The sequence below is a fragment of the Phoca vitulina genome, unplaced genomic scaffold (genome assembly GCF_004348235.1).
Source record: "Phoca vitulina isolate PV1807 unplaced genomic scaffold, GSC_HSeal_1.0 scaffold18, whole genome shotgun sequence".
In the NCBI taxonomy this organism is placed as follows: domain Eukaryota; kingdom Metazoa; phylum Chordata; class Mammalia; order Carnivora; family Phocidae; genus Phoca; species Phoca vitulina.
The window spans coordinates 26,577,964-26,719,355 of record NW_022589721.1 but is presented as its reverse complement, the minus strand read 5'-3'; the positions used below and the strand labels follow the sequence as shown (position 1 = coordinate 26,719,355).

The 141,392-nt window shown below is 52.0% G+C and overlaps 2 protein-coding genes across 4 annotated transcripts; one reads left to right on the top strand and one right to left on the bottom strand.

The window, feature by feature from the left end:
- The first annotated feature begins 40,285 nt into the window (after positions 1-40,285).
- NDRG1 (N-myc downstream regulated 1) lies at positions 40,286-127,572 on the top strand. 3 transcript variants are annotated; one of them, XR_004300821.1, is made up of 17 exons: positions 40,286-40,425; positions 53,172-53,252; positions 56,033-56,068; positions 67,301-67,406; positions 69,424-69,544; positions 73,064-73,126; positions 73,912-73,972; positions 74,932-75,018; positions 77,327-77,383; positions 80,258-80,361; positions 81,991-82,047; positions 82,859-82,910; positions 84,004-84,051; positions 85,365-85,400; positions 89,203-89,254; positions 92,704-93,758; positions 125,831-127,572. XR_004300821.1 is itself a non-coding variant. In XM_032415561.1 (16 exons), exons 2-16 carry the CDS (start codon positions 53,190-53,192, stop codon positions 92,913-92,915), a joined length of 1,155 nt encoding a protein of 384 aa, XP_032271452.1. In that variant the 5' UTR covers positions 40,286-40,425; positions 53,172-53,189; the 3' UTR covers positions 92,916-94,614. The 3 variants fall into 3 exon arrangements, 2 of the variants coding, with proteins under 2 accessions (XP_032271452.1, XP_032271453.1); XM_032415561.1 differs by lacking the exon at positions 125,831-127,572 and having other exon boundaries at positions 92,704-94,614; XM_032415562.1 differs by lacking the exons at positions 56,033-56,068; positions 125,831-127,572 and having other exon boundaries at positions 92,704-94,614.
- On the bottom strand, positions 103,802-138,837 carry CCN4 (cellular communication network factor 4). The gene is made up of 5 exons (XM_032415563.1): positions 138,663-138,837; positions 116,284-116,563; positions 109,546-109,806; positions 106,139-106,332; positions 103,802-104,466 (listed from the first exon to the last, which is right to left on the bottom strand). The coding sequence occupies exons 1-5, from the start codon at positions 138,729-138,731 to the stop codon at positions 104,167-104,169; spliced, it is 1,104 nt and encodes a 367-aa protein (XP_032271454.1). The 5' UTR covers positions 138,732-138,837; the 3' UTR covers positions 103,802-104,166.
- Positions 138,838-141,392: the final 2,555 nt, after the last annotated feature.

Here is a 141,392-nt window from a genome sequence, read left to right as displayed (position 1 = left end):
AGCTTCCTCTCATCCATGATACATGAATAATGAGGGGTTGTGTTTCCCATTTAAGAACCATCCATGGGGGGCGCCTGGGTGGCTTAGTCCATTAAGTGTTGGACTCTTGGTTTCAGCTCAGGTCGTGATCTCATGGGTCATGGGATTGAGCCCCACATCAGACTCAGTGCTGAGTGGGATTCTGCTTGAAACTCTCTCCCTTTGCTCCTTCCCCTCCCGCTCTGTCTCTCTAAAATAAATAAATCAGTCTTTAAAAAAAAATCCATAGTTTTCATCTTAACTTGATTATGTCTGAATAAGACTGTTGAGGGACAGATGTGACGGTGGAAGGAGGGTGGCAAGACGGTGCAGCGTGACATTTTGCAAAGAATCACTGCACACAAAGTATTCTATAAGAATAAGATCAAAGATAGTGGCTCATGGTCATTGCATCCCATCCCAACTTCACTGCAGCCAAGCAAGGCCACGGGACTCAGCAGTGGTGTGTGGTTTGTCAGCAGAAGCGAGATGGACGGTTTCCGGAGTGAGTCATGAAGGGCAAGCACATCTTCTGCCCTCCCTCCTTCTCTCTCTCTTGCCTCTCCTCGCCATGGAGATGGTGGTGAGCGGCAGCCCCACATTACACAGACCCAGGAAGCCCGGTTCTCCTTGCATCCTGTGCAAGTGGCTCGCGGGTTTGTGCAATCAGGGGCCTGATGGTGAATCATCTCCAACTCCGTGGATTGAAGCAACACTCTGGGGACATCAGAGCAGTGAGGGAAGGAGTTTGTGCCCTCTCCTCAACATGCATTTCAGCCATGGGCTGCCCAAACCCAGATTGTCGCATGAGAGAGAAATGAAGTTCTGTCTTGTGCCGGTCAGGGTTATTTCTGGTCTCTGTTGTAGCAGCTGACCCTATATTCCAACAAATAGACTGGATAATGCTCCATTACCAGGAAAAGTCAACTCTACAGCAACCTCTCCCTCAAACATTGCGGGGTGTTCTGGTTAAGACAAGACCTTTCTTGAAACCCATGATTTGGGCAGCAAATCCCACCTACAGAGTGTATGCCGCGTATGACCGTAAACCCCAGCAGGGCAGAGATCATGGAATGAAGCAGACGATGTTCCTCATTGTTCTACAGCTTGAGTCCGTGGCTCCCACGGCACGTGGTTGGGCTCCTTGCTCAGTGAAGCAGGGAGCTCGGGGGCTGGTGAGCCGAGCCTGTGCTCGCTGTGTCTGAGCCCCGCCCCACACGCAGCCAGCACTCGGGCTCATCCCTGGTCTGGTTCCGTCTGACCATGCTCCTTTCTTCCTCTATGACATCTTCCTCCCCGCATGGACCAACAGCAGCAGGGTCACCCGGGAACGTGCTGGAAATGCCGATTTGTGAGCCGTACCCCAGGAACTCCGGGGTGGGATGCAGTGATCTGCACGCGTGTGTTTTATTAATAGATTTGATTTCTTAGAGCAAGTGGAAGCTCACAGCAAAACTGAGCAGAAAGAACAGAGTTCCCATATCCCTCCTGCCCTGCCCATGTATAGCATCCCCCACTATCAGCATCCCCCAGGAGGGGGGTACATTTGTTACGACTGACCATCATCATCACCCAGAGTCTGCGGTTGACATCCAGGCTCACTCTCGATGCTGCCCATTCTGTGGGTTTGGACACATGGGTAGTGATGTGTATCCACCATTAGAGTATCGCACAGAATAGTTCCATTGCCCGAAAAATGTTCTGTGCTCTGACTTTTCGTACTTGCCTCCCCCTTTCCTCCCCAGGCGAACGCTGATGCTGTTAATAGTTTTCCCTTTCCCAGAATGTCATAGGGTTGGACTATGGACAGTATGGAGCCTTTTCAGATTGGCTTCTTTCACTTAGAACCGTGTATTTAAGGTTCTTCCACGTCTTTTCACAGCTTGATAGACCGTTTCTTTTTAGCCTTGAATAGGATTCCATTGTCTGATGGACCACGGTGTATTTCTCCACTCCCCTACGGAAGGACATCCTGGGTGCATGATCTGTGTTTTAATATACCCTCCAGATGATTCTGATGGTAACTAGCTTTGGAAAACGACTGCTCTACATTATAGTTCCACAAATTTGACCCTGCAGCCATCCCATTGCCTGGATGCCTTTCTTTCTAGCTTACAGCAGTCTCGCTCATATTTGGAGGGCACCTAAAACGCCACCTCTTCCAGAATGCATCTCCAGATCGCCACGGTCTGAAATGATAACTCCCTGAGAATGTCCATTCTGGCTGGAGCTGCCTGCCTTCCCAACTGGCATGTGAGCTCCTGCAGATGGGATCTGGTTTTCCACAGCTCCCAGCCCCTCATTCCAGGCTGGGGTTACAGTGGTACACAATAAATGCCCTAAGCTTGAAAAATACAATAGGACAACAATCTAGTGAGCTCCTAAATACAGACTCGCAAACAAGCAAGCAACGACATGGCAGAGTGATTTTTATCACACTCCCAGGAGCGACATCTTACAAACACATGTCTATCCAGACCAAAATGCATTTCCAAAAAAAGAACTGATAAAACCATTTTTTTTCTAACAGTGAAGAAAAGAAAAAAAAAATTAACATACACTGTCCGTCTGCTGGCACCGTTTTTTGCTTTTTCTATCTTATTATTCCTCACCACCCAGGTGGGTGTGGAGAATTGTCTCAGGTGAAGACAGGGATGCTCAGAGACGTTCAGTAACTTACTCTAGGTCACACAGCCAGTGCTTCAATGTGGGCCCAGGGACCTGTGTTTGGATTGCTTTTCCACTGCGCCAGTTTCACTCGGAGGGAAGGATTCAGTGGGGGGAGGAACAAAAGTTTGGCAGGCACACACCCCACCGGCCTTCTTTGCGTCATTCCCAAATTGCCGCCTCTTCTAGGCGCACCGCATCTCTGGCGGGTTGAGCCAACAGGAGGGCTCGCGTGTGACCACCGCAGAGACGAGCGGAAGCATTCATCATCCGGCAGGCGGTTTACTGGGTCAGGCCTCGTCTGGTTAGACTCCAAGTCGGTTTATAAGTAGAAGTCATAAAGCAAGTGGAGTGCGAGGGAGCGGGCTGTCCCCGCCTGGCAGAAATCAGCTCCAGGAACGTTATCAACAGCTGGTGGCAGGTGGCCGTGGAGAAAGGACACAGAGGCAGGCCCTGCCTGCCCCACTTGGCATCTCTGGGTCCTCACGCAAACACCTATGTGCGCACGCTGGGTGGTGCGAATGAACGGTAAGTGGTTTACAAGTGCGCCCCAGCTCTCCAGGGTTGGAAATCTAGAGGCCGCCCCTCAGTGAGGCTCATGCTTTGTTCTAAACCTCAGTATCCTCATCCGCAGTGACAATAAGGGGATCTGACTCTGGGTGGCTGTGAAGATTTGGGGACATAATATTAAACCCCTGGCCCAGGGCCGCAACAGGACAATCTTGGTGAATACCCATGATGGCCGTCTCTCCAGGGTCTGATCTGGCCCAGGGTTTTCACACATGCTGCTTCCAAATTGTCGCCACAAAATGGTGAGGAGAGTGTAAATCCCAAGTCTGCAGAGCGAACAGCATCAGAGGTAGAGGTGGAAGGTAACTGCGCAGCTCGCAAATTCTGGCCACTGCTCTTTCTCTTCCACGCTGGGTCTCTGGGGGGTTGTGTCATTTGCTGCTCGCAGCCTGGAAAGCCTGTCATGCTGAGTTGAGGCAGGAAGTATCCCCATGCTGCTTCTGGGTCTGTATTTGGAATCCGTGTGCCATGTTTTATAGGATCCATAGGATGCCTCTCCGGATTTTCCCTGCAGGGCTGTGTAGGATGTGACCCTCAGGGGAACAAGGAGGTGGGGGGGCATGCAGCCAAAGCATGCACCTGCAAACTTGGGTTCAGACTGCAGCTCTGTCCCTTGCGGTGTCCCCTTCGGCAAATCTCTCCACTGCTTTCTTCCCTACACAAGGAGAAGAAAGAGAAGAACCCATGTGCTCTAGGGATCCACAGGAATGCACACAGCCTGCCAGGTACAGAGCAGAGCAGGTGGCCCCCTAACCCCTTCGCCCACCAAGGCAGAGATGTTTAGTGCCTTACCCAGGGACACTGGGGTAGTGGGGGCAGAGCAGGGAAGTGAACCTCAGAACTGGCCAGTGGGAAATTCACTACTCCAATGTCCCCACCCCCATCTGTCTTGCATTACACCAACCTCTGCCCTTAGGAAGTTTCCAGGCTCCCTTGGAGAACGGAAGCAGCTCACAGGTGACTTAAATCTAAGTGGAATCAAAGGGCCTGCAAAAAGGTACAAGAGAAGAGCTGTGGGAGATCCCAGGAGCCAACAACCCCAGTTTGGAGAAAACACGCAAGCCTCCAGGAAGAGGTGACATAAGGTTGGGTCTTGAAGGGCGAGTGGGTTTGGAGGAGAGGGTGTGCTGGGCTCTGCCGTGCTGGGATCTGCCAGCCAGTGTCGGAATGACGCTGTGGTGGGCTTCAGGCAGGCTGGCAAGGCAGGACCTGGCCACCCCCGACGGCTTTGCAAGGCTGCAGAGGCAGCCAAAAGTGCATGCTCCTTTCTAGATTCTTCCACACACCCCTCCTCCCCCTGGTCCCCAGCCCGGAGCCCCTGAATTGGTAGAGGAACTAGAATTTGTGGTACCCCTTTTGGCTAGGTACAATGCTAGGTCTCGCATAGAGAGCCAGCACGCCGAAGCGTGAAGATCGGATAGAAAGAGGAACGGCTTCCAGTCACATAGAGTGAGGGGGAGAATCAGGATTCCAGCCCCCTTTCCCCCAGTTCCCAAATCCAGCATCTTTCCATTAAATGCACTGCCTTGAAGGCCAAAGAAGCCTTTGTAGTAGAGAAAAGCAGAGCCTGGGGGAGGAATGGTTTGGCCTCCTGAGCAATTGCCCAGGGGGATTATTAACTGCTTGTTCGCAAACATCTATTGATATTGTACTGTGTGCGCCTGTGAGGGTTTTTGATCTCTCGCCGAAATCCTCACCGCTGCTGCCTGTAAGGGAGGCACAATTATGATGATCAGCCTCTATTCCACACCGGGAAATTGACACACAGAGTTTAAGTGGCTTGTCCAAGGGCACATGATTAATAGGATTTAAAGTTGGATTTGAAGCTGCGCAGCCCGGATCCAGCTTCCTGCCCTAGCTCGAATAATGTGTGCGGTTGCCTAGGCTGTGCCCTGCGCAGGTGGAGGCTGAAATCTGGCCTGCATTCTGCTCTCTGTGCAGTGTGTGCTGGCACGGGGCCACTGGGAAGAACGGGCACCTTCGCGTAACTTCGGCATACGGACCGCTGAGCCAAGCTTGTCCCCCTGGGAATGACAGCTGCTGACCACATCGCGTGGCTTTTGTTATTTGCACCATTGATTTTTTTTTTTTTAATCATGACCTTCTCCAAGCCATGTTAGAGCACAGATAAAAATGCAAAGTGCGTGGAGGCTGGGAAAGGGGGCTCTGCCACCAGCCATCGTGGGAAAAGGCATTTAAACTCAGCCAACTCAGACCTTCCTCCTGCGGCGATGGAAGTGAGCAGCCTTCCCAGCGGGCAGCGCGGCAGGCCTGGCTGGGCTGCGCATCCACACGGTCGACCCAGCAGACCCTCTTCTAGGAATGGATCTGGAGGAAATATTCATCAGCCTTTGCGAAGATCTCTGAGGCAGCATTGTTTGTCAGGGTAGAACGCTGGCAAGCCCCAGAACGGAGGAGATTGGTCGGATCAAGGATGATGTGTTCACATTTGGAGTCCTGCACAGGCCTTGGAGTGAAGGCGGTAGATTGGCTTCTAGTAAGGATGAAAGTTCACGAGATCTACTTCGAGCGCAGGACATTTTGTATGCTGGGAGACTTTCTGGGTGAACAATGTTTTCCTGGGGGTGGATATATTTAATCATCATGTCAAAGGTGGCGGAGAGTGGGATGGAGTCTCTCATCCCACTCGGGCCAGCGTGAGTGTGGGTGATGAGGCACAGGTCCCTTGGCTTCCTGTGTCTCAGGGTTAAGGGCTCAGACCCCGCATCAGGTGTCCCGGTCCTGCCATTCTCTCCCTGTTGCTGTGCCTCAGTTTCCCTACGCCAAAAAACGGGCGTGCTGAGAATGCTTTCCTCCTGGAGGTGTTTGAGGATTAAACAAGGAAACCCACGTGAGGCTTTCTTTGCAGGCCTGGAGGGCAGCGAGCCCCTGGGGCCTTCATTATGTTGAAGCCCAGAAGAAGAAAAGTCTGGAGAAATGCACTCAGCCAACATGGGTCATCGGCTATCTCTGAAGAGTGTTTATTGTTGAACGCACACATTCCATAGCACTTAACATTTTTGGAAAAAAGAATGAATTCTTCTTGCAGTCAGGAAGAGAAAGAGCTGATTTCAAAAGAAGACACTTGCCACTGGCCCTCTAGAAGTCAATGACTCCTTCTACTATATTCCCTGGACTAAAGGGGGGGTAGACTCAGGACCCAGACATGGGACTCCTCACCCAGGCTGCTGACTGTCCCTGCCCCCCACCCCCCTGGGTCTGGTGCTCATCACAGTCACTGTTCTTAGCCCCTGGGCTTGTCCCTTCATAAATTGCCCTGCCCCGCTGCCTTGGGAGTTCTCCGAGGACAAGGATTGCATCTAATCCATGTCTCTGAGTCTTCAGGCCCGCCTAGGGCCTGGCACGCAGTAGGGTGCCTAATGAGGGTTTGCTGAGTACTCAGTCTTGAATGCACCACTCCAGGGTTTATACATGACCCAAGGGCTGACTGGAGGAAATTTCTTCTACAGTCTGACAATAAACACTTCCTTCTGACCCCTTAGGAATGCTCTTGGCACTTGTTTCTAAGTCAGGCCCTGAAAATGAGCACTGTGTGTTAATTACAGAGCAAAACAATGCATTCTGGACTCCACCTCGGGGCGGCCATGTGCTGGGCCCGCTGTTGCCGGGGCTGTCCCCAGGGAAGGGACCTCCAGTCCTTCCAGGCCTGGGAAATAGCTCCTGGTGCCTGGGTCCCCCAGGGGCAAACCACAGAAACCAGGGACCCACCCTGCATATTAACAGGAAGGGATCTTACTGCCGTGCGTGTGTGCGTGCACACACCCACACACCCCAAGCAAAACCAAAGCAAAACAAAATATGATGAAAGAGCGAAAGGAAAAAGGTGGGGAGGACAAAGGAAGAAAGGAACAGACAAATATGTGTGTGGGCCATATAAAGCCCATGAGTCCATCATTCCTGACGCCCGTCCCCATCGTACAGATGAGTACACTGAGATGCTACGGCTTGCCCAAAGTCACTGGGAGTTAGTGTGTGGTCCAGGATGAAGGTTTCTAATTTCCCAGCCCAGACTCTTCCTTCTGTTCTGCCCCTTGAGGCCAGGGTCTGCACGCCCCAGTGGCAGGACCTCTCAGGAGAGGAACCAGGCCCACCTGCCACACCTCCCAGCCCCTCTCCCACCTCTCCCCAGGAACCCTTTGTGAGAAGGGGTGCCCAGGACCCGTGCATTGAGTGGCCGATGCTCCGCCCCAGGTGGGGGCCAGAGATAAGGGACTCGGGCTATCACATAAATACTGGGATCAAGGCAGGTGGAAGCTCCTCTGAAATTGGGGGTTCGAGGGCAGAGAGACTGATGTCAGCTTTGGAGCTATGGAGGAATCTGAATTGGATTGCGAGCTCTTTCCCTTCCCAGCTGGTTGAGCGTGGATAAGTGATGGAACTTTCTAGGTGTCAGAGTACTCAGGTTTAAGATGGCCTAGCGCTCAAGGCTGTGTGCAAGATCAAGTTAGTATAAATAAGGCCCCAGGGCCCAAGCGCATGCTCCTACATTCAAGAATTCCGGATGGGCCAGGCGTGGATCTTGCAGGAGAAAATAGTCCTGTGTGCTTGCAGGAGATGAATCAGTGCTTCCGTGCTGGTCAGCACACGGGGGGGAATCCCACGCTTTATGCTGAGACAATGTGGTCAGGGTCACGGCTAGTACTGGGGACAGCCTCTCAGAGAGGTCAGCTCAGGACTTACAAACTCAGCTCCCAGCTCCCCTTAGATGTGCAGGGGAGGGGAGAGGGGAGGTAGGGGAGGGGAGAGGGGAGGTAGGGGAGGGGAGGCTTCGGGCTAGGGTAGGGAGACAGCATTGGCCCAGGGAACAAAGCCTCAGTCCTGCCTCTACCTCAATTAGCTGTGTGACTTTGGGAAAGTCACTTAGGCTCTCTGAACCCCAGTGTTCACAGCCGTAACAGGGAAAGTAGCATCGTGCAGGCTGGTGAGGAATAACTGAGTTTGTAAAGTGCTGGTGCGTAGCAGACACATAAAACATGTGATTCCCGAGGTGGTCCTGCCACATGCGAGTGGTGCTGTCTGCAGTGCCCCTTCCCAGGCCTCATTTTCCCTGCCTGGGCTCACGTTTGTGCCCCAGTAATAGTTACCAAGTGGCAGTCTTCGGCATAACACGCTTATGACTTTTGCCATAATGCAAGCACATTTTGCAAAATGTATTACTTCGTCATATTTTTAAAATGTAAGGGATGCCCTTATTGAAACTGAAATATAAAAAATTAAAAGCAAACATTGTATCCCTGTTCTAAGAGGAGAAGCCGTTTTTGCTGCTGGTTCATGAACTGAAGTCACTGGTAAAAACAAGCACAACCCAAATCAAAGGAGGTATTAAATCCTGCCTGGGAAGGAGCTGGGTGCAGAGACTGCCCTCTCCTTGCGAGGGAAGAGTAAGCATTAGGGTATAGCATCAGCAAGAACGCCAAAGAAGACTTGCTCCTTGATGGAACCAGGAGGATTTAAGGGTTAACTTGGGAATAATTTCCCTCTTCCACGATTTGGTTTTATTTAATGCCTTGAGTACGTAACTCAGAAAGTGATGCTGGGGGGCTCCCGACCCCATCTCTGTGAGGTTCACACCCCGGGTTAGAGGGCCCCCCGGGTGATCCTGTTGGTCCTTCCCGCTGAGGCAACCAGGGAATCAGGAAGGGCCAGCAGGGCTCAGGCAGCAGAGCAGAATGGGAAGGAAGGGGTGTGAGGTGTGTAGAGGCCTGGGCGGGCAGGGGTGGGGGCGGGGTGGGAGCACAGCTTCCTCGGGGCACAGGCCTGGGCGAGGAGCAAACTAGGAGGCGGCTCTCACCAGGAACCCAGTCGGCCTCGATCTTGGACTTCCAGCCCGCAGAATTGAGAGAATCAACGTCTGTTGTTAGGCCACCTGTTCTGGGCTATTTTGTTGCAGCCGCCTGAGCTGACGGAGGCAGGGAGGCCAAGGCCCACGACTGGGTGTCAACAGATGGAATTTTCGTTCCTCTTCTGCCGGTGTGACTCTAGGCCACAGTTTCCCTTCTCTGGCATTCAGTATCCCCCTCTGTAAAGGAAGGACAATGAACTCTACAGGTTCGGGTTTCTGATCTTCTGATTATAGATGCCTGCACCTTAGCCAACCCAGGCTGAGGGTCCAGAACAGGATGGCGCTTGGTGCCGCCTGGCTTGGAGCTGCCTAGAAGTGCCCCGAGACCATGGCAGTGGGAGGCGACCCTGGGCAGGAACCTCATGCAGCACTTCTCAGGAGGGCCCGGGGTCAGCACGAAGTCATGCACTGAGTCACGCAGGCCTTGGGAAGGGCAGGACAGACCTGTCTCCTCCCTGGTTCAGCTTCTGCAGAGCAGTGGGCATGGCCTTGTGCACACGTGGGCTTAGGGCATAGGCAGCACTTTGGCTATCTGGGTTTTTTATTTAACTGGAAGACAGATCCATGGACACTTGCTCCCTCCCTCCATATCCCCCACCACACTGGCCAGCTGACCTTGGCTCTACTCAGGACCAAGGTCAGCCAGGGCCTCTCAGGCCACCGGGCAGGGGAGAGAGCTGGAGTCCTCATGCTGAGCGTGTGGGTCTGCATTCCTGCTCTGCCACTGGGCCAAGTGCATCTGGGCAATTCCCGGACCCCTCTGGGCCCAGTCAGTACCCCTGTAAAATGAGCTAAGGAACGGTTTGCGGCCTGAGCCCCCTATGTCTCAATTCTGCCCCCTCACAGCCTGTTCCGTGAGCTCATTGCAATTCTCCTGTGCTCCTGATTCTCCTTCTTGACCTTGGCATTTCTGCCTCAGCCACATCTGCCCTGCTTTGTGGAGGCCGCGGGTCGGGCTTGGGCTCGGGAGGGGGCAGTCCCCCAATCTTGATGCCCGGTCCGTACAATGGAGGACTACCATCGGGCCTTCTTCTTGGGGTCACTGGGAGGAGGAAGGAAGAAGATGCATGTTCTGCATTGTCACCAGTAAGAACCTTGCTGGAGACCAGCACCACTATCAATGGTACCCTCCCTAAGCCCCTCTGCCTGCCCCCTGCCCCCTGCCCCCTGCCCCCAGCGTCTCCCATTCCTTGCCCTTGGTGGGGTAAAACACCTCCTCTCCTTGCCCCCGTGCCATGCTTACCTCTAAAGGCATATGGCGGGATAGGCTCTACCATGGCCTTTGCTTGTGATGGCAGTGAGCACCGCCAGGGCAGGAACCAGATCCCATTGATCTTCCAACCCCCAGGTCAGCAGCATTTGATCAGAGTCGGCTTCTTGAATGAATGAATAAGTGGGTGAGTGAATACATGAGATGACAATGACCTTTCCAGCCCCATGGGGGAAACGCTCTCGGTCTTCACCGATCAATAGTGATCCGTGCCCCACTTTCTAAGTCACGCCCTAGACAACGATCGCCCGGCTCAAGTGCATGACACAGTGATCGGTGGACCAGAAAGCTGGGCAGGGCAGGGGAGGGGGGCCGGAGAGGTCACACGGCCCGGCCTTGGTGTGGCACACCTTCCACGGGGTGGGGGGCGAAGGAGTATCACACGTGTCTTGTCCTTTCGTTCAGCTTTCCCTGGTAGTGGGCTTGCTGGGCTCTCAGAAAGACAGGTGCCGGCTTTCAGGGAGTTTCTTTAAGTTGCATGGGAGGCCTGCCCTGGATGAGTTTGCCAGATGCATAAGACCTAGAGTCTGGCCCCATGAAGGAAGAGCCTGTCCTGTCATGTATAGATCTCGATGACGCTGCTATCACCCCACCTTGAAACTCAGCTCCACATGGGCCTGCACCCTATAGAAGCACTGAGACAGACTGGCGTTTTCTTAAGGTTCTTAATAAAATCCCAAGAGAGGATCCGAAGAGATTATATCTCATTTTCCTTGGCACCGTGCCTGCATTCTATTCTATTCTGTTCTGTTCTATTTCATTTTTTTAAAAGATTTTATTTACTTATTTGAGAGAGAGAGAGAGCACAGCAGGGGGAGTGGCAGGGGTACAGGGAGAAGCAGGCTCCCCGCTGAGCAGAGAGCCCAATGTGGGGTTTGATTCCAGGACCTCGGTATCATGACCCTAGCAGAAGGCAGACACCCAACTGACTGAGCCACCCAGGTTCCCCTATTTCATTTTATTTTTGAGAACACTACAATGATCATTCTTTTACCTACTTCCTAAGATTCGATATTGTTCACATTTTACTTTAATTTTTGCTTTTATTTGCTGGAGCATTTGAAAAAAAAAATACAGACACCGTGATCACTCACCCCTGAATACTCCAACCAGCATCTTCTAAAAATAAGGGCATTATCTCCCATAACTTCTCTCTAGATCTCACATGAGAAAATTAATGATGAATTCCTAATACGATTTAATACTCGGTCCATATTTAAATGTCCAGAATTGTCCTCCAAATAATTTTCATAATATTTTTTCCCCAAATCAGAATCCAGTCGGGCTCTCCAATGGAGATCCATGCAGTGCATTGTACAGGATACATTTTAAGTCTCTTTTAACCGAGAGGCGTGTCTTCCCTCCTCCTGCCAAGCATGCTGTCTCCCTCCCAACCCCACATCCCCACAGTCTCCCCCCGCCCTCCGGTCCAGGAAAAGCCCTGAGCACCCACAGACTTTTCCTCCACCCCCGCCCTGGTTCAATGTATACTTTGCATTGATGAAAGCTTCCAGTATCACATATAAACACACACACACACACACACACACACAAACACGAAACAAGAGCAGAAATAGAGCTGAATATTATTGTACTTAATTGGGATGAGGAAGAGCTTTAAGCATGACCTCAAAAGCTGAAACTGTGCAGAGAAGAAGCAATAGATCTGACTAAATCAATCAGCTCTAATGAAAAGCCAAACCAACTCCGGGGGGACAAATGAACCATGAAAATTAACTTCTGACACTTAATATCTTCAATACATAGGCTTTGATCTGTTGAATCCATACCACGAGTAAGAGTTTTGGCTTTCTACTGGGATAGGACAAACTACCCCAAACTAGTGACTGGTAAAAACAATCATCGTAGGCATTTGCTCGTGATTCTGTGGCTGGACAGGGCTCGGCACGGCCAAGTCCTCTGCTCGGCAAGCCTGGTCACCAGCGAGGTCACCACCCCTCACCTGGCTGGCCGTTTTGGAGCTCAGCCAGAGCTGTTAGCTCTATCTTCAGTTTTCTTCCTGAGGATTCTCTATGAGGCTAGACTGGGCCTCTGACTATATGGGGGTGTCACCAGCGCATGGCTGCTGGCTTCTAAGGGAGCACAAGCAGGAGGGGCTAGGCTCTCTGACGGCTGAGCCCTGCGACCATCCCAGTGATACTTCTACCTCATCCCCTCTGGTTAAAGTAGGTCACGCAAGTAGGCCAGACTCAAGGGGGGAAGGGAGCCCAGGCATGAATAGCAGGGGCCGTGGTTCATCGGAAGTACCAAAGTAACATTCTGCCACAGTAAGAAATTAAATAAAATCCCATCAGAAAAATTGCCTATGCGTAAGAATAAATAAATAAAGAATAAAGTAAGAAATACACATGGCCAACAGACATAGAAAAATATATTCAACCTAACTACTACTGAAGAAATACACATTTTAATTTCACCTAATTTTTCCCTACCCATGGAAGGAAGAGGGTATTGGCAGGATTCATAGACCACTGTAGGAGTGAAAATGTCGGTAAATCTTCCGGAGAGAAATTTTGATACGGTGTATCAAAAACCTCTAGAAATAGTGATGCTTCCGATTCAGCAACTCCACATATAGGCCTTTCCAGAACTTTTTAGTAAGGAAATACTCATAAAGAATGTACAACGTTATTTAGAATAGTAAAAGACTAAAAGTAGATGAAACAACGGGTTGTATTGATTTGGCGGAATATGATACAGGAGATGATATCCTAATGAATTTGGTTTTTAAGCCACTGACCTTGCATCAGAAAATATTTGCCGACCCTTCCGGCCTCGTGTCATCCGGATTTGACCATCCAGACATTCATGTACTCCTTCATTCCACATGAGGAGCAGTAATTATGCATTCTCCAGCCTCTGCCTGGGGAGTGTTTTCGCAGCCTCTGGAGAAAAATAAAGAGAAATATTCATTACTAAATATAACACAATATGAACAGATGAGTACACATTGACAACCCCACCTCTTTCCTCCAGAAGTCAACTCATAATTAAGTCCAAAAATTAATAAAATCGTACCTAGTGCTGCTGGTGAGGATGAAGGCAAACAGGCCCCTGGGGGTGGGCATATTAAGTGGCATATCATCCTTGTCTTGCAGTAGAAGCCCGGTTAAATAAATTATTATGTATCCGTTATATGGAATTCTATATGACTGACTAGAGAATAAGGTGGAGCTATCTCCATGATCTTGTTAAAAGAAATAAAAAGGATTTCTTTTATTCTATTTATTTTATCTTTAATAACTTGTTTATATTCTCACTGAACAAAGTGTACAGCACGCCCCCAATTGTGTAAAGCATGTGAAAGGGAAACTTTAAAAAATATAAACAACCATTGTGTGAGTTGGAACATCTGGGGAGTGGTCTTTCGAGCTGGAAGAAAGACTCACATTTCATTTTATGCCCTTTGGGCACTGTTATGGACTGAATGTTCGTGTCTCCCCTAAATTCATACGTTGGAATTCTAACCCCTCCGCCACCCCCACGTCCCCGCCCCACCGCAGTGTGATGATATTAGGAGGTGGGGTTTGGGAGGCGATTAGGTTATGAGGGTGGAGCTCTCATGAATGGAATTAGTGTCCTTGTATAGAAGACCCCACAAGAGCCCCCTCACCCCTTCCACCATGTGAGGACGCAGTGAGAAGCCTGCCATCTACGAACCAGGTACCTGGCTGCTACCAGACAGAAGATCATCCAGGGCCTTGGTCTTGAATTCACAGCCTCCAGAACTGTAAGAAATACATGTGTGTTGTATTTAAACCTCTCAGTCTCTGGTGTTTTACTGACAGCAGCCCGGACGAACTCAAACAGGCATGACAGGAGTTTTGGGGACCCAGTGTGTGTGTTTTATAAAAATATGGTACTTAAACCTTTAACATGAATCAAAGACAGTGTTTTCATTAGAGTATCTTACGGGATCTTTGAAATTCACTCACGGATCGATCTACTTGTTTGTTGATTCATTCAATAATTTGGTGGTAGTCACATCCCAGGTAGGAAGACACCAAGGATTGGACTTGAGTCTAGGGGGCGACCCGCAGGACCGGGCACAGGGTGGGGTTCACATCAGTGCTGTGGAAGGGCTCAAGAGATAGGGACGCCCTCGGCATGTTGTAGGGCCATGGAGGGGGCAGCCGGCAGGTGAGGGGCTTCGGGAGGGAGGGGCCATCCGAGACGGGCTTTGAGAGGGCATGTGAACCTGTGACAGGCAGGAACCATGGCATCCAACCACACAAACAATTACTGTTTCCAAATCAACTGACCTACTTGGCAGGGGTGGAAAATTCACAAGCCAAAGGGAAGAGAGAAGAAAAGAGATGCATCCAGATTGGGCAGAACATGTGAGGCATTTTATAGCTCATCACAGAAGGAACCACACCTCGTTTGTTTTCCCCTCAAGGAGAACAGGAAGCTTCTCTGCCATTCCCAGTCACCATGACAACCGAAGACCCTCCTACATGGAGTGATGGGCTTTGTGTCTTCTCTCTCAGGGTAGCAGGAGATGCTCATGAGCCTCTGACATCCAGGCAGGCTCCCGGGAGGATGACCCACACCCTTTCTTAGATGCTAAAATACATTTCAGTGAGAGAGTGGTAAGTGGCTGAGAGGCTCTCTGGTCTCTCAAACTTCTGTCATTCAGGGTCCCAGTTAACAGGGCTTGGGTAATCTTGGCTTGATTCCTGGGGGTGTGACCCTGGGCAAGTCACTCTCTCTTTCTGAAGAACCAGCATCCCAGGATCAACCAACTCTTAGGATTGGTCCAAGGATTCCTGTAACACTGGCCTTCATCAGGTGCCACCCACATAAAACTCATCCTCATCACAAGCCTGAGCTCTGTCTTCTATGCGTGTGGGCAAAGGCTCTCCACCCAGGCACCTGGGGACAACAGACATCTCTGGCCACATGACACTTTCTCTCTTGTTCCTTTAGAATCAATCAGCCCAGTCCCCTCTTACTGGTTCCTCTGACCACGGTCTTGGGTCAATTTTCATTATCTCTCCCTTTAAACCAGATCACCAATTATCTCTCTGCTCTGGTGCTTCCATCACACAATGGAAGACATGAGCCTTTTTGGAAACCCAAATCTGACTCGGTCTTTCTCCAGCCTGTAACACTTCAGGGGTTCCCAGTTACCCAAAAGGCAATCAAAGCTCCTTATGAGGGTATACGAGGACCTTCCAGGCTGGCCCCGATCTACCCAATAGACTCAATTCTAGATTTTCCAAACCCCATTCTCTGTGCCTAATAAATACGATCACTAATCAATCCCAAAGCATGTCACATTTTCTCCTGCCTCTGTGCCTTTGCCCAGGCTGTTCCCACTGCCTGGAAATACCATGCCCTCCAATCCTTTCCTTTGTTGAGAAGAGCTATCTCAAGTGTCGTGGCCCCTCAGCAATGTCCCTGATACCCGCCTGTCCTGTGGGGCTAGGTGGCCCTGCTCTGGGCTCCCATAGCTCTCTGGGCTACCTTAGGCCATCACAGTTAGCACACAAGTCTGGGCTTAGCTTTCCTCTGTACCTCCCTCCTCACTGATCTGGGGCAACCTGAGGCGCCTGGCTCAGGGAAGGTGCTAATTGAATGACGGAATGGATGGCCCCATGCCAACCTGGTGTACGACTGCATGCCCTTTGCTTACAGCTCCAGACAAAGTGGCCCCTGCTTGGGAGCTCTCACAGCACGTGGAAATGACTGTTGCCACCTTCCTTTCTGGGAAGAATGCTTCCTTCCAAGGCTATTTCTAGACCTGTGGAACATGGAGTGCTTAGCATCTTTCCATGATTAGGATAGAGATTATTTATGAGTCAATGTATTTCCCTTTTCTGTGGACATGTTTTAATTAACTTCACAGGGCTTCTGAGGGCCCACGGGCCTCAGAACACATCTGGTGAGTTTTGCTTCTGTACCTGTTTTGCAGATGGGGAAACTGAGGGTAAGAGATCAGACTTCTGGTCCCAGGCCAGCTGGTGGACAGAGCTGGTCCTGAGGTCCTCCCAGCATGCCTTGCTCTTGGGGCACGGCCCAACTCTTCTCTCCAGGGTCTGTGGCCTCCCTGTCCGGGGCATGCTGTCCTGTGTTCATGTGGCTCTTTACAGATCTCAAAACTCTCCTCCCCTCAGAGATGGGACTATTATTCTCTCTTTTTACAGATGAGGAAACAGGCCCAAAGAAGTGTAGTGTCCCAAGGTGAGCAGAAGAAGAGCATTCAAACCGAGGCCATCCACCTCCAGCTGAGCATCTTTCTCACACACCTCCCATATCCCAAAAAGCAACGAAACTTATTTCTAGAGACTAGAGGGCAAAGATACATGGCAATTGCCTGTATCTTAGAGGCCGGAAGAAAGTATGGAGTAGAAAGCCAGGGAGGAATTATTGGAGGAATATGGAGTAACTTCCCTAAAATTGCATGCCTAAAATTCCACTGTGACCCTCTAGAAAACACTTCCTCTTCCAGACCTACTTATTTCCTAGAAAAAAAACAGCAACAAATGACTTGTGCCCCCCTCTAAAAGTATCCGGCACTATATGGAAATCGAAATCATAGATAGCACGGTCTGCTTACACATACAATTTTGAAAAATATATGTAAAGCTCCTACTTTAATACAAAGGAGGAAAAAAAGGAAGATGATTGGTAGTACACCAACATGGACTTCAGTCTGTGGATACCTGGGCCTGAGTCCACAGAAAACAATTACAAGCAGTCAGATCGCCTACACCTATAAACAAAAAATCACCATGAATACAATTACAAATGCAGACCGACATGGGTGTGTTTTGCTGCTGACTCAAAGCATTTCTGTGAGTGATGTGATTTTCCAAAACAGTGAACAATTTTTGGAAAAACCCCAGAGCCAACGTCCCTTGATTTGCATGGTAGTTGCATTCTAGAAAATTCAGGGAATATTAAAACCCTGCAAAACCCCCTTGAGTGTCTATGTAAAATGGAAATAGGTTCTGGGCTCAGATCATTATAGAAAACTGTTTTACCTGCATGGATGTCCAGGGGGAGATTTTTCAGTGGGGTGGGGGGTGGGGCAGTCTTTGTTGTACAGTAAACGAGTGAACCATGCAGGGGAGAGTAATGCACACCAGCCAGAGCATGCTACATGCAGGTGGAGAGAGGTGAATGGTGATAGTAAAAATTATCACCACCACTTGCATACTTTTTACTATGTGTCAGGGACTATCCTAAATGCTTCTGATATAGTAACTCATTGAATCCTCACAAAAACCCGAAGAGGCTGGTTTTTCTACCAGGCCCATTTTACAGATAAGGAAACTGAGGCACGGAGTGCTTACAGGACTGGGTTGAGGTCACACAGGTAACAGGTGTTCAGTTAATCGCCACAAATGCCCATGAGTACCTACACTACACAGGGGCTGCACTAGCCATGGGGGGTGTGGGGATTCGTCGGGCTCGGTCCATGGGAAAGAGAACTAATGTTTCCTGAGCACCTGTTTTGCACCAGGGTCTGTACGGGCTGGCATACCAGTAAGTCCTTCTCCAGTGCTCTCGGCTCTGTCCCTTCCCTCCACGGGCACTGCCCACCCGAGGCCGGGACTGCTGCTGTCAGTTCCGACCTTGCCCCCACACCTTCGCGCGGCAGTCAGAAGGATCTCCCCGCTGCCCTCCTGGAGATCTCGGGGCCTCTCCTCACCCTGGATGGGCCCCGAGCTCCTGGTCAGCCCCGCAGCCTCCCTCCAGACCCCGCCCAGCTCTCCCTCCTCCCCTCCAGCCTCAGGGCCTCCGCCCCATCCCTCCCACCCACAGGGGCTGCTTCTGGCCCTGGCCAGCTCCTCCCTGCCCTTCAGGCAGATCAGAGCTGAACAGAGGCCTCTCCTCGGCCTCTCACTGATGTGCTGAGGCCTCCACTGACCCTCCCCTCACTCTGGCTCCCTTGGAGCTTGTGTGGCTCCTCGGTATCACCTAGTTGTGTCGCCTGTCTCCTCCCACTGGCCTGCACCGACCACCAGGGCAAACGCCAGTTCTCCAAGTCATCCTGGATTCTCCATGCCCTGCACGTGGTCGTCCTCCGTGTAACGGGCTAAGTGGGCAAAGGAGTAAATGAGGAATAAATGAATTCCCACATTTACTGCGCACACAGGTGAGCATTCCTATGCTGTTCTGGAGAGGGGTGACCGAGCCCCTGAGAGAGCCCGTGGCTGCCTAGATTACTGGCATTGGACCCTGACCCAGCTGAGCCTCTGGGTGGGCTTGCAGCCCAGCAGGTGGGGGTGGCTTTCCCAGGAGCAAGGGCACCCACACATGTGCTCTGTGAGGCCAGCAGCCAGGCGGGGAGGCCTCTGGGGGCACCGACCTGGAGTCCTTCTCAGAGTAGATTCCTCAGGCTTGACTCACCCCCGGGAAAGCTGATGAAACGCCTTGCGAAAGTTGCACGCAGGCTACCACATCCGTGGGCTGTGGGGCTGCCTGGTTGGTCTGTGCATTTGGGCATCAGCCCTGGAAGAAGAGAGGCCTGGAGCTTAGCTCTCCAGATGAGAGATGAGGGTGCTGACTGAGTGGAACCCCGCTGGTAAATCCCTGTGGCACCTCGCAAGGCCAAGACCTGAAACCTTGGGGCCCCCCGTTTCTTTAGCTAAGACTCAGGGTTTGCCAAATTCCAGCCAGAGGGAAACACCCACAAGCCAGAGTGGAGGGTGAAGTCATCAACTGGGGAGGGAACTCGGAGACAGGACAGGTGAGCTGGGAGAGCGTGGGATCCAGACAGCCGGCCTCTGGACTCCTCCTACCCGCAGCCAGACTTCCTTCCGTCCTCAGTTTACCTCACTGGAAAATGGAATGGGCCAGGGTGTGTCCATCACTGGACACGTCACTGGATTGCTATGCACTCACAGGGGAGAACCATGTGGAGAACCACCCCTCCCTTATTCGAAAAGTCTTTCCTACATTAGTGAGACCCCGGCATTTCTTCCTAGTGTGGGAACATCGGTAAGCACAGATCCTGCTCTTCTTTTTTCACTGAAGGAACCAGCCTGAACCTTGTTCTACCTCATCTTGGGAAGGCAGCCTGCTGGTCCAAGGGCTTGAGAAGAGGGCTTCAATATGCCCCCGGAGCCCAGGTGAGCTGTGTGTGGCTGAGAGGCAGACAAGGGGAGGGAAGGGGTGGGGAGGAAGCAGGGCCTGTGTGTTTTGCCCAGACTTTGTTGGCAGAGTGTTTTGAAATTCTGTACCTCGCTGGTGCTGATGGGCAAGGTAATATTAAGTCTATTATATGTTTAAATGCACAGAGACACAGAGAGGTTAAGCAGCTTGCTCCAAGACACACAGCCACCAGGACTCAAACCCAGGTCTTCTGATTCCAATTCCAGGCCATGCCCTCTGTCCCGAGCATGTTCCAAGAGCATTTGGCATCTTAACTGCTGGCTTAACTACAGCTGGGCCAAGAACCCAGGTTTTGACGACATGGGGCTTGATACGAACCCCGACCCAGCTGCCTAATGTTTTTCGAGACCTTGGTCCAGCCACTTCGCCGGCCTGAGCCTCAGCTCCTGCCTCTAGAGGGGAGCAATTATACACATGATATGGCGGCTGTAACACTTAAATGACACACACACCTAAACAAAGCCCAGCACTGTGCCTGGCACATGCTCAGTGATCTATAAAAACAACCGTCTTCAAAGAGTGTCCTATTCCTCGAATAATGGATGGCTCACACCTCTCAACTTTCTCCCTTTGACACACACAGGAGAGGTGATGATCTCACTGATTCACTGCTGGGAGGACACCTCACTTTTGCACAATTCTTATCAAAGAGGCTGTAGCCATACTCCCTTCTTCCCTTTCAGGATGCAGGCTTGCAATGGAATGAGAATGTCATTATTACAAGGTCACCTTGCGTCAACACACTCCATTCCTACAAATGGTGTTAATGAGGTGATCCAGGGAGCGAACACCCACGGCCAGGCTGCCTGAGCTCAAACCCGAGCGCTGGCGAGCGTCGCGATCTAGAGAAGGTTCTTAGCTTCACTCTTCCTGGCTCAGTCAGCTGTAAATGGGATCATGAGCTGACCGACCTCAGAGGACTGCAGTGAGGATTACGAAATTAGCACACGTGTTTCATAAGCTGATTTTTATTACTCCCCCCCACCCCAAGCTGTAAGCATTTCGTGCTTTGTACTATCACTAGTAATAACATTTGAGGAAGCACGTGCTAATGGTTAACACCAGGGAGGTTTGGGGCCAAATATCTTTTTTCTGGCCAATAGGCTATGAGCAAAAGTGACTGGGTGTCCGTTTTGAGTCACATGCTCCCTCCCTTTCCTCATCTACAGCCACCTTGCAGCCCACGTGCTCCCGATGGCCCAGGTCCTACATGGAGCAGGGCTGCCCGACCAGGATCTGACTCTGATCTGAGCAAGAAATCAATTATCATGTGAAGTGCCTGAGACATCGGGGATTATTGTCAATGCGGCATAAGCTGCCCAAGCCTGACTGAGACAGTGAAATACATCAACCCTTACTCGGGTAAAAGAAATTCCTCGTGGTGAAGTCCCAGACTTTGTGAGTGAGGTCATCTGGGTTTGGTTTGCATTGCTCAGGATGCCCTGGATTGCGTGGCAGTAAAACCCCAAATCTCAGTGACTTTAAACCACAAAGCTTTCTTTCTTACTTGCCCTATGTGACAGGTAGCCTGGGTGAGAGCTCACACACTACTTTTATGCACCGATGGGACCGCCCCATCAGGAAGGAGTGTGACCCCTCACTGTCGCAGGGGGAGAGAGAGAAGCTGGCGGAATTGTGCCTTTGCTCCTAAAGCCCCAGCTTGGAAGCACCAGCCACCAATCCCTGCTCCCACCTCATTGGCCAAGCCTGGTTATGCGGCCACACCTTGCTTCACGTGGTCAGGGAAGCCCACTTCTCCAATAAGCCTGGCAGGAGAGGGGGGATGCTTGCTCGACGGCATCAGTGAGAGCCTCCAAGTTAGAGAAGAACCACCATATATTTTGCCTGCCCCTCTCACTTTGACTGGAGCCTTTCACTCAAGCTTTTTTAGAGCCACTGCCTCAGTTTTCCTAACTCTATAGAGCTTTGCGTGGCTGTTTGAAACCCCATCAGCATCCCTCCACCTATCAGGGTGAAGGCTGTCCCCTCATGTTTATCTCCATCACCAGAATGAGAGCTTCTCAGGGTCGCAGATAGCATTTTGTCCCTCTGTTTCCCCACTTTCCAGGACGGAGGAGGTTCTCAGTAAATTATTCCTGAGTGAATGAATTCTTGTTGGGGGGATTCAGGCGGAGGAGAGTGCTCCCAGATAGCCAGCAAACGCTGCATCAGCCTGGTTAGACTGCGACAGAGCTCCGGAGCCCCGGTGGAGTGCAAGACTTGCATCCAAGGGCTGCTTCAATTTAAGTAACGAGCAGGAACAAAAAGCCCAGTGGAGATCACTTCCTCATGATTCAATCTGATTTTAAGCCTTGTCTGGTGTTCCGGTCCTGCCACTGGCTTACCACGTGCCCTGGGCAAGTTCTGTCCCCTGTCTGGATGTTCCTGAGCAGCAAGGGAAGGACTCAGATCATCAATGTGCTCGTTCGGTTTCTAGGTTGCAGGATCGCACATCGCCCATCCTTCTGTACAAAGAAGGCTTAAGAGACACACAAAGCCTGAGCATGTCACTCTTGTAGCTTCTGCAAACGCCCTGTCTGCTGTCCCGGGCGGGGCTCCGTGCTTGAGGAGTGAGGCGATGTGTCACACCCGATCTAAGCCTGGGCTCTCTCAGTGAACTTTTGTGCTTTTTGCAAAAGCCTGGAGAGCTGGGGGGCTCAAGCCAGAAACCTAGGAATCATCCTAACTTCTCCCTCTTCCTCATCCATCTCAGGCAGCCAACCCAATCATGTCAATTCTGTCTTGGAGCTGTCCACCCTTCTCCATTCCTTTTGGGACCACTGGCTCAGTTCTGCATACCATGCCCAGCACAGGGCACTCTTTTTTTTTTTTTTTAATTTTTTTATTGTTATGTTAATCCCCATACATTACATCATTAGTTTTAGATATAGTGTTCCATGATTCATTGTTTGTGCACAACACCCAGTGCTCCATGCAGAACGTGCCCTCCTCAATACCCATCACCAGGCTAACCCATCCTCCCAACCCCCTCCCCTCTAGAACCCTCAGTTTGTTTTTCAGAGTCCATCGTCTCTCGTGGTTCTTCTCCCCCTCCGATTTCCCCCCCTTCATTCTTCCCCTCCTGCTACATTCTTCTTCTTCTTCTTTTCTTTCTTAGCATATATTACATTATTTGTTTCAGAGGTACAGATCTGAGATTCAACAGTCTTGCACAATTCACAGCACTTACCAGAACACATACCCTCCCCAGTGTCCATCACCCAGTCACCCTGTCCCTCCAACCCCACCCCCCACTCCAGCAACCCTCACTTTGTTTCCTGAGATTAAGAATTCCTCATATCAGTGAGGTCATATGATACATGTCTTTCTCTGTTTGACTTATTTCGCTCAGCATAATACCCTCCAGTTCCATCCACGTCGTTGCAAATGGCAAGATCTCATTCTTTTTGATGGCTGCATAATATTCCATTGTGTATATATACCACATCTTCTTTATCCATTCATCTGTTGATGGACATCTTGGCTCTTTCCACAGTTTGGCTATTGTGGACATTGCTGCTATAAACATCGGGGTGCACGTACCCTTTCGGGTCCCTACTTTTGTATCTTTGGGGTAAATACCCAGTAGTGCAATTGCTGGATCATATGGTAGCTCTATTTTCAACTTTTTGAGGAACCTCCATACTGTTTTCCAGAGTGGCTGCACCAGCTTGCATTCCCACCAACAGTGTAGGAGGGTTCCCCTTTCTCCGCATCCCCGCCAACATCTGTCATTTCCTGACTTGTTAATTTTAGCCATTCTGACTGGTGTGAGGTGGTATCTCATTGAGGTTTTAATTTGGATTTCCCTGATGCCGAGCGATACTGAACACTTTTTCATGTGTCTGTTGGCCATTTGGATGTCTTCTTTGGAAAAATGTCTGTTCATGTCTTCTGCCCATTTCTTGATTGGATTCTTTGTTCTTTGGGTGTTGAGTTTGATGAGTTCTTTATAGATTTTGGATACTAGCCCTTTATCTGATATGTCATTTGCAAATATCTTCTCCCATTCTGTCAGTTGTCTTTTGGTTTTGTTGACTGTTTCCTTTGCTTTGCAAAAGCTTTTTATCTTGATGAAGTCCCAATAGTTCATTTTTGCCCTTGCTTCCCAGCACAGGGCACTCTTAATCTTTTAGTATTCCTAGTAAGTCAAGAGCTCTCAGAAATAAACAAGAAAAAGAGTAGGAACCCCCAAAATGGGCAAAAGATATCAACAGAAAATTTATAGTAAAAAACATAAATGATTTTTAAAAATATAAAAAAAGGTGTATAGCTTGACGCCACATAAATGATAATCAAATAAAACAATACTGAGGTACCATTATTCACCAATCAGATTGATTTAAAAAATTAAATATTAACAGCACATTCTGTTAGTGAAGTTGGGTGGAAACTGGTTTATTGCTAGTGAGAGTGTAAATTGGTACAAGTTTATGGAGGGCAATTTGGGAATACTAGCAAAGTTATAAAACCGTGTACCCTTTGAACCAGCAGTCCCACTTCTGGGAATTTATCCAACCGCTAATCTTGCTCAGTTACTAAGTGACATGTATTGTTTGTAATAAATGTTGGAAATATAACTAATATCTATCAAGTGAAGACTACTCAAATAATGTAGTAATCCGTTCAATGGAATACATGCAATGTAAAAAAAAAGTTACTTGAAATAAACAAGGCACAAGATGCTATACAATGTATTCAATGTGCTAACTTTCACATAATAGAAGTGGGGCGATAATCATATATGGTCTTATACGTGTGTTTCCTGCGGGAAACTCAGAGCCGGATATACCCAAAAGTAATAGAAGTGGTTATTATGGTGGGGGGAACACAATGAATGGGAGACAGGAGTGGAAATAAGAAATTTTCTTTTTTTTTTTTTTAAATAATTTGTCCTCTTTTTTTTTTTTTAAAAGATTTTATTTATTTATTTGACAGAGAGAGACACAGCGAGAGAGGGAAGACAAGCAGAGGGAGCGGGAGAGGGAGAAGCAGGCCTCCCGCAGAGCAGGGAGCCTGATGCGGGGCTCGATCCCAGGACCCTGGGACCATGACCTGAGCCGAAGGCAGACGCTTAACGACTGAGCCACCCAGGCGCCCCAAGAAATAAGAAATTTTCATGTGTCCTTTTTTATATCATTCGTTAAACTATTAGAATATATTCCCTATACGAATTTGCTTAGCACTGAAACATTTGCAAAATTAGCAAAAAAACGATACAAAGAAGATGGGGTGCAAGGGAGAGAAGGCTCCTGCACATCCATGATGAACCTGCTGAGGCCCCTCGGGTTCTTGGCCCACAGGTGAGGAGCTGGTGGAGAGAATGTAGGTTTTTAAACTCCCAGTTCTGCTGGAACAAGCAGTCCCAGGTCATCCAGGCATTCCTGAGTCAGCATCCAGCCTTGCCTGTGCTTGCAGAGAAATGACTGTCTAAAGGTGAATCCGTGAAGAACGTGTTCCTACTCTAAGCTTACCTGTGTGGGTCAAAACACAGTGTTTCCCAACCACTGGAGGAACCACACCACTGTCCGTGAGAAAGCCAAGGCTGCACCCCAGAGTCAAAGCCAAATGGGGGCAGAGAAGTTTGCCCAGATAATTCAGCAAGGGCAGAGGAGAAAGAAAGCTTCTGTAATTGTTGGCCTCATGGGAACACAGTGGGCCCGAACGGAAGATTCCAGCTCTGCCTCTTAACAGCCATTTAACAGTCCAGGAAAATCACTTTTACTCTCAGAAATCAGTTTCCCAACCTGTAAAATGGGCATACTCGTGCCTAGCTTGCGAAATTGTTGGGAGGTCAGAAGTCATGTGTGTAAAGAGCTTAGTCTTCTGTGCTCAGTTCTGGGTAACCTAACACAGGATCCATATCAACATATCTTTCTTTCTTTTTTTTTTTTTAAAGATTTTTTATTTATTTATTTAACAGAGATAGAGAGCACAAGTAGGCAGAGCGACAGACAGAAGGAGAGGGAGAAGCAGGCTCTCCGCCGAGCAGGGAGCCCGATGCGGGGCTCGATCCCAGGACGCTGGGATCATGACCTGAGCTGAAGGCAGCCGCTTAACCGACTGAGCCACTCAGGCGCCCCTCAACATATCTTTCACTTTCAGCTCTGCGTAGAGAAGACCTGCACCAAGGGGAGTTCTCTGAGCTGCTACCTAGCTATTAACTAGCTTTATTAGGGTTGGTTTTTTTTTTTAAGATTTTATTTACTTACTTGAGAGAGAGAGAGAGCACACGTGTGCGGCAAGAACAGGGGGGAGGAGCAAAGGGAGAAGGAGAAGCAGACTCTCCCCTGAGCAGGGAGCCTGATCCAGGACTTGATCCCAGGACCCTGGGATCATGACTTGAGCTGAAGGCAGATGCTTAACCAACTGAGCTACCCAGGCACCCAGCTTTACTAGGTTTAACCTAGGAAGGAACTAGCTCAGGGATAACAAATACCCTAACCACGTGTATATGCTCCCCTATCTGCTCTCTGCCCAGGACAGACATCCTTAGTTGATATGAAGGACAGACATCACTAGTTGATATGACACAGAGAATTCTTCTCAATACAGTGTCCATTTCTCATCCACCACCATTCAGGAGAGATGAAAGCCATTTATCCACTCTAGAGTGGTCCTCACTGCACCATTACAATCTTGTGACCTGATTTCTCAGATTCTATCAGAAATTTAAATATAAAATAATTTTAATATTTAATTATAAAAAGCACTGAAATACATTGCTGCTGCTTTCAAGTCACTTAACATTTCATTGACATTGAAACATTTTGGTGTGGTGTGGCCTGAGGCAGGGGGCAGAACTTTCCTACAAAGTCTTGCTGCATCTGACGGGGCTGTCACCTGGCATGAGTTCCACCTCTCTCTGGCTCACCTGTAGGCAGGAGATCACGTAGGACAAATGCATGTCCTTCTCCATTTGTGCTCTTGAAATAAGTTCTGTGTATGAAGCTTACTTGGCATAAGTCCTCTAGGCGCTCACTGTCATGGCCCTGGGGGGGACGGGAAGGAACAGAGGATATTTATGAAGTACCTACTGTTTGCCAGGAAATCTAATTTTATCTCTTCATCTTAGCAAACTTTGAGGTTAACGTTACTATCCCCATTGTATAGGTGACAAAATTAAGGCTCAGAGAGTTTAAGCGACTTCTTCCCCAAGATCCCCGAACTGGTAAGCTGATTGAAGGAATCTCCTACCTGTTTAAATAACTGATATGTGACAGGACAAACCCCTCCAAACTAAACCTGTCTGGGTCAGATTTCTTCCCTGTGGTATCAATAACCCAGGTTCCATCTCTCTTTGTTCTGTTACATTTCATTCCTAAGGTTACCTCATGGTCCATCATAGCCGCTGGAGCCCCAGCCATTGCATTTCATTCTTGCCATCATTAAGAAGGAAGCAAATCTATCCGTGCATGCTTCCTCTCTTTAAGCATACTTCCTAGATTTTAACCGCTTCTACTTAAAACTTAGTATTGCCCGAAACCTTAGTCATATACAAGGGAAACTGGAAAATAGCATGTTTATTTTGGCTGGTTTTGTATTAAAATCTGGTGTTCTATTATGGACGACGAAGAGGAAATGAATAGAGCCCATTCTTTCTTGGGTGATTTGGGGCTAAAAGAAGGCCTTGGGCTGGGAATTAATTTATTCATTGTTCATTCATTCATTCATTCTTCAAACAAATATGTATGAAAGGCTCACTTTGTGCTCATCTGGTTCTCCATTCTGGAGATTCAGGGTGACTAAGACATACATAGTCCCTACCCCCCCATAGGTTCACAGTCCAGTTTGGGTGTCCTAGTTCCAATTAGAATAGATTTTGTGACTTCAATAAACCATATCCCTCCTCGGAGCCTCAGTGTTTTCATCTATAGTATTATTGGAGCCCATAATTGATACAGATCCCCCACTTAAAATATTCTCTAACAAGATGTCTCTGAGATGTAGGGGAAAGGTAGGGCCACAGAGAACCTGGCTTCCATTTTCTCCTTTCGGAGATAACAATCACTAATTTGCAGGGTTATTGTCTGAGTTGGTTGGGTCCTGTGGGCCAGTACCCAGCAAGGTGCCTGGTGGAGAGGAGAATCTTTTCTTCTGTTCACATGCCTGTTGCTCAGCTCCAGGGGAGGGGAGAGTCCCTGGCCATGTGAGGAGGTCCTTTTGGAGCCTGAGAGCTCCCAGGGAATGTGGGAGGTGGGGGTGAGCTTGGAAGTCACCAACCGTCACTTCCTCTCACCCCCTCCTGGAGTTCCCTGCTCTGGGAATCCCCCAGCCTTGGGTTAGGGGATCTCTGTGGCTCTGTCATCCATGGTGGTGATGCTCCGTGAGATGCAGCAGCCTAAAACCACCAGCCTGGGTTCAAATCCTGACTCTGTCACTCCCCCCAATTGCCCCCCCCCCCCGGCTCATATGTTGAAGTCCTAACCCCCAGGACCTCAAAATGTGACTACTTGGAGACAGGACGTTTAAAGAGTTAATTAAGTTAAAATGAGGTCATTAGGGTGGGCCCTAATCCACTATGACTGTGTCCTTATAAGAAGAGGAGATTGGGACACAGCCACAGAGGGGGAGACCATGTGAAGACACAGGGAGAAGATTGCATCTACACACCAAGGAGAGCGGTCGCAGAAGAAACCAACCCTGCTGGCACCTTGATCTAGGACTTCCAGATTCCAGAACTGTCAAGAAATAAACTTCTGTTGTTGAAGCCCCCAGTCTGTGGTACTTTGCTATGGCAGCCCTCGCAAACTCCTACAAACTGTGTGACATTTTTTCACTTACCCTCTCTGCTCGTTTTCCTCATCTATAAAACTGGAACGATAATAGTATCTCCCTCATAAGAATGTTCTGAAGCTTCAAATACAGAAAGCACTGAGAACAGGACCTGCACAGAATGAGCACTCAGTAAGTATAAGCTATAATTGCGCTGATTACTGCCCACGCACCTGCCCCACCAGAGCTCAAGGGCAGAGGTTCCTCATCTGTTCCGGAACCTCCGGCTCTCAGTGAAACAGTAGAACACTTTGCTCATAGTAGGAAATACTTTGGGACAAATGGGTGAATGAAGGAATGATGAAGGAGTGAGTGAATGCTGTTTCAAATGTTTCTCGGAAGAAGATTAAAATGCCATAACATGATGTTGTCAGTTGATATCTCTGTACTATCTAGTGAGGTATGCTTAGAGACAAAGTGAGCGCCCAAGTGTGAAAAGAGGGGATTTCTTTATTTGCGCAGAGAGGGGGCAGTGGCCTGCACCGTCACCAGTGCCCAGCAGGTAGGTGAGCCTTGCCAGACACACCTTGGGCCCCAGCCAGAGGCTTCCCTGTGTCCCGGGAGGCTGACGCAGTGTGCGTGGGGGACTCAGCCGACGAGGAGGACGTGACCGAGCACGCAGGCAGGCGTGGGCAGGGGGCAGATGTCAGAGAAGCAGTGAGACGCGGGCCCAGTGGGATGCCTCTGAGACCTGCGTGCTGGGCAGACAGACAGAAGGGCTTGTCCACCCCAAGTGCCCCACGTACCTGGGCCTTTCTCCTCCTCTTGCGTCTACCGAGTTTCAGCCTCCCCTCTTCTCCCCTCCCCAGGTTCTGGCCACTGATCTCTCCTCTCCTAGCTGTAACAGCAAAGCCTGTTCTGTGAACCTAAGAAAGCAAAGGGGGGAATCTTGGATCACTACAGAGCGTTCTCTGGCTCTTAAACACATAGGATTCTGCCCAGAGTTGGGGGTTATAATCAGCAAAGATTTCCTGGGAATGATGAGCTTCAAACCCAGTTATGCTGGAAAATCAATCACCCCAAGCCAGCCTGCCATCTGGCAACATATCCATCCATCCCTCTTGTCAACATCTATTAAGCGCCTACTGTGTGCCGGCCAAGCTCTGATTGCCGGGGACATACTGGCGACCAGGAGATTTTTCTCAAAGAGCTAACTAGCACGCAAAGAGAAGAGACAGAAGTGCAATAGAAAATGAGGCTTCTTTTGTTTTAATTTGCTTTTTTTTAAATTAAGTCATCTCTATGCCCAATGTGAGGCTAGAACTCATGACCCCAAGAACCAGTTACATGCTCTACTGACTGAGCGGGGGGGGGGGGGGGGAAAAGAAAAAAAGGCTTCAACGTGAAGTAGACATCCTACGGCCTTCCTCAGAATGCCACAGGGGAACATAGCAGTGGAGGCTTCACCTCCAAAGAGCATCCTGGAAGGCCTCAGAAGGAGGGACCCATGGGTGTGCTTCAAAGAACAAAGTGGCCACAAAATCCCTACGCAGGCTGGGTGGAAACCATCGGCACACACACTTCCTCTGCACAGAGCTTTGTTTTCTGCCATGTTTTCTCTAAGCCTCTTCTTCCATGCTCAATCTTGGAAATGCTTAGAGCCGTCTCTAAAAACCGATGGAGGTCTTCACGGCTGTCAGGCGTCATGGAGAAAGTTTGTTTCCCGATGCTCCCCGGGGAACTGCCCTGTGCTCATTAGCACCGCCCACCAGAACTTTCTGCCATGATGGAGCTATGCACTGGCCAGGACGGTGGCCGCTGGACACTTGGGGCTATCAAGTACTCGAAATGTGGCTAATTGGAAATTTCACTTCCTTGGAATTAATTTACAAACAGCCACCTGTGGCTCCCGGCTGTGGCATCAGTGCAGGTCCAGGCATTCCAGAAGCGTCTCCACCAGACCTGCATCCACTTTGTTTCTTGACTCATTCAGCCTCGAGGCACACTCTCTCCAGGAGAGCTTCATACACTGGTGCTCGGTCTCACGCAGGGATGTGGGGGCCCCGCTGCAGGTGCGGTGCATCAAGATTGCAGGCCACACACTCAGGTGCGCAAGAAATACCCAGTGCTTCATTTTCCTGACATCAAATTAAACCTGACTTACAGCCAGCCCTGTGGGAAATTCCGTCTCCGCCAAGAGTGGGGCACCCAGCGCCCCCACACCTAGTGTCATGCACAGTGTCTGGGGCTGTGTGATGGAGAAGCCAGAAATGGGGTCATGCAGGCTTTCTGCAGGGCAAGGGTGCTGCCCGGGCAGCCGGACCCTCCGAGGGGGTGGTGGGGTGAGCGTACTGCAGCCCCTCTTCTTCCTCGAGGCCGAGGGTCAGCGGTCCCTGCTGCTAACAGACCCTAGCCTTGCCCGACCCCAGGCAGAGGGCTCTTCCTTTTTCACATTCAAGCTTCTCTCCTTCCCTTCTGGGATTCTTGGGACAAAACCTTGCTTGCTTCAGCCATTACTGAAACGAACACCAGCAAGGTCCACGTCATGCATCGAGTCCAGTAATCTTACAGCCGGATCGAGAGGGCTCCAAGTGGCCAGGTTTCTTCCCTAGAGCCCCGCGGAAAAAGATAAAGAGAAGAATCCCACTACTTAATACTGCAATGCATTATACTGCCTCGTAGGACCACCATGCCCCACATGGAGGAAAGGATGAGAGGCCAGGGAAAGACACTCACGTCCAAGGGAACAGCCTTTGCAAAGGGACAGAGGCAGTCAAGCCCTGTAGTAGCCAGATGGCACAGTGGCAGCCTCAGAGTGACAGATCCTAGTGCTGGGTCACCCCATGGCCGCTATGTGACTATCTGCCAGTCCTCACAACCACTTAGATGTGCCATGCCCATTTCAAAGATGAGGTTCTAAGAGGTTAGATGATCTAGACCAGGATACAAACCGAGGTCTTGTGGACTAGAAGCTTCAGTTTCTACAGTCTAGAACAGATGATGTACATCAGGAGCAAGGAGGGAGGTGAGACAGCAATTTGCCTGGAGAATGGGAGGCCCTGGAGGTGAAAAGCCAAGCCCTCAGCCAGGGGATGAGTCAAGGGAGACATCCCAGAGTCTGAATCATCCAGATGACTCTAGAAACCAAGAGACCAAGCTGGCATCGCACCCCAAACTGCTGGCCTGTCCCCGAACGCGCACACCTTCCTAAGCTTCTATTAATAATCAGCCACAGGAAGCCTCCCATAGTCCCTCACATAATGATTAAGCCCATTATCACCACCTGGGAGAGCGCAGCCCCACTGCCCCCTGAGGTGGGAGAGGCGTGGCCAGGGAGGAAGTGACATCATCAGCAAGGCCCTTTTCTCTTTTTGCAGAGGTATGGCGGGAACTGATTGATGTAAGCCTGGATTCAGTGTCCCAAGACTAGGACCGAGGGCCCACGGCTTTCTCTCTGGTTGTCTGGGTCCTGCAGCTAGAACGTTGGCTCCAAGCATCTGCCCACCGACATCACATAACAGAGTGTTTGCAGAGACCCTTGGATTTAGAAGGCATGTGGTGGTTTAGGAGAAATAATGTGGTTTTGGGGGCCATCCAGACACGGTGGTTAGGGACAAACTTGGGAGCTAGACTGCCTGGATTTGATTTCTAGCCCTACCACTTACTCGCTGGACGTCTTGGGCAAATTACTTCATATTTTTTTTTCTGCCTTGGTTTTTCCATTTATAAGGTAAGGATGATAAAAATAGCATCCTATGTCTTGGAGATGTGGTGAAGATTATCATTATTACATGCAAATGGTTTACCACAGTCCCCAGGACCCTTGTGCTAAATAGACATTAGCTATTCTTATTAGAAACATTATATGAAGCGTGGCCCATCCATGTAAGGGAATAAATATTATGCGTTGTTAAGAGCAATCTCGTTGCCTCGTGGATGGTGGTGGTGGGAGCAGCAAGAGTTTCCATGGCGGCCGTGTTCCCTGTCTTGGCCCAGAGAGCTGCTATATACTCTGGGACGTTCATTTCATCATTATTCCATTATACTCTATGCTTACGTTTGATGCAGGTTCTGTTTTATACATGCTGTATTTTATGATAAGAAAGTAAAAAAAAAAAAAATGTGAGGGCAGATTTTTTTTCCACTGCAAAGATGTTCATCACATCTGGTTACGTGAAAAAAGCAGGTTATAACAAAGTCAGTAGTCATTTTTAAGGCTGTCGTCAAAATACCTACTTATAATTAAATGCTTTCATAAATTTTTAATATATATTTTCACACACATGCAAACATACATACCCATAGAAAAATTTCCGGAGCAATAAGCACCGAGATATTAATAGAGGTTATTATCGAGGGGTAGTTTATTTTAATTTTTTGTGATCTTTGTTGTTGCATGTATTTCACGCCTATCTGAATTTTCTAATAATTCCACTGTGGAATATTTATTTTTGAATTTTTTCTGTTGTTATAGCAGCAACCATTTTTACAGCACCTTTTAGTTTATAGAATATGCTCACGATTAAAGCATGGTCTACTGACATGGAATGCTCCTTTGTCAAGGTAAAACCACCGTCTACCTGGACAAGTACACATTTCGACTTACAACACACCAGGGATTGTCTGTTTCAGGAAGACTGGGTGACTCAGAAACCCCGTCCGCCCCAGGTGTGGCTCCAGAGGCCCTGTCCCCTGCTTCACCTGGCTGGCTGGTGGGACTGTGGCAGCCATGTTTTCTCTTCTCCTGACACTCCTTGGCTGTGCTTTCTCCTCCTCAGAGACCGCCCGCTCTGTCCAGCAATCATGCAGTTTGTCAGCCACTGGGGCCACCTTCCCAGGCCCGGGCCAAGAAGGATTGCTTTGTGTCATTAGTCAAATTTGGGCCTCAGCGTCCTCATCTGTGAAATGGGCACTCACAGTGCCCACAGGACAGGGGGCGCTTCTCTCTGAAACATCCCTGTGTTCCACCCTTATAAGAAAGAGTATTAAGTAGAAACCTGTCCACCTGCTCAGGTGAACTCATTGACCCTCACCAGATTGAGGAAGGGCATATTGGTTTCCCCTCCATAGTCCTCCCTTCTTTAGGAACAGGATAGCTAGGCCTTGGATTTCTTGTACTTTGAAAATAATACTAACTTCTCTTGCTTTGGCCCACCTTCCCCTGTACACACACAGCTCTATCATCTGATCCCTTGCAGTCTGCAGGGTGAATGCTTGCTCTGTGCTCCCCAGAGTGGGGGGTAGGTTGCAGAGACTCCTGCTCTTGAATTTGATCCTGGTGGTGATCAAAGGCACACATTGCTAGAAAGCCGGGGCCGGATGAAAATGTCAGTTTCTGTCCAGAAAGAGGGAGCAAGAGACCTTGCAGAATCAGTGTTACCACTGAGTTGTGGTTTAAGAGGCTCCTAGCAAGGGGTGAACCTGACAGTCATTTCGGTTTAGCTTCAGAAAGCACTGCAAGTGTGTGTGGGGGGGTGGGGGTGGGGGAGGCAACAGACTTGCCGTCCTAATTGTAATAACATCGGGCAGGATAATTTATTGACCAAGATGGAATTCAACACTAGGTCCAGCAGAGCGGGGCTGACTGAGCTTCACTTTAACACAAGGAATGCAAAGTCATGTGATGTTCCTTCCCGGATCTGGTTGGCAAGTCAATTTCATGGTTACTACAAAATCCTTTTGCATTTCTTGATCCAGGTTCCAGGTGATGGTGGGTGGGTGGGGATCATCGGTCAGGAGCCAGTGGGGAGACTTAGGCTCAGGTTTAACTTCTCCAACACAAGCGTTTCGGAACATCAGTGAGCACCTCTATGGGGAAGGGGAATGCAGTCTCGGAGGAAAAAGGAGCAGATTAAAGTTTTGAAAGTGCCAAGGAGCAAACGAAATCTGATAAGCAATAGTAGTTGTAAGATGATTGTACATCCGTTGAAAGCCCTTTCCTCCTTCCCCTCTTCCTTCCCTCCTTGCTTACATTCAATCAGCAGACATCACTTAAGTCTTGCCTGCCCTGTGCAAGTTGGAGTGTTCCCAAGAGAGCAGAGCCACTGCCCCTGTTGGCCGTGCGCTCTGCCCTGCAGAGATATAAGCCAAGGCACAAAGTGTGAAGGTGCCCGGCGTGACCGGCCGGGGCAGGCGGGCAGGTCTAACTGGAAGGTGCAGCTGGTGGTGGTGGTGGTGAAGGTAGGTTGGTCAGGTCAGGAAAGTGGGCGGAGGGCTAAGGGCCAACAATTTTAGGAGGAGTGCCTGCCAAGCATACATTTGGGCTCCTCACAGCTCCCATGGCCTCTCAGAGAAAAGGAGGAAAAATTTCCCAGGGCTCCTCAGAGATGAGGAATTCTCTAGCTCATTGACCTGCAGTTCCCTGATAACCTTCTGATGGAATCTAGAAAGGACTTGCCTGAGAACAAAGCTAACTTGGAGTAAATGACTCTGAGAGATACTGAGAACTAGAGAGGCAGGGGCCTGGTGACGTCAGGCCCTGGGTCCCGCTGTGCCTGAAGCCAATCTCCACCGGACTTCACTGCTATGGGAGACCATAGCCATGCCCTTCTTTTGATTGCTTCAGCTATTTGAAATTGTATGTATGCCACATGTACACTAAGGCGTTCTGACTAACGAAAGGAAGGAAAACATGCAACATTCCAAGAACAGAAGGGGGTGAGGTCATGCTCCCCACCCATGTCTCATCTCATGGCTGCCTGCTTCAGATATCCCTTTTCCAGGAGGGTTCTTCCAGACCTTCCAGAGCAGGCGAGACTCTCAGGTCATGGAGTCTTCTAAGACCCTCTGTGCTTACCTGAGGACACCTGCAAGCACATAGGCGTGCCATTGTTTTATTCATCCCTTTGTTCCTGAACCTCACAGTGTGCTTGAAAGGCTTGTGAATGCTTGACAGCTATGCACTGAATTTGAAAAATGAATCTGGTTGGAGAAGAACAAGAGAGCTTTCCTGGAAGAGTTGACATTTGGCGTGGCCTGGGAGGACACGGATCTAGTCAGTGGACATGGATCCACTGTAGCAGCTGCAGCGACAAGCCCGCTCAAAGTCCTAGTGGCAATTTACTTCTTCCCCATGTCACATATCTACTTTGAGTCAGCGGAGAGGTGGGGGGTCTCTGCTCCATGTCTCCTCCTGCCAGGCCCCAAGGGATGGAACCCACACTATCTGGGGCATTGCTTGTCACAGTACCACGAGAGCAAGGTGAATCACATGCTGGCTATTAAAGTTGTCATCTGGGGACACCTGGGTGGCTCAGGTCGTGATCGCAGTGTCCTGTGATCAAATCCCGCATCGGGCTCCTTGCTCAGTGGGGAGCCTGCTTCTCCCTCTGCCCGCTGCTCCGCCTGTTTGTGCGCATTCTCTCTCTCTCTGACTGATAAATAAATAAAATCTTAAAAAAAAAAAAAAAGTTGCCATCCAAAGTGACACAGGTCACGTCCACTCCCCAGTCATTGACAATGCCAGGCACCCCATGTGCCTAACTTCAGGGAGAGATGGGCAGGAAGGAAGAGAGGCGACATGGGGAGTGAGTAATCCTAGGGTTTTCCCCTAGTAAACAAAATCCCCAGAGGAAAAGGAGGCGTGGGGGGCTTTCCGGAAGGAGAAACAGTGTGGGCAAAGGTTCAGAGGGCAAGCGCTGAGTAACCCAGAGCCTGGGGGGAGGGAGGTGCGGGGGCATCTGCAAGGCCACGGCCACCCAGGGAGGGGGTGGTGGGCTTGGCAGGCCACCGGAGCAGTAGAAGCCTTAATTAGGCAGGGGCCATGATACGGTTGCTCAAGATGACAGCCAAGCAAGGGCCACAGGGAACTGGGGAGGGGCAGAGGACAAAAGCAGGAAAGCCAGGCAGGAGCCCCTGTGAGACCCTCTGAAAGCATCCTTGGGCCAAGAAGCAGGTCTTTCTGCAAATACGCTACAAATATTTGTGAAACATGCATTAGCCACATACTGGGGTGAATCCTGTCCCCCTGAAATTCATTTCCACCGGGAACCTCAGAATGTGACCTTACTCAGCAATGAGGTCTTTGCAGATGTAATTAGTTAGGGTAAGATGAGGTCATACTGGATTAGGGTGGGCCCTTAATTCAATCTCCCTGGTGCCTTTATTCGAAGAGAAGAGCTGGAGACGGAAACGGCCAGGGAGAAGGCCATGTCATGACAGAGGCAGGGATCGGAATGACGCGGCCACCAGCCGAGAGACATCAAGGCCTGCCAGCACCCACCAGAAGCTGGGAACGCCATGTACAAGGAAGGATTCTTCCCTAGAGCCTTCAGAGGGAGCAGGACTCTGCTGACACCTTGCTTTTAGACTCTAGGCCTCCAGGACTATGGGATAATACATTTCTGTTGTTTCAAGCCGCCCAGTTTGTGGTGACACATTACAGCAGCTCTGAGAAACTATTACAAACCAGGAGTAAAGAGAAACTGACCTTCTATGGGGCCAAAGTTGTATTCCTCTTAGTTTATTCAAAGTCAAGGGTTATTATGTGCCCTGAGCATAAGCTAACATCCAGCCTCCGGTGGAATTGTTCCTTTGCACTTTTCCCCCCATGGCTCACAGCTGGATATCATAGGGTAGGCGTGCTCTCGGAGCACTGGGAGAATTTACAGTGGTCCACACATGGAGGTCCTCCCATGTGGACTCCTGAAGCAAGGAGAAAAATCCCTTCTCCTCTCGACAAAGTCCAAACAAGGCTGCACAAAGTAGGGACAATTCAGGGGCGCCTGGGTGGCTCAGTCGTTAAGCGTCTGCCTTCGGCTCAGGTCATGATCCCAGGGTCCTGGGATCGAGCCCCACATCGGGCTCCCTGCTCACCGGGAAGCCTGCTTCTCCCTCTCCCACTCCCCCTGCTTGTGTTCCCTCTCTCGCTGTGTCTCTGTCAAATTAAAAAAAAAAAAAAGTAGGGACAATTCAGACAGAAGCACTTGCATCTGCTCACTTACTCAACCAATACTTACTGGATTTCCGTATGATGTGCAAGATGTCAGGGAAGATGGGCTGGGATGATGACCGTGATGAAGATGATGATGGTCCCTAACATTTTATCAAGAGCAAGAATTTCTTATGTGCCACGCATTGTTCTAGGCACTTTACATGTGTTAGTTCATGTATTTCCCACCGTGACCGTAGGAGAGTTAACTCTATTATTATGTGTTTTTTGTTTTTTGGTTTGCTTCTTTTTTTGTTTTTTTGATGATGAGGCTGAGGCAGGAAATCCAAGCACTTGCCTCTGGATGTAGAGCCAGTGAGGCGGGGAGGATAGGGAAGGCGATTGTTTTTCCTAACAAGGTTGGCAGAATTATTTGTCCAGGAACTTGATAAATCCTTAAAAGTAAAAGGAAGGGGGCATAAGGAGGTGGAGAGATGTGTATAGACACCTATTTAGAGTAGTTTGGTGGAGGAAATGGGGGAGAGGAATAGGGCTACAGTAACCAGAGGGCAGCTGGGATAATAGGATGGGTCGTGAATTGTAGTGAATGTGTACTTATTGATTAGAATGATCCAGAAGGGAGGGAGATGTGTTTTCTGGAGGATGGAGGGGGGGGCCAGTCCTGGAGCTGGGAGATGCTGGCTATTCAGGGACATTTTCTCATCTTAACAGGAAGAAAATATGGGACCGCAGCCTCGGGCTCCTGAATTGTGGTGGGAAGGTCTGGTGGCCTCGCTTACCCATTTGCTATGGGTGCATGTGGGGGAGACAGGTATGCAGAGAGGCGAAGTAACTGCCCAAGCTACCACAGATCCTCAGTGTTGGAAGCAGAAGAACTCCAGCTTTCTCTTGGGTCTCTCTCAACCCTGAGTACCCATGAATTCCAAGCAAGAAGGTTGGGAATAGATGAATCCTATGGTCCTTTTAGTCAAGATAGTCTATGATCAAATCTAAGGTGTTGCTAAATAGAAATTTCCAGAGGCCATGAGTCCAGAAACTCTAATCTCATCCCATGATGGATTTGCAGCACATGCTCATTTACTAAGCAAATCTAATTCTGTTGCTGACCAGTGAGAAAAAGAAATAATTTAAACAGCTCAATTCAATTGCACCCACATTTGGCTCCAAGCACTTTTGCTGCCTCAGCTGGTCTGGGCTGGGGGATGTGGGGGTGTGGTGGGCGGCTCTCCGCTCCCAGGGTCGCTCTGGAGGATGGGCATCTTCCACACGTGCGTGCATCCGGAGTTGTGCCAAAGTCAGTCTTTCCTCTAGTGTGGCCACCTTGGGTACAAGAACATGGTTTCATCTGGTGCTCAGTGGACGAAACAACACGGTACAGCACGAGGGGAAATTGGCTGTTCTGGACCTGTAGGAGAAGGGGTGTGGGATCTAGTGGCACCTTCCTCAACATCTCCAAGTGGATCTGGACTCTGCAACCATCTCCTCTCAGAGTACTCTGGTTTGAGTACTCTGCTGCTCGCTGAACTTCTACTCCTCCGTGGTTACAATTCTTCTTTTTCTCCTCTCCATGCCTCTGGCACCTTCCCTCCCCTGAACTCATTGTCTTCTGGAAAGTCGGGGTTCCCATAGAGCAACTTTTTGTTATGACCGTATTTTTAGTATCTAGGACAGTACCTGGACATGGTAGGTGCTTGATCCAGATATGGAATGAGTGAGCTCAGTGTAGCCTTCTTATTGTGTGGATGGGGAAACAGACTCAGTCTCCCATGCTGTGCTCCTGAGGGGAAGGACTTTGCCTCTTCAGTCCTTTTCCCAGTGGCTGAGCACAGAACCTGGCTCATGGCAGTGGCTCAATAAGTATTGGTGGAATGACAGGATAAGGAAATGTCAGGGCCTATGGAGGCAAATGGGATGCACAGAGAGCCAGGTCCCTTGCCTTGAGCAAAGCATGGGCTGGTGGAGGGAACAGGTTTATCATTAGCCAGAAGAGGGAGGGTGGGGGAAGGGCACTTGAGCCTGCAGATACAAGTCCTGGCAGGGGCCTGGGGACGGTGACAAGGTCTTCCTTTACTTATAAAATGATGTTCCTCCAGTGCAGTGGTTCTCACCTGGCTGCACATTTGAACCACCTAGAGAGCTTTTAAAACACCCCAATTCCTCCTCTGCACTCCCTGAGGTTCTGATAAAACTGGCCTAGGATGGAGACCTGGTATGCACCTTTATTAAAAAAAAAAAAAAAAAAAAAGTTCCTCTGGGAATTCTAATATGCAGTGTGGGTTGAGAACACGGAGGTCATCTTTAAACAAAAACAAGGCAGCAGAGAAGGGCAGCTAAGTGTGGAAAGTGTGCTCTGACAAGTTCTGGGAGGCAGCAGACTAAGGGGTGAGGCTCCTCCCAGCCAGGGCTCTGGGGGAAGGGGAGAAGGCTTCGGGAGGGAGGGAAAGGACTAGGGCTGGTGGGCTTGGAACTGGGGAGGAGAGGGGCGGGCGGATGGGGTGAACAAGATGGACAAGATTCAGTGGGAGCAAGGATTTCAGCGGAGAGATGATGCAACAAGGAAGGGGCAAGGAGTGAGAATCGCTGGGAGCTGCTCCCCGGGAAGCCAAGGACGCAGCCGCGGGAAGGCAGTTAAATGGGGCTCCGGAGCTAAGATCTTGAGACTTGGAGGAAGTAGGGAGTCGCCCACAAGGGATGTCAGGGCGTGGCGTGACGGGACTCAAGAAACTCTGAGACCGAGATGGGTCCCTTCGGTCACACAGTGACACACGGCACATGCACACGCACGAGCACGCACATGCCCACGCGCGAGCACACAGACGCATCCCCAGGGCACACGCGCCCACTGCACACGCGGAGGCCTTGGCCTTCCGGGCGAGGGAGCCGACCGCCCCGCCGAACCGCAGCCGGAGCCCGGAGGCCCTTCCCGGCCGCGCCCCTACCAGGGCTTGCGCAACAGGCGGCGGCTCAGGCGGGCGCCCGGCGCGCTCTGCCCCGGCCCGGCCCGGCCCGGCGCGCTGGCGCGAGCGGGAACCGCGCCCGGGAGGAGGGAGCGGCAAGGGGTGTGTCCCCGCGGTGTGCGGTTCCGGAAGGCCGGGGCGGGGCGAGCGCGGGGCGGGGCCGCGGCGCCTATAAAGTCGCCCGCCGCCCGGGCATAAACAAACCTCGCCGGGCTCCGAGCACAGGCTGCCGAGCGCACGGCCGTCCTCGCTGCTCTCCTCCGCGCCCGCTGGCCGCCGCGCCTCCGGCCAAGCTCCGGCTCCTTTTGCCTTTCTGTCTATACCTTAGGTAAGCCCGAACCCCTCCTCGCGCCGGGCGGGGAGGGCTCGATCGCCCGGGGGTGCTGCTGCGGCTTTGTGGCCCCTAGAGCTGCAAGTGCGTGGCGACCCTGCGGCGCGGGCGCAAGGAGGGGCTTTGGGGGCGCGGCCGCCGCTGGAATGGGGGGTTTTCGGTGAGCGAAGAGGAGGAAAAAAAGACAGGTCCCCGCTCACCTTTCCCCAGCTGGGAAAGTGGGATCTTGGGTTTCGGGGAGGGGTGGAGAGCCGGCCGGGGAACACCTTCGTCGCGCTTCCCAACGGCTCCGCGGAGTCCCAGCTGGCGCCGCAGGCCTGAGAGCGCACTGGAAGTGGGAGCCGGAGGGGGGCCTGGGAGAGTGCGTGTGTGTGTGCGCGCGCGCGTGTGTGTGTGTGTCGGGGTGGGGTGTATCCTCGGAGTGGGGTGTCTGGGTTAGGAGGGTTTGAGCGTGCGTGTGTAGAAAGGAGGTGCGTAGGGGAGAGCGGCGAGCTGAGGCTGGAGAAAGGGGCGTGGGTGTGTCTGGTTTCCAGACTGAGCCCTGAACCGATGTGCATCTGAGGGGCGGGGGCCGATTCCGCCTCGAAGCCAGGGTGGGGTGTGTGTGTGTGTGTGTGTGCGTGCGCGCGCGCGTGTGTGCTGCAGGGGGAGGGTCCGAGTGTGTCACAGTGCGTGCCAAATGCGCGGGAGCCACTGTCGGCCAGCGCCGCTGGGCAGGGTGCGCCCCCTGAGGTGGCCCGGGGTTGGCACTGTGGCGGCGCCCGAAGAGGTGGCCTGGTCCAGAGGGGTCCTGTGGGCAAGTGACGGGCCAGCGCTGGCCAGGACTGCGAGTGGCGTCATTTTCGCCTCCGCCCACCTCCCCCGCTCGTCTCCCTGCCTCCGGGACCCGCCTCTCCTGCCCTCCTGGGGGAAGAACAGAGGAATTGCTCCGCTGTTCCCGGAGATCTGAGGTCTCTGATTCTGCCTGGGGCGGGGAGGGCAGGGCAGGTGGAGAGTGGTGGGCTGGGGGGAAATGCGCTGTCACCCCCTCTGTCACTTTAGTGGCTGAAGCTGGGATTTAGTGGATCTTTTCCTTCACTGCCCCCCGCCCCCGCCCCCAGCCACTCTCTCCCGTCTGTGGCCTCTGCTGTCAGATGTCCCTGTGGGTCAGGGGCAGCACCCCTCTGTGGCTGGGATGGGGGAGGTGCCTGGCAGCCAGTGGGGGAGAGAAATCTGGTTGGGGAAGGTTCAGGCTCAGGCCTTCTTCACAGATGTCCTGGGCACTTCAGTTCCTTTGCTTCCTTTAAGTTACTGGGAAAAGGTTGAAGATTCAAACGGAGTTCAGCCCCTGGCCACGCAGGAGAGCTTTATTCTCTTCTAATTGTCTCTCATTCTAATGTCCATCAGCCATACTTAATGTTCTCAGCCACCTCAAATGAACCAAGTGTCGAAATGCAAACTGTGCTCTTGCTATGAAAATGCAGTTTGAAGGCAAGCCCACCAGCCCCACCTCCTGCACCGAAAATTGGGAGTCAGTTTACTGACTTTCACAAATGTGAATTGAAATAAGCAAGGCACAGAGAGTGCAAACCCCAGCCCCTGCCTTCAAGGGACTCTCCCATTCAGGGGGAGAAATGCAGGTGAAGGGGTAAGTGCTGGTGTGGCACAGGAGTGGGGGTCCAGGGTACGGGGAGGTAGAGGTCATCCGGAAGTGATGGGTAACTTTCAGAGGGACAGTGCTCTGGTGTAAGCAGTGAAATTAGGGGTGTCCCCTGACCTGTGACCTCTTAGTTTTGTGGGACCTTGTCCCCCACAAGAGGGTGAGAAGGAAGGCTTTGCTTGCCTCACCCCGTAACCTGGTACCTGGCCCAGGGCCTGGCACTTGAGAGGAGTTCAGATACATGCGTTGGATGAATTGAATGGCTCCTTCCCTCTACCTCATTCCCCTGTAATTTCTTGGGTGGAGTCTGGAGCAGGCAGAGTTGACCTTCAGGGTGGTGGTTGTTTGATTTCGCTTTCCAGGGAGACCTTCCAGCACCTGTTGGGGTCTTCCCTCCCCAGAGGGGGATCTCCTGGAGCAATAAGCAAATCCAGGATTAGTAACAGTTGGTCTGATAATTTGGGATGGAATAAAAAACTCACACACGTTCCTGATACAATGTCTTCCCATTTTACAGAGGGAAGCTGAGGCCCAGAGATAGGGTGTGACTTGCCAAGGCTGAACCAGAGCTGGAACTTGGCCCTCCAGACTCCTGTGGTTGGGACTGAAGGTGGTGAAAGGGGTTCTTGGTCTTGATTATTGCCCCTCTGCTATGAGAGGGGCAAACAGACATTGGGTCTTCAGTGAGTTTCTTGGTGAGGAAACTTTCCAGGCAGAATGTGGTGATTATTTATTTATTTAGTGTCAATCAGGTGTTCTTGAGAACTTAGCAGAATCAGTCCAGTGAGCAAGGGCTGCAGCCCTGCTGAGGGGGGTTGACTGGATTCTGGCTGCCCCCTCCAGGTTGGACCTTAGATCTGAACAGAGCTGGGGGCTCCCCACCAGACTCACCGAAATGTCCTGGCCTGAGCTTGTCTTGGTATGGATGGGGAAGAAAGATCGCATTGTGTTTTTTTGGTGGCCTGAAGCTGCTCTTCTTCCTTGGGACCCAACTCCAGAGAATCCCATCCAAGGCGTGACTCAAAGTCCCTGTGCCTCAGAGAGGAAGCCAGGATGATGAGTCAGCATCTAAGACTGTCTGGGAGGAGGCCTGACTCAGGCTGGGAGGGGGCAGGGAGGGGCAGGACACTCTCCCTCCTAGTCAGCTGCTGCATCCCCTCTCCCCCTGTCATCTTGGCCAGAGCTCTGCCTGATCCTTACTGGCTCCATTGAGTAGATGGGAAAAATGAGCCTGAGGGAATTTAAGAGACTTTCTCATGTCCACATGGCTAAAGGTGGGAGAGCCAGACTTTGAACCCAGAGAGGCAGACACCCAAGCCTTTGTTCCTTCTCATGACGGCATGTTGGGGTGACCGGAAAAAGCTAGAATGTAAAGTCCAGAGATGTGATCAGGAGCTCCGTGCCTCAGCTTCCTCTCTGGTAAAAGGGGAATAACAGACACTGTCTCATGGGAACATGTAAATATTAACTGAATTAATAATGGAAAGAGCAGAGAACAGTGCCTGGCACGTGGGAACACCATGTAGGTGTTTGCTGTCAATGAGTCCCACAAATTCAATTTCTTAAGGCATTTCCTTGGCAGTCAGTGTCCAGGACTTTTGTCCTAAGCTTACCCATGCCAGTGAAAGTGCCTGCAGGGGCCGAACTCGTGTTTTGCTTCTTGAAGTTCTTCCAAAAGAACTACACTTATGCAGACTGCATAAAAATGTCATGAGACCCTTGTTTGAAATGCAGATTTACAGGCCCAGTAAGTCTGGGAGGGGCCAGGAATCTGCACCATTTCGAAGCTCCCTAGGCTGGATTAGGGGTAGGGAGTTGAGGACATCTGCTCCGGAATGACTGGGGGGAGGGAAAGGAGAGGAGAGGCCAGAGTATCGGATACTTCTGTGTTACCACACCCTGGTGCTCCATAAGCAGCTCTTACCTGGCTCAGGTGTCTTGTGGTGTCAGCTTGTCACCTCATTCAGTTGAGATAGGAGATATTCTTGTCATTTCTCAGGTCAGCAAACTGAGGCGGGGCAGGTGACTTGCTTGTCTAGAATCAAGTGAGTGGGGTCCTGTTCCAGGTGGGCCACCCTGGACCTTTTCCCTCCAGTTTCAACCTTCAGGGCTCCCCAGACCCTTCTGGACCTGTCTTTGAAGCATGAACTTGGTTTCCTGGATTCATTTCATGCAGCCCTTCCTACCTCCCTGATCGCTGTCTAGTCCCAGGCCTGCCTTTCTACTTGTTCTTTCTCCTTCCATTTGGAGACAAGAGATGGATGGAAGGCTGTGTGTGCTGCTCAGGCAGAGGTGAATTCCCTAATACCCTCTTGGCCTCCTGCTATGCCAGCCCAGGCTTGTTGGAGGTGGATGTCCTGAGAGATGAGATGAGCTCCCCTCAGGGAAATTATGCATAGGCTCTATGTCTACACTTTTCCAGTCCAATGATGTTCCTCTAGCTGAGGTGGTAGGAGATGAGACTCGTTAGCATCTGGGGGCCTTGAATGGCCTGTTGAGGAGTTCATCTTTTATTTTATAGTTTTTCTTCTCTTAAATTCATGGAAACCTCAGTACGAGTGTGAATTTTACAACCGTGGGCAGCTCTGCTCAAAGGGGTAGATGGGGACCAGAGCTCCATCTTGTTCCGCATCTCAATCCCAGCTCTACTCCCTTGGCTTTGAGAAGATTCTATGCAGCTCTCTGGGCACCACCCACATGTGGTTATGAGCTTCAGAGGTATGCAGTTCTGAGGACTCCCAGCTGGGAACCCTGGCCTCCTCTCTCTCTCCTTTCCAAGCACTGAACTGGCCACTTCTCTCCAGAAAGCCCTCCCTGGCTTTCCCCTCCAGGCTGACATGCGGGCATGGGTGCCTTCCTTGGATCATTCTGGGCTGAGTCTCTACTTACCTTTTCCTGTAGACCTGAGGACTTGGCGCTTAGTAGGCACTCGATTAATGTTGGTCAGAAGAAACCCTCCATTTACGAGGGAAATAACTTGGGCCATCTCGTGTAGGAAAGATTGGAAGGCCATCCAGATTGCGGAAACAGCGAGACTGTTTCGGGCAAGGATCCTGTCAGTGTGGCAATCATCCCATCTCTGGGACAAAGGGTTTTAGGAAGAATCTGTTTCCATGTCCTATGCTAACCATGGCTCTGTTTGTGGGCTTTCAACAAATTATTTTACAGACCATCCAGGACAGCTCTCACGCTTGTCCTGCAGATTTGCAGAAAGATCCTTGAAACCCATCAGTGTCCTCCTTCGGACTTCCCATTATTCTGACTGACCCCTCAGACGGTCTTCTCTCTGCCAGACAAATGGATCAGGCTGCCAAGACTCCACTGAGAACCTTCAGGAAGATCCCCAGGTGGTGTTGCAGAGAGGGTGTGGACGGTGATGGATTGGCATCCCTTCTCTCTTCCTGCTCTGTGTCCCGGACCCCCTAGCTAGTTCTGTGCTCTGGTTAACACAGGTGGTCCCATTTCAGCTCTGGCCTTATATCCAGGGAATGAGTGTAGCCGGGGTTTGCCTTCTTTTGGAGGATTTCCTTTTTCATTGTTTTGCCATCAAGCAATTCCTTGAATGCTGCTGAGGTTCAGGCTCCATGCAAAGCAGGAAGGGGGCCCTCCAGGAATTTCTAGTCTGGCTGTCTCCTCTGCATGGTATTTGTACCATTTTATTGACTTTGAGAGCCCTGTTCTTGACTTCCATTCCCCTAAACTGGGGAACTTTCTTGAAGGACCAGTAGGATCTTCCATATTGTCTGATTACATAAGAAAAACATGGAGAGTTAAGACCACCAACCTCTTCACCCTCCCCAGAGCCTTGAGTTTCAAAAGGTCTAGAAAACAGCAAGAGAACCCACGAACTGCCTTGTAGCTTGATACCACAGTCACCTTGGCAAAAGAGAAAACAAAGCATTTATCCACAGTAAGGCCGGGGTATCCAGGGCATACCCCAAGTCTGCTTTCCTTGAGGTTCATGCAGACATGGGGCTGTTCCGGAACCTTCGGGGACTGCAGTATCCGGGGAAGATGCTATGCCAAAACAGCAGCGGCACACATTGATTTCCACCCCTGTGCTCCCCCCTTTTCCATTCTGTTCTATAAAGAGCCCAGTGTGCTGGAAAGAACACCACTTTCATGTGGCTTTGAAACCGGGCGTGTTATGGAGGGGACAAAATCTGGGCCAGTTGCTGACGATCACAATTGATGACAAGCTTGTCAACAATGCCTCCTGGTTTGCCTCTTCCTCTGCTTTACTAAAGGCAACTGGGAGGCTGCCATGTGCCCGCCCCTGCTCGCCACACTTGTACCCACGTCCAAGGAGTGGGTCTTGGCCTTTTGGAAGTCATGTGGGCCTTTGCTTTTGAGCCTCAGGTTACCCATCTGTAAGCTGGGGTGATACTATTGACCTTCTGCCGGGGACCTCCGTGAGGAGCAAATAGAACAAGGCAGGGAAGACTTTTTCAAAGTATCGAAACTGCTGTGTCAGGAAGGCACCCTGGGGTGCCTGGGTGGCTCAGTTAAGTGTTTGACTCTTGATCTTGGCTCAGGTCTTGATCTCAGGGTGGTGAGTTCCAGGCCTACATTGGGTGCCTTATTGGGGGTGGAGCCTACTTAAAAAGGAAGGCACCTTGGGGGAGAGCTAAAAATGAAGCCTTTCTGGGCATTATGAGGGCAAGTGGGAAAGTCTAGGATGCAGACTCTGTCCAGAGCCCGGGCCTACTCCTGGCGGCCCTGTGGGACTGTGCAAGGTGGAGGAGAAGCATGGAACTCCCTCAGCTGACTCACACTGGAAAGGCTCCTGGTCACAGGCGGCTCATCCTTAGAACATCCTACCTGGACGGCGGGTGGGCACACAGTATGTGTATATATAGACCCAGCTGATTTCACGGTCAACTTTCTCCTTTAAGGTTGCTTGAACCTGGGCTCGCTTGATGCTTGGCGGCTCGGGGCACATTTCTTCACTGCTCTGTGCTCCAGTTTCCCTATCTGTCACATGGTGATCACGGTGGTGCCTGCCTCTGGGTCCTGAGAAGCTCAGAGGAAGTAATGGAATTTGGAGTCCGGTGAACACCTAAGACGTCATTCTGGTGCTCTTGTCCTGGCATGTCTGTGGCCATTTGTGCTGGGCTGGGTGGATCCAGGCAGGACGGAGATGGGCAGGACCCTTTCATCTTTGGGTATAGCACGTTCCCACCTGGGCTCCCCTTGGCCCCAAGTTTCTCACGGACCATGTGATGTCCGTAGCGCGCATGCAGCCTATTTTGCAGGTGGGGAAGCTGAGGCCCCCAGGGAGGGGATGAATGCTCGGTCAAAGTCCTGTGGCAGCAGAGCGGCAGGCTTTCCGTGCCCTGACTCCTCGGCCAGGGCTGCTGCTCCATCAGGGCTTTTGAGAATCACAGGTTCTGAGTGTCCCTTCCCGGTCCCCGTGACTGGTTAACAATTTTCCGGGGGCCCCACATTGCCTAACATACCTCTGCCCACTGCCCTCCCAGATCCTCGGGGTCATGGTCTTCCCTTCTCTGGGCAAATGCCAGTCTTGGCTTCCCTGGGAACCCAGGAGGTCCAACTAATTGCTGACTGTCTCCTGGGTCTACTGAACTGGAAAGGTATTCGCCTAGCTCCCCTCAGGCCCTCGTTACTCATTGACCGACGTTGCTAATGGAAGGAAGACCCCCATGGTGGTGCATTGGGTCTGATCACTGGAAAGCCATGTGGCACTTGCTCAACTTCTGTGACCTCCCTCTTCCTTGCTGGGCGGACTCTGGGACTCACGGCGTATAAAACACAGGCTGTTGTCCTCACAGATGTCCCTGGGTCTCTGAGGCCACCAGAAAAGGAAAATGCACTGATTTCTTAAGCAGCTACCCCCTTATCCACAGTTTCAGCTCCCCGTGATCAACCAAGGTCCACAAGCAGATGACCTTCCCTCTGATATGTCATCAGAAGGTCGACAGTAGCCTACCGCCATGACACATGCCTGCGTCATTCCCCTCGGTCCATCTGGTCACATGGGCACGTCACCTCCCATCCTGCCAAGCAGGGTGAGCACAGCACAGTAAGATACTTTGAGAGAAGAGGAGACCACAGTCACATAGCTTTTGTTACAGTATATTGTTAGAATTGCTCTATTTATTATGAGTTATTGTTGTTCATCTCTCACTGTGCCTTTATCCCAGGTATGTGTATATAGGAAAAAATGCTGTGTGTAGTGTTTGGTACTATCTCAGTTCCAGGCATCCGCTGGGTGTCTTGGGATGTATCCCCGGTGGCTAAGGCAGGGGGACTGCGCCAGATTCTGTGTTCCAGTCTTTAAGCCACCCTGCTGCTTGCTGGGAGCAGGAGTTGTACCCATTTCACAGATGAGCAAACTAAGGCTCCGAGGCTAGAGAACTTGGTAGGGATTGCAGAGCTAATAAATGATGATGCTCAGGTCTGACCCCCCAGTCTTCCCCCAGCTCCTGGTGACCATCCACGTTTCTGCCATGGGTTTCTTCAAAATCCCTTCTGGGGAGAGCTGGTGGGAGAGGAGGAGGTGGTGCTGTGAACTGGTCTGGCAGCTGGTGTGGTGACCTGGAGCCTGGTTTTCAGCCCTGATTGGGGTCTTAGCTCTGACTGATTGCGTGTCTGGAGGAACTTCTGTCTGTGCTTCTTGGAGACATGGTGGGCAGATACCGCACACCCATCGTCAAGCCAGGTGGGCCCAGAGGGCTGGAGGTCGGACACCCGGGCTCCCACCTACTGTGCCCTGTGTGTCCTTGCCCTGTCACGCTGTCCACTAAAAGATCACCTTGGCCCTTTGCGATCTGACGTTCTGCATTGGGACTTTCCAGGAGGTGGCGGAGAGGGGCAGGGACCGGCATTCAGCATTCGGTCTCAAGCCCAGGGAGAGAACCTGCTGAGCCAAGCGGGACCTCAGGTAGCCTGAAAGGAGTGACCCCCTGAGCGTGGGCCCTGCGTGGCTAGTGGTGCCTGGTGGGGGGGGGGGCAGGGGCACCAGCCAGAGCACGCCAAACCAGGTCACCCCCTATCCATGCCTCCCTCCTGGCTAAGGAAATCGCCTGCTTCCTTGAAATGGGCCATAGGGCCTTGTTGCTATGGATTTGAAGCCCCTAAAAAACTTTTTAAGGAAAAGTGTGGTGAAGCAGTAATTGTGAGCATCAGAGGCCTCTCCATCCCGGCCACTCCATCTGTGGCTGGCTCTGTGCCATTTCAGGCCTGTCCCTCCACCCCTGGGGCTGCAGCCTCCTCCTTGGTAAAATGATGGCGGCGGTGGTGGTGGTTGGGGGGTGTGTGGGACCCCGTGAATCCAGGAGAGCATGGCCTTGTGCGGAGATGGGCAGCCACGACGGCCTAGTGGGTGTGCAGGACTGCGAGCTCGGTGGGCCAAAGCTCTGTCTGTCCATGACCGTGCCCTGGACTCGTCACATAGTAGGGTCTTGTCAGCAAAACTGTTACGAGAGGACTGTCACACTTTGCTTGGTGCTGGGCTCACGAGCACCTAGTACAGGAAGTAATCTCTGAATGAATCACTGTTTCAAAGCCTGCTATCCTGGGACTCAGAAGGTGTTTGAGGGTGGGCATGGAGGCATGGGGCAGTAGGGGCCCATGGTGGGGGCTGCTGGGAGCTGCCAGGCCCTTTCCCTGGAGTCACCCAAAGCACACCAGCTTTTTTTTTGTTTTTTTTCCTGTAAATCTGTTTTTCTATATTGAGCTTCCTTACAAGATTTCTTTTAGACAAACAGGTTCTAAAATAAAAGTGTGCAAGGTTTTCTGATTCAAGCAAAGGAGAACAGGGCGAGGGCTGGCCCTGGGCTGGCCCAAGTCAGCAGAATTGGGTTGGAAGCAGTCAGCTGTCTTCCTGCCCCTGGCAGGCTGAGCACCAGCGGTCGGGGCCGGTGGGGGTGCTCAAGGTGCAGAGAGCACCTCGGCAGCCCGGGTTTGGGCCGCCTTGGTTAGTGCAGGGCAGTGACCCACATGGAGGTGCCCCGGAAAGTTTGCGTTTATTAGCCACAGGCTGCCCTGGACCCACAGCAACTCCACTTTCCCCGGGGACACGTAGTACAGAAGCTTCCTCTGCTTTATCCAATCTCCCTGCAGATCTCAAGAGTCCCAGAGCCCTTATGGATGTTTCTTGGTCTAGACCAGGGTGCTCTTAACAGCTGAGGCCAGATAATTGTGCTGCGGGGCCGTCCTGTGCAGTGTAGGATGATGAGCAGTGTGCCTGAGCCCCACCCACGAGATACCAGCAGCGTCCCCCAGTCATGGCCATCGAAAACATCTCCAGACATTCTACATGTCCTCTGGGGGACAGAATCACCCGTTTGGAGAACCACTGTGATGGTTCTTGGTGGCCTCACTGAGCCTCCCCATGGCCCCCAAGGGCTCCAAAAAAAGCAGTGATTCTCAAGTATTTGGTATTTAAGAGAGACTGGCCAGTTTTCAACCTGCTGCCTCGTGTGGGCTGGGAAGCTGAGTTGTAGGACGGACAAGGAGGGGTGGGGGCAAAGAGGCTTCCCCAGGAGCACGTTTAGGAACCCGTGAAGGCTGAGATCAGTCTCTTTGTTCTGAAGGAGAATGAGGGAGCTGGTGGAGGCTGAGATTCTGATGTGATCCCGGCATCGGGAAGCCACGAACCACACTGGGCTGAAGTCCCGTGCGCGCTTGAGTCTGTGCACATGTAGACTTGTTTAAAGTCCTTTCACTCTTGTGGTGTAGTGATGATTTAAGAGTGAATTTAAACACAAACATTGCTATTAAGCTGCATCAAACCTGTTACGTATTCAGCAGGCAAGTTGTGGCCCGACTGTGGGAACAAGACAGGTAAGCTCCCTGTCCTGGGGAGTCTGCAGGTGGGGCTGCCCTCAGTGTAGGAGCCCCTGGAATGGGAAGCCCTTACACTCAGCGTGAAGGGTGGCGTTGCAGAGCCCTGGGCTTCTGGAAGGCTCCTTAGGCTGTGTAGGCGAGGTGTCCCACGGGCCAGGGTCTCGGGACCATGAACATGCTGAATTAGCAAGGCCGACAGACCTCTGCTTTTCATGCCTCCTGCCTCCGAGCTGGCAGCTACCCAGGAATGCTCACAAATAGAAAACCGACTTTGTTTTCAGAATGTTCTCGAGCGTAGACTCCAAAGGCTGCATAAAGGCATTCTTGTGGGGCTGGCTATCTACTGGGGAGAATCGTGCCGGGGCCCCAGACCAGAGCATCCCAGGGGACCTGCCCACAGAATGCCATGTGTTGGCACAGGGGATGGGTGCAGGGTGGCCCCGGCTCTGTTGCCAGCAGGCCTCTCAGAGGTGCTTCACGATGCGGATTCTCAGGGGTTCTAAGATCTGGGTCTTCAGAGGAGCCCCGGGCTGGAATTTCAATAGGCTTTCGCTCTCTGGCCCTTCTATCTCTCGAGTGTTGGGCATCTCGGGGCCAGGGTCCCACCCTGGCAAGTAGCAGTGTGAGGGGTTTAGTCAGGCTGTGTTTCTCCAAATTTCCTGATTCTGAAGATCTGCGTCTATGACCTGGGGGTCCCCTACTCCCCTCTGCCACTTGCTCCTTCTCCCACCTTCTCCCACCTTCTGCCACCTCTGCTTGCAGCACTTAACCCACCTTCTGGGTTCTTCGCGCCTCGCTCTGGTGTTGGTGGGCACTTCATTCTTCTAGCTTGATTATCAGGTGCTAAGAATAAATGCTTACAATGCCTGCTTCCAGAGTTCCCAGAAGTAGGCTCAGTGCATGTCACTGCCCGGAGCTTGCTCCCTGCAGAGCTGACTGTGTCCAGAACTGCTCCTGCCAAGCTCTGCAGGGGTCACCTCCTGATCCTTTTGCACCTGCCCCTGTTAGAGCCAAGCAGGACCTACTCTGGCCCACTCTGCTCACCCAGCCCTGCTTCCCATCCTGCTTCCCCCATCCTGTTCTCACCCCCCTTCCCCTGCCCCCCAACCCTACTCTCCCATCCTGCTTGCCCATCACTGCTCTCAACTTCCATCCCCCTCACCTCTGCCCCCTCCCACCAACCCTTGCTCTCACCCCCTCCCTCTGCCCCCTCACCCCACACCTGCTCTCCCACTCCTGCCCCCCATCCTACTTCCCCATCCCTGCTTTCACCCTTTATCCTCCTCACCCCTGACCCCCTGCTCGCATCGCCTTCCCTTCCCCCTGCCCTCTCACCCTATGCCTGCTCGCCCCATCCTGCTTCCCCATCCCCACTCTCACCTTCCATCCCCTCACCCTCTGCCTCCCCCACCTTGCTTTGCCACACCCTCTTACCCACCCCCTGCTGCCTTGAAAGCCCTTTTTCTTTCAAAATCCCTCTGCATGTTGAGTCCTGTAGACCCCTTGAGCTTGAGGTGTTCCCTGGCCTGGCCCTGTCATCGCCAGCAGGTAGCAGAGAGCCCTGCACACCGGTGGGCGTGGTGGTGTCTGTGTGGTCCAGCCCCTGTTAGGACTACTTCGTGGATGAAGGGGGATGAAGCTCGTGCCCAGCCTGCGTACGGGGAGCCTCCTGTGAGTCTCCATCCCCTTTTGGTTGTCAGCCTGGGGGCTGCCTGACTTCAGGATCAGTGATGTGTGTCTCCTAAAATGCAACAAGATGTAGTCCTAGTTGTTAATTTTTGCTTTTGTGGCCCTCGCCTGCGGAGACACCCCAAAATACCACTTAGACCAACATCGAAGAGCTAACTGCCTACATTTTCGAGAGCAACATAGGCGTTGTAGTCAACGATGCTGCCGTCGTGATCATTTCATAATGTTTGAAAATATCCAGTCACTCTCCTGAAACGAATGTCATATTGCATGCCAAAAAACGCCATGAGAAACGTCCTGGGTGTGGCGGTTGGGCCTGGGCCCTGCGTGTGAGGAGCTGGGTTTGAATCCCAATCTGTCCGTTTCATCAGAAAGGTAGTTGTGTTCCTGAGCCTTGGTTTCCTGTTCCAGGAAATCTCCCACCTCGCCCCCCGATGCCGGAGTGGCATGGGGCGGTGGGCTGGGGGGCCTGCGACCATCATGTGCTGTGTGGGAGGTAAGAGCCGCCGGGCAGAGTGGGGCTCATTCCCTGGCCTCGGATTTGCTTCCTTTGGGCAACATCTCTCAGCAGGAAGTGCTGACCCACAGCTTTGTTCCTTTGCAGGCAGGTGACAGCAGGGACATGTCTCGGGAGCTGCAGGACGTGGACCTCGCCGAGGTGAAGCCTTTGGTGGAGAAAGGGGAGGTGAGTGGAGACATTCCTGGCTACCTCCCCGCACATGCACGCTCGTACGTGGGCATCCATGGGTGTATAATACAAACACACCCGTGTGTGCACGCACGCATGCATACACACTTGCACGTGTCCGCTGCTTTCTAGTGACTGGGACTGCAGAAGGACAAGGGATACCTTGTCCTTGTAGTCAAACGTTTCATGTCAAGGAGACCTCCCTGTTGGAAACGGCAGCCTGTGTCCTCCTGCTTGGGCCGGCACGGTCCATCCTGGGCTGGAAGAGCCTTTACGATTGCGCAGTTGACGTTGCGTTCTAAACTACCTTCACCTCCTCCTCCTTACTGAGGTATAACTGCGTGTGAGGATACATCTTTTAAAAAATACAAGGCTCAGGCTCAGGCTCAAAAGTGAAGTTATGCTAAGGCCAACTAAAGGCTTTCAAAAAGAATAATTAACATGCACGAAGCCCCTCTCGCATGCCTGCCACTGGGCTGTATTTCATGGTTATCTCGGGCTAACCGACAGGATGAGACTGCGATTGGCTAGATGCTAGGTTCTATGATCCTTCCCATTTTACAGAAGGGAAAGGGGAGTCTCGGGAAGTTCATTTGTCCTCCGTCACATAGTTACAAAGTGTGAGGCATGGAGCCAAACCCAGGCGAGCTGCCTTTGGTGAACGGCCTGTTCCTTTGGTTCTTTGATGACTCGGCATGTGGCTGCTGTGTCTTAGGTCCATTATTTCGTGGACTTTTCATTACGAATGTGTGAGGCCATCTCCTCTAGCCCCATTTTGCAGATGCAGACAGTGGTCTGTGATGAGAAGGGAATGACCCAAGTTCATTCAGATCAGTGGCACAAGGAGGATTAGAAGCCACGCCCAGGGGAAGCTGCAGACTCCTTGTTACCATCCTGCCCTGGTGGTCTGCAGATGTTTTCTGTAAGGAGCCCGACAGTAAATATCTCAGGCTCTGCATGACGACCACTCAGCTCTACTGTTACAGCATGAAAGCGACCATAGACAGTATGTGAGCAAATGGACTTGTGTTCCAATAAAACTTTATTTACAAAAATAGGGAAGGGCCGTCGTTTGCTGATCCCTACTGTTCACTGCACATGCTCCAAATCCATTTCCTCTTCCATTTGGGGTCTGTGACAGAGTCTTAAAAAGCAAACAAAGACATAAACCCTCGGTCATACAAATATATATCGGCATGGTCTCATTTCTCCCTTTTAAAAAGCCATATGAAATAGTATAGCAACTTGGCTTTACTCATGTGGTGAACTCTCTTGGAAACCTTTCCAATGACAGTCCACAGAACACCTTTCCCTTCCAGCTTCCCGGCCTCCCCCAGAGTTTGTTTGACCCGTGCCTTGTCTGTAGACATGTGGGTCTTTCCAGCCTCTTGCTATTCCCAGCGATGCTGAGGGTATTTGCATCATTTGGACCTTGGACGTACGTCATTCATATACACGCAGGTGCAATTCTGGGATAAATTCTCAGGAGTGACATCTCTGGGTCCAAGGCTAACTGCAGTTTTAAACACAGTATTTATACTTTTCAAGCACCCTGCTGGTATCTTTGGAAAACTTTATTTTCGAAGCCAACATCTAAGAGGTTATCACTTGCAGGTGGCATGTCAAGGTTTCGGTAGAAGTAAACCTTCCAGTTCCTTAAACTGACTCAGCAGAGTGGTGGTTTTTTTTAAGATTTTATTTAGTAATTCATGAGAGAGAGAGAGAGAGAGAGACAGAGAGAGGCAGAGGGAGAAGCAGGCTCCCAAGGAGCAGGGAGCCCGATGCGCGGGACTTGATCCCAGGACCCTGGGATCATGACCTGAGCCGAAGGCAGACGCCCAACCGCCTGAGGCACCCAGGCGCCCCTCGGCAGAATGTTTTTAATTAGACTTGCTTTGGAAAGTTCTTCCTGATGTCTCTTCTCAATCCGACGGCCCTTGCACTCTTGTCAGCACTTTGAAGATTGGGGTTGTACAGAATGGCTTTTCTGTTCCCTCCTCCTGCCAACACACACACACACGGAGTGGGCATCGGCCACATTTGCTTCTCCCTGAATTTATCAAACTCCCTGATGTTCTTAACCCAGCCCAGGGTATGTGAAGCCATTTTCATCTCCAGCAGCAGGGCATCTGTTACAATCTGGTCTTGCAGCCCTGGCTGTCCCAAGGGGTTTCCCTGTGTACTTCTTTCCCCTGCTTTTGCATTTTGCTCTGCTGAGCTGTCTTCTTTCCTGGTGCTTGGTGATGGGATCTGGCTGGGGCTTCGTTTTCAGAGGGTTTTGGACTTCCCATCTCTAGGCCAGAAAGAAAACATGCCAACAACATCTCTTGGGCATGTTGCAGTCCCTCCTCAGAACCACATTCTCACTGCTCCCCAGAGGACTGGGACCCCTGATGATGGGGCAGCCGTGGAAGAAATTTAAGGACAGTGACATGGTCAGGTTTGGGTTTAGAAGTGTCACACATGGGTGGACACAGGGAAACTAGTTAATAGACAGTTACATTCCTCTATCTCTCAAGCTTGTGGCCAGCTTAGACCATCAGATCCTTTTAATCACCAAGGCTGTTGTCAAAAAGGAATCTGGCTAATGTGTCTCCTTTTCTGCTGGACTGCTATTCTTTGAGATGAAAAGTCTCTCTTTGTAAGAAATTGGAGAGGCCTCACAGAGGAGGGAGGGTAGGTCTAGACTCAGCGCTTGGAGAGACCTGGGTGTTCCAACATTATTCTCCCCCCCCAGGAAATGGACAGAACTGACCATCTCTCTTGTCTCTCCACAGACCATCAGTGGCCTCCTGCAAGAGTTTGATGTCCAGGCAAGTAGAGGGACTGGCTTCCCTCCCCCCTTCCCTGCTCTGTCTTCTCGCTTTCCTTCTTCTTGCATTAGTTGAAGATCTGTTGTTCGGACACCAGGGGCAAGGGGAGGGAAGGAAGTTACATCAGCTGGTTCTCCCCTCTCAGCTCCTTCTCCCCGGAAAGAAGCTGGTTTGAGTTCTTTCCAAGGAAGCAAGAGCCCGTCACTCCGTCTGAAGGCAGGCAGGGGACGCCGAAGTGTGGGGCATATGCTGGAGGGAAATGGGGGAGAAGTCGGGTGGGCTTGGGACCTGGTGATGGGAGGAAGCCGAGCAAGGCTTGATGTTCTTGGCTCTGCTTGGGAAAGTGAAGCCAGCCTCCTCTGGGTTTCCTGGCTCCATCCCTGCTCAGGGTTGGCGCGGGCAAGGGGGGTGTGTCTGGAGCTTTGTCCAAGAACAAGTTTTCAGGAGAGCAGGCTGGCTGGTCTTGGCAGAGGGGAGGGTCAGAACCTCAGGAACTGTAAGCCCTGGACTCATTATCTCAAAGCTGGCATGGGTCCCATGCTGGGGCGGGGGGGCCCTGATGTGATGTGCCCTGGGCAGTGTTGGGTCAATAGCACACCCTGTCCACTAACTTTCTTATGAGTTTCTTTTCCCAATTTTTTTTTTCTTTTGGTGGTGAAATACACATAAAATTTACCCTCCTAACCAATTTTAAGTGCATGCTCCAATGGTGATAAGTACATTCCTAATGTGCAACCATCACCACTATCCATCTCCAGAACGCTTCATCTTGCAAAACTGAAACTCTGCCCCCAGTAAACACAGATTCCCCACTGTCTCCTCCCCACAGCCCCTGGCCACCACCATTCTGCTTTCTGTCTCTGAATCTGACTACTCTGTGAACCTCATATAAGTGGTATCGTGCAGCGTTTTGTCTTGTCGTCATTAGCTTACTTCACTTAATGTAATGTCCTCAGGATTCCCTTTTCTTCTAAGGCTGAAAACTATTCCATGGGAGGTATGGACCACATTTTGTTTATTCGATCATCTATCAGTGGGCACTTAGGCTGCTTCCACGTTTTGGCGATTGTATGTAATGCTGCTGGGAGCGTGTGCATCCGGATATCTCTTCGGGAACCCTGCTTTCAATTCTTTTGGGTATACCCCCAGGAGGAGAATTGTTGGATCATACGATTATTGTAGATTTTAAAAACCTTGGTTATGGATTTGGAGAAACCTTGAATGCATCGTTTATCTGTTTCCTGTGAAGATAATTGCTCGTGTTTGTGTTGCTCTTGGTAGTTTGCAAAGCACTGTTAGATGCTCCGATCTCCAGGCACTGGGAGCTGGTGGAGCAGAGAACAGGACCTCGGGCCCCACCTGCCAGCCCAGGCTACCACCTGGCCTTGAAGGTTGTCCAGGCTGGGGTGGGCGGGGCGCTGCACCGTCAGGACATCAGCACAGTGGTGACCACACAGGGAAGCTCCGGCGAGGGGCTGGGAGAGATAGGGTGAGGCCTACCACGTCGTGCACCAGGCCAGGCTGGGCCCTCGCGGTTAATGCCAGAGCTGTCCTGTGAGGTGGGAGCATTCTTCTGGTTGGGCATCCCTTTGTTCCTTTCACAGTGCCTGCTTTGTGCCTGGCATTGTCTTAGGTGCTGGGGACACAGTGGGGAGCGTGACCACGTTAATCCTTGTTTTCGGGAACTTAAATTCCAAACTGATAGCTCAGCACTATCGAGCACTGAACACATGGCAAGCATCACTCTTGAGTGCACTGCATGTTTTGCTCAGGGCGTGCTCACAACAGCCCCTTCCTTCGTGGTGCGGAGGGAGAGCCCAAAGCACAGAGAGGCTGAGTCACTTGCCTGAAGTCTCAGAGCTGGAAAGGGGTAGGGTGGGGGTGTGAACTCAGCTAGTGCGTTTCCAGAGTGCACGAGCTTCTGCCTCGCTGGAAGTGGGGGGGAACCCATCAAACATGCCGAAACCAGCTCCTGGAGGGGCTTTGAGGACCACAGCTCCCCTTCTCTTGGTGGGTCTCTGCCTTAGGCTGAGTAGTCCGGGAAGGCTGATGGAGGCGGTGACATGGAACGGAGACCTGAATGATAGATGGAGCCAGTCAGGTGACCAGGAGAAGCTTAGGGACCCATCATCCCAGGCCAAGGCACTATCACATGCAGGGGCCCCTCTGGCTTGGATCCCGAGCCTTCTGAGGGTGAGCTGACATCTCTAAGCAAATAGGCTCGATCTTACCAGTGAATCACAATATTGGAGCTGATTCTGAGTGCTGAACGATACTCTGTCAAGGTTGTTTGCAAAAGTATCTCTTTCTATAAAACCATATTCATTGGGATTTGGCTCCTAGACCTAGTTGACTCATGGTGTTTATGAAGGTTTCCCTCGGAATTCCAGCAGTCTCCAAAATCGTGCGTGTGGGTTGCTGTAGGATGTTCCTTCCGAAGATGCACTGCAGTGTGATGCTCTCTGTGTCCTGAAGAGTTAGCGACCACAGGGTCCGAGGCGGAGAAGGACGGAACCGTGGTCAAGGGTGGCTGAGGGTATCCATGCCCCAGCGCGGGGGCTCGCCAGCCCACCCTGCCCTCAGAGGTCCCACGGGGCTCTGGCACAGTGTCTCCTTGCCTGCTGCGGACTCATCAGGCTCTCATGAGCCAGGCCAGGGCCCAGGGCTTCCCAGGCGCTCTTGCTGATTCTTCTGGGACTTGTCCCGTCAGCTCCCCATGGCAGATCGGAAGCTGAGGCGTCCCTGTGGCCAGCAGCTAGGAAGGGGCCCACCGAACGTGATCTGACCCCAACCATTCTTCTCTGCCTGAGGGCCCATCAGGACTAGAAGCCAGCGTATCTTTGCAACTCCGGCTGAAAACCAACCTGGCCGGGCAAATAATCTGGACAGTACTTGGGTGGGCGAACGTGTAACCTCCTGAGGGTGAGCCAGTGCAGGACTCAGGAAGGGGTGTGCCTCCGTGGCCAACTGCTTTCCTGTGTTCCTTGCTGCTCATTGAAACGGGGGCCCCGGCCGGGCAGTTCCTTAGGGGTCAACTTCAAGGAGTCTGAGCAGCCTTACTGTGTGTGTCCCGAAGCAGCCCATGTTATTTCTTGAAAAATACTTGGTGCTTCAGCATTTTGACTAATTCAAGCAGCCTCTTTGTTCTTTTCGCAAAGTAGTTAATATTTTTTTCCCTCCCCCTGAATCAAAACACACACCGTAGCCCAGAGCTCAGCGGTAAGAAGCTGCTGGAAGGTCTGCTGCCCGAGCCGCAGGGCTGCCTGCCTTAGGAAAGAGCTCAGCTGCCAGAGCGGATGGCATCATGGCCTCATCTCTTCCTGGCTGACATCACCTTAGGCTGGGCAGTTTGTTTTTGGCCTGGGTGATGTTTTGGGGCAAATCGATTGGTACCCGGGCATGCGAAGTTCTATGAGGGCTCTCGGGACCCTTCTTTGCATACCTTTCCTGGAGACTCTCTGGGGCCCTCAGAGCACAGGGCTGGGTGGGCTGCTGGGCTGAGGTGCCTTGGCTGCAGGACGGATGCAGTTTGATCTGACTTTGCAGAGAAGGTTCTGGCATTAGGAACTAGGCAGTTGTGTTTGCAAATTTAACGAGTGGGCTAGGTGGGAATATTTTGGGTTCCAGCTTATTTTCTTTGGCTAGAATCCTAGAATCCAAGAATACCAGAGCTGGCAGATGCTTTATGATCTAGCCCTTCCCTTTCTGCTCCAGGTGGGGAGGCTTCCTGGAAGGCCACTGAGGGGAGGGGAGGGGAGAAGGGAGCGAATGCATATTTGCATGCCCACTTACCGTCTGAGGCCTTCCGTGCCAGGGTGGGAATGTTACCCTCTTTTGCAGATGAGAAATCAATCTGGAGATGTTAAGAAACTCACCAAAGGGTGCTATCAGGATAACCCTCAATTTTGGCCCATGTGACTCTGAGATACGTGATAATCACGGGGGTCGTGATACCTGACGTCCTGGGCACTAGCTGTACCCCAGGAATTGTGCTGGCCTCTTCTGTGTGATGTCCTTACTCCTCACATCAGCCCTTAAGGAGAGGGCTTAGTGTCAGCCTTGTTTTCTAGTTGAGGAGACAAGGCCCAGAGAAGGTTTAAGGGATTTGGCCTGTGTTGTTCAGTGACGAGATACATGACCAAGCCTGACCCAGTCCCCACATCTGGAGCCAAAGTCGAAGTCCCTATAACCAGTGGGGGGAGGGGGCGGCAGGGTTGTGACCACTGCCCCTCACTGTGGCCCCGAGGCGGGACACTTGCTTTGGCTCCAAATGGCCTCTCCTGTTGGATTTGCTGTTTCTAATTCCTTCCACCTGGAACTTTAGTTTTTCAGATGGTTTGATTTGATTTGGTTTCCATGGGAATCTGCGTCTGTGTGCTCACCAGGGCTCCCTGGGCACGGAGCTGATGTCACCCACTGGGCCTCCGGGTGCGGGGTGGCGGGGGCTGGGGCACAGGAGGTGGGGGACGGCGTCTCCTGGGGTCTGGCTCCCACTCTGGAGCCCAGTCTGAGCCTGGCAGAGGGTGAGGGTGTGGGGAGAGGTGAATTTTTCCCTTTTCTTGGTAGCAGATCAGCTTCTAGGGAAAATGGAAACAGTGACCTTTTACTAATTTCTTTCTTTCCACATAGTTGCTTCTTGTTTTCATGCTCTCTGACTGAAGGTGGGCAGAGCCCAGAGGCTTGGAAATCCTCGACCCACCATTTCCCATCCCTGCCTTCCCCCCAGCCCTACCTCCCAGCCAGGCCACTGGGGCTTAGAGCCAAGCCCGAGTGACAGATGGCAGAAGCGCTCATCTGGGTCACCGAGAAATGAGGCTTGCCTCTTCTCTCCTCCGTGGGTTTCCTGGGAGTGCCCTCCTGGGGGTGGGGGGGTGGGAGAGGGGCGCCTCGCCCACCCCAGTGCCCCCGTGGTGGGGCTTGGCTCTCCCCAGGTCCGTCCAGCCCAGGCTGTCAGGCTCACCGAGTGTAGACACCCATGTCTTGGCGTCACAGGGTGGGTGCAGTAGACAGAAGCGGGTTTTGATCAGCTCTGTCTTTGCTAGCTGTGTGTCCTTGGCCGGTGGCCCGACCTCCCAGGGGCTTAGTCTTCTGATCTGTAATCTGGGGGAGTATCACCACCCCCGAGGGTGTTGTGAATGTGATAAACACAGCATGGGAAGCAGCACACAAGCCTCCCTCTTCTGCTCCATGGGTGGATGGGTGGCCGGCGCTGCTCCTTCTCTTTTCTCTGATCCGACAAAGACTCCCCTCCTAATTCTCTCTTCCTTGGAGAATTGCGATCTTTGGTGTGGGCTCAAGCTTCACTCTGTATTCCCAGGCTGACGCCCGCCTGCCCACACCAGCTGGTTTCCTGATTCTCTAGCTTTTCTTTTCCCTGATGTGATGACAGCATTAAAGAAACTGGAGAAATGGGAGCAGCCCCAGGTTCAGCTGGGCCTCCTTGAGGTCGTATCTTCGAGGGGGCCCAGTGTGCCTCCTGTAACCTGGGGCTCGGCCGGCAGTCAGGACACGGGGGTCCCAAGGGCTTGTCCTGAATCTTACCTCTGCTACCTGTAGGTGCGTACGCTGGGGTGCACAGATGCTGGCTTTTGCCATCTGTGAAATGGCTGTTACAGTGTTTGCTCAGTAAACAGACAGCTGTCCTTATATGCAGATAATCTGTTTCTTGCACACACACGCCCCTTCCCAGCATCCTTCACTCTTTACCTGCTTCTTACTTAATGGAAAGGAGGTCAGTGGCCTAGCCAGGCCTATGCCTTCCCCACTGTGGGCACTGGAAATGAACCAGGAGGATTTGGGGTGGGGGGGCATTATTTCCAAAAAGATTGTGGAGGGGCAATCCCTTGCCATTTCCTCCTGAGCCTCTGTTGTCATGATTTGCCTTTCTTGCCTCAACAACTGACTAGCCCAAATCAGTTTTCTTTGCCTGTTCCGTAGAGTGCCCTCCGCCCTTGGCCGTGCCTGGACCAAGGCTTGCTAGGCTGCTGGGAGGGGCAGCCCAGTGCACCAGCTGACTTAGCGTCTGCCTAAGTGTGTCATCCCTTAAGAGGCCAGATCATTCCGTGTCTCCCCGGGGCCTGCTGGGAAGGAGGGGATTATGGAGGGAGGTGGCGGCAGCTGGTCTCAGAGCTCCCCTGGATCACTCAACCAGTTGACTTAAGCCATTGGGACCCTCTTGTGGCTTCACACTGATTATCTCTGGGATAAGCATCCATAACAACCAGCATGGAGCCAAATGCTGCCATTTGCGGAACACTTCCCAGTGCATACGGCAGTTTTAGTCTTGGGAGCATCCCCATGAGCAGATGGACTTCTTACTGCCCTCAGCTGACAGCTGAAGGGACTCCCAGACTAGTGTGGTAACTTGGCCAAGGGCACATGGTGAATGTATCATTAGGATTAACATCCCTCAACAGACAACAGAAATGTTTGCTATTCTACTGAATTGGAAGACCTATGAATGTCACCCAGTCCCAGACTCTTTCCAGCTTCCTGCTGTCTTCTTGAGCATGTAGTTTTTGTCCTCATGCTCCTAAGATGGCTGCTGCACCTCCAAGCATCTCATTCATATTCCAGGGAGGAAGCAGGCAGAAGGGTGAAAGGAAAAAAAACCAGAAGGCCAAGTTTGAACCTTAAAAAAAAAAACTCTCCTCAAAACCCCAGTGAGTTCTGCTGACATCTCATGAGCCAGAAATGAGTCTCTGGACCCCCCTTGGCTATAAAGGAGATGGGGGAGGGGGGAGAATTTTATCAGGCACGTTGCTGAGAATTCGATCATAAAGGAGGGAATAACAGATGTTTGAGAGGCCAACCCACACAGTCAGACATAGTTTATAAAGCTCCGAAGCCAGGATGGGCAGCCGACATGAAATCTTTAAGGAATACTTAGTGGTATTCCTGTTTTCAGCACCTGCCATCTTGCAAGCCCTGTAGACAGTAGGAGTAGGATAGGTGCCATTCTTAGAGGTGGTGTGGACTCTGTGAATCTCGGTGCCCTTTGGGGGCCAGACCTTGTCTCTGGCAGAGCCAGCCTCTCTCTCTGGGAATTGGCTGGCAGGTGGGAGGTGGTGATCAAACAGATCTTTGCCCCATGGTGGGTGCTACAGATAAAAGAAGCGGCGTGCAGCGAAGGGGCCAGCCCAGTACTGTGATGTTGGTGCCGAGGCCCTTCCCAGTCGGGCACCCGTCAGCCATACCGCAGTGTGCATTCCTCTGTTCCACATCCAGAGGACTCTGGCACGTGTCTGGATTGTGGGTCCCTGGAGAGGCTGGGGAGACAGAAAGCCATCCACAGTCACAGCAGTGGGGGGCTGACTGAGAGAGTCACTGTGCACATTCTGTGTGGGTAAAGGTTTCTTTTCTTCATGTACCGTCTGGCACAGAGTAAAACAGATGTCAGGGAGCGCACAGAGTCCAAGGCTTCGGACTTGGACTGCCTCGGGTTCCGTTCCAGCTGTGTGACCTCGGGTAGATTACTTGCCCTCTCTTGGCCTGTCTCTCTTCTGTAAAAGGGGACAGTTGTTGCCCAGTGGAGTTGTGTGCATTCGATGAGAGAACACTTGTAAGTAAATGCTCGGGTCAGGGCCGGAGTCCAGTAGGAGGGCTGACTTGATGATGATTGCCACCATATTGCCATCTCCTCTACACCTTCAGAGAGTGGCGTTCTAGGCTTTTCCAGAGGAGGCGAGAGGAAAAGCTGGGTATTTCTCTGCTGCATGCCTCTGGCTGGATCAGACCCCTGTGTGCAGGGACTTCAGAGATCTGGCTCTGAACTGGGGAAGGGCTGGGATTGGAGATCTGGGTGGTGGAGGAATCGTGTGTGTGTGTGTGTGTGTGTGTGTGTGTGTGTGTGTGTGTGTTTCCAGCCACCATCGTAGCAAAAGAGAGGACCCTTGATGAGTCCCAGGACGGGGGATGCCCTCTTTCAGGCAAGGGGACACAAAGTGCACTGGGGTACTTGGTGCCCTCTCTTTGGGAGAATGTGGGGGATGTGAGGTCGGTCCCTCCCTAGAGGATACTGCATAGTGATTCATCCCCATGGAGACAGAAGGACAGAATGTTCCTTTGGGTCTGAAGAGGACAAAGGCATGTGTTTGTGTTTTAATTCCTCCATCCAGTCTCAGGTGCAGTCTTGGTTTTGGCCAGTGGGAAGAGAGCACCAGGGAGGGCTAGCTTAGAATCGTGCGTGTGGGTGTGTGCGTGCGCATGTGCACGCAAATGTGTGTGGAAATGTGTGCACACGTGCATATGCATGTGTGTGTGCATGCATGCGCAGTGTGCGTGAGTGTGCATACATGTGTGCATGCATATGCACACGTGCGTGTGTGCAGTACATGTGTGTGTACGCATGCATGCATCTGTGTCTTAAGGAATGGGACTCGCACCAGGAACGTGACACTTGGCTTTTCTCCTCCTCCTACCTGTGCGGGCTGGTGGGCAGCTGGGGGCCAGCACCAGCATGGGGCCCCAGAAGACCTGGGTTCTGATCCTGGTTCTACAAGCTGTGTGACCTTGGGGAAGCGGCCTCAATGTCTTCATCTGTGAAATGGGATGGACAGGCTTGCCTGTGGCCATGGCGGTTGGGCGCCCTGTGCCTCTTGATGGGTGCTTAGCAAATCTTACCCTCACCTAAGTTCCCCCAGACCCGTGCCTGAGCCCCTTCACTGTGTTGCTTCCACTTTCTGAGACCGGCTGCCTTATCCTTCCAAACAAGGCGAACCACGGCGAATAATTCTGGCTGGGCTGTGGTCCGGGCTAGTGGTGAGGCGGTGGGCCACGGCCACCACACTTAACGTGGCTCCTCTCAAGGGTGAAGCCTTAGCGCTCAGTGGGGCCCGTGCAGTCCTGGGAGGTTTTGCACTCATCCTGGGAGATTTCGTGCCAATCCTGGAGTTTGGCGAGAGGGAGCTCACCCAAGAAGCTCAGAGGCAATTAAGGGGCACAGGGGAGCCTGAACGCAGAATAGTTAGTGGACTTTCTAGAGAAGGATCATTTAGTCTCAGGTCTTTATGCAACAGTTCCAGAGCACCTGCTGTGAGCGCTGACTGCGTGCTAGGCCTGGGGACAGAACCGTAAGCAGGGCAGGTCTGCCCCTCCCTTCTCGGACATGTTTAATTCTGGTTCCAGGGCTATATAATTTTTTTTTATTTGTAAATTTTTTTATTGTTATGTTAATCCCCATACATTACATCATTAGTTTTAGATATAGTGTTCCATGATTCATTGTTTGTGCATAACACCCAGTGCTCCATGCAGAACGTGCCCTCTTTAATACCCATCACCAGGCTAACCCATCCTCCCAACCCCCTCCCCTCTAGAACCCTCAGTTTGTTTTTCAGAGTCCATCGTCTCTCATGGTTCTTCTCCCAGGGCTATATAATTTTAAGGCCTCCACAGAGATGAGTCAACATCAGCCACGCATCCCCACCCCTGGGGGCTGCCGGGACATCTTTGGTGCCCAGCCAAGGCTGGGCGTCCCGTATCTGCCACCAAGGTGGTTCCCAGGCACTGCATTAAAACCCTCTGCTACCGTGTGCCAAGGACCCCCTTTCCTCCTGGCACTGTGTTTCAGACCACAAGGTGACCTCCTCTCCTGAGGATCCCGGGGGGAGGTGGCTCACTCCTGTCTTCCAGATAGGGACCCAGGGCTCAGAGGGGTTGGGGAAGGGCAGAGCTTGGATTTGAACCCTGATGACCCCAGGCTGGCTGGCCTGGCCTATTTTTAGAGGGCGCCATGTGGGTCAGCTGGGGAGACAATGGAGAATGTGACCCTCTCAATGAGCCATTGTTCCCGGTTGGCTTCAGGGCCAGGGCTGGGCCCAGCAGATGACCGTGGCCCCCACTGGGGGCCAGGCTGTTACTCCATCGTCTGTGGATTTTTCCAGTGTTTGTATAGGCAAGAGCAGAGTGTCGGGCATCGAGGGGAAGAGAGACGGTGGGCTCTGTGTTCAGGGGACTCCCTTCGTTGGGGTGATAAGGCAGGTGGCTCAGGAGGACCCTGGTGATGGGGGTAGGCCTGGGACTGACAGGGAGCGGGGGTCGCCTCCATGCCGGGGCCTGTGTGGGCCCATCCGCATCACACACCCTATGAGGTTCTAGGGTTCTCCCCATTTCACAGGTACGATGGCAGCCTGGAAACGCCCCCCAGCCCCCGGTACCCAGCATCCCACTTGTTTGCTCTGGGGGTCTTCAGAGTGAGGGCTGGAAGCCCCTGCATCGCTTGCTTGGGATGGGGAGGGGAGTGGCTTCTTTCTACACATGCAGATACTATGCTTCCCTGTTCTGGAGGGAGAGCCTGAGAATTGGGGCATATTTCTTTCTTTGTGAGCCAAGTTTCTCCCAGGTCTGGGGTCAAGGGGCTGTGCTGTGTCCTGTGGGCCTCCTGGCATCCCTGGAGCTGCCAGGTTCCCATGGTACAGGCTGGGCGAAGGGCAGCTTGCCCAGCTCCACAAGGCTCCTAACTGGGGCGTCCAGCCCACTTCTTCTTCTTGTCCATGTGCGGCAGACGCTGACCTTCTCTCTCCCGCCATTCGTCAGTGATCCAAACCACCGCCAGTGGTTTTGGGAGCAGGTTCGATGGCATCTGGAATGTTCTCTCCTTGGGAAATAAATGTCAAGGGGCAACCTAACGTGGCCTCCTGAGGCGTGAACGTGGTTTGGCTGTCCGAGCTTCTCAGAGCGTGAGGCCGTAAGAAGCCTGTGGGCAACACTAAGGCTGACTCTCTGGGTGGGTCCTGAGTGTCATTTGGGGCAGCTGCCTTGGTTTCCCTGAGCCAGACTGTCACCCTCCGCCAGCTCAGGGATGCGCCAGCGTGGATGTGGGAGCAGGCAGTCTAGGAAGCTCAGGCCTTGATGACCTTGGTTTCCCAGATGGAGAAAACAAAGTCCTGTGCAGAGAGGGGCTGGGGCTGGTGACTTCCCCAGGTTTTGGGCAATTAATGGCACAGTCTGAACCAGGACTCTTTGCCTCTGCCTCCCAGTTGAGTTTCCCTTCCCTCCCTGGTTCTTGGAGTGGTTTCTCTGGCCGGAGAGATCCGCTGCCCAAAGGCCAGGGCTCTGCTGACCAGACGAGAAACATACGGAGCTTCCTCAGAACACAGTTGGAAACTGGGTGCCTACAGCCAAGAGTCCCTCTAAAAATAGGCCAGGCCAGCCAGCCTGGGGTCATCAGGGTTCAAATCCAATGCTGCAAAGCCCACAGCACAGACCCCTCTGTCTCCTGTCTTCCCTCAGGAGCAGGACATCGAGACGGTGCATGGCTCCATTCACGTCACACTGTGCGGGACCCCCAAGGGAAACCGGCCTGTCATCCTCACATACCACGACATCGGCATGAACCGTAAGTTCCCAGGAGCCTCACTTCCCGCTGGGGGTGGAGGAAGAGGACAGCTAGGAAGGGCTGGTGGTGGGGCATCCAGCTGTTTTCTCTTTGGCCGGCACTTCCTGGAGCGCTTGTGGGACGAGAACTTGCCACAGACTGGAAGAGCCTGTGATGTACGACGCATGGCGCATAGTTGTCTTCGTGCCTGGGTGTGCTGGGGACTCAGGGCCCTCTGCTGTCTGCGTGTGACGGTGACTTCTTTGGATCAGTGTGCATAGTTATTGTTCTTACTTTCACCGAGTTGCACAACCGTCAGCACCATCCATTTAAGAACGTTTTTATCACCCTGAAAAATCTGTAACCCCCCCCCCCTGCCCCCCCATCTCCCTTTCCCCCCAGCCCCTGGCAGCCACTGGTCTACTTTCTGTCTCTTAAGGACATGCGTATTCGGGGCATTTGTTATAAATGGAATCCTACCATATGTGGTGTTTTGTGACTGGCTGCTTTCATAATGGTTTCAGTTCATCCACGCGGTCGCCTGTATTATGTACTTCCTTCCTTGTTGCTGAATGATAATCCACTGAGTGCAGAGACCACATTTTGTTTTTCCATTCTTCAGCTGATGAACACTTGGATGGTTTTTGCTTTTTTGGCTGTTCTGAATGAGGCTGCCGTGAATGTTTACGCTGTATTCTTGAGATTTCCCAGGAAGTGTTAGCATACGTGGGTTCCCCATTTTTTTCACAGACAGTAAAGGAGTAAGATCTACTGAATGTTAAAATTGCACAGGATGGAAGTGAATCTTTCCGTGGCGATTGGGAAGGCACTGCTGGCCTTCACATCCAGTCACCTCTGTAATCCTAAGTATCACAGGCTGGACGATTGCTTGATTTGTGATTGACAGCCTGCCTGGCTTGCATGTTTTTCCTACAGCTTCTTAGTACCTTGAGGCAGTGATGTCAGTCACTGAAAACCATTTTCTCCTTCAGCTTCCCTTCTCTTTTATCCCTCTTCCTCCTCTGTGTCCCGCCCTTGTATCCATTAGGTACCAGCTCCCATGCTAGGTACTTGGGTATCTGTTACTTTATGTTACCGGACCCTGGTGAGGAATGGAATTGCGTGTGGTGCTGTTCTACCCTTGTGGTAGAAGCTCACTGTTTAGTGAGCCAACTGCAGAAACAAAAGCCCCCAAGACCTCTGTGGCTATACACAATATACGTTTATCTCTCCCTCCTGTAATACCTCTGGGCATTCTGTGGGACACCTTTCACATGGTGGTTCCAGGACCTGGGCTCCTGCCAGCTTTGGCTCCTCCATCCCCTGGGGCCTCAGAGCCTTATGCATTTGGCAGATGACAGCAGAGAGAGAAACCTAGAAGAGTGGGTGGCAGGTGTTAACAAGAAACTGTGAGCTTCGCGTGCTATTGGCCAGAACCCAATCACATGGCTGCCTCTTGTTGCAAAGGAGTCTGGGAAATGTAGTCCTGCTGTGTGCCCAGGAAGAAAAGGGGGTGGGTTGGTGGCCAGCTGGCCATCTTTGACTCAAGCACTCAGCAAATTGGGAGATTCATCCAAGGCCACATAAGAAGTGAGAGGGTCCATGCTTGATCTCCTATGCCCCTCCTTGGTTGAGAAGCATGTGCCCTGGCCATTACTTCCAATGTGGGGGTTTAGGAGACCCAGACAGAAAGAGGGCATGAGGGCAGCCAGCCCATCTCACCCCAGGGCCATCGCAGCCGCGGCTGATGGGGGAAGATGCAGGAGCCGGAATGGGAGTCTCCTCCCAGCACCAGCTCCAGGTTTGAGCTTCAGCTGCCACCGCCGTATACCGACCACTGCCACCTCCATACCCGGGTGCTTGCCTTCTATCACCAGAGGGAAGTGGGAGGGGGCAAGAAGGTCAGCATTCTTTCTTGTATGTTCATTCCTCCGCTGCATGGGAATGAAACCAACAAAATGCCAACACATGCCGCCGAGCACCCAGATGTATTCTCTCCTTCCTCCTTCCTCTTTTCTCTCCCCCTCCTGTTCTCCAGACAAAACCTGCTACAACCCCCTATTCAACTCCGAGGACATGCAGGAGATCACGCAGCACTTTGCCGTCTGCCACGTGGACGCCCCTGGCCAGCAGGACGGCGCGGCCTCCTTCCCCGTGGGGTAAGACCCGGGGCCTCATGTTCCAGAAGGGGGACAGGAGAGCTACACAGGTGGAGGGGGCTGGCGTCGGACTAGGTTTTTGTTTTATTGCAGTAAGATATATATAAGCCAGGATTTACCGCTGTAACCATTTTTGAGTATGGAGTTCAGTAGCGTTAAGTGCATTCGCACTGTTATGCAACTGTCCCCACCGTCCATCTCCAGGACTATTTCACCATCCTAAACTGAAACGCTGTCCCTGCTAAGCCCTAATTCCTCACTCCCTGCCACGCACCCCTGCCCCCCCCCACCCCTGCTCTCACCCACCCAGGGAGCTAGCTTTTTAATAGGTGTGCATGACCTGCACAGGACCGAGTGGGAGAGGACTTTCACATGAAAAATAGTTAGGAGAGAGTTCTGGAAAGGTGGGAAGAAAAAGAGAGGGAACAATAAGAAATAATATTGATGAAGTACTTCCTGTGGTCCAGGTTTAGGTTTTGTTTTGTTTTTGTTTTAAGATTCATTTAATTATTTGAGAGAGAGCGTGCTCGAGTGCAGGGGGGGGGGGAGAGGGGGAGAGAGAGAGAGAAGCAGACTCCCAGCCCAGCACAGAGCCCAACATGGGGCTCGATCCCATGACCCTGAGATCGTGACCTGAGCCGAAATCAAGAGTCAGATGCTTAACCTACTGAGACACCCAGGTGCCACCGCCACCCCCCACAGCTTAGTTTTTATTCACACGGGTCACTTGCACTTAATCCTACGTATGGCTAATATATGTGCCTGGTGTTACAGCTCCATTTCTTGGACGAAGAAACTGAGGAGTGGAAGGGCTAAGTACCTTGCTCAAGGTTACACAGCTAGTTGAACGGGGGGAGTCGGAGAGTCTGCTGACTCTAAGGATCACGTTCTCTTTAGAATGTCAGGGTCCCTTGTCGCAGGTGTTTAGCTGCCTGCTTGTCCCCAGCATGCAGCCAGCGAGGCCTTCCAGTTTCCACTGTGAGGCCGAGACAGGCTTCCTGACCGCACTGGACCATCAGTGTCCCGTGGGGGGAGGCAAACCTCTTAGAGGTTGTCATTAAACCAGGATGCAGCCGGCTCTTGGGTTTCAAGTCTCCCAGAATGGGCCTTCTTGACATTCACAAATAGATTTTTGTTGTTGTTGTTGTTGGTGTTCAGAATTATTAACCTTTATCAGAGACGGGAAAGAACATCCAGCCACATGGGGCCAGGACCAAAAATTAAAAGCTTCCTAATACAGTGGGACACCATTAACTGTTCACTAGCAGATTAAGCCAGAGGTCTGTCAGTAAATCCATCTTTGTTTGGAGCAACTGTTTGAAAGACTTGAGGTAACCCAGTGGCTCTTAGCTCCCCATGGGAAGATTTAAAAAAACATCCTGAGGTTTGGGCCCCCACCCTGTGGAATTTTCATTAAGTTGACCTGGAGGCCAGGGTGCAGGGTATTTGCTCCCCTCCAAGTTAGCAGGTGATTTCAGTGTGCCTGAGTGGGCCTTGCCTTATTTCTGCCTCCCGTAGTTGGGGGTCTCCTGGGCCCTCTAGGGGTACGCTCCCTCTGTCCCGAGGCTGAGGCAGCAAAGCAGGGATGGGGACCCCAGCTCTGGAGTCAGCTCCCTACATATGGTGGGGGTGGGGGGCTTGTGGTAGAATCCTATTGTCTCCTGGCTATACATCTAATCCCAGGAACAAGCTGCTGGGGGTAAGTGGCTTCCCCAGAATCACCTTTTGGGGGCTGCTGGCTGTAAACTGAGCCATGGCCATTTCAGAAGGAAACTGGCTCCATTTTTGTGTAGACATATCAGCCAGGGTCTTTCTGGCTCTTTCCAGAGCTTTTGCACATGCTGGGTCCCCTACCTAGAATAATGTTTCCTATACTCTACACTCATCAAACCCCAATGCCTCCTTCAATGTCACTTCTTCCAAGAAGCTCTCCCTAACCTCCTGATCAGACAGAACAGGACTCCCTGTCTCAGTCTCCCTTCTGAACACCCCCATCTCCCTCACTGTCACCTTTGTCATTATACTCCCGTGTTTCACCTGGCCCCTGTGCTGGACCGGGCCTGCTGTGCTCACGTGGTCTCCCCGAGGCCTCACCAGGAGCCTGGCATGAGTGAGCAGCCATAACTCCTTTGTGGAAGGAACTCCTTAATGTGTATCCTGAGTCCTCCTCCCTGAGGCCAGCCTTGTGGGATGCCTCCTAGTAAAGGTCGCCCCTGCTTCCCCCAACACCATTTCCCATCTGCTGGTCTTGGGAGGCATTTTGTGGGCTCCCGCAGGGACCTGTCCAGAGAATCATGGGCTGTCCAGAGGAGCTCGCTCCTAACGCGGCGTGCCATGTGCACCTGCTTTTGATAAAAAGGACCAGGCTCTCTGATGGCACCCGAGGCCTTGGTGAGAGGGATGATTCTTGGAGTTCTTCCAGGGAAGTTGGGAAAGAAAGCATGCAGGAACTCTGCCTAGGGTTGTTCGCTCCTGCTGAGGCAGAGCTCCCTAGCCTTTCTGGAGATCCCAGGGAGGTGAGCGCACACCGTGTGAGGAGGCAGAGGAGGCAGCATGTGCTTGGCCAGGAAGAGAGCGGGCCTAGAGATGCTCCATGAGTCACGGGGGCAGGGTTGTTCTTGTCCGAGAGAAAGGGACCAGCCTGGGGAGTGGCTCCTTTTTTTGCCAGGGGTTGTCATCTGGTACTCCTGCTGGGAAGGGTGGGCACAGTGGGAACAAGAAGCCCCGGGCAGGCCCTGCTAAGGACTTGGTGACAGGAGATGTTTGTTTCCTGCACTCTGGGAAGGGGAAGCCTCCACCTTAATGCTTAGGCTCAGGGCAGCCTGCAGACTCCAGAGTCACCCAGGAGCCATGGTCCCAGAAGATGCGTGAATTGAGGCATCCCGGTGTAAAATCCCCCCGGGTTATCCATCTCCCAAAGCTCACTGTGTCCAGCTCATCAGCGTGGCCTGCTTCTCTGTACTCTCTCCAAGCTCCTTCCAGAGCATCTCTTGGGGACAGGGGTGATAGAGGAGGGACTTCCCTGTGGCCAGGAATGTTGTATGGGAGAGCTGCCGCAGGCCTTCTGGGAGGTGAGTGAGAAATCCCAGGGCCCACGTGAGATGCCGCTCCAAGTGCGGGCCTGGCCATGAAGCCAAGTGGCTTCTCCCAGCTTCACTGCTGTTTATAATCTATATACCGGGGGAAATCATGGGAACCTCACAGAGTTGTTGTAAGGATTAGATGAGCTTCTAAGTCTCCTCCGATGCTTGGTGTGGGACCTGGAGCATAGGAAGCAATCCATCAAGGGTCAGTTTACAAACGGGGAGGATTGGGGTAGGGCGCAGCCTTGTGCAGGGGAGCAGGCTTGTGCGCACGGCTCGGTGCGGGGAAGGAGGGCTGCAGGGGGCTGGGCAGGGGGGCTGGGCCCAGGGGCCAGGTTGTGCGTGGGCCCTGCCCTTCAAGCGTGTTCCTCTTTGAATGATTCATTTCCTCCGGGGTCTGGCCCTCACTAATGGCCTCTGCATGGCTTCCCCCAAGGTACCTGTACCCCTCCATGGACCAGCTGGCCGAAATGCTTCCTGGAGTCCTCCACCAGTTTGGGTAAGAGTGAGGGATCTGCTGCCCCACCAGCCTGCAGAGAAAGGTGGCTTCTAACCTCTGCCTCTCCTTTGGCCTTGATCTGGCCTGACCACTGAAATGTAGGGTGAACAGTCAGGAAAGAAATTAGCTATCACCCTTTGTGAACTCTTTTCACACCGTCTCTACTCTCTGGTCCACCTCTCGCCCGCTGGGCTTTTCTCCACGAGCGAACACATCACCTGAAGACCGCCACCCCTCCCATCCTTTCCCGGCCCCCTCTTCTTTCATTGCTCTTCCTTATCGATGGAACATTCTGGAAGAGGGCGGCCTGAGCCCTCCATTTCTCCCTCCATGCCCTCTCTCTCCAGTGCTCATGTCCCTCTTACTTGAGCCTTTTGTGTGAAGATCATACCTCGGCGTTCTTGCCCAATTTATTTTCATTCCAAGTTTCAGAGTCTAAAATAAAGCTTCTGAGCAGGAAGAAGCGGTGCAGTAAAAGGCCTTCCCATAAATGTCAGGCAGTCTCTCAGAGCCTGGGCTGCAGTCGGGAGAGAAGTAAGGAAAAGGGACGAGTCTCCCCAAGGTCACGGTCTCCTGTCAAGGCGTAAAGCATGATGCGTTTTGGGTCCTCGAGGCAGCATGTCCCCACTCTGTCTGGCTTGGCAGCCACACTCAGTGACGAGCGGGACGGCTGCTGGGGGAGGCGGTGTTCCTTAGGGACCAGGAGTGGGGGAGGTTTTAAGAGGGTCATTAGGGCTCCCATTGTTCATTCCTTCTGTGACATGCATCTTTATTTCTGCTTCCAGGCTGAAGAGCATAATTGGCATGGGCACTGGGGCAGGCGCCTACATCCTCACTCGCTTTGCTGTGAGTCCTTGGACGTTTTTTTAAAAATTATGTTTTAAATGGAAATTAAGTCAAGATTAAGGAAGACAACTGGAAAAGCATCAAAAATCCCACAGCGAAGGGAGAAATGACCCATAATTTCATTTCCGAAGGGAGAACCGCAGTTCACATGTGGTGTGGGGTCCAGAGCGTGCGCTCACATACGTCCTCACCGCCTTGCCTGACCTCCCGCAGACATGCTCTTTATCACTGGTTTTGCTCCCTTCGAGGTTGCTTGTGGGCGGGTCCTCATGGCACCGCACGGGCTGCCTCTTTGTGATAAGCCCACAGCTTTTGGATCCTGGCTGATTCTAGAGTCAGAGACACGTATGTTACCATGACTGTGGGCTCCGGATGGGTCAGGTGCCTTACCAAGCGACTGTTTAAAACTGCAGCAAAGCTCATTTGATGCACACAGCTGTATGTATTCTGACTGCCTATCATTTGCTGGATGTTGTCAGAACTTAGAAATGCTGGTATGATTAAAAAAATGGCCTATCTTGGCTCTGAGCAGACAAAAGAAGGTCCGTATTAGATCTGAGAGGGACACAGATGTATCTTCCAGGAGTAGTTGCTGCAGAGCATTGACGTGCCCTGCCTGACCTTGAAGCTGGTGGTGTGATACACCCCTCGGGGGCTGGGGAGGAGGAGGTGCAGGGAGGGAAGTGACTTGCCCGAGGCAGGTCTGCCCAGCAAGCAGGCTTCTCCTCCTCCTGCTTCCTCTCCCTGCTCTCTCAGCGGCTCAGTCCTGCGTCCCTGAGCTGCAGGCTCCCTTTTGCATGGGGGTGGGGGGGGCGGGTGGGGTCTCCGGAAGGCAGCAGCCTGCCTGGTGGCGCACATGGGCCCTCTGCTGGTACTTTCCTCAGTCTTCTGTTTGACCTTTGAAGTTCATAGTATCTGAGATTGCAGGGTTGCCGCTCACCTTCTGTCTTGAATTGCAGCTGAACAACCCTGAGATGGTGGAAGGACTCGTCCTGATCAATGTGAACCCTTGTGCAGAAGGCTGGATGGATTGGGCCGCGTCCAAGGTGAGGCTGGGGGTCAAGGGTCAGGGCCAGGGTCGGGGTCAGGGCCAGGGGCCAGGGTCAGGGCCAGGGGCCAGGGTCAGGGCCAGGGCCAGGTGCAGGGTCAGGGCCAGGGCCAGGATCAGGATCAGGGTCAGGGCTGGGGCCAGGGTCAGGACCAGGGCCAGGCGGGTGGAACAGGTGTGCCCACCCAAACCCCTCCTAGCCTCCTCCTCCCCACCCCTGCAAAGAAAGCAGTTTTCCTTTGCTTTGCTTGAAATAGTAAACATGACCTCAGCCATTTGCCATTCAGAAGATTTCAGTAGGACAGTGTGGTCTAAACCAGACATCCCATGGGGACGTGAGTACTCGAGCCAGCTTTGATAAGCATAGCTTGGGTTAAGAAGTGTTTGCTGAGGAGCTAACATGTACTGGGCTTTGCTCGAGACACTGGTAATAAAAAGAGGAACAAGACAAAGGCCTCTAATCTCAGGAATCCGTATGTTATTGATGACAAAGAAGAGTGTGTTTAGGACCAACACTGCCACTCAGTTTGATGACAGTAATAATTAGCTAGTGTGTCCAGAGTATTTACCAGGTGCTGTTTGTACTCTGACCGCATTTAATTCTCCCATTGACTCCAGGAAGTGGGGATTTTTATAACCAGGTTCCAGAAGAGGAAACTGAGGCTCAGAGTGGTGAAGAAAGCTGTCCAAGGTCCCGCAAAGCTAGGCAGTGGGAGCACTGGGGCTGAATGCAGATCCCGTGGACTCTGTAGTCCTTGGGCCTTACCCCCTGCTTCCCTCCCCGGTCTCATCCAGCAGGTGTCGAATGGCCCCTCACCCCAAGTACTGCAGGTTTGGGAATCCAGAGGGGGCAGGACCCATGCCTGCCTGGAGGAGAGGGACCCATGCTGTCTCAGGAAGCTCTGCTCTGGCTGGTGTCCTAGCATTCCTTGTTTATCTTTTAAAAATGATTATTGTGTTTTTTCATAAAGGCGCCAGTATTTGCCAAGGAAAGGGGGTAGTTGTTCCAGTTGAAAGAGGACAGAACCTTTCCAGTGGGGGTGATCCTGGCCTTTCATTTCAAAAGTATGTTTTTGCCAAGTGTTGGGAGGCTGTCGCAGACCGAGGTTTGAAGAGGTGTGCCCCTCCCTGTTACCTCCCACCCCTGTCTTGGCCACTCTGATGCTGCATTTCTTTCTGGAACCTTCTGCCAATAGGCAAGAGCCCATCTCTCCCATCTGCGTGATATTCAGGAGCAGAGCACACTCCCTGTTTTTTATTTTATTTTCCAGGAAAGGAAGTGATATTCCCGTCAGCCAGTTTGGCTCCTGGGTAACTGTTCTGAGCCAGACGTGGAGGGCTGGGGACATTGACCGTTGGCTAAAGTGGAGCCTGAGGAATGTCCGTGTGGCCTTAGTATCTGCACCATATCCTTCCTTTCCAACCCCAAGAGAAAAAAGACCTATATCAGGAGTAGTCTTTATATGTCAGGCCCTGGCGTCAGATCCTGTGACACGTGTGGTTGCCTCGTGTTATCCTCACCTTGACCTTGTGACTTTGAAGCTCCTGGCACAGCTGCTTATAGATGAGAGGCTTGAGCTTCAGAGGCTCTGCACCCCACCCAGGGCCTCACAGCGGGGGTATGGCGGGACCCCCAACCTAGAGAACCCCCAGCACTAGAGCTTCTCTATCCTGCCAGTCCTTGCCTGACAGTGAAGTTGGTCAGCACACATTTATGGACCTCCCGCTGTATGCCGAGCATTTATGGAGCTCCTGCTGCATACCTAGCATTTATGGCGCTTCTGCTATGTACCTAGCGTTGCGTTGGGGAGAGGGAGAGAGGAGAAAGTTGGCAATGTCTTTAGTGACCTCCATATATTCCAAGAGAGGATACTGGCTGGAGGGGGGGCATTTAGAGGATCATACAGGAAGGCTAGTTCAAGGTAAGCAGATTCTGGGTATAGACTGGCAGAGCTCAGTGTGTGTTTAGAGGGAATGGATGGGGGCCCTCCTTGTGAGAACCTAGTGTGCTATGGTACAGGGGAAGCTAGGAGCAGGTTGGGTCTCTGTTCAGCACATGTTTGCCGTGCGTCTCCTGTGCATGGGGCTCTGAGAATAAGCGATTGGTGGAGACTCAGGCGCTGCCTTCCGGGGGGTGCCCCAGGTCCTGTAGGCAACTGGAACAGGTAACCAAGTTCCCATGAGGGGGCCGTCTTCAGATTTAAGTGCAGGGAGCCCAGCACTTCCAGCCTGCCCTTGCAGGCAGGCTTTGCTGACCCACCACCGCAAACACCTGTTCTAATAACACCTGCTTTTGCCCTCCCCAGATCTCCGGGTGGACCCAAGCCCTTCCAGACATGGTGGTGTCCCACCTCTTTGGGAAGGTGAGTAGCATGGCCTGGCGTTCTGTCATTCATGCTGAGCTGCTCGTGCGTCGGGCCCAGAGGCGAGCCGGACACAAGCCAGCGGGGCTGCCTGCTGATGCCCACCTCGTCCGTAGCGCGACGTGACCGATTTCAAATCAGGTCACGGCTCACTCTCTTTTTAACATAAGGCTTTTTAAACGAGCCTTGTTGAAGTCCACCAAACTGCCCGTATTGGAAGTACAAAATTTAACAGATGTTGACACATGCATACACCCATAGAACGCCACTGAAATTGAGATAATGATCATATCCATCACCCCCAAAGCCCCCCTGGGCCCCTTGCTAATCCTTCCCTCCCCGCTCCTCAGACAACCTCTGATCTGCTTACTGTCCCTAGAGATGAGTTTGTATTTCCTAGATTTTTATATAAATGGAATCATACAGTATGTACTCTTGTTTCACTCGGCACAGTTATTTTGAGATCCATCGCTGTTGTTGGGTTTATCAGGGTTTATCAGGAGCTCGCTCGTTTTCAGTGCTGGGCAGTGTTCTGTGGTGCGACGTGCTGCACTTGGTTTTTCCATTCACCTATTGATGGCCGTTTGGGTTCTTTCCAGTTTGGGGCTATTACCAATAAGACCTACAACACACACATCCATGGCGTTCGCCGTGTACCCTGCTCGGTCCTAAGGATTTTACAAATACTAACCCATGGACTCCCTCCAGAACTGTATGAACCATGTGAAAAGTACTTGTTTTATTCCCAGTTTATGGAAGGTATCAGAGAGGTCGATTGACTTGTGTGAGGTTGCACAGCCAGGGCGAGGCGGGGCTGGGATTGGAAGCTATATGTCTGGCTCTGGAGCATGTTCCCGCATCCAGAGCAGGACCCTGGCCTTCTGTACTTCTGCTGTTTCTCAGTCACCCCAGCCAGGCCCCTGTCCTCCTCTGGGCAGCCAGTGTGGCCCCTGACTCTGGCCCACAGCCCCTGGGGAGGATGTGCGGGGTGACCGACGCAAGCCCAGACACTGCCCGGCTCGATTTGCTCTGTGCACCGTGTGGCCCGCTCAAGAGCATGACCATCTGAGATGCGACCGCATGTCCCCCTTTGGGCTTGGCCACGTGTGCCCACTACGTTTGGTCTTCATGTTATTTTCCCGGGGCTGCTGTAAGAAGCACCCCAGACTGGGCGGCTTTCAACAACAGAAATGGACTCTGTCTCGGTTCTGGAGGCCAGTACTCTGAAATGGAATGTTGGTGGGGCCACACTCCATCCAGTGGTCCTGGGGGGGATCCTTCCTTGCTTTTCCAGCTTCTGGTGGCTTCAGAATCCCCTGGCTCGTGGCTGAGCCCTCCAGGCTCTGTCTCTGTCTCCGGTGGCCTCTCCGTGTCTGTTTCACATCTCCTTCTGGGGGCGCCTCAGTTGAGCGCCCGACTCCTGATTTCAGCTCAGGTCATGATTTCAGGGTTGTGAGATCGAGTCCCGCAGCAGGCTGCGCGCTCAGCATGGAGTCTGTCTGTCCCTCCCCCTCTGCTCCCCTCCGCCCCTGACTCATGCTCTCTCTCTCAAATAAATAAATAAATAAATAAAATCTTAAAAGAAAAACCCTCCCTCTGCCTTTCTCTTAGAAGGACACTTGCCATTAGATTTAGGACCTACTGGTATAATCTTTAATGATGTGCTCAGGATCCTTCACTTAATGACATCTACAGAGACTTCTTTTCCAAATAAGTTCGCGTTCATGGTGACGGGGGGTTTGACGTGGACACAGCCTTTGGGGCCAGCCTGCAGCCCACGGTAGCCTTCTTCCCCTCGTCTGTGCTCCATTTAGTTTGTGATACATTCTCTTCCCCCCTGAGTGTCTAATCTGAACCTTAGAGGAATATGGAAGAAATTAAAGCCAGTTTCTGTATTTCCTTGCAGGAGGGGCTGTCAAGTATAGGGTGAGAGTCTGGTCTGCTTATACCCACATTACTTGAGGTATCTGTTGGAGCTCCCAGGTTGCTGTAGCTGTTGTGTGTTGTGTTTTAATCTGAAACCCCAGCACGATTAATTCCTTAGATGGTCTTTTCCCTGACTTTCTAACAGCATGTTGGCCTTTTTGTTGCTTTAGTGATCATGGACTGTTACAGATAATAGCTCGGGCTGGACATGGGGCCCCCTTTGCTCCCTCCCTGTCCTGCTCTGGTCGCCACTGATCATATCAGGCCATTTTGTGGAACCTACACGTCCGCTGTTTTACAAATGAGAAACAGCAGGCTCGTAACTTGTTTGTTTGTCCCAAATCACATTCAGAAAGGAAGCAGGGAGAGGGAAGGCTGAGGCTTCTGTAGACCTCTGGCTGGCTCCGCTAGGAATTGAGATGGCCCTTCTTTCCAGAAACTTCACGGGAGTTGCATGAGTTGGTTTTGTGTTTCCAGCATGAAAAACTTCTCAACTTCCCCTTAAAAACATTAATTGCTAACAGTTGCATCAATTTTTTACTGTTTACAAAGGGCTTTTGTGTGCAAGACCTCTGCTAAATCCCACAACCTGATGACATAGGTAATAGCCACCCCCCCTTTATTTTTGAGGGGACTGAGGCTCTGAGAGGTTAAGACACTTGCCCCCCAAAAAGGGCAGTGACGGAGCCGAACTCCAGATTCGGGAGGACTGACTTCAAATACCGAAGAAGTGAGGAACCCAGAAGGGCATGCTTTGCCCTTTGCAGGTTTGCATTCCTTGCTGTTACCAGCTGATAGGCAGAATCAGACTGCATTTCCCCGGTTTGCTCAGGCTCCCTAGCAGTCAAGTGCATTAGGCCTTATTACCTCTGTACCTGTATTACCTGAAGAATGGAGGCACTGGGCCGCGGTCCCAGCAAAGGGTATCTCCCCCCTCTCTAAATGCAGGAGGAAATGCAGAACAACGTGGAAGTGGTCCACACCTACCGCCAGCACATCGTGAATGACATGAACCCCAGCAACCTGCACCTGTTCATCAACGCCTACAACAGGTATTGGGACACGGCATCGATCGAGTTTCTTTTCGTTGGTCTGGAACATGGAATAAGGCAGAGGGGGCTTACAGAATTAGCAGAAGATACAGCCTCTGGATTTGAGCAAAGAGATGGCTGGGACAGGGAGTCAGGTGCCTCCTGGAGTTCTGGTGTTTTGCAAGGAGCTGAGCTACCATCCAGACCCCCAGGGGGGTGGGGAGGTGAGCACAAGGGAGACACAGTCACGCCCTCACAGGGTTTGGAGTAAATGCCTGTGCGTGGCTGACCGTAAGGAGAGGCCAGGTGTGAGGAGGGTGAAGAGAGCGAGTGACAGAGCGCTGGGGAGGGGAGGAGGAGGGAGGAGTCCAGAGAAGCTGCTGGGAGGTGAGTCATGCCAAGGACAAGGAGCACATCCCTCCAGCCTTGGGCCAGGGGCTAGCCCTCTTCATGATAACGAGGGCCTGGTCTGGACCTCAGCTAGGGGAGGGGACAGCCCGGGAACACTGGTGTCAGCCAGGGGACGCAGTCTGCCGTGCTGCCATGAAGGGGACAGGAGGGAGCCTCATGGGCTGCCTCTCCTCACGGTCAGTAACTTACTTCATGAAGGGCATTAGTGTCTGTGACAAAGTTCAGTGTCCATCTCCTCTTACCATCCTCCCGGCATCCCGCCTCTCGGTGCGGGAGGGAGAGGTCGTGTTCCCAGTGGGTAACTGAAGACGTGGGACTCCACAGAGCAGTTCTTCAGCAGACACTTCCCGAGAGCTGGGGCTCTCAGGCTATCGGCTAGGCAGTGGACACGCAGAGACCAGGACAGCCCCCCAAACCCCACACACTGCCTTGCCCTCATTATGCCCATAGGAATCAAGTGAATCCTCTTCAAAATCCTGGGACGCTGTTACCATTAGCATTTCCTCTTGAGGAAGCACAGGCACAGAGAGGTTCAGCATTCTGCCCAAAGTCACACAGCGAGGAAGTGGAGGGCTGTGATTTGAATCCAGCCTGTCTGGCTCCAGGCCATGCTCTGGCAAAGGGTGTCTGGTGGTGGGAGCCGCCAGGAGGCGAGAGGCTGAGTCAAAGTCTGCGGGGGCGAGCCATGGGGCTGGCCGGGCCCGCACTGGGCATGACGCCACACAGTGGGAAACCGTGGGAGGCTTTGAAATGAGGGAGGGAGGGCGCCTGGGTGGCTCAGTTGGTTAAGCGACTGCCTTCGGCTCAGGTCATGATCCTGGAGTCCTGGGATCGAGTCCCGCATCGGGCTCCCTGCTCAGCAGGGAGTCTGCTTCTCCCTCTGACCCTCCTCCCTCTCATGCTCTCTGTCTCTCATTCTCTCTCTCGCAAATAAATAAAATCTTAAAAAAAAAAAAAAAAGAAAAGAAATGAGGGAGGGAAAGGATCAGGTCTGAGATCTAAAAGAGATTGTGTAGAGGACTCAGGTTGGGGGCAAGGAGCTGGGCTCCACGGGAAATGCATCAGTCCCACTATCCCGAAACCAATTACATGGACCCCAAGAGGCTGTGATGTCCTAAGAGCCATGCAGGTTGGGACACAGGTGGTTTGCTAGAAGGGCTAACGGCAGGACCTCCTGGGATCGGCGAGATGGGAGGGGATGCCTGTGTAACCATGTAACTGTGCGTCTGTTGTCCGCAGCCGGCGGGACCTGGAGATTGAGCGGCCGATGCCCGGAACCCACACAGTCACCCTGCAGTGAGTGGCCTTTCTCCCCCTCACCATCTTGTCGCCTTGCTCAGCCACTGGCAGGGCCTTCTTTCTATGTTTGGCGGGAGTGGTGCTCTGTGCCAGGACATCGTAATCGGCAAGCCCTGGGTGTATTCTTCCCAGGAGTCAGGCACGACCCAGTCTCAGTCACCTACTCCTTGTGCAGGGGTTCAGTTCCCGGGGTGTCCCTGAGACCTGGGTGGGAGCCTTGGATCTCAGAGAAGCAGCGCCGAGTATACTTGGGATAGAATTTATTAAGCACCTGCTCTATGTTGAATACTGCGTTAGGCTTTGCTTTCACAGAGCCTGGAGCTGAGTAAGACATGAGTCCCACCCTAAAGTGCCCTATAAGGCTAGGAGGAAAAGACAGTCATGGGTACAACTAACTGCATTCCACCAGTATCGTCTGTCTTTTGTAGTTTCTGTAAGTGAACCATATTATTTAACACCTGAACTCGACATGCCATTCCCTTTGTCAGGCATGTCCTCTTGGTCTCTGGTCTTGATCGGTGGCAAAGTCCTACTCATCCTTTGTTGAGGAGAGGATGCTTGAAACTAAAACCAAGAGGGCCCAGAAAGTCTCTGGCTGAAATTCATACTAAGGTGTAAATGACTGCAGTCCCAGTGTATCCTAAGAACAAAGCAGAGGATGGAAGGAGAAGGAAGTAAAAAGAGCAAAGGGTACTGAGGAAACCAAAATAAGTGTTTTTAGAACTCTGGTCCCAGCCTGGGAGGCCTGGGAGCATGTGAATCTTTAAATAAACTTTGTGTTAACTCCCTCTTCTCTCCCTGCCCCCAGGTGCCCTTCTTTGTTGGTGGTTGGAGACAGTTCTCCTGCTGTGGATGCTGTGGTATGTAGGAATCATTCACTTGTTTCTGTGCTTAATTTGACAGTCCAGACCTGGTTGGCCTTTGGGCAGAGGGCCCAGACACCAGCCTCTTTCCCTGGTGACTGCCAGCCCTGTTTGCTTGGCACCAGGTCCTCTGTCTTTTCTCCCAGGCCCCAACACCTGCCAGTCTGCCTCCCATTGGTTTGTTTCGATGGGCATGTTTGCCACTTGGCTTCCTGGCCAACAGACTCTCCTCTCATTTGGAAATCAGAGTTTTCAGACCTGGTTGGTGCCTGATTGTCTGGTAGGGCAGAGAGGTGCCTGGGGAATGGGGCTTAGACAAGGCCTTCTGGGTCGTTTCATCCCTTAATTCCCAGCTGTGATGTGGAGGCAAAGCACAGACTTGACCCTTCTGACGTCCCCGTAGCTGGAGACAGGGAAGCTTAGGAGTTATTGAGCAGAGTCCTAAAGTGGTGACACGCCTTGTGCAGTGGGCTACAGAGTAGGATTTGCGGAGGGACCGTGAGTTTCCCGTGATCTAACCCACTGGGCATAATCATAGGATGCATCAGCAGAGATACATTGTTCACATGAAGGGAGGTGATAGTTCTGCTGCAGGCACTTTGAACATCACTGGTTACATGTGGGTATTTTGCCCAATTTTGGATGCACTTCTGAGATGGTCATTGACAAATTAAATTAGCGGATGTCACTTTGTCTGAAGAATAGTTGTCAGGACTAGAGATGTTGTACTTGTAGAATCTCTGGCAACAGCTGGTTAAATAAGTCCACTCATTTAGCAGTTATTTCTGGAGCATCTACTAGATGTTAGCTCGTCTTTGTAACAACCCTTTGAAAAAAGGATATTATCCCCCCTTTATGGAAAAAGAAACCGAGGCTCCAAGAAATTAAGTAACTTGTCCACGGTCGCTCAGTTAGTAATGGCAGGGCTGGAATTTATAGCCACGTTGCTTCATCTCGAAGCCCACATTCTTCCCTCCATGCTAGGGGGGAAGACAGGTGTCGCTGCTGATGGTGGCAGCGAAGGGGGAAGGCTGATGACTTTGGCTCTAGATGGAAAATTAACAGATTTCTTCTCCCTTTCCTTGTCCAGGTGGAGTGCAACTCGAAATTGGACCCAACAAAGACTACTCTCCTCAAGGTACAGGCAGAATGAAACCCCTAGTCTGCTGCAGAATGGAGTGGTGCTTAACTGAGGCACAGCTGGTGGTCAGAGACCATAGAAATAATTATTTAACGTATGCGTTCACGAACATCTATCTGTTGTGGGGCCCCGGCTGGACACCCTAGGCTGCAGAGATGAAGGGAACCCTCTTTGGTACCCCAAGAGTCTATGGGCTGCTGGCCGTGGTGCTCTGCTGAGGGACGGACTGGGAGTTGTGCAAGCAGGGGCTCTCCCAAGGGTGGGGCTGGGCGTTCCTCCGAGAGGGGCTCTGCCACGGGAGGGCAGGACTCTGTCCAGCAGGTTCTTCTGGGCGCTTGAGCCGCTCGCTGTCCCTGAGGCCGGGTTGAGGGTCGTTGGCCTCCCTGCCCGCGCAATCCAGCCGCCATGTGTTTGTGGCAGCCTTGGCCCAAAGGCACCACGCAAGATGAGGGCCCGTTGGGGTTGTACCCCCTGGGGAGGGCAGGTGACCCAGGAAGGGCCTGTGTGAAATGAGGGGGCAAGAGGAGCTGAGGGTCTGTGGGTCACTCAGCAGCCCTGTGAAAGGCAGCGGGAGGCGTCTGATGCTCAGGAGGGGGACCTGGTCCCCGGAACTGGCTCTTCACGTACTTTTCTATCAAGATTCCCTCTCAAGGAAATTGCAAGACTGGAAGATGCTGGGCTTTGGGTCCCAGGGGGCTGCTGATGGGCTAACCCGGGAGCCCCTTTGTCTTAATTATCCCAACACATCTGTGTCTGGACTCCGGCAACATCGGGGCCTCTGTCCCAGGAGAAGGACGGACAGGCCACAGTTACTGCCGTAGGGAGAGGAGAAGGGAGCATTCGAGAAGGCGGAGGGTTCGTCTCCTCGTCTCCATTGCTCAGATCGAGCAGTTTCTGTCTTAGGGAACGTTTAAAGAGAATGTGTGTGTACAGGGCCTCCCGCACTGAAGGCTTTCTGGTCACACGGACCCTGGCGGGAGGCTTGCAGGTTCCTCGCACTCTCTCAGGCCCGGTGTGTGCCCCTGCAGTGGGACAGGCACACCTTCCGGTTCTCGACGAACTGAGGGAGATTCCTTCCAGGGCGTAGCAGGGCATCTGGCGTCTCGGTTGTCAAGAAGACACAGATCAGTGCCAAGATGGATTATAACAAGAGCAGCCTTGCTAGGTGGGGATGGGTGTTTCCCCACCCGTAAGGTGCCCAGTGCCCCCAGAATGGGGCTGAATGGGGGCAGGGCAGCGGCAGGTGGGCCCCATGGGGAGGGACGCCTCTGCTGTGGTGTTTGGTACTGACCAGCTTCCCTCTCTCCCAGATGGCGGATTGTGGTGGCCTCCCGCAGATCTCCCAGGTGAGTCCCACCTGTCACCGCTCCGCAGCTGGAGGGCAGGTGCCTCTGTGTCCTGTTAGCACCTATTCCCCCACTGTCTCCTAGTCCCCCACCTCACTATGACATCTGATGACACTGTGGACACGTTACCATTTACAAAAGGTGCTTGCACATCAGGACTCGATCACCTAGGAACCCCCGCATGGTGGATGACACTGCGGCTCACAGGGGGGAGGGGATTTGATGCATGGATACGGTTTGACGCCTGTGGACCCGAGTCGAGGTGTGTCTGGTGTTTGACCTCAGAGACCACAGGCTTCTGCCAGAGCTCCAGGCCCGAGCAGAGGGGGCAGAGAGGAGGTGGTTGTCTTTTCCACCAGACTGTGGGAAAGGATGGAATGATGCCTTTTCTTTCTTCCGTTTCTCCCTGCCATCCTGAAGGAGACTTCAGAGCTTCTGTCCAGTGCTTTCTTGATGAACAACAATTGAATCTGGGTCTTTTTCTAGATATATGTACCCTTTCTCCCCCTGCGGCCCCCCACCCCCCTGAGCTCCCTGGGGAGCCTCCCATGCAGTAGTGAGCATGCATTTGGGGTCCGTCTCACCTGCCAGGGTGTTGGGAGAGACAAGGGTGAGGGCACTGAGCAACCCAGCGGCTCCCTCCGCGTCCACGTCACCCTAGGTCTTCCCACTGGCTCTTCCCTGCAGGTGCATCCAGACCCTGGACTCCTGCATGCCCTGGCTGAGGGGCTTCTTATCCATGAGCCTGTGTCATCTAGGCAATCGCCCCAGGCTGGGGAGATCAGACAAACAAAAATTACATTCTCAGAGGGGAGAAGGGCTGTGTGCCCTCCTCAGTAATGGGCCAGGACCTGAAATGTATATTTTATGAGTTTGGGTTTGTTTATTTGTTTGTTTATTTTAATCAGTGGTGTTTAGTACTTCTAATTTCCTAGTTACAAAGTAATACATGTTCATCAATAAAAATTTAAAAACACAGGTGAATAAAAGAATAATTAAAAAAAACACATTCCATAGTGTCCCAACTTCAGGTTACCGTTGTTACAGACTTTAAAGTATTTACTTCTAGTCTCTTTTTCGATATGCTTGCATACATTTTTTTTTGTTACTTTAAGCAAAATTAGGATCATATTGCGTATATATTTTTCACCTGTCCACATAACTTGACATCTCAGAGCTCTCTTCCTTTGGTTAAAAAACGCTCTGTATCTTGCTTTTAATGGCAGGACAAAATGCCATTGCACAGAATACTGTAATTGGTTTTCCTGACGCCCTATTGCTGGCCATTTATAGGTAGTTTCTGGTTTCTCGCTGTCGGGTGTGGTGCCACAGAGAGCCTCTTGGTTTGGGAGGGATCAGCTCTTTGATTAATTTCACGCGGCCTTGCCAATTTCAAGGACCTCTGATGGAAAAGGGAGAGTCTTGGCTCTGAGTCCCCCAGGGAGGGGGCGACGGCTAACAGGTTCATCTGGGTGCAGGATAAAATTTGTAGCAGCTGGAGCTGTCCCAATAACAGAAGGGTCTTCTGTTTGGGGTAGTGAGGTCTTTCACTTGGGGGGGGGTCTGAAGAAGAGACCCGCGGGAGCAGATTCCTGCATCGGGTGCATCCTGGGCCGTGACTCATTGCTCTGGATCTCATCTCCCTGCAGACTCTCCCTCCAGAGCTCCGTACAGAAGTGTAGACACAGGCGGCCTTTGGTGGCTCTGCTCACCTGTCCCTGGTGGCTCCCTCCGCGTCCCCTAGAGAAGGACAAAATCGGTGTTCTATCTGCTGTTGCGTTATGCCCCTTTGACAGCTGGGAGAAACCAGGGACGGGTGGGACGGCCCCGCCCGCAGAGGGAACAGATGGGCTCCCCGCAGAGCCCAGCTTAGACAGAAGCGTGAGTTAATACCCGCATGTTAGTGGTGGAGCCTCCAGCCATCCAGCTCGCTCCTGAGACTGCCGCGGAGACCCGTGCGGAGACACTGCTGCTCCAGGGCCCTCCTTCGGCTGGCTCGGGGAGAAGGGGCGCCGGTGTTCCTTCCATCTGTCCTCCCTCCCTCCCGCTCTCCCTCCCTCCGTCCTTTCCCTTCTTCCTTTTCTGTATTGGAAATGAGAACAGCTCCGCCCCTGACCATGATGAAAACACATTGTAAATGCATGGCGGTGGCTGAACCAGCCCAGGCTTCCAGGAGACAGTGCAGGGAGGCCAGTTTACTGTCCTTCATCCTCCTCCTGCCCTTATGAGAGTCGGGTGTCTGTTGACAGAGGGCGTTCCCATCCCTCGTTCCATTTGCAAGGGCAACGGTCCTTAGAGATGAGAGGAGCAGGTGTTTATTGCAGAGTCACAGAGGAAGAGAGGCTGAAGGACTGTTTTGCTGCGGTGCTGTGCGCAGGTGCCCGTCGCTCTGCAGCCCCAGTGGGGACGTGTCACTTTCTTACTGTTGTCACACAAACCCCAGAGGGCAACTTGAGCCCAGCCTCACTTTATCTATCTATCTATCTATCTATCTATCTATCTATCTATCTATCATCTATCAAGATTTATTTATTTGAGAGAGAACGAAAGCAAGAGGGATCACAGAGGAAGAGGGAGAAGCAGATCCCCCAAGGAGCAGGAACCCGATGCGGGATTTGATCCCAGGACCCTGAGATCATGACTCGAGCCGAAGACAGACAGACACTTAACCAACTGAGCCACCCAGGCGCCCCTCAGCCTCTCCTTTAAGTGTCATGTGGCTCTTTGTAGAACAGTGGCAGGAGTTGCTGGGGGTGGGCAGGAACACTGCGTCAGCTGATGACTCCTCATGGGGGCAGAAAGAGTATGAGGAGCATAGACCCAGGGTGTTGCTTTTGAGAGTTGCAGTTAATTAGACTGGGGGTATGGCCTTTACTTGAGAGCATTCACCTCCCAGTTCAGATTAATTTAAATTTGGGGAGAGTAATTGATGGAACTGGGTATGTTCTCAGCATTCCCAAATCATTTCACTTAAAATAGCCCATTGAATTGGTTAATTGGTTTATCCAACTGTCCGTCCATCCATCCATCCGTCCATCTATCCATCCATTCATCCATCCATACATCTATCCATCCATTCATCCATCTATGCTTCCTTCTATTTTTTTCTTTCTTTCCATCCATCCGTCCATCCTCCTTCCTTCTATCCATCCATCTTATTTTTATCTATCTATCCACCATCCCTTCTTCCATCCATTCAGCCAGCCAGCCAGCCTGCTCTGGAGGCTGAGAGTGAACTGCCTTGAAAGCATAGAGTTTGGAAAGCCCTGGATTCATCTGTAGGACCACCCCCCCCCCCCGCCGCCATGAATTAACTGTATGACTGTGGATGGGTTATTTATCTCTCCGTGACTGTTCAGCAATGAAATGTATGTGGAAATGGCGCCAGCCTCATAAAGTTACTGTCAAGAGAAAACGAGATAATGCTGCGAAGCCCTTAGCACAGTGGGTGGCACAGGATCTTGGTGCCGTTACGTTCTAGCTGCCGAGCTGGATACGTCACTCTATCAGCGTAGTCTTTACAGAAATCCTCGGATGTTAGTGTGGCTCTCTGCAGGTCATGTAACTTACCAAACTCTCCCAGCTATGAAGTGAATTTGCAGTTTTTCTCCCTAGCCGAAGTGAATTTTGCTCCCCGTGAATACCCCATAGTCTTTACTTTTGTGCACTGTCCAATCAGCATGTGGTAGCCTTCTCTCTTGGGCCCAGCTCTTGAATGAAGGTGACCACGGGCACAGCTCCATGTGGCCTTTCAGGGTCGGACCTCCGGCAACTGACCATACTTTCCCTTTCTCTCTTGCAGCCAGCCAAGCTTGCTGAGGCCTTCAAGTACTTCGTGCAGGGCATGGGGTACAGTAAGTATGGCTTTTCCAGGCAGGTGGTGGGGCGAGGGGCAGGCATGGGAATGAAAATGCAATGACCTGAACTGGGCTTGAGTGAGTACTCTCTGTCACCTTGGCCAGCCTCAGCTTTTTGCAAACTAGGAAGGTCAGGGAAAGAAATATTTTGGTGTGTGGAGGATGGGCGGCAGTGCAGAGGTTCTAGTATCTTCTTTATACCGTGGTGGCTTCATCTCCCTCCGCTGATGAACAGCCGTGGTTTCATAGCAGGGAGTTTTCTTTATTTTATTTTATGTTTTTAAATGTTTTTTATTTATTTATTCATGAGAGTCAGAGAGAGAGAGAGAGAGGCAGAGGCAGAGGGAGAAGCAGGCTCCCTGCCTAGCAGGGAGCCCGATGCGGGACTCGATCCCAGAACCCTGGGATCATGACCTGAGCCGAAGGCAGACGCTTAACCATCTGAGCCACCCAGGCGCCCCGGGAATTTTCTTTAGATTTAGGACTAACTCTTTAAGCACCAAAAAGAGAACAGTGGAACCATGAAAATCTTTTACATTCTGGTTATGTGCTTTTTTTTAAATTTTAAATTCAATTTAATTAATGGATAGTGTATTATTAGTTTCAGAGGTAAAATTTAGTGATTGATCGGTTGCATATATATGATTATGTGCTTTCTTAAGAGACTTCCCATTGTCACGATGGTGGTGGTGGTGATGATTATGGTGGTGATGGTAATGATGAAAGATTATTAGTAAATCCTTCATTTTTTTCTCATATAACCATCACAGTAATCCTATGTGATATTCTTTTTTTTTTTTTTTTAAGAGAGAGTGCGTGTGCACATGAGTGGGGTGAGGAGCAGTGGGAGGGGGAGAGAGAATCGTAGGCAGGCTCCACGCTCAGTGCCGAGCCCAGTGAAGGATTCAGTCTCATGACCCTGAGATCATGAGCTGAACTGAAATCAAGAGTCGGACGCTTAACCGACTGCACCACCCAGGTGCCCCATCCTATGGCATCCTCTTATCCTCATCTTACAAATGATGGAACTGAGGTTTGGAGAGATTAAGCAAGGAGCAGAGTGGGGAATCTTCCTTCGAAAACCGTAAAGCTCTGTGTAAGCGGGTGATAAAGTTGTTTATATTCAAGACAGCGCATCTTTGCCAAATCCTTGGATTTGGGAATTGAAGGATAAATAGAAGCATAATTCAAGGACTTGCTATTTCTTGTGTGGCGGTTCTAGTTTATTCGTTAGACACCTCCAGCCCTTTTTCAGAAACACAGTCCCATGACCAGGACCGACCATGCCCAGTGGAAGCAGTCTGGTGGGTGCGGCCGCAGATGGTCCAATTGAGGTGTGAGCCGTGACATGGTTCTTTTGGCCTTTTCTGCCGACTGCTTAGAATTTATGAGCCCATCTTAATGGGGAAGTCTGAATGTCTGATCTCTTCCTTTTTTTTTTTTTCCCCCCGAGACTGAACCTATTCATGTTCGTTTAAAATAGTAATGGTATATTTGGTAAGCTGACCGCAGTGTTGAGGTTGGCCACAGCCGTGTTTAGTTTCTAGAGAGGCCAAGAGCCCGTGAGCCTGATTTACATGCGTCGGGCAGAGTCCACGTCCCTAGGTGCCCTATTCCAACAGAAAACATCTGTCTGTGGGTCTGCGGCCTTCTGAGCTGCCTTCCCAAGGGAAAGTGAGCAGGCAGAGGTAGGGCGCGCGGAACGCCACCGGGCAGACTTGATTTACCTGGCAGGGCGTACATCATGACTTGTTTGCCTTGGACCTCTCTTGGGTTTGGATTTCTGCCTCGCAGTGTATTCTGGGGAGAAAGGAAGTGAAAGGCAGGCCTTGTTCCCTCTGACACACACACACACACACACACACACACACACACCAGCTTCTATTTCCAGAAAGCTGAAGCCTCCGGCAGATTACAGGGAAGAGAGCAGGAAGGGCTTTTGTCCCAGAGGCATGAACCACAGAGAACACAAGTAGTCATCTACTGAGTGCCTGTTCAAGCTGGGCCAGGCATGACTCACTCTTTGCATCCATGACACCATTCTGTGGTCACTCGCGAGCCCTGTGAGGTCAGGAAAACTCTCGGATTTGGGGTTGAGAAATAGGGATCAGAAAAAACGTGAGCGACAGATGTGGGAGTGATCCCGATCGTCTCTGGATTTAAACATTAGCTCTTGGAGAAGGGAGTTCAGTGCAGCAAGGATTCCTTTTGTTTGTGGATATGTGTCCCAGCAAGCCAGCCCCTGCGCACGTTCAGTGACTGACGTAACCGCTGAGCACGTACGTGTATTTATCGGTTTCCTCGGATTGTGACGTCGGTTCTTCAAGGTGGCCGTTGCGGTGATGCTTTATTTGGGTGGTGTACTAGTTTCCTAGGGCTGTTGTACCAAATCTCCACAAACCAGATGGCTTAAAAAATACCAGAAATGTGTTCTTTCACAGTACTACAGCTCTAGAAGCGAGAAGTCCAAAATCAAGATGTATGCAAGGTCATGCTCACCTCAGAGGTTCTCGAAAGATCTTTCCTTGCCTCATCTCAGCTACTGGAGGGAGCTAGCAGCCCTTGCTGTTCCTTGGCTTGTAGCCACGTGACTCCCATCTCTGCTCTGTGTTCACGTGGCCTTCTGTGTGTGTGTGTGTGTGTGTGTGTATGTGTATGTGGAGGGGTGTTCTGTCTCCTCTTATGAGCAACCAGCCTCATGCAGTATGACCTCATCTTAACAAAATGTATCGGCAAGAACCGTAGTTCCATTCTTAGATTCTGGTGGCTATGAATTAGGGCTGGTGGCTATGAATTAGGGCTGGTGGCTATGAATTTCGGGGGGTGGAGGGCAGGATTCAGCCCAGTGCAGGTGGGGGGATCGCTTTGTCTTCATTTCACTTTCTCAGCCATCTGCTATGTGCAAGGGTATTTTAAGTCCTGAAGGATGGATGGGTGCCATAGATAGTTCCTGGGAGCTCACAGGCTTCTCTGGAAGAGACAACAGGTGACAGCCGGCCACAGATTTGCTGGGTGGCCTCGGTTTCCCCACCTGTGGCATGGAGGGATTAGCCCCGCTGACGCCCTCCAGATATTGTAGACAGTAGGGGGTTGCGGTACGCGGGCACACACACGGGTGCCGATACTAGGGGATTAGTATTCCCATTTTACTGATGGGGATGGAGGGGCTCAGAGACGGTCACTTCCAAAGTCACACAGCTGTAAGCGAGCGGCAGACTTGGGATGCAGACCTACGTCTAGGTTCAAGCCACCGTGTGATCGCAAGTCCCTACCCCCATCGGGGACTTGCTCTCCGCCTCTGTGAGTGGTTACAGAGAGGATGGGGAGCCCGGTGGCTGGGTGGCCACAGGGATGGGCGGGTCAGGCAGGAGGAGGCCCCGTGGCTGGCGTGCAGGTGCCCCTGGTGTTCAGGTCCCTAACCGGGTGCCTCTTCTCTCTGTCCCCAGTGCCCTCGGCCAGCATGACCCGCCTGATGCGCTCCCGCACGGCCTCCGGCTCCAGCGTCACGTCCCTGGAGGGCGCCCGCAGCCGCTCCCACACCAGCGAGGGTGCCCGCAGCCGCTCCCACACCAGCGAGGGTGCTCGCCTGGACATCACCCCCAACTCCGGGGCCACCGGCAACAACGCCGGGCCCAAGTCCATGGAGGTGTCCTGCTAGGCGGCCCGCGCCACGGCCGCCCCTGGACTCTGGGCTCACGCAGCTGCCCTTCCTCTGGCCCTTCCCGCCCCCGCCTGCCACACCACACATAACTCGTATTAACCCAAAGCTTATGGTGTAAGAGAGCTCTGGGGGGACACAGTTAGACTGGGTTTGTCAAGGGCGCCTTTCCCAGCAGGGGCAGGGTGGGCGGACCGAAGGAAAAGAAGTATCTCAGTGTCCTGTGCTCATTGACGGCTGGCCTGGTGGCCGCCCCCTCACCCTCCCTCAGAGACGCCAAACTGCCAAAAACAAGACACGCCGCCCTCAACACTTCCTAAATCCAGGCCTCGGCTGACCCGAGCATCCTGGTTCTAAAGGGCACTTTGTCAGAAGCCCAGCCCCTCTACTTCCTGTTTCCTCTCCAACTAAAGACCAACTGACCCAGTTTCTGGAAACAGAACCCTGTTCCCATTTGGGGAGGGGGAGAGCAGCGGATTGTGGGTAGCTCTTTTTCACTGCACAAAACAGGAAGCGGGAGAGAGGTGGCATTTATGTGGAGGCTAGAATGCTTGGAAAAACAAATCTACGCAGTTGACGTGAAGACATAGATTTTTAAAGTTTGTGTATATATCCACTTTTTAATGCCGAAACGTACGAGCCTGTTTTTCTGGCACCCTTTCACTGGACAATGAAAGTGGGCAGCAAAATCTCCGGGCTTTCCAAAGAAACGCTCTTGGCAAACATTGGTATCATTGAATTTGAGCCTTTGGCTCTGCTGTCTGCTGCCGCCTCCATAGCCGGCCCCGACTTCCCACCCCAGATACGTGAGTGAGGATTCCGCTCGTGGGGAAGACGACTTAGGTTTGTACTTGCTTTCTTTGATATGGAGGGAAACATTCCAAACAGCCGTATCCGGCTGTGATGAGTCTCCATGCAGTGGGGGCGGGGTGGGAGGGTGCAGGGGAATAGGGTGGGGGTGGGGGGTATTTGGGTTATTAGGTGTAAGGGATTTTCTGTGGTTGTGATGGGATCCAGTGCAGTCATGATTTCAGTCGATCCCACCCTGGTTCCCAGGAATCTTGTGTGATTGAGTCAAATCCAGCTTCCGATCTCTGCCAAGTGGGGTTGAATCTGACCTTGACAGCCGAACGTTTCTGACCTGGTAACATCACTGGATCTTTGGGGAGAACCGTTTGCTCTTGCAGGGGGTGGGGATTCACACGGGGGGTGTTGGCTGAGAAGATGAAAGGATTCTGGAATATTCCACGGGATTGCCTTCCCTCTCCTGCCTTCCCCTCTTCCCTGCCCCTCTAACCTTTTGCTGAATGGGGCGGCACCACTGACATTTCTGGGCAACGTCAAGTTCCTGTACTACAAGGCTTCTGATTCTCATTTTGGCTAACCATGGATCTTCTCGGAGGAAGTTTGATCTGAGTGGGATGAATCGATGCGAATCAGCCGCTGGGGCCTGGTGCTTTCCAGGACCCTAGAGTTGGTAGAAGGAAGTAGTCAAGGCTTCTAGATAGCTGGAGGGGCAGTGACTCAGTTTCCTGCCCGTACCACCCGGAGGCTTCCCCCCGACCTGTGCAGAAAGGTCAGGGGTCAGGGCAGGAGTGGCTGAATCGAGACAGGAAACTGTTGTGTAAAGTCTCTCCAGAGGAGTTTCTTAATGAGATATTTGTATTTATTTCCAGACCAATAAATTTGTAACTTTGCAGTGGCTTGTGTCTTTTTCCTCTGAGAGATCGTGTGAGGCCCCACAGTCGCAGGAGGGGTCCTTCCTTACCTGGGGCCTCCCGACAGCTGCCTTAGGGGCATCACTGTCCCCTGAGAATATAATGCGAGCCACAGATGTAAGTTTACATTTTCTAACAGCCGTATTTTAAAAGGTAGAAAGAAAACAAGTGAATTTTAATAATATATTTCCCTTAACCCAGCATATCCAAAACATTACCATTTCAACATAGAATCAATATGACAAGGATTAAGATAATTCACCTCCTTTATGGTAAGAATATCAGTATTTCACAGGACAGTGCCTGTCAATTCAGACCAGCCCCATTTCAGAGGCTCAGTAGCTCAGACAGCACAGTGACAAAGGGTTAAAGCTTTTCAACCTACATTTAGAAGGAAACATCTTTTTTTTTTTTTTTTTTTACATTTCATTTTATTACAGGAAAGCATGTGATAAAACCACTCCCTTTCTCACACCCAGTGACATCGCTATAATGCTTGTTTCTACTATACTGAAAAAAAAATGTAAACACAACAGGTTTTAGTATGACCTCCCATTGTTATTTAGGCTTCTCAGGATTAGTTTAAAATTCACGAGAACAACTGTAAAGATGGTGCAGAGCTCCCATACACCCCACACCGAGTTTCCCCTGTTAGTAAGACCTCACTTCACTATGGTGCACTGGTCACAACTAAGAAATCAACATTGATACATTACTGTTAAGCTCCGTACTTTTTTTTTTTTTTTTTTTTTAAGATTTTATTGGACAGAGACACAGAGAGGGAACCCAAGCAGGGGGAGTGGGAGAGGGAGAAGCAGGCTCTCCGCCAAGCAGAGAGCCCGATGCAGGGCTCGATCCCAGGACCCTGAGATCATGACCTGAGCCGAAGGCAGACGCTTAACGACTGAGCCACCCAGGCGCCCCTAAGCTCCATACTTCATTGGAATGTCACTACTTTGTCCCTGTTGTCCTTTTTTCTGTCCCAGGATCCCATCCAGGATGCCCCATTATATGTGGTCCTCACGTCTCCTTACCTTCCTCTGGTCAATAATGGTGTCTCCCCTTTCCCTGCTTTAGCTGACCTTGACAAGTTTTGAGAAGCACTAGTCAGGCATGTTGTAGAATGTCCTTCAGTGAAGGTTTCTATGATACTTTTCTCATGGCTCAACTGGGGTGATGGGTTTTTGGAAGAAAGATCACAGAGGCGAAGTGCCATTATTAGCATGATGGGTCGTTGGGAGTCGCCACAGATGCTGTTGACCTTGATCACCTGGCTGAAGCAGTGTCGGCCAGGGTCCTTCACTGCCCAGTTACTTTTTCCGCTTTCCCCCACTTGGTCTTCGGAAGGAAGTCACTAAATCACTAAATGCAGCCCCGCCTCGAGCCTGCCTTCCCTTTTAAATAGCCATCCTGCTGTTATGCTGGATTTTCTTCGCTTACGTGCAGTTTCTTCGAGTGTAATTCGCTATAAATTCACTATAAGACTTGACGTCTGCGTTACGGTACAAGGGGTGGACATGCTGTAGTTTCAGAAATGGATTTGGAGTGGAAGGAGGAGTTAGCACAGAAGGGTAAGAAGGCGTTCCTAGCCACGGGGCCGTGTGGCCTCCAGTGCGGAGGAGGGAGGGTGTGTGCCTTGGTGAGGAGCCCGTACTGTGGACCGGGGCGGGTGACCGTGAGTGCGGGGCGTGGCAGGCGGCGAGGCAGGGAGTTCTGTATGTGTAAAATAAAATACATAGGATTACAAAAGAAGGGACTTAAGAGTGGCATGTAATTATCCACATGTCAACAACTGTGTGACATATTCTATTGTGCTTCTTAAGTTAAATAGTAGCATTGAGGCAGATCGCAACATAATGGCAAGGTGTGACAAGTGTATCTGGAGATACCTGCCACAATGTGATTTCAACTGGTGATAACTGGGGTGTGTTGCCTAAGCTTAAATGGAGGGGTACGCTAAACAGCAACTAGAGATTAGTCAACACAGAGACACATTTTACCCTCATCCCAGTACACGGCCCCTGAATTCTAAACACGGACTGCTGGTCGGAGCACCCCAGGTTAGGGAGACTTACCTTTAGACGCAGGAGGCGGAGCTTTTCCCACACTCACTAGTAAGCACCTTTTCTGTGTCAGGTGCTGTGTGGGCGTCAGAACCGAGAAAGGGCAGGGGATGGCAGAGCTGGGAAGCAAGCACCGCGGTAGTGGGTGCCTACGTGAGCTTTGGGAGTGGGGGTGTGGCGCAGCCGCGGCGGGGCCTGCCACGCTCAGCAGCTCGGGGCTCGGGCTGCCACCGAGGGAAGGAACTGTTACAGGTGTTTGCGTGCACCAGATGTATTGAGAGAGAGTATACCCAGAGGCTTTTTGCCAGCTGGGGGATCCGTTTCTGTTCTCCTAGCTGCTTGTTTGGGTTTCTATCCCCTAACCCTTGGGTTTCAGTAGTAGCCGGGAGAGCAAGTGTGCACTGAGATGAACCATCTCCGGGATCTGTAGGGACAGTGGGGGCCTTCACCTGCCACCTTTTTCATTGTCCCTTCTCAGACACAACCTCACTGTCGTTGGATTGGTCCCTCGATGTAGCCCCAATCCGTCTGGTTACATACTAGTCTTGGGCTACTTAGGCTGCATGGAAACGCTTCAACTGTGTCCCACATGGAATCCAAGGGCAGAAGGTAAAACCCGGCCGTGTGAGGTCGGAGACCAGATAAGGGAGGGGACCTGGGGAGCACATCAGCCTCATTCTTTGTTCTTTCCAAGATTTCTGTGTATCTCCAAAGCATAAAACACTAGTCCTAACCCAAAGTCTATGACCTTCAGGTTCTTGGACATGGAACCGACTAGGTCTTTGTGTCTCCTAAGGGAAAGAGAATCATTGATTCAGCTTGATTTAGGTGTCCACTTGCTGTCCAATCAACTATGACTGGGTTCATCTTCCTCCCACCCCCTCCCCCCACATAAGTGCTTCAGGGGTTCTAAGCAATTGATGTAGTTGTAACAGGTGAATTGTCGTGTGCTCTGCATGGCTAAATTCATTGACAGCCAAACTCACAGTTGCAAGACAGAGCCTTCCTCACCTCTGCTTTGAGAAGTGTTTTCTTAATGCCCCGCCCTCCGCAGGAAGCACCTGCCAGGTGACAAGGTTGCCCTGCAGAGCTGGACCCAGTAGTACGTGCGGAATCTGTAATGTGGATTACCTTAGGCGTCCTTTCCTCCGAGATTTCTCTTCTATCCCCAGGGCCAGCACAAATGCCTAGCACCTAACAGGAGGTTTTCATTAAATAGATAAACACTTCCTCTAATAAGAGTAATATTTATCAAGTACTATTTTTCTTCCCCTTTTTATTCTTTGTCTGTGAGGATGAGTGATCCTTGTTTCACAGATAAGAAAGCCAAGGCTCAGAACGATTAAATGGCTTGTCCAGTCATTTCTAAAACAGACCACGTCCCTCGCTGCCTTTTAAAACAGTTCACTGAGCACATGACAAATGCAACCATCTATTGATGTCTTGGGATTGCAGAACATCAGCTTAGTTCACCGGGGCTGAAACTGCAGATGCCCTTCAGGCTTTTAGTGCTTGAGGAGATGTTTGTCGCTCTGTTAAATAGTCCCACCCAGGCTCGGGTGACCTGTGTTTTACCGTATCTTCAACCTGGTTCTTAATTCTTCTGTCTCCTTCTCTGCTGGCAGGCTGACATTTTCTCATTGCTATCAATAAGCCCGCTTTTAGCTGCTTCCTCGACCTTGATGTGGGATGGACTAAGAAATCCACTTTGTTAGTCTTGTGTGAAAAACAAGAGCACTCCGGTTTAGCTTGGAAATCTGGAAAAATTCTTTGCAGAATATAATATATGGAAACATACACAGGCTGGTGCCAGCTTTTTCAACTCCTTAGAAGTCATTTTTCCTCGGTTCAGTATTGGAAAAGAGCCCAGATTCAGCTGGAACTTAGACTTCTCAATATGTAGGATGCTTTGGCATTTTCATTTCATTGGGGAGGGGATCAGGAACACTGGCACCTCTGCCGTATGCTTTTTTTACCTTCACAATAAAATGCTCTGGCCATTTCCCCCAAATCCCATGTTCCTAAAACTTCACCCACCTGATAAATCATGAGAAAGTTCTCCCCAAAGCTACACATTTATCTTAATCTGGGGCATCTATAGGACTCCATGATCTAACTTCCAATTTTGAGAAAGGTATGCTTCGGGATAGAAGTGTTTTTGCAACGAATTCCTGTGGCAGTTATTCTTCTATTGGAATTGACTCTACCCCGACTTTATTATAATAGCATAATGTTTTTGAGGGAGTGGAGGTGGGAGATTTGACCAGAGGGCATCAAACCTGTCTTTCACCTTATGTACTCCGCTGTATGCACATCTGTTCACATAGCAGAACACATTTGGTTTGGGAGACAGACAAGTATGGCACCTTTCCTGCCTTAAAGAAGCAGGGTGTTTAATCAAATTATAGCATCTAACGAAGACATCAAATAAAAATGTTAAGGGATCAAGCTGCGTATGATTAAAGTAAAAAAGCATTCCGCTGAACATTGGTGACACTTTTTCTTTATATTTGCTGCTGTGAAGTAACGATCTAAAAAAAAATATATACCGACACATACACGGACTCCGATTTTTACTATAGTTTTGCTGATTATCCCCCATGCACGAGGACACGGAAAATCAGCCAACAATAACTGGTTTTGTTAAGCGCTTATGGGGTGCCAAGCTCTGTTCTAACACTGCGCGCCATTTGCATTTTACTCACACATCATCGCCACCACGAGGTAGGTGCTATCATTTTCTGCCTTTCACAGCTGAGGAAATTGAGGCTCAGGGGGGCTCGGGGAGGCATTCCAGTAAGGAATAAAGTATAATAAGGTTCACTTGACTCCCAAAGTCAGAGCCGTTTCCATTTTATCCCGCAAGCTTCCTTACACTTCTCTCTACTCCCGCCGGTTCCTAAGGCAACTGGCAAAAGATACCCATCCTATCCATCTCTCCATGCATCCAACCCCTGCTTACCCAGTCCCTGACACGTGCCATGCACTGTGCTAGGCCCAGAGGATGCAGTCATAGTCCCTGACCTCAAAGTACCCACAGTCTAGTTGGAGATGTAGAAAGGCATTGAATAAATGAGTCAGTGAATGAACAAATAAACCCATGAATGCTGAAGTTTCCTTTTTATGTTTACGGGAGGCGTCTCCCAGCCTGGACCCATTTGTAGTGCCGATCTTTTGTGAATTCCAGAATTCATCTTTCTGAGCCCATCTCCAAACTTCTAGCTATTTTTATTACCATACATAAAATATCTGGGACCTACTTTCCACCATCTGCACATTCATTGAACATACTCAACACTCCGTCGTTGCGCCTCATAACTGAATGTACAAGAAAATCCACCAGATCCAGGAAGTGATTTTGCTGATGATTTATTGCTTTAAGGAGAAAAGCATAAACGGGGAATTTGAGCAATGAAAATCCTTCACATTGAACAAACGTTCCACGCTACACAAATCATGAGAAAAATGAGGAATGTTGTAAAACATGACAGATTGCCCAAGTGCTATTTTTCCTCAATTGGGAAATTCCAAGACATTCCTTCTTTTGTACTTTTTAGTCACTTGCAAAAATGGCGGTAGGAATACTTAAATATGAAGTCACAGTCTGAAAATAGATATAGACACATATATATATATACATATACATACGCACACATATGTGTATGTGCAGAGATACACAGGTGACCATTCTGACCGTTCATGAGTCCCAGCTGTGCAAGCTTATTGCAGTTACTTACTTTGGATCAAGATAAGTCTTTAAAAAAGCAGTGACCTAATTCGATATAATAGTCAGGGGCTACATTGCTTCCCCATTATCTCTAACACAGTACAATGTTAATGAGATTATATCAGATGGATCATATCATTCAAATCTACTTTCTTGGGGGCGCCTGGGTGGCTCAGTCATTAAGCGTCTGCCTTCGGCTCAGGTCATAATCCCGGGGTCCTGGGATCGAGCCCCACATCGGGCTCCCTGCTCAGTGGAGAGCCTGCTTCTCCCTCTCCCACTCCCCCTGCTTGTGTTCCTGCTCTCGCTGTGTCTCTCTCTGTCAAATAAATAAATAAAATCTTAAAAAAAAAAAAATCTACTTTCTTTGCTCACTTTCTGAATCACTTTGAAATTAACATTGCAATTATTGTCCTGTTGTCAGTAAAGCATCTCTTGTACCTTTTGAATTGGGGGGCCTGCTAACTGGGCTTAGTGTCAGGAAAGATGGCTCAGGTGTCAGATGGACCCTGGTTTGCAATCCTGGTCCACAGTTCACTAGCTGGTAAGACACTGAACAAATAACTTAACCTCTATGAGCCCCAGTGTCTTAGCTCTAAAACAGGGAAATGATTATAATGCCATATCTCATAGGTGTGCTATGGGGATTAAATAAGGTATAGCCAGGAAGCACCTCGCCCAGGCCTGGCACTCAGGGGTCCTCCCCAAATGCTGAGGATAAAGGTTTAGCAAGAAGCGATGGTTTGGTGAATGCAGGTTTCCTCTCTCTCCCAACCTGAGCATGCCAGAGAAATTCGCTCTAAGCACTAATGTGAGTTTCTTCACCAAAGGTTAACAAATCCTTAGCATATCTTTCCCTCGTCCTGGAACATGGAGTTACAAAGGACTGGAGAGACCGTCTATCTCATCTACTGGATGCCCTGCCAATGAGACACTCGGAGGCCTGGAGGTCTCCCCGGGAGCAAGGTCAAGTGGAATAAACAGGGATTTGGGCTCCAACTTGTTTTGGCTGATTTCTCAGCCTCTTTGAATCTCAAATTTTTCATGTATAAAATGGGGACAAGAGGCTTACTCACACTTGTAGTGATAATTAGTAAGATAATTTAAAAGCTAGCAAAGTGAGTGGCACCACATAAGCTTTCAATAAAGGGACATTTTTGCATTGTGATTATTATTCTTAACTTCCACTGAAGTAGGTCACACCAGGGCAGAGTGATTGTGGCTGCTAGAAAGATCTTCCTCACTTTGGTCCCAAACTTCCTGCCCCGTGACTTCAAAACATGGAGCTGAGACCTCCCCTGCATAGGACAGGTCTGTTTCTCAAATTCCAACTGCGGCCACTCTGGCCCACTCAGTCCCAGGATAATCCCAGATTCCTCCAACCTGGCTTCCTAGGATCTTGGAAGCCACGCTCATTTTCCCAAATTGAGATGCAAACTCATTAAGAACCTAGCTCTTGGGTTTCTGCTGAATTTCAAATGTGGTTAGCTGTCATCCGGTCCTCTTAATTTATAGATTTCACTCCGAGAAAATCCAACATAGATCCACACAAGGGCTTTTTGGAGAACCTATTCGTGGGGTGAATGCTCTTCACACAAGAATTCTTTTTTTTTTTTAATAAAAATATACATTTCTTTAAATATTAAATGTCTCTTTCCCTGTGATACTTAAAATAAGATTTGGCTGATGAAAATTAGATTGGCACGTACCTTTGGAAGAAGAGAGCCTCTGAGTAAAAGTAGGAAAACATACACAGGTTCTTTTATTCATCAAATACGTGTTGAGCTCCGCTGTATGCCTTGTACTGGGCCAAGCAAGTGGGAGGTCACAGTCAGGAGGGCACCTTCCCAGTCCTTTTGTCCTACTACAGAATCCCTCTGTACACCACACAGAATTCCCTGGGGAATAGCCCACACATTCCCTCATCCGCAGCATTGGGTAAACAAAATCGTCTTTTAAATGCACAATGAGAGCTAGTTCTGATTTGAGGGGGCTATCGGTAGGGGATTCATGGGTTTTTGTCTAGCCCATATATTTTTGGATGTTCAGGCACCTAAATTATCAGAAAGTCAGATACTCTTCTCTTGGGAAAGGAGCCAGAGAGACAGTAAAAAGAGTGAAAAACGAGAGCGTGAAGTCAGTGATGCGGACATATTTTCCTACTCGACACGGCTGGAAGCTCTAAGCGTAGGGGCAACAACATGGGTTAGAAAGTCAGCCGGACTTGGATTAGAATCCCCGCTCCTCAACTCACCAGCCGGGCGACTTTGGTCAAGGCTCCATACCTCTCTGAGCTTCCATTTCACATTTATAAGAATAGAAATAATAATGGGCACTTTTCAGCATGATTGTGAAGCTTCTCCACGAGCTAACACACATATAGCTCTGAGAACTAGGTCTGGTACACAAAAGGTACTAAATAAAAGAATTATAACAGTAAATATTTATATTCTACTAATAAGATAAATAATAGCCTCATTTCCACTCATAACAACTTTCTGTTCCTTTTAAGCTCCAACCCCTTCTTGGCTTTTAATCCTGGTTAAATATATTTCTGTTTCTAAACAACTGGTAAGCCTCTGTCTTCACACCAGAACTGGGTCGTTTGGGTCAACAGACCCAAAGTCTCTGGAAAGGGTCCCTGTGGCAGCAAGAGAGGTGTCCTGTGCCCAGTATGTGACCTGACCCTGCTGCCCTAGGCTGATGCCGAGTGGATCCACTTCTTGGTTTGACCCACATACAGCCTGCAACCGTGTCAGTTATTTCAAGTGGGGCTGGCCCAGACATCTGCTGGGCCTCCCAGGGCTCTGCAAGAGCAGAGGAATGTCCCGGGATGCCACTCCCAGGGGCCATGGAGGCCATCCTAGGGGCTCCACCAACTCCCATGAGCCCTCAAGCAGGGAGAGGGTCTAGATGTGCGGCAGAGTTGGCCAAGTACCCAGCGTCCTGTGGGTCAGCAGCAGATTCATGCTAGTCCATCACCTCTTCTGAAAATTGGCTGACCCTGCCCTGACCCTGCAGCATTGACTGGAGACTTTTCCCATGAATAAGAATGAAAGTTATCAAATTGCATTTCTGACCGGAACGAGCCCAGTTTGTACCCTTTACAGGGCAGGGCTGAAGAGAGACTTAACCTCCACAAAGCCTGGGTTAACGAACACAATTTTCCTTTAAAAATCAAAACCAAACAACTATTCACCTCACTTGGCAAATATTTGGTGACCTTAGGGTGCACAAATCTCCAGAATCAGAGCTACTTGCGTGTGCTATGGTCAGAACTATCTATTAGAATGCCCCTTGGCAGGGCCCAGATGATAGACTGTTCCAGTGTCCTAAATCCCATCTGTCCTTCTGAATGGACCCAAAGAGTCTTGTGGCTTAGCATCGAGAACGGGAATGGGTGATATTAAATGCCTAGCTGATTCTGCTCCTCGGGACTCCGGCAAGATCCAGCAAGACTTCCGGTGACTTGGACAGGCTTGGGTTTTGTCCAGAATCATTGGAGATGGGCACTTTCTCTGGAGTGTATGCAGCATGCTGCCAAAGAGGGGACTCATACTCTGGGCCCGAGCAGCACCATAATGGGTCATTTGGGTGGCTGGAGATAGGACAGGGGGCCAAGGATCTGGATCAGGACAGTTAGAAGTCCGTGGGAAGTGGACAAAGAAGGCTCAACCGTGGTCCTCAGAGGGTTGGCTTTACAAACATTGGGCCAGGCCCCGAGGCCCATGTTTTGTGCCTGCCTAATTGGCAATTTCTGAGAAGTCAGGGTAGGATTCTAAGTCAGCAAAGATATCGTTGGGATTCCTACAACTCAGGTTGCAGAAGCAAGCATTAATCCATAGGACCTGGCGGGAGAAGCCAGGCCCATCGGGACATTGGAAGGAGACATCGATGGTCTTGGACTTGTAGGGGATGCAGCACCTGCTGTCCGCGCAGACCCCACAGTACTTCGGCCGGTAGGAGCGTGTGCTGATGCAGCCGGCGAGGGTGAAGTTCATGGGCGCCTCTGGCTGGTACACGGCCAAACACTTCTTCCCTTCCTGCAGGAAGGGAGGTTTCAGTTGGGATGCTCAGAGGATGAACAGCCACCTTCCTCCCTCCAAGCCCTCAATTCTCCCTTTGCACTCACCGTGCGGGCCCACTGCACCTTTCCTTCAGGTTTGTGGCATCTTTAAGCTGGGAGGGACCTCCCCAAGCACAGCAAGACGCAGCCACATTACGCAGGACTAACTTCAGACCTCACGGGGCACTGTGTTGCAGAGGTGGTTCCTCGCAACCCGCAATGTCCTCTTGCCTACATTTCTGCCTCGCCAATGCCCAGGACCCCGTCACAGTTGTACCAACACAGAAAGCCCGTGTCGCCTCTCCAGTCCACCCAGCGTCCCGGCTAGTGAGCAGCAGAGCCATCCCGGGGCTCCACGACTGGGGCATGCGCTTTCCCGAACCTGCCCCTCCTCCATGCACCCCCGCCCCGCCTCTCACACACACCCTCCTCACATAACTTGTCCAACCGGACTGCGTTCTGTAGAGTCAGCTCTGTCCCTCCACTGGGATGTGGGCCAGGCAAGAGGAGGGCCCTTTCTGGGACTACAGGCCAAGTCTGTGCCTGGTACACAGTAGGTGCTCACTAAGCTCACTGCAGGAGTGGCTCTACTATGTTCCGGCATCGTGCCAGAACTTGGGGTAGAGCAGAGCCAGGCTCCGTGGGGCTTGAGGCTCACACGGTTCAAGGAGCCATCCGAGGCTCATAAGTACAAAACCAAATTTGGGTGCGAAGCATGAGCCAACAGCGAGGACGTGAGGTGGCGCTGGGGTAGAGCCGCCTCCACCTCGAGTGCCCTGGGCATTCACCCAGCTTAAGACCTTCGCCCCTGTTTCTCCTGCTGCTGGTCGCTTTTCCATCCATGCTCCCAGGAAAGCCACATCTTCTGAGTACCTACTGTGCACCGAGCACCAAGAATACGCAGGCCAGCATGGCCGAGGTCACTGATCAGAGAGAGAAGAGAAGAAGAAGGACGAGGTGGCAGGATCGGGCTGGCCGGCACAGAGATCACTGGAGTAGGGGAAGGGGACAGCAAGCGAGGAGGATTTGTGGGAAGCTGAGCTGCCTTGTCTCCCAGGCACCCCTCTCCTCAGCAACCCCAAGAAACCATCAGTACTCCAAGAATGGAGTCAGTGCTGAGTTTTCTTTTTTTTTTCTTTTTCTTTTCCATGCAAGGCAGATGACCAGTCCTAAGATAGAAGCCAGGAGGCCTTGAGAGAGGCAAATCAGACCCATTTCTCACTGCCGTGACCTACTCTGTCCCGGATCCTTTGTTTTACTGATCTTAGATTCTCCAAGCTGGAGGAGATGTCTGAGACCAGCCCCGTGTTTTACTGATGGGGGGCCTGGGGCTCCGAGATGCGGCGAGCGGCCACCGTCCTATGCAGCCAGCAGTAGACGGGCACGTGACCCCCGCTGTCCCGAGCCCTGTTTCGAGCTCCCCGACTGCCCAGCGCGGCTGTCATGCGTGCTGGGACAGGAGCAGAGGGGGAGTGGCGGCCAGCGAGGGTCACCTCCACATCACCACCGGAGAGCACTTGTTCCCATTTCACAAAGGGCCCCCACGAGGAAGTTCAGGGGCCAGGCTTGAAGCGGGGCCTGTCCGTCTGGAAGTCCGACGCGCCTCCCCCCTCCCCACCCCCCCAGCCCCCCCCGGAAGGTGCACTGACCTTGATGTGTGGACGCAGGTCCACGTCACAGGGCCGCAAGTTGCAGAGGCGGCTCTCTTGCTCGGGCCAGCAGTGGCTGTTGGCGTTGGAGATGCGAGTAGAGACCCCCAGGCCGCAGGTGGTGGAGCAGGGACTCCAGGGGCTCGTGTAGGCCAGGCAGTTCCCGTGCCACAGCTCTGTCTCACCTGTGGCCGCTGAGGACAGGGACCAGACTCCCCGTGAGCTTCCTGCCGCCGTCAGCACACACAGGGTCAGGGACCCTGAAGCTCCCAGGGGAGGGGTGCGGGCTGTCTCCCCCACCCCCGAAAGGGCAAGTCAGCTTCTAACCAGCATGGGTCCCCAGGGAGAGGAGGACCTGTTTTGAGCTCTTATACTTCTCTGGAGGAAAGACCATCTTTACAGAGAGGTGGACCAGAGTGCAAATCCTGCTCAACCACCTATAAGCTGTGTGGTTCCAGATAATTCCCTCTGGGCCTCAGTGTCCTTACTGGAATAAAACATCTGCCTTTCATGGCTGGTGTGACAATGAAAGGACCTATTTACTGAGTATATATCGGGCATCTGCAAGGTTCTGGGATTTGAAGAATGAAAGATACTGTACCTGCCCCTACAGAGGTCAAGTTTATTTGGAGAAAATCAGAGGGAGTGTCTATACCCTAGAGCCTGATATCTCATCTGGGTGATGCTGAGGGCACAGCGGGTAGGGACACACACCCTTCAGAGCCACATTGCCTGGGTTCAGCTCTGAGCACAAGCACTTAGTAGCTGGGCAACTTCCGATAGCCCCCACCTCCATGCCTCAGTCTCCCCACCTGCAAGGGGGGCGCTGATAATCTCATCTCCCTCCCAAGGCTGTGGACTGAAAAGATGGGTTCACACATATGAAAGCCGGAAAGCCAGCCCTGGCTCAGTAAATGTGAGCTTTCATGGTTTCTTGACTGACAACTAAACACCAAGTCCTGGATGGTTCTGGTAATGTATGCATCCCAACATCAAGTGCTCAAGTATTCTCTGAGCAATGGAAGAATGGATGGAGCTAAAGACGGAGGCAGGTAAAAAGCCAGGAAGACAAAGGAGAGATCCCACGGAAAGATGGCACAAGATACACAAGAGAAGGATCTGAAGAGGACGCCAGTCCAGCCCTGACACAAACACGCACACAGGCAGGCGGGCACTCACAGGAAGCCGAGAAGGGGACAGGCAGAGGGGGAGAGGAGGAGAGAACAGATGGTAGGGCAGGGGAAGAGGGGGAGGAGGGGAGAGGGAAGGGGAGGGAGAGAGTGTGATTTGGAGGGGAGAACAGGAGCTGGGAGGAAAGGAAAAGCAGATTGGGGGAGGGGCAGAGAGGAGGAAAGGGAAAAGTAGGAAAGAAGAGACACCTAATGGGATCAGAAGGAGGGAGGAAGGAGAAGGGGAAGGAAGGAGCAGCGCTGGATGCCCAGCTCCTCCAAGTTCACAGGTGTGCAGGGAACAGGGCTGGACAAGGCAGGAATGAATGTGTGAGAGAGGGAAGCTTTGAGAGACGGAAGAAAGCCAGGAGAAGCATCTGAGGGCAGAGGAGAATGGGGCTGGGATGAGCCAGGGGCGTGAGCATGGAGGACGGAGGCGGAGGGAGGGATTTGCCTAGGAGGATAAAAGGGCTTTGGTTTCTGGCTTGCCCACGAGCAGGCAGGGGCCCTGCTGTACTGGGTCAGAACGGGTCACCGGGCCACATACGGTGGGCAGACAGCCACTGCCCCGCCCCCGTGACCCTCGTGTGGCTCTGCCCGTTGGAGGCTGTGGCGGGCCTGGTAGGGACTGAGCTTCCTCTGCCCCCTCCTCTATGGACACCGGGCGGCTTCTTCATGGGGCTGGCTCTGCCCCTGGGAGCCACCCCAAGCCCCTCGGGAGAGGCGGGGAGGGGCAGGACCGCCCTCCTCCTTGGCCCAGGCAGAGCCCCTGAGGGCACACAGCCTGGGGGCGGGTCTCCATCGCCCAAGCTTTCCACTGTGTTCTCTGAAACACCTTCTTCACTTCTGCAAAACCTCTTTCTCCTGGTTCTGTCCTGCCTCTTGGATTCGTCTTTCTCAGCTCTCTTCTCTCCCTCACCTTAAATGGTGGTGTCTTCAGGGCCACAATTGTGGTTCTCCCCCAGACGATTGGGTCCCACAGGGTACAAATGGCAACATCTGGAGGTATTTGGGGTTGTTGCTACTTGGGGAGGGCAGGTGCTCCTGGCATCTAGTAGGTAGAGGCCAGGGGTGCTGCTAAACATCCCACAACGCGCAGGGCAGGCCTCCCCAGAAAGTCTTCTCTGGTTTGAGATGTTGTCTGTACCAAGGCTGAGAAACGCTGCTCGGCGCAGCCTCCCTGAGCAATCTCACGCACTTATAATTAAAAAAAAAAAATTACCAGTACCCTTAGAACTCTGCTGGGCGATACCAGGGCGGGGCCCCCAGCCTCAAACTCAAGCTCTTTCAAACAGTGCAGTTCTTCACCCCCAGTGTGCTCCTCTCGTTTTCTCTCCCAGGTCATTATGAGCCCGGAGAGTCGCTGTCTACCCTTCTCTCTCCTTCACTCCATGCAGTGGATTGATGCCATGGCCTCAGTCTTACTCCTCACACAGTGCCTCTCACATCTGTCCCTTCCTTGCCACCTCCACTTCCACTGCCCTCGCTCAGATCCTCATTGGCCCAACCATCCATCCATCCATCTATCCATCCATCCATCCATCCATCCATCTATTGGTCTGCCCATCCATCCATCCATCCATCCCTCCCTCCCTCCCTCCCTCCATCCGCCCATCCATCCATCTATTGGTCTGCCCATGCATCCATCCATCCATCCATCCCTCCCTCCCTCCAACCGCCCATCCATCCATCTGCCCATCCATAAGACAACCATCTATTTGGTACCTCCTAAGTGGCTGGCACTGGGCTACTCCAGTAAGCAGTGGTAAAACCAATGGGCCTGTCCCCGTCCTCCCTTTCCAGGGCTTCCTCTGGCCTGGTGTACCTGGCTGCAGTCTCACCTGTGCACAAATCCTCCATAGTGAGAAGCCACCCACCCCCTCTCCCGCCCTTACGCCTTGTCTCCCTGCTTCTCCTCCTCGGGTGCCTGCACACCCACCCTTCCTGCACCTCCACTTCCCAGTTTAATATCTTAAGTAGGATAACAATGAATCCCATGTGTCTGGCTTTGCTCTTTATAAAGCTCTTGCTCCTTTTATGTTGGGAGGACCTCATAGAACAGTTGGGACAGATGGAGAAATAGGGTCCCAGAGGACAGGTGGCTTTGCCAAGGTCGCACAGCTAGTGGGTGGTCGTCTGGGGGCTGGGACTCGTTGCGCATGCGTGGCAATCGGGGGGGGGGGGGGCAGGGCCCCCCCCCCCCCCCCGCCCCCCCCCCCCGCCCGCCTCCACACCCACCTAGGGCGCCGGTGTGGCGCTGCGCTGTCTTGCGTGGCCTCCTGGCGTCGGGGTCGCACACCCACTGCTGGCAGCAGCGGCCAGGGACGCTGACCCGCCGGGGGCGATGGCACCAGAGGCGCGGGGGGCGCGCGCGCAGGCACAGGGGTGTGCAGCCCACCGCGCCGTCCACGCACGTGCAGTTGTACTTGCAGTTGGGCTGGAAGGACTGGCCGTTGGTGTAGCGCACCCCGTCCAGGACGCAGCCCACGCCGACCACCTCTGCAAACACACGCGCCGCTCGGGTCAGGCCCGCTGGGCTCGCGCCCCGGCGGGGACTCCGCCCGCCTCGACCTGGCCCCGACCCCGGGGGAGCGCCCGCCGTGGGGGCCGGCGGGCCAGCAGGACCACGCAGGGCCCAGCCAGCCCCCGGGAGTGTGGGGAGACTTGAGCAGAGGCAGTGAGGGAGTGTGGGGTGCAGCTCAGCCACCAGCCATCAAGTGACCCCGTGTCAGGCTGGCAGCGCTGAGAAGGTAGAGCCTGGTGGGGGCAGGAACCTCTGCCACCTGTCGGTCCCGCCCCCCGGCACGTGGCACAGAGCCGAGGACTGACAGAGACCTCTAGGGCCATGGTTCTGAGGGGCCGGGTGTAAAACCAATCCAAACACTTTGGAACAAAGATTCCACTCATTCAGTGCATGTATTTGTGGAAGGTTCTAGGCACTGGAGATTCGGGGAACAAAGTGGACAAAACCATGCCCGCATAGAGCTTCCAGTGCAGTGGGGGTAACACAGGAAAGACGAACAGATCATACAGAGTGTTGAAGGGTACGAACACCAGGGAGAACAGCAAGAGGAGGGGCGGCTGGGGGGGCACCTCACCCAGGTGATGCTGCTTCAGCAAAGGTGGAAGGACTAGAGGAAGTTAGCTGGCACTGGTGTTGGGGGGAGGTCTCCCAGGCAGGGAGGGAGCAGGCCTGGGAGGTTAGGGGGTGGGGGCCAGAGATGAGGTGAGAGAGGGTTTCCTTGGGGGCTCGGAGCTGTTAGCACCTAGACACACAGTATGTGCTCCGTAAGCAACTGTTGACCCCCCTCTAGGAATCGTGCTTCCCAAGAGCACAGGAGGTGCTGAACAGAACAGGCAGTAAGGACAGTCAGGAGGCCACCCCTATCATCCAGGTGAGAGGTGGCCGTGCTTGCACCCTGGAGGGACCCGGAGCCCTGAGGAGGGCTCAGCTTCTGGGTGTGTTTGGAAAGAACAGCCGCCGGATGAGATGGGAGGAGCAGAGGAGAGGGGTCAGGAGTGACTCCTAGTTCTATGACCTGAGCCCTGGCAGGGGAGGGATGGATGCTATGTCCTCGGAGGAGCTGGTTTTGGGGTGAGTGGCCTTAGGCGTTCTTCATTAGATATGAGATCTGGTTAAAGAAACCTAGGGGGCAGGAGGGGTGTGGAGCCGCTGGGCCCCCCAGCACCGCCCCCTGGCTGCTTGAGGACAGTGCCTGGAAGTGCACGCAGAGAGCTCCCAGGCAGCAAGGGTGCCCACCCAAGGACGGCTAGTTTGGAATCCGCAGTCTGCCAATGGCTCCAGTGGATGGCCCCAGTTTGCCGGCAGGTGGTCACTGATACTAATAGTCCCAGTATCTAACAGGAGTGAAGCGTTCCTAAGCGCTGTCTCTGTTCTTGGTTGCCTGACCTGCTGTGTGTCAGGCTTCCATGCATTGCTGATTTCCTCCTAAAAGGAAACACCGCCCCATTTTCACATACAGGAAAACGGAGTCTCAGTGAAGTTAAGTCCCGCGCCGAAGGCGACACAGCTAGATGCTGAGTCTCAGCCTGTGGGAATGTTGGCATGACTGCTCTTTTTCCTGGGAGGTGATCGTGCAGGGTGGAGGCGCAGAAAGGAAGGCACTCCCGCTCACTGGCCATCTGATCTTGTGCCAGGCACCATCTGATATGTTATCTCATTCAGTTCTCCCAGTAAGTTCACGAGGAGAGTTTTATTTTCCCCGTTTGGCAGACAGGGAGGTCCAGTGATTCATTAGCTCAAGGTCACCCAGCTGGTGAAGGATAGAGCTGCACTTCAGTCCCTGGGGATCTGACTCCACAGCCCATTTCCTTCCACCAGACACCAGTAAAGGAGGGGAAATTGGAAAAAAAAAAAAAAAAAAACTAAAGGAAAACAAAACAAAGCAGAGGAAGCCCTGGGTGATTCACTCATCCTTTTGTTCTGAGTCACCCCCGACTGTGCCCTTGCTCTGGGAAGGTGTGAGCACGCGTGCGTGCGCGTGAGTGTGTGTGCACGCTAGTGGAGGGGGCGAAGGGAGTGTGCTGAAGCCTGCTCTCTGGCCGTGTGTGGCGGAACGTTGGAGGGACAAGGCAGTACTGGGTGCCTGGGAACCCTTAGCACACTGGCACCACCTGGGGGGCTTTCAAAAATTCCGATGCCCACACCGTGCCCCAGAATATGGGCGTGGACCTGAGACTCAGTATTTTTGTTACTTTTTTGAAATTCGATGTATTTTTTTAAGATTTTATCTATTTATTTATTAGAGAGAGAGAGAGAGGGCACCCAAGCAGGGGGAGCGGCAGGCAGAGAGAGAGGGAAAAGCAGGCTCCCCTCTGAGCAGGAAGCCCGATGCGGAACTCGATCCCAGGACCCCGGGATCGTGACCTGAGCCAAAGGCGGAGACGCTTAACTGAATGAGCCACCCAGGCGCCCCGCCTGTGATATTTTTTTAAAGCTCCCCAGGTGAATCCAGTTTGCAGCCAAGAGTGGGAACCACTGCTTCCAAAAGCTGCTCCCAGTCTCCTTGGGAATTTGGGGCAGGTGGGGACAGTGGAGGTGCTAGTGGCCCTGAGCAGCCTGCCCACCGTAGGCTAGAGGGAGAGTAGGGTGCATGATATGTATGGTGCCTGGGCCTGCAGCAGACTCTAATGCCCCCTCCTCATTCACTTTTAAACTAATGGAAGGACCGGCTCCTGGTGAAGCTCACCATCTCCTATCTAATCTCAGGCTTGCAAGTATAGGCATGGTGTGGTGAGCCTTCCTCTTACTGAAGGACCTATAGGTCCTTGGCTCCACCATCCAGGCCTTCACTTCCCTCACCCACCCCCTAATGGACTGTCAGCTGCATGGGAGCAAGGACAGTGGGTCATGCCTTGTTGTAACCCAACTGTTGCATTATCACCCACCTATTCATAACTGTGTGAATGAGTCAGTGGATGGAGGGATGGATGGAGGGATGGATGGATGGATGGACGGACGGATATATGGATGGAAGGGAGGTGGGGTGAGCCCTCATCTGTATTGGGCTCCTTCCACGTGTCAGGTTCTTGAAATCCCAACCACCCAAAGAAGTAGGTATTATTTGTCGCATTTCCTTGATGACAAAATTGACACTTAAAAGGTTAAGTAGCTTGCCCAACGTCACCATATTAGTTACGGAGCTGGAATTTGAACTTTAGATCGTCTATCGCCAAAGACCATGCATGAGCTGTCTACTCCTTCACTCTTTACACCGGGGAGTCTAGCCTGGAAGGAGGGCTGCCTCCTCCTCTGAGGATGACTGTGTACAAAACCGAGATAATTTCTGCAAGGGAAAGTTAAAACAAAGCAAGTAAAACAATGACATAGAACAGCCGGTCACATCTGAGGCTTTAATGCGGTCCCTTGTTTATTCTCAACAGCTGCATGAGGTTGGTTTGATCAAGATACTTAAGTGATGTGCCCAAGGTCACGTAGCCAGCAAATGGCAGAGCCAGTATTGAAAACCCAGATCTGTCTGCCTGTAAATTGCATGATCCTTCCAGCAAACCACCCTGCTCTCAGGCCTGGCCCAACTGTATGAAACACAGAGTAAAGTTTGTACAACCAAAACAGCCAAAGAGTGTAATTCAGAGGTCACTCTTTGCCCATAGAAGTATTTAGTTTGGCCCACAGAACGTTTTGAAAAAAAAAAATTTGGAACATATTGCCAACATTTACAAATCATACACAAATCTGGACTTTTGGATTCTCTTGGAAACTGAGCAGAATGGACAAGACCAAGCTCACTTTTCTGCCTGGCCACAGTGACCTCTGGTAGCCAAAGCTTGCATTCACTCATTTGCCATAATTCCACCTTTCTCTGAGTTACGTGTCAGTGTTGGGACTGCTCATTCTTAGGGCCTGTCTTGTCTCGGCCTAGTTACATGCACATCTCCAAACACAGGTTTAACCTGTCTTGGGGACCATCCAATGGTTGAATTGACCATTTGCCACAAGATTGTCTGTGGGACTCTTCTTTCCCTTTCCCCTTCTGGCCCCAAGGTGCCTTCCTCTCTATGGCCCTCAGACCCTGCCCGCTTGTCTTTCTTGCCTTAGGGTTTTGTGAACTCAGACACCATGGCAACATTTCTAGGAAGATGTTTCGTAGAACACTAGCGAGTTACATGTTTGTGTGTATGTGTGTACATGCGATGTGTGTATCTGTGAGTGTGCACATGTGTGGTGGGGTGGAGGAGTGGTAAAAGTCTACCTGGACAAAGCAATTCCCTGTGCAAATAAGTTTCAAAAACAAAGGCCTCTTATATCTCCCATTTTGGAATTTTACAGTGGATGTGAACATTTAAAACTTCTCAGAAATTCTGTATACTTGTTTAACTTTGTTTATTCCAGTGTCTGCAAACCTATATGACCAGGGAACCATTGGCAAGTGTAATACATATTAAAATCTGTGGACCAGTTTTCCTTCCAGATAAAAGGAAAGGAAATACACAGGGGCTCATGGTGAGGGGAAGCTAAGAGGCTCTAGGGAGTGAAAGCAGGACCCAAGATACAAGGAGATACGAGGTGTAGATGGATTGGGAAGGTGGTTTTCCAGGCCTCTGGTGGGGAAGGGCAGGCAGGAGAGGCAGTTTCAGGGCCTGCACAATCTCTGGGTCCATGAGAGAATGTCTATAAAGACATGGTGCCAGGCATGTAGTAAGATGTCAGTACAGCTGTAGAGATGAGTATGATCACTGTGAACTGACCTACCTTTTTAATGACCTTGAAAAACAGCTCTAAGAGGGAAAGAAATGATGAGACAGTCTCCTGTAACAAAGGGATTCTAGTGTAGGAAGGCTCAGCCAGATTTCTCACCGGGTATGAGGAGAGACTATATGACTTTCTATATAGATAAGTAGTCAGTCTCAAACTTGGGTGTAAATGAGAATCACCTGGGAACCCTGTTAAATGTTTATATGCCCACCTTCACTTCTAGAGAATTTTACTCAGTAAGTCTGGGGTGGGGCTCAAGGATAACATTTTTCACCAACACATCAGATGATTCTATGCAGGTGTTGCTGCAAGTTCTCTTTGAGCACACTGTTTTGTGGGGCTAATAATTAGTCTGAATAAAAGGGGAAAAGTAAAGGATGGGAGAATCAAGGGTGGTACTTGGAAAGCTAAAGACAGATGACTTTGAATGAAAGTTGAAGCATGAATCAATGATAAAAGAGCAGAAAGTGCTTATAATTAACTGTGAGGCACAGGTAGGATTGTCTGACTTGGAATTATGGTCATAACCCTCATCAACCATCCACCTCAGGAGATATAATAGGTTAGCTGAGGATGAGAGACAATGCTATGTGTGAACATGTAATTGGGTGCATATGGCGTCATAGTTATGGAGAAGTCTTGATTCAGCACTAAGGGAAGAAAGGTGTTCTTGGGTTTATGAGGCTTTGTGTACTTTTTCAGAAGTTAGGCTACTGTGCCATGATGCCTAGTAACCTCTCTTCATCATGCTGGGTCATGTATTTTGGATAAAAGCTTGGACGATTCAAGCTAAATGACTGCCATTCCAGATAGAAGCATGAGATCAGAAAGTCCCTGAAAGGAAGTCTCTGGGAACAAAAAAGGACATGATAGAGCACTTGAAGAGCAAGCAAACAACAACAGTTGTCCCCCCACTATGAGGATATTATAAAGAGCAAAGTAAAGAAAAAGCAAAGGCAATTAGAACCCCAGGAAAAACAAAAAGCTTCATGAGAAAGAAAATTCAAACAAATACAGTATCTCATGCTTCAGCAACATTATTTATGTAGTCATAATATTGTAAATACTGATTATTGTATAACCAAAAATCATGAAAATAAAACCAAGATAGGTGATGTGTCTGGTGGTATTGAGGAGTTAAGTCATCAGCTGTCATATAGGAACATTGATAGGTTATCCAAAATTGATATTTTAAGCCAATCAAGTTATAAGAGAAGACATATATTATATAGTGATAACTACCAGAAGAAAGGGCTAAAAAGTTAAAAGTGACAGTGGTAACTGAAGGAACATGGGTGTGTAGGAAGGGATGATTGTAGCCTGATAGATTTTATTCTTTCAAGGTTACTGGATTTAAAAAAAAACATATTATTTAAATTTAGAATGTTACTAAAATATCTGGGGCTCTGATGGGTTTCAGTGCCCCTGGAAGGCATAGGCATCCCGCAAAGGGTCTACAACTCAGAGAATGAAACCATGCTTAGGTCTTCCTTGGTGGGTCCCTATTCCCCATTCAGCCATGGGTGTGCCTCCAGGACCGAGAAGAGAGCAGGAAGCCAGGCTCTGGAGGCAAGAGGAATGCAGGCATCCCTCCCTCTTCAGGAAGGTCCCAGCTTCTGACCTTTAATCATAGACTAGAGTAGGAAGGGGGCAGAGACTGGCCAGGGGAAGGGCTACAGGTGAGGGCTAGAGCTGGGGGTGCTGGGGGCTGGCCAGAAGGTAGGGAGGGTCTCACTTACGTGCACACACTCCTATTGCGTACCTCGGGCGGTCCCCACTGTAATCGCAGTAGAGGCCCCGGTGGGGGTCACAGATGGCTGCCTCTGTGCAGTTGTCCCCGAGCTGCTGAGCACACATTTTACAGCATTCACAGCCGTCTGTGATGAGGCTGACCCCCAGCGGGCAGCGGGGTGGGGATGGCGGGCACTCACATGGCCACTTGCAGAATTGGGGGCGTGAAGATGTATCCTCCAGTGGCACTGGGGTGAAGGCCATGGCCGTGGGGGCTGGAGGGAAGGCCTGTAGGGGAAAAGCAGAGATAAAGGGCTGCCAGGCAGGGGTGTCAAAGCTTAAAGGGTCGGCAATCACCTTCTCATCTTCCTGGTGTTAAAAGGTTTACATAAAATTATGGTTTTTTCTACCATGTTTTTAATAGCCAGACATCTCCTTTCTCTTCAGTAAAACAAATAGGAGCAAAGAGCCAGGAGGTCGGAGAAGTTAAGCCAATTTCCCCAGTCCCCTTACTGGAGGTGGTGGGGCCCTGATTCTATGTCAGAACTCTGGCCACACTAAGCCTCATATGTTTCCTTCCATCCTCGAGCATCCCGCAACCTGGGTGTGTTTCCTTCCATCCTCAAGCATCCCACAACCTGGATGTGTTTCCTTCCATCCTCAAGCATCCCACAACCTGGGAGGGCACTGAGTCAGTCTCATTTCACAGATGTGGGACCCGAGGCTCTGAGTAGCGAATGCCTTCTGATGAGTCATGTTTTGAGGTGCAGCCCGGATCCCATTGCCTTTCCTCCTCTGAGCAAAGAGCCACCCTCTTCACTCCACTATGGGTCCTTGGGAACTTGCAGAGCCAGATGACTCATACTTGACAGCAGGTTTTAGCCAGATGACCTATTATTATTATAATTAGTTGCCCTCTGAGCCCCAGGAAAGGCTGCGGTGGGGTGGCGGCAGGTGACCCCTTCAGAGCCCACTGTGGCTGGCTCTCCCTGTCCTGTAGAAGGGAGTTAGGCCCCTGTTGCTAGTGCCAGGCCTACAGACAGGAGTCCCCCTGCCCACGCACCTCCCATGGCCCCATTCCCATCCCCAAGCCCCCAGGTTCATCGTCACCCTGAAAATACGATGGACGCAACACTGGGAAGCTGGGAAGAGGAGAGATAGGCCCAAAGAGCCATCCCTGCCCTGAAGAACAGGGAGATAGAATGGGAAGCTGCTCTGGGGTGTCTTTGAGTTTAGGAGTTTCAAGCCGCCTGTATCTCTGGGAGCCAGTCACCTTCGCACCCCCTCTGGCTGCCACCCTGAACCCCTGTCCTGGACCCTTGCTCTTTACATTGGAGGAAGCAGAGACCGCAGGAGAAAGGGAATTGTCTGAGGACAGAGAGTGTGCACACGGCTCCCGGCCATTCTCCCATCCCCAGGCCAGTGTGATCCCTGCCAGGGAGCATCCCGTCCCGGGCTTCTGAACCGTGACTCCAGAATTCCAAGGTCAGCAGAGGTGGGGACCAGGGCTTCACCCCCTCCACCTCGAACCCGAGAAACCCTGCTCGGTGGAGCTTAGAGATCTGCATTTCAATCTTGGAACGACACATGCTGACATATTCAGATTCTTCTTCCCTTTTCCCGGGGAGGAAACTGAGACCCAGAGAGGCAGAGGAACATGTCCAGGATGACACAATATGTGTCAGGATCTAGGCACAAACCACTCTTATAAGTCTCATTTCTACACCCTTCACCTCTGCCCTCTGGGTTCTTGTAATTGCATAACAAACGTTGCTGAGCTAGCTCATAGCCTCTCTCAAGTTCTAGGCATTTGAAGATGAATTTAAAAATTCTTGGATTTTGAAGAACTCACAGCTTATGGGAGAGGCAGACATTAGAGGTGATTTCTTATAGCTCAAAGCTGTACACAGAGTGCTGGGTGTCCCAGGGGGGCCCAGGGAGCTCCGTGAAAGTCAAGGCAGGAATCGCTCTGCCCCAGGGCTGTGAAGTCCACCCTTGCACACTTGGCCAGGAGGACCAGCGGCTGGGAGAGATCAGCGGCCAGGAGAGATGATCCAGATTGAGGGGCTGGATTCATTGGGCTCTTGGTTAGGGGTTTCACACATAATCCTTTTCACTGTAAATATTGATTGAACTCTTGAAAATCAAATGGGCAAACCTTGATTTGAGGCTTCTATGACCTCTGGGCTTGGTTTCAGGGCTCAGTCGTGCCCACTCCTTTCCTACCACAGGACCTCTGCCCCGAGTTCCCTGGGACCAAAATGTCCTTCCCGCCTCCCTTCACTTGGGCACTGCCACTCAGGCCCCCCCTTAAGGGCCTCCCTCAGAGAGAGTGCTCCTGGCCGGCCGACCTGAGCACCTGGCCTGTCCTGCTGATGCTCTGCACACCTGGTGGCCAGACTTGTGTGTGTTCGGGAGACTAAGCAAGCCCTCGGGGAGGAGGGCAGGGTGGGGCCCTCCACACGGGGCCTCGCCCACAGCAAGGCACCGCAGGGAGGCCTGGGGGCTGTCTGCCACCCATTTTTCCAGATGCCATTGAACCTCTCCCCTCCATCCCGCCTTATCCTATCCTCACTGGGGGCTTCTCTGCTAGGCTAGAGACAGAGACCCAGGATGGCCAGGAGAATCATGCCTGCAGCCACTTCCATTGTCCATGGGTGACGTGGCTGGGCAAGGCCTTGCTGGCCGGGATCCAGGAACTCTAGGAGGTGGGCAGTGCTGGTCCCTGTTCACCTGGGGGATCAGTTTCCCTGCCCCTGCTTGCTTTTCCTCAGAAATATAATGCGACACAACAAAACCCCAAACCCCCTCATCAATAAACCAGCCAGATGTGTGCATGCACACACACGCGCGCACACACACACACACACACACACACACCCCTCTTTCTGACTCTGCGGAGAAAATTTTCCTCATCATTCTGTGACACTAGAAGGCTCAGTCCTTCATAAGCACCCATGAACTGTCTCTAATCAGTCCCCAGGCCCTCAGGATATATATACTCTTGGCAGAGGAAATTTAAAAAAGCCCTTTCCTGGGCGCCTGGGTGGCTCAGTTGGTTAAGCAACTGCCTTCGGCTCAGGTCATGATCCTGGAGTCCAGGGATCGAGTCCCACATCAGGCTCCCTGCTGAGCAGGGAGTCTGCTTCTCCCTCTGACCCTCCCCCCTCTCATGTGCTCTCTCTCATTCTCTCTCTCAAATAAATAAATAAAATCTTTAAAAAAAAAAAAAAAAAAAGCCCTTTCCTCCAGGAAGCCTTCCAGGCCTTCCCCCATCCCTCCCCACCAGATCGTAAACTGTAAAGGCCTCACTGCTGTCCGTGTGCCTGAAGCATGGCCCAGAGCCCACGGCAGGCATGTGTCAGTGTTTCCTAGTGGGACGGCCACACGGGGGGCTGTTGACTACACGGGGCTTTGGTGTCACTTGATACTCAAGACTTCCAGTCCTGGAACCTCTCCTCTTTGCTCGGATTAAATTTGAGTGTCAACAAAAGAACATGGGACCTGAGACAGCCAGCAGTGTGTTCCTTCTGTGTGGCCTTGGACAAGCTTCCTAACCTTTCTGGGCCTCGACATCCCCATCTGTGATACGGCCACAATAATGCCCCCCTCTGGGAGCTATGGGGAAGGGGAGAGCCCATGTATGCGGAAGCACTGGTAGGGCCTGGCACGTGGCAGGCCCTCAAAAGCATGACTTCTCGCTTGCATTTCTTTGTCGGGGGTCCTCCCGAACCCCCATAGGGCTCAGCATGGGACTTGTGGGGTTGGGCCCTCTGAGCCGGGCTGGGATGGGCTCTCATCTGGCAGGTACCCCTCTCCACGTGGTCACCATCTATTCTGGGGTCTCCAGGTTAAAGCCCCCCAGAAGGAAGGCTCCTTTTCAGTACCTGCTGGGAGCCCCAGAACACAGAGTTCCTTAAGAGAAACCAGTTAGGGGAGCTGGGGCAGCGAGGGATGGGCTCTGGGAGGGAGGTCAGCTTAGCTCAGACCTTGCTATTGGCGCCATCTGCTGGTGGGAAGCCTCCTAGGCCTCAGTCCAGGGGAGAAGGTAGAGGGAGTGTGTGGGGGGCCTGAGAACTCCTGAGTCTGATGTGAGCCCCTTGAATCCTTGCTGCCTTGCCCAGCGTTGACACCACAAGGGATGTGACTGTGGATTCTTCCTGATGATGAATTCTCTGTGTGTGTGTGCACGCAGGGAAGCAGAGGGGTGCCATGTGCTTTCTGCCCTCAAGAGTGGACCGTTTAGTTGGGGAAATGTATCGACTCTTTCATGCATTCTATGGACAGATGCTTAGTGAACAGCTACCACGTGCCCGGCTTTGTGCAAGGCTTGAAGGAAGCAAGGGTGCATGAGACACAACCCCTCTGCTCACCAGCTTACCGCCCATGGGGCCAACAGACACGAACATGGTAATTGTAATTCAGTGTGATCAAGGCCATACTGATGGCACCACACATTCCTGCACGCCCCCCTCCAGTCACCGGGTCACTCAACGCACCTCTAGTCGGCTCTCCCTGGGTGCCAAGTGTTACACTAGGTGCTGGGCCGACAGTGGGGGATACCACAGGGAAACAAAGCCGACCTGCCTGTGGGAGCACACAGGAAGGCTGGCCATGTCTGCTGGGACTGGGGAGGGCTTCTCCGGGAGCTGGTGTGGGAAGAATAACAGGTGTGTGAAGACGAGCAGGAATAGAGCACTGAGGAAGGGCACCAAAGCAGATACAAAGGCCAAGAGCAGTGAGCACGGGCTTGTGTCTGGGGCGTGGGGAGAACTGCAGTGAGCTGGTGCAGGGTGCAGACAAGAGGTACGAGGAGATGGAGGCTGGAACAGATCACAATGAGGTCATTGGCAACTAGATCAAGGAGGGACCCGAATGCCTGGCTAAAGTCTCAGGCTTTTGGCTGGAGTCTGCTGCCTTCATTCATTGAAGGATTTTAGCAGAATGATCAGGACAGATTTGTGTTTCAGAAACATCACACTGTGTCAAGTCTAGTCTTTACAACGTACTGTCCATGTGACTCTGGGAGTTCAGTTTCTGAGCCTTGGTTTTCTCTGCTGTGAAATGCCATTCCTACTACTAGATACCCCCACCCACCAAGGTTCTGGGAACAAGCACCAAATGAGATCATGGCTACGGTTTCTAACTTATCTAGCCAGTCCATTCCATTGCAGACCATAGCTGCGGTGACCGCTAGGGGCCAGTCGTGAGCTAGATTTCAGTTTCTGTGGCTGATCTTTTGTCTTCCCCACAGTGGTTGGTATCATGAGCTCCATTTTACAGATCAGCAAAGTGACTTGTTCATGGTCAACATGTAGTAAGTGACAGAATTTGGACTTAAACTCAAATCTGCTGGGTTCATACTTTTCCCACTACTGTACATGAAGGAGAATTTTCTAATGGAAGGAATCAGTTGTGAGGTTGTGAGCGCACCATCAGTGGAGGTAATCAAGAAGCAGCTAGAAAACCATCTGGGCTGGGGGCTGTAGAGGAGTGTCAGGCTTCACAAAGCCTGTCACATAGTGGGTGTCAATAAACATCTGTCAATAGAATGAAGGAGTCAATGTACATTTCCCGGTGACACTGTCTTCTCTCGAGGGCAGAAACCATGTGCCATCCATTTCCCTGTGTGCACACACACACAGGCCCTTACCTCATAGCTAATATCTATGGGTGTTCGTTATATATGAAGAACTTCTAAAAAAATTATTTATTTATTTTTGAGAGAGAGCGAGTAAGTGGGGGGAGGGGCAGAGGGAGAGAGAGAAAGAATCTCAAGCAGGCTCCATGCTAAGCACAGAGCCCGATCTCATGACGCTGAGGTCATGACCTGGGCTGAAATCAAGAGTCGGACATTTGGGGCGCCTGGGTGGCTCAGTCGGTTAAGCGTCTGCTTTTGGCTCAGGTCATGGTCCCAGAGTCCTGGGATCGAGCCCCGTGTCAGGCTCCCTTCTTGGGGAACCTGCTTCTCCCTCTCCCTCTGCAGCTCTCCCGGCTTGTGCTTGCTCTCTGTCTCTCTGTCTCTGTCAAATAAATAAATAAAATCTTAAAAAAAAAAGAGTCGGACGCTTAACCAACTGTATATGGAGGGCTTTTGATGCCCTGTCTCCTACAGTTCCCCCAACAAATCACGAGGCAGGCTTACTAATTTTCCTGGAGCAGAGGCAACAGGCTCAGAGAGGTTGAGTGACGGCAGGAGGCCACACAGCTAGTCACGTTTGGGGGGCGGGGCAGCCGGGATGGAACAAAGGCTGCCTTGCCCGAAGATCTTGAGCCCTTAACTCTTCTGCCATCTGTGGTCACCCTCCCAGAAGAGACTGCGCTCCTGTGGTCGTTGGGAACACGCTCCCCTCACAGCTGACCAAGGCAAGTATCCAGAGGCTGGCAGCTCTGGGAGAGGCTGTGGGGATCCTTGTGTGAAGTGTCTGTCCCCTCAGGATCGCATTTCCCGACAAGTGGAGACCTCAGGCGTTCATGTCACTGCCACAGCTGAGGCCAAGCGGCCCAGCGCCCTGTTTCAAAGTCCTGCTCCCTCCAGAAACTCCAGCCCGAACTACGTCCTGGGGTTGAGCGGGCTGGGGAGGACCTGCTGCTGGGCGGGGAGTCGGGAGGGGCTTACGGCCAGCCTTGTTCGGAAGGATCCTTGAGTATTCCAGCTGGGAGGCATCTTAGAACTCCTCTCTGACCAACCTGCCCGTTGGAAGAAGAATGTGAAGCCCATGGTTTCCTCTCTGAGGAATATTTACTGAGCACCAGCAGCGGGGCAGGCCCTGTGCGGGATGGGGTTGGAGCAGCGGGCCCAGAAGATTCACTGTCCTCGCAGAGTTCCCTCTCACTGTGCCCCCTTTCCAGGCTCCTAATTCCGAGAATTTAGATTTCCACACCAGGAGCTCCTACAGCTGATACTGGCCCGGGCAGGCGAATCTGGTAAGGAAAGCCACGAAATGTGCCAGATACAGTGCATTCAGTTAATGAATCCCCCTACCAACCCTTGGGGGAGTAACTACCCCGCCCCCACTTAACCAGTGGGGAAACTGAGACTCAGGGAGTCTAGGCAGCTGCCCAGACACTCAGGCAGCGACTGGCAGAAGGACTGAGCCTGCAGGGTCTGACTCCATGCTCTGTGCTCGAAGCCTCTGGTTTCCCTTTGAATCACCCGTCGCCCCCCTGCCCCACTCAAAGCCACCCCCCCGCGGTGCATGGTGCTGATGACAACTTTTGCCGGGGCCCCTCCCCAGGCAGGGGACGCTTGATGACATCAGCTTCTAGTAAGATGGCCTGTCTATGAAACCCCAGGCAGCAGCTGAGGTGTGGGGGAGGTGATGGTGTCTTCCTAGGGGGCCCAGTTAGTCCTGGAGCCTCCAGTCCAGTGAGTCCCCTGCACCTGTGTCCATCCAAGTGCAGCCTCCCGTGTCCCCAAGGGGCAGAGCCAGCTCACCCATGGGTGTCTCCCTGAGGTTCCTCTCGGGAGCACTAGCTCCCTGAGATGCCAGACAAAGCTGTGTCCGTCCGTCTGTCTCACACGCATGTTTTCTCTTTCACACACACACACACAGGCTATCAGCCACTTTGAATGTCCAGGTTAGCACGGCATGGCCACTTGCCCTTTGCCATGAGGCATGGACCATTGTCATGAAGACATGGGCTCTCTTTTTCCATCCATAACATGAACGGGGGAAGTGCCTCAGCTGGAGAATGGAGGTAGGACGTTCCCCAGGGCTTCTCTTCACTGGCTTCCTTGGGAAGTCAGCCAAATCTCAGGGCATGGCCCCCTCGCCCTTCCCGTGACCGGGGACGTGCCCTCTGCCCCGTAGCACCGTCCTTGCTGTGGGGGGCTCGGGGTGCAGTGGTAGTGGAGACTTGTGCTGAGCTTGAACGGCTGGGCAGAGTGCTGGAACCAGCGAGCTTGGGCCGCTCCGCCATGTTGGGCCCTTGTCTACATGGACAATGAGCATAGGACTTTTGGGATGCTGTTTTTAAAAGAACACTTAATTCTATTTTTCAGCCCATTCCAAGCAATAGGTCCTTGGGCAAAACCCACAGAGCACAGAGAGTAATTCGGGCAACTGGCCCAAGAGGAAGGTTTGGAGGAAGTTCTGTGTAGCCCAGAGCAATAGACTAGGAGGCCATTGTGTCTGCCCAGGATCTCCAGAATGGGACTTTCCTTCTGGGGCCGAAGCTCTTCCTGGAACCCCAGGATACTTGCTTGGCTGGGCCCTTGGGACACCCTGGGGCTCTTACCAGGTTCCCACTTTTTTTTTTTTTTTTTTTTTTGGTGTTGGAGCCTCTCCCTGCATTCCCCAGCACAGACAGGAGCCGGTCCCATGCCCTGCCTCCTTCCCCAGACAGCTCAGCTGCTGCCCTTTTACACACGCTGAGCTATCCGAGCCAGGGTGGCTGTGCCCATTCTGCAGATGGGGAAACTGATCTTTGCAAACTCACTACCACATGGGGCTTACATCAGGTTTTCTAACAGCAGAAGCCAAGAGGGGAAAAAAAACAATCTTTGCTTTGCTTCCCCAGGTGGGTGCCCAGTGCTCACTTGGTCACAGCCTGTTTCTGGCCAGTTCCACCTGCTCAGCCTCACCAGGGACGCCCCGACCCAGCCACCTCTCAGGACAAGCAGGGTGGCCATTACAAGTAGAATCACTCCCCACCGTGGTTCCCAAACTTCGCTGCACGTCAGAACCACCTGGAGGCTTTAACAAACACTGATGTGTGGCCACTGTCCCCAGATATCCTGACTTAAATGCTTTGGGCAGGGGCGTGGGCACTGGGACGTTTCCAGGTGGTTCTGAGAGCAGTGGAGGTGGAGAACAGCTGTGGCCTACGGACCCTGTTAGAATACAGACTCCTGACCCCCACATGGAATATTCGGCTTTGGTTCCTCTAGGCCGGGCAGAGAATCTGTATTCTGGCCTGCACCTCTGGTGATTCTCATGGGAATGGGAACCCTGTCTTCGAGTGCACGGCAGGGGAGGGAAAGGTGTGGGGGCTCCAGGCTGCCTTCCTCTTTGTATGACCACTGTCTTTGTCGTGGAACACAGAACTTCTGTATGATCACACTTCCGTGCATTATGTGCAGACGCCCTACAAGTCATGAGGTGGAGCCCTTGTGAGTGGGGTTAGTGCCCTTCTGAAGGAGACCCCAGAGAGACCCCTCGCCCCTTCCTCTGCGTGAGGACAGTGACAAGACACCAGCTACGACCTCATCAGAACATGACCACGTGGGCTCCTTGATCTCGGTCTTCCAGCCTCCAGAACTGTGAGAAATACATCTCTGTTGTTCATAAGCTCCCCGGTCTGTGATGTTTTGTCACAGCTGCTTGGATGGATTAAGACAGCATCCGACACTCGCCCCTCTGGACAAGGAGGGCGATCGTGAGGCAGGGTAAAAGAAACGAGTTGATCCCTGCAATGGAACTTCCTGGACAAACGGAAGCAAATGAAAATTGGGGGAAAAAAATTAAAGCCCCTGTAGGAAATGCTGCAGATGTAGTTTGGAGATGCTGTTTAACGATGAGCAGTAACTATGGATTTTATGGTGTTTTCCAGCCTCTGAAGATGGACCCGGGGACGAGTGAATCTACAGTTTGACTTGCATTATCAGTTTCCCAAGAACGCATGGCAGCAGGCAAGGAAGCGGAGAGTCGGAGAGTCGGAAGCCAGCCAGGGCGGGTGGGGCACCCAGGGGACTGGAATGTTCTGCTTGATGACTGAGATGGACCCCATCCTCTTCTGAGTGTGTGCGTGGTTCATCGGGGACAGGTGCCCTTGCGGGAGAGGAAAGGGCACGGCATCAAGACTACCCCACGGGGTGGTGAGGATCGTGATGGGGCTGAGCCCAAGCTGCCAAGGACCCCAGGAGAGGAGATGGGAACCTCCCATGGGGGGTTATCGGGGAAGGGCTGTCTTTCTTGCCTCCTCAGTGTCCAGCACCGTGCTTGGCTCTCCAGGGGCAGGTGCTCAGTGACTGGAGGGGATGGTCCTGGAGCCTGGCTTGCTTGCATTTGGGAGGCAGCACCTCGACACTCCACAAGGGGGCAGCCTTGAGACAGAAATGGTCTGAGCAGACACTCAACTGTGTTCTGGGGGCTTCAGGAAAGGGCTGCCCTGCCTGGAAGCAGTTTCTGTTCACCCCTTTACTGAAAAGAGGGCCCTGGGGGCAGTGGAAGAATGTGACCCCCTCTGGCCTGGGCCCAGAGCTGTGGGACCCCCACAGCCCACCTGCCTTCTCTACCACTTTGTTCTCACATCTGATACAAGGGACGGGGTAGTCACAGTATAAGCGGGTGGACCCCTATTTCCTGAGCTCTCGTAGGAGAGCACCCCTAGGGATCTGTACCCCTGTTCCTGGTGGGGGCTGGCTTCAGGTGGGCCTTGTCTCCAAAGGGTCTTAGCTCCCCGCCCCTAAAGTCACCAGATACTTCAATGCCTAGCCCTGGCTCCCAGGGCAGGAACTGAAGGCCCCGCAGCTGACTCCGTATTGGCCAGGCTGCAGGTCATGGGGTATGGAAGAGTTTTGGGGATTTTTCTGCTAATTGGTTTTATAAACATGCAGTCTTGTGAGCTTCTGGCTGGGATGGGGGACTCGACTTTATAGGACAGGGCTGAAGGCTCAGGAGCAAGACTTCTTTCCAAATAACGAGCCCTTGTGTGACCGTTTGTTCGTTCGTTCATTCATTCATTCATTCATTCATTCATCAAGCATATGAAGCATCTCCTAAGTTCCCAGTACAAAGCCTCAGGGAGCACCCCACCTTCTTAGGAGACAGGACTATAAAAGGAGTAACTGCATCTAGAACAAGGATTGGAAATTGCAGCCCATCAACCACATCTGGCCCATTGCATTTTGTAAGGGGGAAGAAGGGACTTCCCATTTTCAAAAAGTTGTGAGAAACAACAACAAAAACAAAGAAGAATGTTCCACGGAGACCTTCTAGCCCACAAAGCCTAGACTATTTACCATTTGACCTTTTATAGGCAGTGTTTGCTGTTCATTCTTTGTTAGAGACAGGCGTGAATACTCACCAAAATCAGGAGAGTAATACAACCTCTCGTACCTTTCACCAACTTTAGCTATTATCAATGCTGTGTTGATTTTGCTTCAACTATTATCCGCCTACTCACATACATTCCTTCCCTGAGGATTTCAAAGCAAATTCCAGACACTGTGTGATTTTACCTGAGATTCTTGAGTGTGCTCGAAAGTATGAGAAATTTTTTAAAAATGTAACCCCCATACAGTGATCACACCAATAAAATCAGTTACAATGTTGTGATTTTCTCTAGTTAATAACCAGTCCTTAGTCCTTAGTCAAATTTCACGGATTGTCTCCAAGACTTTTTTTTTTTAATTGGACGGTTTCTCTAAATCAAGATCAACGCAAGGTCTACATTGGATTCTGCATTTTGCCTTTTATGCCTCCTTTGTTTGTTTTTCATTCTACATAAATCATATAATCCTTGTGACAACCTTAAGAGGCATGTGGCTTTTGTAATCATCTTCCCCAATGTACAGATGGGTAAACTGAGCCCTAGAAAGGTCAGATAATTTGCCCAAGGCCACTCACAAATGGCAGAGGTAGGATTTGAACCCAATGGCCACACCACACAGCATCTCAGCAGAGTCTAAATAAGGGATTTGAGAGCAAGATAAGAAGGCAAGGAGCAGGGGTATAGGAGCAGGGAGTGCTTCTCGGAGGAGGCGTCATGTGCACTGTGTCCTGAAGGATGATTGAGGATTGACCAGAAGGGCAGAGAGAGCATCGAAGCTGAGGACCAACAGGAACAAGGGCATGCAGGTAGTAGCGATGCAACATGGCGCAGGAAGGACCAGTGGTCAAGATTAGGGCTTAGGGTTCTGGGACATGGAGATGGTAGGCTAGGGCCATGGCAGAGGACCATAAGGGCCACGCCTGGAATGTGTGTATCCCCTGGGGGAGATAGGGGTCTTTCCTGACTCAGCCAACACAGTGTGCCAGGGGATGATTAAAACAACCCTGTGAATTCAGCCCTCATGGTCTCAATTTGACAGATGGGGAAACTGAGGCCCACAGAATTTAACAGACAGAGCAAGAAAATTACGCACTCTGCTCTTCTGACTCTGGATCTCATACTCCTCCAGTGACCTCTAAGGGGCCCTTCTCTTGCCTAATTTCCAGTTCGTGCAATTCACCAAAAGGAACTGGGAGCCTTCCATGTCCCAGGCCTGGAAGTGGCAGTGGCCATGGGGTGACCAGGGACAGGGCCAGCCCTGGAACAATAGCCAAGATAGACAAGGGTGGAAAAAACTGCCATCCGTTGAGGTTAGGCCTGTTCTTCATACAGGGGAGGAGGGAGCAGCTTCCTGATAGAGCCAGGAGAACTATTTTCAGCATCTAGGTCCATACCTGGAGGTGGGAGGCCCTGGGCTCCAGCCCCCAGGCTGAGACTTGTGGCCTTGGACCAGCCACTTGCACCCCCACAGGGCAGGCTGGGATGAGGCAATCCTCTGGCACCTTCTAGCACTCTTGGCTGGCTGAACTGGGCCTCTGATAAAGGTAGTTCCTCCCTCCAGCATCCGGAGCCTGACCTCAGCTCCCTTGCCCCCATCCCGGATTGGGTCCGACTCAGGCCGGGAGGACAGACATGGGCAAGGGGCTGGCACACAGGGACACCCCTGGGAGCAGGTCCTGCCAGCCCTGCCTGGGGGACGAGGTGGTGATTTTGAAGCTCCGTTGGCCTGGGGGATCAGAGTAAAACTCTGCCTCAGTTTCCTCCTCTGTGGGTGGGGGTGATAACAGTTCCCGCCCCGCAGAGCTCTCCTGTGGACTAAGTGAGGTATGTGTGGCCCCAGCTCACAGTGAGGGTCCAACGGGGGGTGGTGCTTGCGGCTGTCGGACAGAAGTTTGCCTGGATCAGGACGCGGCTCCTTGGAGTACGGGGCCTGGAGCTGCTGTTAAAGAAGTCAGCTGGTGTGTGTGCGTGTGCATCTGAGTGTGTCTGTGTGTGTGTGCGCACACTCGTGTATGCCTGTGTCTCTGTGTGTGTACGTGTGTGTGCGTGCACACTCATGCATGCCTGTGCCTGTGTGTGTGTGCACGCCTCTCTGTGTGTGTACGTGTGTGCGTGCACACTCGTGTATGGCTGTGTCTCTGTGTGTGTACGTGTGTGTGCGTGCACACTCATGTATGCCTGTGTCTCTGTGTTGTACGTGTGTGTGCATGCACATTCATGTATGCCTGTGCCTGTGTGTGCATGCACACCTCTCTGTGTATGTGTGTGTGTGCACACTCGTGTATGGCTGTGTCTCTGTGTGTGTACGTGTGTGTGCATGCACACTCGTGTATGCCTGTGCCTGTGTGTGCATGCATGCCTCTGTGTGTGTGTGTGTACAGTGTGCGTGTACACTTGTGTGTGCATGTGTGTGTATGTGTGTGTCTGTGTGCGTGCGCCTGTGTGTGTACATGTGTGCGTGTACACTCGTGTATGCTCGTGTCTCTCTGTGTGTGTATGTGTGCATTGCATGTGAGTGTGTCTCTGTGTGTGCACACTCGTGTATGCCTGTGTGTGTATATGTGTGTGTCTGTGTGTGTGTGTAGTGTGCATGTACACTCGTGTGTGCGTGTGCCTCTGTGCATGTGTGTGTACATGTGTGCATGTACACTCGTGTATGCTCGTGTCTCTGTGTGTGTGTATGTGTGCATTGCATGTGAGTGTGTCTCTGTGTGTGCACACTCGTGTATGCCTGTGTGTGTATGTGTGTGTGTCTGTGTGCGTGTGCCTGTGTGTGTCTGTGTATGTGTGCATGTGTGTGTACAGTGTGCGTGTACACTCGTGTGTGCGTGTGCCTCTGTGTGTACAGTGTGCATGTACACTCGTGTATGCTCCTGTCTCTGTGTGTGTGTATGTGTCCATTGCATGTGAGTGTGTCTCTGTGTGTGCACACTAGTGTATGCCTGTGTATGTGTGTTTGTGTGTGTGTGTGTGTGTGCGTGCACGCACATGGAGGAGGCAGGCTTAAAGAGTAGCAGCAACAAGGACAGATGGGCGGCCATAACCCCCAATCCGTGCGGCCCCCGCCCTCCAGGTTTGCTGTTCCAGAACTCTCAACAGGGCCTTGAAGACAACCCCCGCTAACGCCAGAGCACCTTGATATCCGCGCCCCCGTTTGCTGCTCCCCAACCTCCTCCTCCACGTGTGCTCAGCACCTAGCCTGCCTTCTCTCACCAGATCATGGGGGCTCTGTGAGCCGGGCTTTTAAAGTCCATTTTCCAGATGAAAGGCTAAGGCCCCGCTGGGAAGGGGCAGACCTGGCTCTCGCTCTGGGCTGTGTGCTGCTGCCTGCCCTCACCCAGCACGCCCCCCGGCACAGGCAACCCCGGGGTTCTTGTCTGCGTTTCAGCGGGAGAAGCCGGGGCTCAGAGACTAAAGCAGAGCCTGACTAGGACCGCACCTTCGGACTCCTGGTTCTGGGCTCAGCAAGTCAGTTCATAGGTTCCTGCTCATTGTTCAGCCCTCTTGGCAATCAGGCCCAGGCCTTGTCAGATTCCCTGGCCCCTTCCCCAGCACAAAGCCTCTACTAAAAAGGCCAGTGTCATGCCTTCCTCCCTGTTCCCTCTATACCCATCCTGCCCAGCCTTTCTGGTTTTGTTCATTCATTCATTCATTCATTCAACCAACAACTAGGCGTTGGGCACCTATAATGTGCATCCACAGTGACATCTACTGGAAAGTGTCAGGTCCAGAAGGGGAAAAGCATGAGCAAGGCCGGCAGTAGGGCACAGCATGTGCCAAGGCCAGGGGGTGTGTACTTGCGGGAGGTAGGAGTTTGAAGGAGTGTGGCTCATGCATGGGGCAAGGCCAGCAGAGAGCTCCTGAAAAGTGACATGTTCCCTTCTACCTAGGCAAGAACAAGGACTCATGGGTGCCCACCGGCTGCTCCACCTGGGTGGAAGCCAAGGGAAACTTCCTGGAGGGTAGCAGTCCCAACAACATCATCAACAGAGAAGAGGGAAGAAGACATTTCAAACAGAAGGAACAGTAGGGGCCTATGCACAGGAGAGAGGACACTTGAGTATTTGGGACAATGGCCCTTGAAATAGGGAAGAAGGTGAACGAAGGCAATCCCAAAGGATGAGGGGGGAAGACAGGCTTGGCCAGACTCAGAGTGGGGAGTATGGGGGTACTCAGGGCGCACCCAACTGCTCGAGGCTCTGCGTTTGACCCAGCTTGTCCTCTGGCACAGTGATATCCAGGAGTAGATCCCTGTGTCACAGGACACTGAGACTCAAAAAGGTTAAGTGAGGTGCTCAAGATGCTCCCCTTTCTAAATTCAAACTCCATGGTTTACTCCTGATCATCCTGTTTGCAAAGTTCACTCTCTTCCCTCCAAGCTCTGTGCGTGGACTTGAGCCTCTAGGTTGGAGGAAACCCAAGGAGGGGCCGGAAGTAGGACCCAGCTGAAGGTCATGGTACTCTCACTGGCAACTGGGAGGAGTAGGGAGCTGGAGACAAGAGTGGATGATGGCCCCAGGGGTAGATGGAGCCATCCTCCCTGAGATGGGGAGGCTGTTGGGCACTGTAGTCCTCCAAGGGCCCTGTTACCCACTGGGGTGCTTCCTGAACTTGCAAGGCCTCAAGGTTCATCTGTGGTGGGAAGTGTTAAAACTCTGGAGTCCTGGACCGCTACCCAGCCTGACTGAGTAGGCCTGGGGGAGCCTGGGATTGCTCTTTGTAGGTAGAACTTGAGGATCCTCAGGACCAGGCCTGACTGGGGAACCCCTGAGATGGTGAGACCCCTTGGAGATTAAGCTGGGGGTGTGCTTTCCAGCTTTATGAGACCAGCGATATACTCTGAGGGTTGAAAGACGAGAGGTAGGCAAAGAGGAAATCATCTTTGGACACCTTAAGGGGAGGACGCATGTTTGGAGGGTCATCCCAGAGCATTGGACACCCCTTTTGGTGCCAAGGTCAGCGATGCACGTCCTAGAGCAATAGCATGAGAATCACAGCCCATGAGCCCTGCTGCTGGTGAGATAGTGGGCTGCCCGGGGAATGAGTGAATGGACCCTAGGACTCTGGTGGCTCCAGCTGGAAGCAAGCTTAGGGGTCTAGTCCAACCTCCTTATTTTTAAAACCAGATATCAAACACTGAGAAGGCAAGCATCCAGGCCAGTCCACCATCTGCCCCAAGGACAGGGTGACATGTCCTTGCTCTCTCAGAATATTCCTCCAAACTTCACCCCCCGACCCATCCTGCCCTGGGCAGGCTCATAGCACATGCCCCTTCTCTCACCTCCAAGACTCAATGCAGGCTTCCTGGAAGGGCAAGACTGGACCCCTCCCTTCCTCTTCTTTGGGCCCTGGACTCTCATTTCCTTTCACTCCTCCCACCCACCCCTAGCAGGGCTTAGCAGATCCACAGTTGATGTCCCAAGCCTGGACTTGCCTCCAGACTGAGGGCCTTGGGGTGGGTGAGCACAGAGGATATCACATCCCCTGGAATGTCCGTTATTCTTGTTTTGAGAGGCACAGTTCCTTCTCCTCTGATTCTGTCCCCCTTCCCCCCTTTTGCACCCCCCCCCATAGAGAAGAGCAGGAGGACAGTTGGCAGATGAGCAGAATGTCAAGGCTAGAGGACAAACAGGAGTGATTTCTGAATTCAAGTGTGTGTGAAGACTCACCAAGGGAGCACTGGGTGTTATACGAAAACAATAAGCGTGGATCACCACATCAAAAAGTAATGATGTATGGTGACTAACATAACATAATAAAATAAAATTAAAAAAAAATCACCAAGGTGCCAGTTAATGTGGACTTATGTGAATTCCTGGGGGCTGTCCCCAGGAATTCAGGCTCAGAGCCCCGGAATTGGTATTTTTCTCCTGAAGCCCTCTGAGCTTCCTTTTGGATTCCTTAACATGCTCCTCTCTGCTAGTGTAAAAATCTATCTCCAACACATGAGCCATTCTTGACAGCGGGACAGAGATGACCATTTATCACCATGTCTCTAGAAACAGGAAGGGGCTGGGTGCACAGCAAGGCTGTCAGCGTCCATGGAATGAGTAAGTGGATGGGCTATGAAACCATGGACAACATCAAGGGACTCAGGGTTGTAAGACACAAGTCTCAACTACAAGCATCATCATCATCACCACTGTTGTCTTTACCACCTTCACCCCACCACAACCATCACCATCATCTCCATCTTCCTCACCATTGCCACCATCACCATCTTCATCATCACCACCACCACCATCATCATCATCACCACCACCATCATCACCATCAGCACGACCACCACTACCGTCGCCACCACCCCCATCACCACCACCACCACCGCCATCATCATCATCACCATCATCACCATCATCATCATCATCACCATCATCACCATCATCACCATCATCATCATCATCACCATCATCATCACCACCATCACCATCTCTACATCATCATCATCATCAACATCATCACCACCATCACCATCTCTACCACCATCACCATCTCTACCACCATCATCATCATCATCATCAACATCATCACCATCATCACCACCATCACCATCTCTACAGCATCATCATCATCAACATCATCAACATCATCACCATCACCACAATCATCACCACCATCATCATCATTATCACCTTCATCACCACCACCATCAATCAGCACCATCATCTTCATCACAGCCACCATTAGTATTTCTCTCTCCTACGTGATAATCCAAACATGTTCCTCGACTCCCTCGAAATGTGCTGGGAAGCTGGCCAGGATGTGGAAAGCTTGGGTGCTTCAGGAGACCAACTCAGCCCTGAGCCCAGCACAGCCCACAGGTAAATCTGCCCCTCCTCTGGCCCACCTGGTGCTGAGTCTGGGGTCTTTATGAAGCCCTGCTCATTTGTTCAGACCCGGCACTTGTCTGCAGCCAGTGCTTCCAGTCAAGCTGGGATGCCCCCATCGCTGCTATTGGAGCGAAGTGAATCATGTCCCACCTCCCCTTGGGTGTGCTGGGGATTCATGTGCTTTATCTCTGTTTCATTCCTTAATCTTCTCAATAACCCAAGGAAGCAAGTACTGATATTACGTCTTCTCACAGATGAAGAAACTGGCTCAGTCGAGGAGCTGGGATTAGAACCCTCAGTATCTTTCCCTCCCCACCTACTAAAATCCACCTACATACACTTGCGTTTTCCCAGGCCAACACTGTCTAGTAAAACACAATGTGAACCATCTATGGAATTTTATATTTTCTAGCAGCCACACTGAAAACCAATAAGAACCAATAAGAAACCAGGGAAAATATTCTATTTGTTTAACCCAATATATTAGAAATATTCTTGTTTCAACATGGAGTCAATAGAAAAATTACAGTGAGCCCGTGATGTTCTTGTACTCATACTGAATCTTTGAAATATGGTGTGTGTTCTACATCTCACATGGGATGAGCTACATTTCCGGCGCTCGGCGGCCTCATGTGGTGAGTGGCCGCGTTGGACTGTGCTGGGATAAGGATGTTGCTGTCTGCTTCATAGGTGTGGTTTTTAATTGAGCTGATACACATAGAGAGCACTTAAGCAGTGTTTTCCTTCATTGTCATCAGTGTTACTGAGGCCTGGGGAGCTCCAGAGGTATTGAATGAATGTATGATATGCCGAAACCTCACTCGTAGACATTCGCAGTATTCTATAGTTCTTGCTCAAAACTTCCTTCCTTGCTTTGCTTCCCCGGCTGTGGCTGGCAAGCCTCCCAGCCCCTCCCGGGGGCCCAGTGTGGACCATTGCTGTCTTACTTTCCTTGCTCCCATATGGAACCCACAGTGTGTGTAGCGGCCCCTCCCTGCTGCCCAGAGAGATGGCCAAGGTTCCTGGGAGGAATCCCAGGCACAAATCCTTGTACAAAGCCAAAGGCAGCCTCCTGGCATTTGGCTGCTTTGTTGGCATGGGGCAGGGGCCTTTTCTAAACGTTGGGGGAGGTGAGTCCGCTGACGGGCCAGAGGTACTGCCCCGCCCACGGTCAGGGTCTGGTTCTCCAAGGAGCACTGCTCCCATGCCCATTCCAGAGGGTGAGGCTTTGCCAAGCGCCGTGCCAGGTGGAAAATGCCTGTCCGTGCCGCACTCCCGCCAGCATCCCGGACAAGCGGCGAGTGGGAGGGGCCGCGGCTATGAGCAGAGCCTCTAAGTTGCAGGAAGAGGCTCCGAGCAGGGGCCTGGGGGGGGGGGGGGTTTGAAATGCTGGCTCGGGTCCAAAGCTATGGACAGGCCATGTAAAGAAGGCGTATCATCTGTTCTCACGTTTTTAAAAGGGATATGCTGCGTCCTGCGCCACACTGCTCTGCGGTCGGTCCTAGGAGCGGAGAATGAGCTTGCATTCCATACCCTCCACGTGCATCCGTATGCATTCACACACACCATGGCGATTTGCACACTCAGACGAGCCGCGATGCCAGATACCCGTGCGTGCACACATCTGTGCCCATCCCCACGTGCATTTGCACGGGAGGAGGGGCGTGGGTCTCCCCTGCACACTGACTACCACGGACCTAATGTGCGTCCAGGAATTAATTTCCTGGCACATAATTTGTTTACCCAGTCACGGGCTTCTGAGAGGCTTCCCTGACGCAGCCCTGTGGTCACTCCCCAGCAGCGGCAGGGAGCTGCGTAGGGCCGAGGTCGTGAGCCCCGATGAACAAGAGAAGACGGGGAGGCCCCCAGTAGTCAAGGGTCCTGCTGCCACAGGCAGAGGCAGGGGCAGAGCTTACACCCAACCTCTCTCTCCTGGATGACTCCACCCCTGCCACCTCGCTTCCCCACACGTGGGTGGCTGTCCTCCGTCTCTAGCCCGTACACTTTATAGGGGCAGAAACCTCTCATTTCTCGGCAAGTACCCGCACCAGGGAGCCAGCAGGCACTATGGCAAAGCACAGGACCAAGGTTCAAATCAACTCTGCTCATTACTAGCTGTGTGGCCTTGGACGAATTACTGAACCTCTCAGACCTTCAGTTTCGGCACCTACAAAGAGGGCTCGTCACATCTGCTTCAGGGTATTGCTATGACGATTTCAGGAAGTGTTCAATAAATGCTAGTGAATGTCTGTTGCATGATCCGAGGAAGGTCTTATCCGCATACATACAGAGCACTTGGCACGGGACGTGATAACACCCACTAAATGCAGCCCCTTTCTCATGGCGCAGGGTGGATACTCTCCACATAGAAGGAAGAAAAGAACAAAGAGATGGAAAAACCAGTCGTATCTGTAGTCACCTTTATCATAGTTCACGTTCCCAAGTCGACTTGGCTGAGTTTCTGAGCTCACTGCCCTGTCCTCCTCAATTTCTCTCTTCCCAGTTGGCATCTTGCTCCTTCAATTACAGAACTTTTAGATAATTTTTTACTATCCAATAGGGCAAGTCTTCCCTCAGAACGCTACTTCCTCAAAGTTTTTTCCTGGCAATTCTCACAACCTTTTCTTCCATATGAACATCTATAATCATTTTTCCAGTAAAATCCCACTGGGCGCCTGAGGGAACTTGCATTCCTATTATATATTAGTGAGCAGAGGACAGCCATGTATGGAGTTTGGCCAGAAAGCAAAGACCTGGTTGCCATCTGTCTCACAGCCCTCGCTGGGGGTGTCAGGATGCTCTGAGAGCTCCCTTTGTCTGGGAGCTCCTGGATCTGGACACCAGTGTGGGCTGGGTCGTGTTGGGTGCCCAGAGAAGGTCCTCGGGGTGGGGGGAGCTGCAGAGAAGAGAGGTCCTGAGCCTCCCCTTCAGTCTGCTGTCTGGGTCTGTCTGGACTCTTGGATCCCGTGCTGCATGGCCCCATAGCCAGCCCGGGGATCTGGACCCCTTTCTTCCCCAGCACCTCCTGCTCTGGGAGGTAACGGGCTCCCGTGTACTTGGCCCTGCCTACAGCTTCTTTCCTTCTCCTCGCTCAGACTCCTGCTACCCTACACATCTCACCTCTCCTCCATCCACCCCTTGTCCTCCCAGCCATAGCAACCCCCAATAAAGGCTGCTTCAGCTCCTTGTGGTTGCTCCAGTCTGTAGGAAATGCTTGGTTGCCCCTCAGCTAGGAAAGCTCTGGAAGAAAGAGCAGGATTTGGCAGGGGAAGATCTAAATTGGAGCCCTGGCCACTTATTCATTGTGAGACTCTGAGCAAGTCCCTTGCTTGCCTTAAGCTTCCATTTCTTTCTTCTGTAAAATGAAGTTAGTATCTCCTTTTGTAGCACGGCTTGGCACCCACTGTGGGTGGGCACCACGCAAGCTTCAAAGGATTTCACAATGAATCACACAGATACACTCCTTGCCCTCCTTAAACCTACTACGGCGCTTGGAGGAACCTCCATCCCCCAGGTCCAGAGGCAACCGGGCTGTGGTCGGCCACCAGCTCTCAGCCTCAGATCTGGTTGAGTCAGAATCGGTGTCTTTGAGCCCGTGGGCGAGTCGCTTTACCCCTGAGCCTCAGCTCCCTCATCCACAAATGGGGCACGTTGATCCCCAAGGAAGCTGTCATTGGGAGTGGGTAACGAAATCCTTCTTGCCGCCTTCCCTCTGTCTCTCGCTTTACTATTGGCAGAAGGCACTGGCTGGGGCTGTGGGGTCTTGGATTCAGTTCTTCCCAGCTGCCCACCTCCTGCCCGCCCCGGGCCTGCCTCTAACCCACAGCCAGCAGGCTGCGTGCTTCTTGGAGGTGCAGACCCTTCCCCCTTCCCTTCGGAGTGCCCTGGGCTAGACAGAGGAGAGAGAGAACCCTCGGGATCCCCCGAAAGAGCAGGTGTCACGTGCAGGGCCCCAGGGCGCACGCTTCATAAGCTGTAGAGGGCTGTGCCAGCCCAAGGCACCAGCAGTTGGGGGTGGAAACCACCCCAAGCAATGTTTGCTCAAGAGAGGCGCTTGTGTTGAAAGCTGGCATTTTCCTTTCCGGCTTCTCTGGGTGTTTTCCGACTCCTCTCTGTGTAGTATCCCCAGCACTTGGAGACTCACGTTCCAAACCCAAGACTTTACAAGTCTCCTGCCAACGTCTTCGCTTAGCACTACGTGGGGACGAGTGACTGGCCCAAGGTCACACGGCCAGTCTGGGCAGAGCTGGGACTGGAGTCCAGGCCCCCGACTCCCCGCTCTAACAAGTGCCCCTTTCTGCTGAGTTTCAGGTGGGAAAGAAGGGCGTGGACCACTTGTTTGCTTTGTCCGCCCCCCGGGGGCTACCCCCTCCCCCGACTCCACCAGCTGACCCCGCACAGCCCCACCCCCCCACCCCCCGGGCTTCGCCCTGGCCCCTACGTGGGCGCCAGCTTGCCCCCACACTTCCAGCCCCTCTCGATCTGCCCACCCGTGTAGCAGAACGGGCTGGAGAACGGGATCGGGGGTCCCTCTGTCAGCCCCTGCAGGCGGGACTCACCGCGGCCAGGGCGCTTCCCGCGGCTACTGCTGTCACCGCTGCCAGTGTCCAGGGCAGGAGCCACCTCATGCCTGGAAGTCAGGGGCAAAGGCATCGACCGAGCCGCCCAGAGGATCCAGCCGCCTCTCGGGGGAGCTGGGCCGAGAGACTGGCCTGGCCCATCAGGAGCAGGAGATATGCCGCTTCCCCCAGCCCTGGGGGGGGGGGGGGTTTATTAAAGCAAGATCTGACGTCAGAGTTTAGGACAAACCCTGCATTTTCCTCTGAAAAAACTTTTCCTGCCTCTCTCTCTTTTTTTTTTTCCTTTCTTCCCTCTGTCCCCACCTCCAGCCCAAGCTTGGCCAGCCTCTCGGGCTCTGACAGCTCTTAAAGGGAAAGTTACAGGGCTATGATTTCACACTGGGGCAGTGAATTCGCACAGAGGGAGCTGGGGTCATCCTGCCGAGGTATTTCACAAAGGTGGGGAGGGGGACATCGCAGGAGGGCGCAAGGTGGAGGCGGGGATACCCTTACCCCAGGCTGGCGGGGGGCTTTGAACGTGCTCCCAGCGGAGAGAAGTAAACTCCCTCCCGTTTCTTCAGACTGCTCCTACTTCTGGTTTTCATTTGCCATCATTCACTCTTCTCTCCCTAGCTGCAAGTAAAGGAGGGTGGCTTTGAGAGCAGCCATCTAGAAATGATAGGAATTTACAAATGACCTCAGCTCTGGGGCTCAGGTTCTCATCAGCCCTCCAGGACCAATTAAAGCCGTGGCGGCCAATTCACAGCCGTTCCTGTTTCCTATCATCAGCCCGAGAGGCCCTTCTGGTGCTGGCGCTGTCCCTCCACGTCTGGGCGCTTGTTGTCACCGGTGGGCTCGGATGCCTCGCCTGGTCCCTGCTGCACACTGCCACACAGGTGAGGGGGCTCCTCTGGGGCCCCGTCTACCCTTTTCCAGCCCCCTCATCCCCGTGGGGATCTCAGCAACTGCCTCCTGACTGGCCCCCAGCCTCCCCTCCCGACACCCATTGTCTATGTCCTCTACGACTTCCCAGAGCCATCAGAGCGAACCTTGGAAAATTGAACCAAGATCCCTCCTGGCTACAGCCTCCCCGAGCCTGCCCAGTGACTTATGTGGAATCCCCAGTCCTGGCGAGGCGTCCGAGACCTCCCCGCACACTTCTCTGTCCACTCTCCCTGTGCTACACTCGACCATGCTGGCCGCCTTGCGGGTCCTCTCACACCCCAGCAAGGTCCCATCCCTGTGCTTCCCATAGCAGTCACTCCCTCTCTTCTCTTTTCCTTGCAGCCTCTACAAGGGGATGTGGAGCATGCATGGCTGCTCGGTGGTGGTGTAGGTTTGTGACCATAGACGTGACCCCTCAAGAGGGCTCCTAGAAAAGACTGAATCCTTTGGAAGGAGATTATTCTCTACTCATTCTTTTTACCTTGTGTGCAGAGTTGATGGCTGGAGCTGCAGCAGTCATGTTGGGTACATGAGGCACAAGCTTGAGGATGAAAAGCCAACGTGCTGAGGATGGTAGAGCAGAAAGAGGAAAAGAGCTTGGGGCTTTGGGAGTTTATGGTGTTACTGAACCAAACCTGGAGCAGCTACCTCCAGACTTTCCGTCACATGAGCTTATTCAGTGACTTACTGAGTAAGCTGAAGTTAGATATTTTATTCCTTGGTGCCAAAAGTCTCCTAACTGTTACATGGGGCTTTACAAAAATTATGCATATCAAGTGCCCAAGGACGGGGGTATGTTACATGGAGACTGCTCTATAAATGTGAATCCTTGCTTCCTTCTTATAAACTTACTTGCTGCTCTTCAAAATAAGTCCCATGAAGCAAGTATGGTCAACAAGTGTCATTAAAGGAGTCACGCAAGGTGTTAGGTGCTAATCCAGGTTCGGCGACCCTTTGATGAACACCAGGTGCAGATCGGTTCCGTGCTATGAGCTATCTGATGACCATAAGGGAGACAGAGTGGAATCTCAGAGTTGCTAGCTGATCTGAGGGCATACACTAACTTAGTGGAAGGTCTGGGGCTGGAACCCAAGAATCTGAACCCTGACTGACAAGGCAGAGTCAGGATCTGACACTTCCAAGTGAGTGAGCTTGACCTGCCAAAGGCTCTCGATGTTCTCTGCTAGGAACCAAGCAGAACCCAGAGAATGCTGGGTCGTTTTGGGAAATCTGTTGGTGGGGAGCAATTGGAGGAGACACACCAAAGCATGATACAGTGCTGCTCACGTGCTCCTGCTGGGGAAGCCTCAGACGGCCCAGCTGGTCCCCCTGGAAGCTGCCAGCCTTCAGCACCCATGACACCTGGAGAGAGGTGACACAGTGACTCAGGCAGAGTGTTGCCACTTACTGGAGGGCCTTGGACAACCAACAGTCTCTCTGTACTTCGGTTTCCTTTGTGTAAAGAAATAGGATTGTGTTAGTGCAAGAGACAGGTAGGTGTGTCCCAGCATTTGTGAATGGTGGCGTCGGAATGGACCGGTATGACTGGGTCGCCCTATGTCCATCCTGCTTCAGGGGTCCAGCGTCTTGAAAGAGCTCATGGTGCAGCCTGGGTGTGTGGCTGGGGTCCGCCTTGGTGGGTGGGGGTGCGGGGCCAGACACTTCCTGCACGCGAGCTGGACAAACTCTAAGCGACTGGCTGGTGGTGACTGGGACTCTAGCTGCCATTTATGGGGCATCCACCATGTTCCAGTAACACTCGATGTCCCACCAAAGCCTCCTCTC

What these genes read in the sequence shown, in the direction of transcription:
- NDRG1 (XM_032415561.1), top strand. Translation starts at nt 53,190, where the DNA reads ATGTCTCGGGAGCTGCAGGACGTGGACCTCGCCGAGGTGAAGCCTTTG. An exon ending in CTTTGGTGGAGAAAGGGGAG is followed by an intron (nt 53,253 to 56,032) that starts GTGAGTGGAGAC and finishes GTCTCTCCACAG; the next exon opens with ACCATCAGTGGCCTCCTGCA. An exon ending in GGAGTCCTCCACCAGTTTGG is followed by an intron (nt 73,127 to 73,911) that starts GTAAGAGTGAGG and finishes TTCTGCTTCCAG; the next exon opens with GCTGAAGAGCATAATTGGCA.
- CCN4 (XM_032415563.1), bottom strand. Translation starts at nt 138,731, where the DNA reads ATGAGGTGGCTCCTGCCCTGGACACTGGCAGCGGTGACAGCAGTAGCC. An exon ending in CGGGAAGCGCCCTGGCCGCG is followed by an intron (nt 116,564 to 138,662) that starts GTGAGTCCCGCC and finishes TTTCCCCTACAG; the next exon opens with GCCTTCCCTCCAGCCCCCAC. An exon ending in GCGCCACACCGGCGCCCTAG is followed by an intron (nt 106,333 to 109,545) that starts GTGGGTGTGGAG and finishes CCCTGTCCTCAG; the next exon opens with CGGCCACAGGTGAGACAGAG.